Raw genomic sequence first — 144179 nt, forward strand, 5'->3', positions numbered from 1 at the left:
GTCCTGGGTATCAATTTCCAGTTCAGTATGGCTGGTAAAACAATCTTCAGCAGCACATGCCAGTGTTGATAAAACGTAATGGAGTCAACCCGTCTTGTGACCTACATTCATGTATTCTCATTGACAAGGCCAAAATTTAAAACAGAAGATACTGTTATTGAATGACTTGTACGAAAAGTCCAGTATTATTTATTGTACACACCAGGAAACCTAAAATTACGTGCTGCAGATTGTTCTTACCTCAATACAGTAGTGGTACACTGTCATTCTCAAAATATTTCCTGGACTTGACGAATGAAATTCTCTAGGTTGAACCATCATTTTTCTTCTTTTTTGTTGTTTATTTCTTTCTCCCTTTTTAAATGTGAATTCTCCGTTAGATGTGGCACATGCGACATAGAAAACCAAAGAGTGTTAGGTGATTGTAAGTCTTTTCGCGGTCTCGTCGTTTATAATCACTCTTTCTGTTAAGTAAGTTGTTAATATTGGTTGTAGTGAGTATAAAAGGCAAAAGACAGAAAGGGCTATTCTAATGATGAGATTAACGACGAAAATCTGCGATGCCTATGTTATAGACCTATCTTTAACACAATGATGCGTGACAATGGAAAGACGATTAATCAGTTTTGAGTGTAATAGTTTTGCAATAAAATGGCTCGTAAAGTGGCTTCAGACTTAGTTATCATGCAACTGAATGAAGATAGGTTCGTTTTTAAGAGTGTGACAATCTCAACTGACCCACTGCATCATCATATTAAGACGACCAACAACGAATATTTGCTGAAAAACATTAAAAATTATCAAATGAGGACAAGGAGTAAATTAAATAATGCAAATGAAATAAGTAAATATTCATATTAGTGTAATTCAGCTTATTTGGTTTAAAAGTGTAAGACACCAACTTCTGTTCCATCGTCTCACTAAGACGGCTATGATGGAAGAGAATGCTAAACAGTATTGACATTATCATTTGTCCTAAAAACAAATTCGAAGTGGAAAAAAGTCGTAGGACTTATCTCTGAGATTGGGAAGCTGTAATGTTGATAATAAAACGTGGGTTTACAAGACATGTGACCTTAACATATGACAGTTTAACGGAACTTTGATTTTCCCGCCATTTTAAGCTGTACAATTGCCCCAGAGGCAGTGACCTTGACACTTGTCACAACAGTGACCTTGAACTGTCGCTTTAAAGGTGAAAGGTCAAAAAACGCATAAATCAGTGAGTCACTACCCTTTTGCCCTATTACTCTCATTAACTGTAAATGTTTAATTTTTTCCCCTTTACGGATTAACTGAGCTGCTTGAATGCCCTAATACCCTTTTATTATTAATTAATCAGATGCTATTATTTACCTTCAATAACATTTAGTTGCAGCAAGTCTTATCCACAGATCAGATAGTAAGAACCATTTACACACAAAGCCTCTGAATTTTTTACTAGTCACAATAAGAATGACTGGTCTCTTAACCGCCAGCAAGTTCGTAAATGAATTGTATAAAGAGAGTTTCACGCCTCTCTTAACCTTCACACATGAAAATGTCTGTTATTACAGTCAGTGACACAGTTTTTCTGCCCTGCCGACTGGTTTCGTTCAGTTACAGAATATCATAGTGGCTGCAGACCAGCCACTTTCAGGTGCTGTGGACAATGTCGTTTTGTTGTCATGGTTACTAGGCTGTTCCGATAAAACACGAAATGCTCACTATTTTATGTTTTTGTTACTAGGACTGTGATCAATAATCTCCGACTCGCACAAATTACCTCACTTGTATTTTAATAATTTTGTAACACACCTCAGAGTGCGACATATTCATTTCTTAAGGCAGTACCTGTCGTGCATATGTACTAACCTCTGTAAACTATTCTTTCAAGTACTTTATCGTGGTATATGTCAAAAACATTGACAGAATGATGATGTTTATTAGTGACTCTAGCATTGTCTACGCAAATCTTCAAGTAATCGTGGACAAGCAGTAAGTATATGAAGTAGAAGAGCACTGGCGCGATAACTCCCGCTGTAGCTGTTGTATGCAGGTACAATCTATCCCCACCACACCACCTTCGAACAGCTTTTTGTTTGTTTTTTGTTTTCCTTTCCCCTCCCCCCTCCTGCCCCCCTTTCAGCCCGCCAGATACGGGTTACGACACGCAATCGTTGTCAGTTTCACGAGTTGATGGCAGTGAATGAATGCGCCGTTTTCTTTCAGCAAGCACACCCTTCAGCAAGGACACAGTACATTGCGGCCTGCTAGAGAGTCATCGCTGTAAACGGCACGATGTCTTTACGTTTCTGTGCTAATGGGGGAAGGTGGCAGGTAAGCAAAGCGACTGGTTTGAAATTTACGACAGTAAGCCGAAAAAATATTCGCGCTAATTCTGGACGATGTTTTATTTATGCATTTATTTTTACTGACAGGATTAGGGTTAGGAGGCACACTCTTGCAGCTTATGAGAGAGATTTCTCAAATTCCAATAACGTGATACCAGATTTAGATTCAAACAAATAGCTGCAGAGAGACTACAACTGACATAATCTAAATGTTTCATTGTTAAGGAAAGAAAATTATTACTATAATACGTTTCTGGGCAGTGGAGACAACTGTTAGATTAGGCTGAGAAATATTAACAGTTCTATAATAATAAACTATGAGTCATACAGCCAAGATTTTTAAAAGAATTTTACTAAATCATTTAGGTGAAAAGATAGAAAAGGAGCTGAATGAAGAACAGCATCGGTTTAGGAAAGGAAGAAGCACGATCGACCTGATATTTTCTATCCGTCAACTGACGGAAAAAAGTTGGGAGTATAACAAAAGAATGATATTGTTTTTCAGAGACATAGAAAAGGCATATGACTCAGTTAACAGGGAAAGACTCTGGGAAGAAATGAAGAAGATTGGTATAGAAGATGGATACATTAATGTAATAAAGACAATGTACAGAGGACACAATTGTAGAATTAGAACACCATTGGGGAACTCTGGATAGTCCGAAATAAGACAAGGACTTAAACCAGGAAGTATTCTATCTCCTGTACTTTTTAATGTTGTGATGGAGGGAATGAATAGGGCAGTTAAAGATATAGTAAAAGAAAAAGACAAAAAAGATGATTTTTGCAGATGATATGGTATTATGGAACGATAAAGAGGTAGATGCACAGTTACAACTTGATGTGTGGAAGGAAATAATGAAAAGGTATGGATTAAAAATAAATAAAGATAAGAGTGAAGTAATGGTATTTGAAAGAGACAAAAATGATCAACAGGAATATTACTCTGAACGGAGAACCACTCAAAGTGGTAGACAGTTTCACTTATTTAGGGAGTGAAATATCTAGTGACGGAAGAATAACCAACGAAATGAATAGGCGGTTACAGAAGGGAGGCAATTTCTACCAAACAATAAAACACTTGATTTGGAATAAGGAAGTTTCAGAAAAAGCAAAACTCCTTATGCATAAGAGTTATTACTTCCCTGCTGTCCCCTATGGAGGAGAAACATGGACAATGACAGAAATGGACTGGAGCAGACTGCAAGCAGGGGAAATGAAATTCCTCAGAGCAGTTAACGGAAAAACAAGAATGGACAGAGTAAGGAATGTAAATATTAGAAAGTACCTTAAACAAGAAAGTATGAGAGAAGAACTCGAAAAAAAAGAGACTAATATGGTACGGACATGTGTGGGCAGAGACTCCGCAAAATTATGGAAGAACTAAAGATGGATGGAAAAGACCTAGAGGGCTCCCAAGAACACGGTGGAAAACAGGAGTAAATATCTGTGGAAGGGAGAGGCGTGACCGGGCTGCAAGTGGAGGAAGAAAAGTGGTGGTAGGACCGAGCCAAATGGAGGGGACTCGTCAGCACCCAGACGCGGCAGTAGCTGGAGCGGGATCCGGATATAGATAGATAATTAATAATATGGAAGTAGCCGACACACCAATCTAGCGTCCCTCATGTGTTTCACGAACGGCCCCTAAAAGAAGTATTTGTTGTTCCTGCCTACATGACAGATCAAAAACATTCTTACTCCACAGAGACAGAACTAAAACTTATCTCTTCACAATTTTCACAGGTATTCCGTATAACTCCTATATTATAAGAGAACAATTTATTGGAGGGGTACCTCCCGGTCCGCAGCTCGTGGTCGCGTGGTAGCGTTCTCGCTTCCCGCGCCTGGGTTCGATTCCCGGCGAGGTCAGGGATTTCCTCTGCCTCGTGATGACTGGGTGTTGTGTGATGTCCTTAGGTTAGTTAGGTTTAAGTAGTTCTAAGTTCTAGGGGACTGATGACCATAGATGTTAAGTCCCATAGTGCTCAGAGCCATTTTTTTGGTATCTCCCGGGTATTCATGTCGGTTTTTGAAACTGAAGACTTTATTCCGATCAAGCAACACGTTAGTTGCTAAGTACATGCCAGCTGATCCCACCAAGATACTAATAATCGGGAGACGCACTCAGGTTTTTCATGTTTGTCACACAATGACCGCTCATCCAAGAGGGCAGATCTCTCGACGTAATAATTTCCATTATAATTTCCCAGTAATATGGAATGTGCTGTTCATTTTCTCGTTGGAGAAAAGGTAGGTGTTATTACTTATTTCATACGCAAAGGATTTAAATCTTCATTTAATTACAACATTATAAAAGTTTATCTTCCTGCCACAGTCTATTCAACTTTCCATCTGTTTTTGATCACCGTTGTTGCTTGAATCCAAAAAGCTCTGTGTTATTACTTATTTTATACGCAAAGGATTTAAATCTCCATTTAATTACAACATTAAAATATTCTATCTTCCTGACACAGTTTATTTAACTACCATTTTGTTTTTGATCACAGTTGTTGCCTGAGTGTGTTTGATAGAAATGGGATGGAAAATTAGTGTACACAACGAACATAGACAATCAGCCGAGGGTCACAAAAATTGCTGCTCATTTTCCAGAGGAAAATGTCTCATTAATGCAGCCGTATCACAGGAAACGAGTCAGTGACAGGAAGGGACGTAGGCAGTTTAATATGTGACCTTTCGCTTTCCCGGTACATCAGCTATTTTTTGTTAATCTCGGGTGAATACCCGGGTCCAGTCGTTTACGTAACCTACAGGTACCGCCTCAAGATAACGGCAAGATAAGCTGTCAAAATATCGTATTACGTTTACGACGGTACCTTCATGGGCAAACGAGAGCAATACAAAGATAGGTTCACGTTTAACGCCTCGTGCCGTAGTTACATCATTAATGACGGAGCACCTGCTTCTACGGGGCCTCAGAGAGAAACGAGCATTGAGTCGCCTGTTTTATGAGAACATCAATCTCTTTTCTAACGTTTGCATTTCTCCCCCTTGTTGAAATGTCTCTTATAAAGCTACATTACTGGCCATTAAAATTGCTACACCACGAAGATGACGTGCTACAGACGCGAAATTTAACCGACAGGAAGAACATGCTGTGATATGCAAATGATTAGCTTTTCAGAGCATTCACACAAGGCTGGCGCCGGTGGCGACATCTACAACGTGCTGGCATGAGGAAAGTTTCCAACCGATTTCTCATACACAAACAGCAGTTGACCGGCGTTGCCTGTTGAAACGTTGTTGTGATGCCTCGTGTAAGGAGGAGAAATGCGCACCATCACGTTTCCGACATTCTCCAGATCTCTCACCAATTGAAAAAGTCTAATCAATGGTGGCCGAGCAACTGGCTCGTCACAATACGCCAGTCACTACTCTTGATGAACTGTGGTATCGCGTTGGAGTTGCATGGGCAGCTGTACCTGTACACGCGATCCAAGCTTTGTTTGACTCGATGCCGAGGCGTATTAAGGCCGTTATTACGGCCAGAGGTGGTTGTTCTGGGTACTGATTTCTCGGGATGTATGCACCCAAATTATGTGAAAACGTAATCACATGTCAGTTCTAGTATAATATATTTGTCCAATGAATACCCGTTTATCATCTGCATTTCTTCTTGGTGTAGCAATTTTAATGGCCAGTAGTGTATTTCACAGGAAGTAAATTTCAATTATGGTCGTTAGGTTAATCCCTGTCAAAAACAATCATAAACAGAGAAACAAAACGTTAAAAATTCAACGACCTACTGACACGTTGTAATAACTTTAACATCCTTTATTGTTGGCGACACTGTTGATGTAATCCACTGGTCTTCAAACAATAGCTCGCGGGCCGCATGCGGCCCGAATCAAGTATATGTACTGCCCCTGGTTCTCAGCCGTGTTTTACCCATTGTGTGATTGTTACCCAGAATCTAGTATCTTTTTACAAAGATCTAAATAGCATACAAGTTGTCTTTTCCGAATTTTTGTACGACACAAGAGAACTCTTGACGTTACACGATTGCACTTACTGATAGGACCTGAGTTCTAACCGCCACCACGAAATCTCATTAACTTTACCGATATACCTAGCAAGAAGCGCACGAGGGAAACTCCAAGAGCATGTGAGCGTCGTTCGTGTCAGTCGCGCTTCGGTGCTCTTGATCGTTAGACGCGTTAAGTGTGTATGTAGTCGTTCGTGTTGTGATTACTTCTATCAGAATAAATAATGCCTGGTGTACCATCAGAAATACCCTGGTGTCCAAAATTTAAGCAAAAAACCTCTATTTTCCCGTCCTGTGTCTAATTCACGATATGATCATACTAACTGTCAACCACATGTCCGTACCATCGTGTTCAGCACGGAAGATGGCCTTCCGGTCAACGAACAACCATCCCAACGATGACGTCAGAGCGCCTTTGAAACGAGGTATTGTTTCTCGGATAGTCCCACATCCTCAACCGCTGTGTACACAGTCACCAACGGTACAGTATGCCACAGGGAGAGTGCCTACCAGATTCTCTGCTGTGGAGGGCCGTAGAAAGAAAGATGGCTTATCGTGAATCGTTCTGTTGTTTCTCAGTTGAGGCGACAGTTTATAGAGACCGAAACTGTGTCCCGAAGAGCAGCGCAGGGCCGACCATGTGTGACATCAGAAAGAGATGACCGTTATTTGGCTGTAACGGCACAATAGTACAGTCTTAGCACTGCACAGCAACTGGCTTGTGGGGTCGCAGCATGCACTGGACGTGTTGTATCAAAGCAAACGGTGTGCAGAAGGCTTCGGCAGAGTGGCCTTTATTGTCGGAGACGTGCTGTATTTCTACCTCTGACGCCTCCTCACTGAAGGGAACGTCTAGAGTGGAGTCATCAACATGCCACCTAATCGATCGAAAAGTGGGCTAATGTCGTTTTCACAAATGGGTTCCATCTGGAGAGTGATTCTCGATGGACTCGCATCTGGAGGGAATGCTGAACACGATTTCTAGACCCATGCATTGTGAAAACAGACCGATACTGAGGAGAATCCCTAATGCGTGGGCACATATTATGTTGACCACTCGAATCCCTCTTTATGAAATGGTACGGGTGAATTGGTGAAGTTTAACTGCTGTCAGGTATCGTGACGGGATCGTGGGACCTCATCTGCAGTTGTTGTGAGGTGCTGTGGGCCCAGACCTCGCATTAATGCACGATAATGCTCGACTCATAGACCACGGGCGGTTGATGTTTTCTTGGAAACGGAAGATACTGCACGCATGGCGTGACCTGCTCGTTCTCCCGACTTGAATCCCATAGAGCATGTTTGGGATGCACTAGGAACAAGGCGTGCATCATGTCAGCATCCAGCAACCGCTTTCCAAGACTGTGAGCAGCTCTGGACGAAGAATGGGCTTTATTGCCTCAACATGAGACTGATGACATCATTCACAGCATGCCACGTCGTTGTGACGCCTGTATTGCTACCAAAGGTGGTCACATCCCATGCTGAGCATATTGACGAGTTCTCAGAATGTGTGTGCAAATCCGTTACGTTGGAAGAAACGAAGAACATTTTTGTCTACTGTTATGCATGTTGCAGTTATTTAGATATTATTTACATCGTTTCTACTGAGACCGCCAGAAAAATGTATACCCTCTTTGTCAGGCCTTATCGAGATATCAATATTGTTCGAGTTGAGTAACGAGTGTTTTGTAGTATGGTCTTTGATTCAACAGATGTTAGTACTTTCACCTCAGTATTGAGAAAACAAGATGGCTGGAGCACGCTTAACATTCGAGCAACGAAAATGTTTTGTGAAGTGGTTTTCAAGTTTGATAATGCATCGAAGTGCAACGTCAGTGGAGGCGGGAGTTTGAAACAGAACCGCCAACCCGCCTAGCAAATAAACGCATCGTTGACAAGTTTGAATTGCATGGAACGATTTGTGATATTCACAAAGGAAGGACAAGAAGTCAGTGTACAGCTACAAGTCCTGCTTCGACGGCTCTTGTGTTGGAAACATTTTTTAATTCTCCACAGAAGTCTGCTACACAATGTGTACATGAAGTGGGGGTTAGCAGTACAAGTGTAGGAAGAATTCTGAAAGCTGCTAACTGGAAAGTTTACATTCCACGATTACTGCACGCGATTAATGATGGCGATACCGATCGCTGAATGCAATTTTGCGAATGGTATCAGCAAATGGGAACTGATGACTAACAGTTTGTGGCAAAGCTAGAATGGAGTGACAAGGCTCAATTTAAACTTAATGGAACCGTGAATCGTCATAACAGGGTGTGCTGGCACCGGGAAATCCGCATGTTTATGTGGATAAAGCGTTCAATCTACCAGCGGTTCATGTGTGGTGTGCACTGTCATCTACGGGCTTAGTAGGTTCCTTTATCTTTGATGCTACTGTCACTGGAAAAGTGTACCTCGAGATGTTACGCACATCAATTTTGCCAGGTATACGTGCGCTTTATAGAGCTGATGAAAAGATCTTCTACCAACAGGACGGGGCGCCACCACACTACCACCTAGCCGCTCGAACTTTCCCGGAAGACAGTTTTCCAGGGCATTGGATTGGACGAAGAGGCCTCATTGAGTTCTCTCCACGGTCGCCAGATCTAACACCTATGGACTTTTTCTTGTGGGGAACTGTGAAAGATAAAGTCTATCGACGTAAGCCACGCAAGCTGGAGGAACTTCGTCAGAATGTTACAGCGACATGTGCAGCGATCTCCACTGTTAACAATGACTGACGTAGTTGCGGCTACCGGTTATCGTTCTTTTATGTGTACAGCCACCAACGGTGAACATTTTGAACATTTAAAGCAAACATGTGCTTAACTGAAGGTTGTGCAACTTGTGTAATCAATTATTAAATGTAAAATAAACACATAAGTAATAGTTTTCGTTCCTTAAAGTGTATACACAATTTTCTGGCGGACTCTGTACTTGACTGTCAAATGTTTATACTCTTTTGTGGCAAAATAAAAGCAACCTTGCAAAATTTCAGTTTGTTCCTTTAATTTTGGACACCAGTGTAGTTATTAAGAGGAAAATAAATGAGGAGCATAGAAGTTTCCAAGAAAAATGGGAAGAACATAACCGAACACAAAGAAGAAACTGCTGTTTGTTTAGTAGGCTGAAGAACGATTGAATGTAAAGGTACATTTTATTTCGTCACTACTCCTAAGTCAGCATATTTCATTTACAGTAGCTATTACCTTAGATTTAAATGCAAGAAAAAAATTTATCATCTAAAATCAACAAAACGTTATGCCAGTAACGGTTAAGCAAAACGGTGATGTCACGAAAACATCAGACGACGTAAGTAACCTTCTTTCAGAAAAATATGAAATCTTTCACGAATGCTAATTAGTGAATCAAAGTGCGTTAATCGTTTTTCAAACTTTTTTCAACGTTTCTTAATCAGTAAGCCTAAACAAATATTGGCTGAAATAAATAATCTTACGCTTTTGGAATCCAATTGTCGCTGCCGCATAGAAGGCATTTCAAAATATATGTTTGACGAATTAATTAATAAAGTAAAACTATGTAAATATTTTAGTCTTGCATGTCATTTCACTACAGATACATCTTCGACGGCTCAATTTTCATTATTTATGCGTTACTGCAGGTATGATGTGGTAGTAGACGAAAACGCCTTGGCGTTATAATCACAAGAGGTCACACAAAAGTTTGTGATTTTTATGGATGCAACTGACAATTTTGTGGGAAAAAATGGCTTACCAAGGAACAATTTAACATGAGTGTATGCTAAAGCCTTTCAGTAGATGACGGGACAAACAATTGTTTGATAGCATTGATTAAGAGGGAATGGAAACTCAGATCGGTACTCAACATTCTATGTCGATAGAGTATGAACCAAAACTTTGATTTAGTGCGTACTATGTGCTGTCTCCAGCAGAACGAGCGTAAACGTTAATTAAAAGTAACACCAGAACTACGGAGCACAGGAACAGCATATCTGTCATTAATATGTATAACTTCGAGTGGGTGGAGCCCCTCCACGCCCACACCGCCATGATGGCCAACACTAAACGTCTACTACCATATCTGCAGAAGGGTTAGTTTTCAACTGGAATGAGGTCTCGCAGGATGTGAGTACTGCGATGTTTGCGTACGTCTGGGTAGAGTTAACCATTAATACGCGCTCATCTGTAGATTGGGTCGAAAGTTGAACGAAGGTTAGCGGTTTGAAGGGCAGAGGGAAAAAGTGCCAAGGCAAGAGTCAAGGGAAAAAAAACCTGCGATAGTTGGGTCGGGTTGTAAGAGCAGTACCGGTTTTCTTGCTACCTGCGACAGGTCATGCAAGGGTAGGTTTTGTTAGTAGTGGGTATCATGCAGGTCGATACCTTTAACGTTGTGCGGTGCTATTACTCAGCGGGTGCTGCTGGGTGTCAGTCTTGATTTCTCCGTCAGCGTCAGCATTTACCTGCAACAGTTAGGTTCATCGACGTTTTGTGTCCGATAGATCATACATCAGATTCACAGTGTAGGGTAATGTTGGCGATTATTTTGTGCCTCAGTGTGCGAGCTTGTCGGTTTCTCTGCTGTAGCCTGTTGGTCAGCTGGCATATCCAATCAACGTTGCTTTTTTACAGGGGTTGCCGGCATTTGTCGCTTGTGGGTGTATGTTAGCTTGCCATAGGTGCTTATGCCCTAGCTAGTAGTGTCTATGACCGCTTATGGTTCCACCTATGGTTGCGATCATAGTTTCCCAGAGTAAGGATGAAAGGACTTTAAGGGTGTCTCGATTCCTGTATAGTCGTGTGGCTTGTTTTTAGAATACTTTCTTGAGGGTTAAGGCGGTATTCATTGTGAAGATCCACGGTGCGTGTGTAGCGTGGAGCGTTGCTAATGATCCATAGCACATTGTTATGTTTTATCTGCAGGCGGCGCAGGCGTGTAGGAGCTGCGTATCCCCAGACGGGAGCTGCGCACGTCATCAGATGTCTAATCAGTGTCATGGACCTCGACACCCTCCTATTCAGTGTACTTTCCATATTGAGCATTGGGTAAAGTTGTTCAAGCCTCGCCTGCATTCTGTTGGCAACGTATTCGATGTGGTCCCCCCATGTAAGTTTTCCGGTCCAGCCAGACATCGAGACATCTGACTTTCTCTTGGAAACGTATTGGGCATATATGTAGTGTTACCTGTCTAGAGTGTCGATGTTTGCGCAGTAGTTTCGGTCTTCGTGTGAACAGAACTGCTTCGCACTTGTCGATGTTTACTTTAATACGCCATTGTTCCAACCAAAACTTAGCAGTTCTGAGTGCTGTCTGTATTCGTGAATTTATGTTTTACGATTTCCAATCTTGCGCAAAGGTGGATGTGTCATCCGCCTAGATGATTAACGTCGTATTTTGTATTGCTGGGAAGTCGTTAATGTACAGGTTGAACAAGGTGTGCCCTAGGATACTTCCTCCTGCCAGAGGGCAGGGGTGTGTGTGTTGTTCGTAGCGAAAGTTAGTTTAAGTTAGTTCAAGTAGTGTGTAAGTCTAGGGACCGATGACCTAACCAGTTTGGTCCCTTAGGAATTCACACACATTTGAACATTTTTTCTAGGATGCTTCCCTGGGGTAATCCAGCTTGGATACCGTGTTGTGTCAATTGTTCAATTGGAACAAAGTTGATACTGAGCCACTCTGGCGGCATGTAGACTTGGCAACAGCGCATGGCGTCATCAAAGATGGCGGCCAGGACGTAATTCAAGACGGCGGATTTAGGTGGGAAGTATGAATTATGGCGGGAGAAGGTCAATTGGGCTACATCCACTAACCCAGCCCCCTCCCCTCCCCCAGAAAAATGGCGGGATGTTCAAATTCCAACAGGATAATGAATCACACAACGGTTATCTCTACTAAGCTAAGAAAATCGTGGGAAGATAGGCCACTTGGTCTACTTCCACTAACCTGTGACCCGACTGCCACTTCCTCCTATGAACTGGCGCCAAGTTTGAATTTCGGCAGTAAACAAAAGTCACTTGAGGTTTCGCTACCAACCTAAGAAAATCGTGGGAAGATAGGTCACGTAGACTAACTTCAGTCACCTGACTGCCACCTCTTTTTAGGAACTGGCGCCAAGTTTTAATTTTGGCAGTAATGAAAGATCACTTGGAGTTTCGCTACCAACCTAAGAAAACTGCTGCATAGAAAGGACTCTTGCACTAACCTCAGTCACCCGACCGCCACCTCTTCCTATCGATTCGTGGGAAATGGAATCAGTCTTCATTGGGCTGCTGGAGAGAGGAATGAGTGTACTTTATTTATTTTGGAACAATTTATTTAGGGATGGAGAATATTTACCACAGTGATACAGAACACACACTCTGACATGCCACACAGCATACATACCTGGAAACTACTCCTAAATAACTCATCTATAATGTTCTACACACACACACACACACACACACACACACACACACACACACACCTGCTAATTGTAAACTGTCAAAATAACGCATTGCACAGCCTACAGACATGTAAACCACTCGTAAATAATGCAATACATTTACATTCAGAGACCCAAACAGCTCTTAAATTGTCGAAATAATAATCCATCTAAAACACTCTGCAAACATGCTTGCTAATCGTCAACTATCGAAATCATGCACCAGTCTTTATTTAAACAATTAGAGACAGCACCACCAGCCAGTGTGTTCGCCAGGAGGTCTGGACTCCCACTGACTTAGTACACACTACCACCAGCAGAGGGCACTGTCGTCCGTGACGTCATCTGATGATGCAACTATAGTTATTCAAGATCGTGACATACATTGTGTTCACCACAAGGCCTAGAACATATTCACACCACCAGAGAGCGCTACCATGGACTTGGAATGAATTTTCACGAATACCACGCCCACCTGGACTTGGAAGGAAATAGTTAATGTCTCCACCACGATCCTCAACCGACCGCCACGTCCCCTTACCAACCCATGTTGTCATACTAACGTACACTAATGTGTACTAAAGTGTATTAACGTGCACTAACGTGTACTAACGTTCACTAACATGAACTAAAGTGTACTAATGTGCACTAATGTGTACTAACGTGCACCAACATGCACCAACATGTACTAACATGTACTAGTGTGCATAGTGCATGACGTCATCCAAGATGGTGGGGGGAAATGGCGGGACAACGACTCTGCCTATGATGGACATAAGCTTTTATTTTGCAAGCAATGTCTCCACCACGAGATCTAGACTCCAACTGACCCAGTAGACGTTACTGCCACCAGAGGGCGCTGTCATCCCTCCTGTGACCTAATCCCAGATGGTGGTCTGGAGGGGGAAATGGCGCGAAAACGACTCAGCCTGCGCTGGGCTGCTGGGAAGAGTAAGGAAGGAGTGTATTCTATTTAGTTTCGAACATTTTATTTAGGGATGGAGTATATTTATCACACTGGTACAAAACACATGCTGGGGTCACGCCACACAACCCACAGACCTGTAAACTACTCCTATATAATGCTCTGTAGACACACATACAACTCCTAATTTTCCAAAATAATTTTAGTACAGGCCTGCAAACTGCTCCTAAATAATGCAGCACAGTGATGTGTAGACATGCTCAGTACTCGTAAACTGTCTAAATAGCACATGGCACAGCCTACAGGCCCACTCACAAAATAATGCACGCAAGCACCACCACCCCACACCCTGTCCACTGGACTGCAAAGTAATGCGGTTGTCAGCTGTCAAACCATACACAGATGACTACACGCATGAGGCGGGGACATCCCTTTCATACTTGATTTCTGATAAATTCCTGTCCAAATATGTGTTCACCTAGACATAGGTGCTGACGTGATCGGGCAGGAGCACAGCCACAAGCCGCCGCTGAGCGCAGGTGAAAGTTGCATCTATTGTCAGGTATACAGCCACTGTTATACTGACGTCACATAACACCAAGGCGCAGCTCCCATATGCGAGGCACCTCCGGACAGCACTTGTCTTTACCGTTGATGACAGTGTAGCTACAAACCTTCACAAACCCATTTAAGAATGTTCTCAATCTTATTCTCATGTCTACATCTACATCTACATTTATACTCCGCAGGCCACCCAACGGTGTGTGGCGGAGGGAACTTTACGTGCCACTGTCATTACCTTCCTTTCCTGTTCCAGTCGCGTATGGTTTACGGGAAGAACGACTGTCTGAAAGCCTCCGTGCGCGCTCTAATCTCTCTAGTTTTACATTCGTGATCTCCTCGGGAGGTATATGTAGGGGGAAGCAATATATTTGATACCTCATCCAGAAACGCACCCTCTCGAAACCTGGCGAGCAAGCTACACCGCGATGCACAGCGCCTCTCTTGCAGAGTCTGCCACTTGAGTTTATTAAACATCTCCGTAACGCTATCACGGTTACCAAATAACCCTGTGACGAAACGCGCCGCTCTTCTTTGGATCTTCTCTATCTCCTCCGTCAACCCGATCTGGTACGGATCCCACACTGATGAGCAATACTCAAGTATAGCTCGAACGAGTGTTTAGTAAGCCACCTCCTTTGTTGATGGATAGCCGGCCGGTGTGGCCGTGCGGTTCTAGGCGCTTCAGTTTGGAACCGTGTGACCGCTACGGTCGCAGGTTCGAATCCTGCCTCGAGCATGGATGTGTGTGATGTCCTTAGGTTAGTTAGGTTTAAGTAGTTCTAAGTTCTAGGGGACTGATGACCACAGATGTTAAGTCCCATAGTGCTCAGAGCCATTTGAACCATTTTTTTTGTTGATGGACTACATTTTCTAAGCACTCTCCCAATGAATCTCAACCTGGTACCCGCCTTACCAACAATTAATTTTATATGATCATTCCACATCAAATCGTTCCGCACGCATACTCCCAGATATTTTACAGAAGTAACTGCTACCAGTGTTTGTTCCGCTATCATATAATCATACAATAAAGGATCCTTCTTTCTATGTATTCGCAATACATTACATTTGTCTATGTTAAGGGACAGTTGCCACTCCCTGCACCAAGTGCCTATCTGCTGCAGATCTTCCTGCATTTCGCTACAATTTTCTAATGCTGCAACTTCTCTGTATACTACAGCATCATCCGCGAAAAGCCGCATGGAACTCCCGACACTATCTACTAGGTCATTTATATATATTGTGAAAAGCAATGGTCCCATAACACTCCCCTGTGGCACGCTAGAGGTTACCTTAACGTCTGTAGACGTCTCTCCACTGATAACAACATGCTGTGTTCTGTTTGCTAAAAACTCTTCAATCCAGCCATGCCATCTGTCTATATGCAAGTACTTCCTCAATTCACCTGTATTTTGTTGCACATTCAGTCAATTTATACCTATTTCCACCAAATAAATAAATATATTTACAAGAACTTAGTCGACCCCGCGGAAATTGTATAAGGTCCCAGAAATAGTTAACGTTCACTTTCTTGATGTCTCAGCTTGTATGCACGAAAATCCCTGCCCTAACAGAACCTGTTTACGAAAATGACGCAGAATAGCGTCGAATGCAGTCTTCCTCGCGGACCTAATGTGGTACCCACTCCATCATGTGCTACCCTTCCTGCTCTCAACATACGCAATTTTTCCCACCACTATGTAGAGGCTCCTATATCCCAGCACAAAGAATGTGAATGAATCGAGAATTATGATTGGCTCTTATCGAATTTATCCGCCAAATTAGTGTTGTCGTCAATATCGAAGCACCACCATCTTTTCTTTCTTCCTGCAGACTGGACTTTCAGCGGTAAAATTATTTTGCATAGATCGCTAAAGTGCGTTGAGAGTTAAACCCACAAAATTGTCTATAGATCATCAAATACACACACGACTCACAAGGATATGGGAAGCCAGGAACTTATTTACCAGTGTAACTAAATTAAATATAACGATTGCTGCTACTGTCTGACACCGATCCATGAACAGGTAATGTCTCCTCGTGATGGCTGTGATTCTGGAACGAATCTTAGAATCTATAGCGCCCATAATTTTCCAAGAAAAAAATCTCTCGTGGTTATCAATGTGCTGAATCTATACATGCCTCACGATAGGACACATAGTCATCCTCTCTAGTCATGCCACACCATAAACCACAGTAACTTTGCAATGCAATATATAGACATTTTACACAACATAAGCTACAATAACTTTACAATGCAATACATACACATTTTACACAAAGAGAGCAGTTATCTTTCATATCTGTATAGCACCCGAAAAAATTATGGTATACCTACACTCAAACCGGCTATATTTCACGATGCTGCTCAGTCCTAGGGAAGCACTGTCCACCCTTCCTTTCTTTCTACAGACGATACTTTCAGCGGCAATAAACTATTTTACATTGACCACCATACTGCAGCGACAACTAAACCTCGCGAAGTGTCGTACATATCGTCAAATACGGAAAGACTCTTGCTCTATTAGACTGCTCTCCCACTGATGACAGGACCTTGAATACAAGAACACAAGTATTTCCGGATCGTTTACCATAATATTATATCATTTTCGAGGCACTTCTCTATATCAAGCACACAGCAGTACCCTCCCGATCGCTCACGCAACATAATTCCGAAGATATAGACTGGAAATTATTTCTCTACAAACCTGAAACTTCAGCTAGGTGGAGCATGCTCTAGACCACTGACCAACTAGAAACAAACAGATGAGAAATAATATTTCCATCCGCAAATACTGATCTCGCTGATGTAACAGATACCAAATCATCCCTAATTTACAAGCCAGCTAAGGTGTTTCTCATGTCTAGAGAACAAAGTAAACGTCTCTTTCACCTGCTAGATGCACACCCTACAATCGATCTTCTCTCAACTAAATTAAGACGCGAAATGTGCAGAAGCAGTCAACCGAACAATTTACATGGGAGGGAATAACAGTACAATGCAAACGCATCTCCATATCCATTCTTAAATTTCCACTTGCTCACAAAAGCTATCCAACACATATTAATTATTAGTTCGCTATTCGGTCGTCTAGACTCTAGAGGATGGCAAAGTTAACTCAGATGCATTTCTACACTCCAACAGGCCTTTGCATTCGGATGGATGCTGCCATTAACGGGAAACGTGAATCATTCCCACCACAGGCCATCCATACACGGAATCGTTCTAGAAAACCCATCACATATATCTTTTATCATTATACTTACAATTAAGTGTTATGATCGCAGTCTCAATTGAAAGGCACCCAACAATGAGCGAAGTATCGGAAATACACCCTGCTGAAGGCTGTGTCTCTGGAAATGGAAATATATGTACCTTCCTTATGACTGGACATAGTCATCTCCTTTCCATAAACACATACTTTATAAGCCTAATTCTCAAATGCGAACATATTATGCGCTTACCACTACTACTAAGTATAATACTTCATCAATAACTGATTGCCTATGATACGAAATAATACTTACCGGAAATCAACAATGCAATTGCATGTCTCTTATGTTTTTCTTGCCAGTGCTACCACTGTGTCTCAGAAAGATAGATGTAATTGGGCAGACGTTAAAAAAAAATCAGATCCCAACAACTACTACATATTGCTGTCACAAGCGATCTTGGTTCTACAGTTGCACACAAGTATCCCTGTTAAAAGCTATACCCGCTTTACGAATCGAGGTACGACATTACCTCTGAATGAGGTGGTTTTTTTCCAGACAAATACCGTGACGGTGATCATAGGAATGTGTATTATCAGCCCATGATGCAACATCTTGATAAAATCACTGAACTTTGAAAGTGATTCAGCAAAGGAATGTGATATGTAAGCGCTATTTGCGACTCGCTCAAACCGCCCCCAGCTAGATAATTCTACAGTATTTGTAGCGCATTCTGTCTCGAGACCATATCAGAGGTTCCACGATATATCCACTGAGTTATAGGTGATGACTGATTGAGAAGGAACACAAACAGTAGTAGTAGAATATGATGTGCCGCTTGAGTTCGTAAGAAAATGTACACGAACTTCTCAGATCTCTAGTATTATGCTATCTGCTAGAAATGATGTCCATGATTTGGAATCGGGTCTTTCCATTCAACCACATACCTGCATTGGATCCTATTGACAATACCTTTAATGGTTACAACCACTACTCAATACATATTTCTGACACTTTCATATCTTGAAACGAATCACCTTTCCCAAACCTAGCTGCTACAGTAAAATTCCAACGTGGTCTTAGTCACTCCCTACGCATCTTGCAACTTCTCCCATTTCTAAAGCTTTCTGCATGTGATCGTTCCAATTTAAGCCGGAACTGAGCAGAAGTCGGAGAAAGACATATCCACCACCTTTTGCAACCCATGTACAAATAGAATGACCTGAGTTACTGCAACAGGACCGTGTTTTGACCATTCGGTGGAAATGCGCGCAATGAGGTAAATCTCCTAACTAGATAAAGATACTACAGCCTGAAGGAAAAAAAAAAAAAAAAAAAAGAATGGTTCAAATGGCTCTGAGCACTATGGGGCTTAACGTCTATGGTCATCAGTCCCCTAGAACTTAGAACTACTGAAACCTAACTAACCTAAGGACATCACACAACACACAGTCATCACGAGGCATCACGGGGAATCGAACCCGGGCGCGGGAAGCGAGAAAGCTACCGCACGACCACGAGCTGCGGACAGCCTGAAGCAGATCCATGTCCATTCAAATCAGTCAGCCCAACATGCTACCATCGTTATTCTCTACCCCTCAACAGAGAAAAATTACGAACTATAGAAGCTCAACTAACTTCATCCGATATAGAAGTCACCTAGGCATCGATGCTGGCGCGATGATGCAAAGCTGTGGTGGGGCTCCAGCTCGGAGAAAGAAATTTCACAAAGCTCCCCAGAATAGCGCAGTGTGCAGCCATGCAAGCATCCCCAACAGTATTCACAGTCCCTCACCGAATTTACACCTCAAACTGCTGCTGCTAGTGTGCTTCTAAACTGGCATTAAGAAGTTCTGATCCGCGGCCTTTCGCAGGAAACTAGACGTTGCACAGTGTAATTTATGTTCTAACGGCGGATAACATAATACGTAACACATCGGCTGATTTTAAATAAAACACATCTACAACATAAGGAAACCGGAAGAGTTTGCTCGCGTTGTGTAGAGTCCCCAAACTACAGTCCGAACATGATTCACGAGCTCTACATTTAGACTCGTTTCGCCGGCCATTGTGGCCGAGCTGTTATAGGCACTTCAGTCCGGAAATGCGCTGCTGCTACAGTCGCAGGTTCGAATCCTGCCTCGGCCATGGATGTGTGTGATGTCCTTAGGTTAGTTAGGTTTAAGTAGTTCTAAGTTCTAAGGTACTGATGACCTAAGAAGTTAAGTCCCATAGTGTTCAGAGCCGTTTGAACCATTTTTTGGAACAAGTATGCGGCAACAGGAGGAATCAGAGAAAACGTCGACACCGAAACGAGGGGAATCAGGGAGGCAGTCAATTTTTTCCGTCGAGGCAGCATTATACACGGTGATTCTGTCGGCGAATTAAGGGAGCTATAAAGTTTCATTTAGTTGTACATTTGTTCGCTTGAGGCGCTGTTGACTAGGCGTCAGCGTCAGTTGATGCTAAGATGGCGACCGCTCAACAGACAGCTTTTTGTGTTATTGAGTACGGCAGAAGTGAATCGACGACAGTTGTTCAGCGTGCATTTCGAACTAAGTATGGTGTTAAACCTCCTGATAGGTGGTGTATTAAACGTTGGTATAAACAGTTTACAGAGAATGGGTGTTTGCGCAAAGGGAAAAGTTCTGGACGGCCGAGAACGAGTGATGAAAATGTAGCACGCATCCAGCAAGCATTTGTTCGCAGCCCAGGAAAATCGACTCGCAGAGCTAGCAGAGAGCTGCAAATTCCACAATCAACTGTATGGAGAGTCCTACGAAAAAGGTTAGTTATGAAACCTGAACGTCAACTACCCGAGGCGATGGATCGGCCGCCAGGCAGCCCGTGACAGAGCACTTCATCACTGGCCTCCAAGAAGCCCTGATCTTACCCCCTGCGATTTTTTCTTATTGGGGTATGTTAAGGATATGGTGTTTCGGCCACCTCTCCCAGCCACCATTGATGATTTGAAACGAGAAATAACAGCAGCTATCCAAACTATTACGCCTGATATGCTACAAAGAATGTGGAACGAGTTGGAGTATCGGGTTGATATTGCTCGATTGTCTGGAGGGGGCCATATTGAACATCTCTGAACTTGTTTTTGAGTGAAAAAAAACCTTTTTAAATACTCTTTGTAATGCTGTATAACAGAAGGTTATATTATGTTTCTTTCATTAAATACACATTTTTAAAGTTGTGGTATTCTTTTTGAATCACCCTGTACTGTATGTCTATTGAGTTATCAGTGATACACGCGAGTTGACTACTATATTTGATGCTTTTCAGGAGTCGGGCAGAGAACCATTCACTTCTAAACTTACTTGCATCTGCGTTAAAGGATAACAGAGTGTTGACGGGGTGATCAATTGAGATAGAGCTGTAATGAGGTACGATTTAATGTTTGACTGATGCATTCTAGAGAAGGAGTAGTTGTTACAGGTCAATTTTTTCCAGTGTTTTGTCCGGATGCATCAGTCGCGTGTCATAACCTGCATTCTACTCATATGTAGCCACGTTTTCTGGATGTGGTTTAAAGCACTGTCGACTTGCAACCGTTAACAGTAAACCTGTCAGACATCAGAGGACTTCCACCTCATGTGTGATGAAACTTGACACATTCCTCTAAACGAACTTTGATTTATGCAATGTGCTCCATCCCCCCCTGTCGCATCTTGGTAGTAAAATCGAGACTACAGCGTCATAACTAAGTTAGCGATAGGAGCTTGTGAGGCGCTGCAGTCCCCGTGTACACATTTGCCCGACATATATGCTGTTTCAGAGTTAGTGACGGAATAACTTGTAATTTTCACGTGTCGGACGCTGGTGTTATGCGTTTATCTGTTTGCTTGTGGGATGTATCCCCTGCTACTAAAGGTCATTTTGTACAGGCCTGATGCAGGCATCGTATAATTTGTGAACGGTGATTGGATGTGAACAGTGGACACTATACATCTCCAGAAAGCTATCTTGTGCTCGTATCTGCCAAGAGCAAGTGTTTTACGGAAGTATTTTTTCGTTTTTACGAGCGGTCTTCTTCTGGTCGCTTGCAGATTAATTCCCTAATGGTGCTGCAGGGAGGGTAAGTCAATGGCTGTGTGAGAGGGTCTTCCACTCTCTAATTTTACCCTAAGACAGTGAAAACGCTCTATGACTGCCATACACAGAGAGATAGATCGTAAATTACTGGTATACTTTGATGATTTATGTGTTCGAGAATTAACACTGAATGGACATACTGCACAGTAATCTATTCATATTCGCAATGATACTCTCTAAGTGGGGAGAGGGTGGTTTAGCTATGATACTGAAACTGGAGAAACATGCTGCCACGTCACTGGCCGATGTTGAAGTTACTCTTAAATTGGTAAAAAATTGTTCTTGCTATCAGCTATGATGCTCATTATTAGAGTACATAGATGGTGCCGTTTCCATCCCATCCATGCACTGGCACGCTATTGGACACCACATAAAGATTGACTGACATCGCTTGTTTCAGTTGTAGAGAAAGTTTAACTATTTCCTTTCAAGTCCAGGTGGGCGTGGCATTCGCGAAAATTCATTACAAGTCCATGGTAGTGCTCTCTGGTGGTGTCAATATGTACTAGGCCTCGAGGTGAACACAATGTATGCCACCATCTTGAATAACTGTAGTCGCATCATCGGATGACGTCACGGACGACAGCGGCCTCTGGTGGTGGTAGTGTGTACTAAGTCAGTTGGAGTCCAGACCTCCTGGCAAACACACTGGATGGTGGTGCTGCCTCTAATTGTTTAAATAAAGACTGGTGCATGATTTCGATGGTTGACGATTAGCAAGCATGTTTTGCAGAGTGTTTTAGATGGATTATTATTTTGACAATTTAAGAGCTGTTTGGGTCTCTGGATGTAAATGTGTTACATTATTTACGAGTGGTTTGCATGTCTGTAGGCTGTGCAATGCGTTATTTTGACAGTTTACAATTAGCAGTTGTGTGTGCGTAGAACATTATAGATGAGTTATTTAGGAGTAGTTTCCAGGTATGTATGCTGTGTGGCATGTCAGAGTGTGTGTTCTGCATCACTGTGATAAATATTCTCCATCCCTAAATAAATGGTTCCAAAATAAATAAAGTACACTCATTCCTCTCTCCAGCAGCCCAATGAAGACTGATTCCATTTCCCTCGAATCGATAGGAAGAGGTGGCGGTCGGGTGACTGAGGTTAGTCCAAGAGTCCTTTCTATGCAGCAATTTTCTTAGGTTGGTAGCGAAACCTCAAGTGACCTTTTTTTACTGCCAAAATTCAAACTTGGCGCCAGTTCCTAGGAAGAGGTGGTGGTCAGGTGACTGAGGTTAGTCCACATGACCTATCTTCCCACGATTTTCTTAGGTTGGTAGCGAGACCCCAAGTGACTTTTGTTTACTGCCAAAATTCAAACTTGGCGCCAGTTCATAGGCGGAAGTGGCAGTCAGGTCACGGGTTAGTGGAAGTAGACCAAGTGGCCTATCTTCCCACGATTTTCTTAGCTTAGTAGAGATAACCGTGGTGTGATTCATTATGCTGTTGGAATTTGAACTTCCTGCCATTTTTCTGGGGGAGGGAAGGGGTTAGGTTAGTGGAGGTAACCCAAATGACCTTCTTCCTGCCAAACTCCGCCGTCTTGAATGACGTCATGGCCGTGATCTTGGATGACGTCATCACCGCCTAATGGATACATCTGGCAACAATGCAGAGTGGCTGAGGTTCCAATATTAAAGGAGGGCTGGGATTGGTCGACATGAAAACAAAGCGTTCTGTGCTGTTGTTCCACAATGCAATCCAAATGGAGAACAAGAACGGAAACAATGTCGCACCCTGCCCAATAAGGAACTACAGGCCACAGTCAGAGGAAGCGCCAGTAGACACTAGACACATCCCCTTCCAAGACGTGTCACATCAGGCAACTAACGCTCGACAACAACTAAGCACTCCCCACTATGACTAACCCACAATTAAGGACGGCGAAACACATCTATGGCGAACTAAGAGGGCAAACGAACAAAAGAAAAATTGAGACAAAATTTCCAGACCACAATTGGCCAGCAGAGTCGAAGAGCATCTCAGAAGGTTTGCTAGCACGTGGATGCAGGATATTTCCTGGTTTACACTATATAGTAAAAATTGTTTCAGCATTTAAAATGGTATGCTATTCTCACTATTTACATATTATGTATAAGCAAGGGAAAGCAAGAAACACGTTACATTAAACCATGTAACACTGTATTACATTTAGACAATCGAGTGAGAAACAACACACTGGGATGCAATGGACAGAGCAAGTATAGAATAAATTTGATAAAAGTGGGGAACGAGAGTAAAACAGGCAGAGCAGAGAGAGAGGGAAAGAGTAATGGTTAAATAGAGTGTTTAAATCACTAATTGATTTCAGTGCTGAGCACTAATTTATTTCACTGCTAAGCTTTAATGATAGTGCGATAATCACTGTTTAGCACACATATTATTTACACATGAGGGAAAAATACACAGACACCAAAATGATTACGATGGCACTGTAAGATAACTTTGCATGCGAGAACTTAAAAAAACCTCTTTTCACTGTCACTTAATTGCACTTGAAGACACATGTAGCAATTCTTGTTGCCTGTGGGGTGTGGAAGGGATGGGAGGGCGTTGGTGTCGACAACGAGAGCGTGGGGGCTGTGGGATTGGGGTGGCGGCGGCGGCCGGGGGGGGGGGGAGGGGGGGGGCTGGCAGACAGGCCATCCCTGAAGGCGCGATTTGGTTGTTGTTTTACCTTCTTGTCTTCTTCCCGCAAGTCCGTAAGGAATTGCACACTGTCGGATTGCTTTTTTCGCGTTTGCAGTCAAGGCTAGCATCCATATCGTGGCCGTGCTCTTCGGTCTGGGGAACGGTTTCGCATCAGGGACGGCGAGTGCCGTAATTTGTATGTTACGTGTATCGTTTGGGCTATCATTTGTTTTCATGTCGGCCACAGATTGCTGCTAGCCCTGCATAGGAGCCGGTGTTGTGCGGTATCCTTTCCGTTCCAGATTTCGCAGTTGGGCGATTCTTTCATATGGGTTAGGGCCTGCCTTTCATTATTTGGTACGGTGTTGTGCACGAACTTGTACCACATGGATCTGGCATGCTCTGGTATTGCCAGTTCTGGGATTTTTTTTCGACACTATTCGCCAATCGTGGTCTGGAAATTTTGTCACAATTTTTGTTTTGTTCATTTGTCGTGTTAGTGCGCCGTAGATGTGATTTGCCGTTCTTAATTGTGGATTAGTCACAGTGGGGAGAGCGTAGGTCTTGTCGAACGTCAGTTGCCTGTTCTTGTTCTCCATTTGGGTTGCTTTGTGGAACAACAGCGCCGTCGACAAATCTCAGCCAACACGTCGCCTATGACACTTCGAATATCTCCCGCATCCAAATCCGGTAAAAGATTCCCCTTGGATCGTTCGTGCAATTTCTGTTAGTGCGCAAAGTATCTGTGCCATATACCAGGCTTTCGACAGGATCTTAGTGTTGATGTGTTCGACTCTTTGTCCCAACAATAGGTTTTGGTTCGGATGGGTCCTGGCGAGCCCTCTTATTGTCTCTAGGGTTGTTCTTTAATGGATATTTTTCTATGGGGTCTGAACGCGCGATGACCTTACGCACTATCAACTCACACACTTGAGATCTGCAGAACTATCACTCACAGATACGACTTTGCTGTGCTGCGTAGTTCCGGTGTTAGTTTTAATTACCGTTAACACATGTTCTATTGGATGACAGCACATAGCACGGACTAAATCGGTGTTTTGGTTGGTACTCTATCTACATACGATGTTTGGTACCGATCTGAGTATCTCGGTATAAGCAATGTAAAAGTACAAGAACCGTTCGTCAATTTAAAATCTGAAATTTTTTAATTCTTACAACACAGCAGTAAAAATGGTGGGCACTTGCAGCTTTTTTCTTCAATACTACACAAAAATTCAACAAATGTAATTTGGAAATCCAGGGCCAAAATAAAATAAATGGGCACATGACTAATTAAAAGAGTAGCATATGAAGCCAAACAGCAATTGCACGTAAACGAACTTGAAGAAAAAGATTTCTCCAATTTTTCAACTGTTGTGTGCTCCAATCTGACCTAACTATCGCCGAAAGTATTTACCAAGGCATGACATTCTATGTGAAAGTACGCTTGGAAGAAATTAAAAAAAAGGGTATTTGTTTCATCCTCACAGAGAACACTTGGTATGTTGATGATGGTGATCTCAAATTATTCTACCAATTTTGGCTTCATAAAACTTATTTAATAAATGAGATAATCGAACTTCATCTCAACACACAGCTTAAAGCTCAATTTATAGGACATTGTGAAAAGCAGGAATAGATTGAATTTTGGAGATGAGTGCCTAGCAATAATAAAAATATACGAGACTCTACGCAGTTTATTTTAACACTATTTCCTTCAAGCTATCTTTCTGAAATTTCGTTTGTGAAAATGAACTACTTGAAAAATAAATATCGTAATTGGTTGTCCTGTCACTTAAAAGACGCACCGAGGATTGCATGCAGTCCAAACGACGCATACATGGTCGAAATAGCCGAAAAGTACAATATACGTCAAATAAATTAGTATTTATATTTTTGTACCTAAGTTCACTTTGGATTTAAAATCAATAAAAATCCACTTTTAAGAAATGCTGACTGTTTTTATTGCCTTTGGCTTGTGAAGAGTGCCGGAAACGAAGGGGCTTATAGGCTTTTTGTTATTTTGAAAGTTTGAGATTGGAGGTATTAGAATAAAGTTTTGATAATGTAACATAATTTTTTAACGAGACTACTAGCTGATCTTGCATAAACTAGTCTGAAATCAACGTCAGGACAAAATACACTGATCCCAGATTCGTTTTTGATGGTGACTCAAAATAATCAAATTACTGATGAGTCCCTTTTTTTCCTGCATCCTTCACGTGTGCCTGTCAAGGGACAAGAAAATTGTAAAATTGTGCGGTACAGGTGAACTCCATTTCTACAGGGATGTGGTAGACTGGACTCAGTTAGACAGTCGCACTGTACTTTTTCTTTTAGTTCGTTCACAATTGGTTAGCAGCACTTCATGTTATTTCATACATTCGCACTTAAGATGATAGTCATTCTGTGAGATTGCAATAATAATAATAATAATTTTATTGCTATGCAGCCATTACAGCAACAGAAAATGTTACACATATAATACAATTCAACTGATAGTTAAAAAAAACAGGTTTGTTGTTGTTGTTGTTGTTGTGGTCTTCAGTCCTGAGACTGGTTTGATGCAGCTCTCCATGCTACTCTATCCTGCGCAAGCTTCTTCATCTCCCAGTACCTACCGCAACCTACATCCTTCTGAATCTGCTTAGTGTATTGATCTCTTGGTCTCCCTCTACGATTTTTACCCTCCACACTGCCCTCCAATGCTAAATTTGTGATCCCTTGATGCCTCAAAACATGTCCTATCAACCGATCCCTTCTTCTAGTCAAGTTGTGCCACAAACTTCTCTTCTCCCCAATCCTATTCAATACCTCCTCATTAGTTACGTGATCTACCCACCTTATCTTCAGCATTCTTCTGTAGCACCACATTTCGAAAGCTTCTATTCTCTTCTTGTCCAAACTGGTTATCGCCCATGTTTCACTTCCATACATGGCTACACTCCATACAAATACTTTCAGAAACGACTTCCTGACACTTAAATCTATACTCGATGTTAACAAATTTCTCTTCTTCAGAAACGATTTCCTTGCCATTGCCAGTCTACATTTTATATCCTCTCTACTTCGACCATCATCAGTTATTTTACTCCCTAAATAGCAAAACTCCTTTACTACTTTAAGTGTCTCATTTCCTAATCTAATCCCCTCAGCATCACCCGATTTAATTTGACTACATTCCATTATCCTCGTTTTGCTTTTGTTGATGTTCATCTTATATCCTCCTTTCAAGACACTGTCCATTCCGTTCAACTGCTCTTCCAAGTCATTTGCTGTCTCTGACAGAATTACAATGTCATCGGCGAACCTCAAAGTTTTTATTTCTTCTCCATGAATTTTAATACCTACTCCGAATTTTTCTTTTGTTTCCTTTACTGCTTGCTCAATATACAGATTGAATAACATCGGGGAGAGGCTACAACCCTGTCTCACTCCTTTCCCAACCACTGCTTCCCTTTCATGGCCCTCGACTCTTATAACTGCCATCTGGTTTCTGTACAAATTGTTAATAGCCTTTCGCTCCTTGTATTTTACCCCTGCCACCTTCAGAATTTGAAAGAGAGTATTCCAGTTAACGTTGTCAAAAGCTTTCTCTAAGTCTACAAATGCTAGAAACGTAGGTTTGCCTTTTCTTAATCTTTCTTCTAAGATAAGTCGTAAGGTTAGTATTGCCTCACGTGTTCCAACATTTCTACGGAATCCAAACTGATCTTCCCCGAGGTCCGCTTCTACCAGTTTTTCCATTCGCCTGTAAAGAATTCGCGTTAGTATTTTGCAGCTGTGACTTATTAAACTGATAATTCGGTAATTTTCACATCTGTCAACACCTGCTTTCTTTGGGATTGGAATTATTATATTCTTCTTGAAGTCTGAGGGTATTTCGCCTGTCTCATACATCTTGCTCACCAGATGGTAGAGTTTTGTCAGGACTGGCTCTCCCAAGGCCATCAGTAGTTCTAATGGAATGTTGTCTACTCCCGGGGCCTTGTTTCGACTCAGGTCTTTCAGTGCTCTGTCAAACTCTTCACGCAGTATCTTATCTCCCATTTCATCTTCATCTACATCCTCTTCCATTTCCATAATATTGTCCTCGAGTACATCGCCCTTGTATAAACCCTCTATATACTCCTTCCACCTTTCTGCCTTTCCTTCTTTGCTTCGAACTGGGTTGCCATCTGAGCTCTTGATATTCATACAAGTGGTTCTCTTCTCTCCAAAGGTCTCTTTAATTTTCCTGTAGGCAGTATCTATCTTACCCCTAGTGAGACAAGCCTCTACATCCTTACATTTGTCCTCTAGCCATCCCTGCTTAGCCATTTTGCACTTCCTGTCGATCTCATTTTTGAGACGTTTGTATTCCTTTTTGCCTGCTTCATTTACTGCATTTTTATATTTTCTCCTCTCATCAATTAAATTCAATATTTCTTCTGTTACCCAAGGGTTTCTATTAGTGTCACATTATTACAAAATGGTTCAAATGGCTCTGAGCACTATGGGACTTAACATCTGAGGTCATCAGTCCTTTAGAACTTCGAACTACTTAAACCTAACTAACCTAAGGACATCACACACATCCACGCCCGAGGCAGGATTCGAACCTATGACCGTGGCGGTCGCGCGGTTCTAGATTGAAAGGCCTAGAACCACCCGGTCACTGCGGCCGGCACATTGTTACGCTGAAGCGCCAAAGAAATTTGTGTAGGAACGCGTCTTAAAATACAGAGATAGGTAAAGAGACAGGATACGACGCTGCGGTCGGCAACGCCACTATAAGACAACAAGTATCTGGCGCAGTTTTTAGATCGGTTGTTGCTGCTACAATGGCAGCTTGTCAAGTTTTAAGTGAGTTTGAACGTGATGTTATAGTCGGCGCACGAGCGGTGGGACACAGCATCTTCTAGGTAGCGATGAAGTGGGGATTGTCCCGTACGACCATTTCACGAGTGTAGCTTGAATATCAGGAATCCGGTAACACATCAGATCTCCGACATCGCTGAGGCAGGAAAAAGATCATTCAAGAAAAGGACCAACGACGACTGAAGAGACTCGTTCAACGTGACAGAAGTGCAACCCTGCCGCAAATTGCTTCAGATTTCAATGCTGGTCCAACAACAACTGTCAGCGTTCGAACCATTCAACGAAACGTCATCGATATGGTCTTTCGGAACCGAAGGCCAACTCGTGTATCCTTGATGACTGCACGACGCAAAGCTTTACGCCTCGCTTGGGCCCTTCAACACCGACATTGGACTGTTGATGACTGGAAATACGTTGCCTGGTTGGACGAGTCTCGTTTCAAATCGTATCAAGTGGATGGACGTGTACGGGTACGGAGACAACCTCATGAATCTAGGGACCCTGTATGCCATCAGGGGACTGTTTAAGCTGGTGGAACCTCTGTAATGGTGTGGGACGCATACTGTTGAAGTGATATGGGACCCCTGATACGTCTAGATACGACTCTGACAGGTGACACGTACGTAAGCGACCTATCTGATCACCTGCTTCCATTCATGTCCACTGTGCATTCCGACGGACTTGGGCAAACCCAGCAGAACAATGCGACACCCCACACATCCGGAATTGCTAGAGAGTGGCTCTAGGAACAGTCTTCTTGGTTTAAACACTTCCGCTGCCCACCAATCTTCCCAGACACGAACATTATTGAGCATATATAGAATGCCTTTCAACGTGGTTCAGAAGAGATCTCCATCCCCTCGTACTCTTACGGATTTATGGACAGTCCTGCAGGATTCATGGTGGCAGTTCCCTCCATCAGTAATTCAGACATTAGTCGAGTCAATGCCACGTTCTGTTGCGGCACTTCTGCGTGCTCGCGGGGCCCTACACGATATTAGCCAGGTGTACCAGTTTCTTTGGCTCTTCATTGTATATTACAGTTGAAATGTTCATTTATATCGCGGAATGTGTGAGTAACTACCCAGTCATACAATATTTGTTTGAATGCTTGTTCCGGTAATTCTTCTAAAGATTGTGGAATGTTATTAAATAATTTATGCCACATGAGTTCATAGCTATTCAGTGATTTGGACAGTCTGTGCTTTGGGTTATAAATGCAACTGTTGCCTTTTGTGTTATAACAATGTACATTTTCTCTACTTTTTTTCAGTAACTTCTTTTTTGCGTAAAATGAAACATAGTCTATGTGTAGTTTATTACAGTCATCATCTTTCATTCACAAAACAATAGTTTACGTTGCGATTTATAAGTGTTCCTCCATAAAATAATACCATATGTTACTATGCTGTGGAAGAAAAAAAAATAGGCTGTTCTAATATACGTTCAGTAACTTCTTTTTTGCGTAAAATGAAACATAGTCTGTGTGTAGTTTATTACAGTCATCATCTTTCATTTACAAAACAATAGTTTACGTTGCGATTTATAAGTGTTCCTCCATAAAATAATACCATATGTTACTATGCTGTGGAAGAAAGAAAAATAGGCTGTTCTAACATACGTTTTGACTACACAGTCTGTAAGTCACCTTAACACATAGATCACACTTGACAGCTTCCGACTAATATATTGCACATAATGTCCTCAAGATAATTTATCCTCTAAATATACCCCCAAAAGCTCAACATAACTTGGATCATCTGACGGAATCTTGCCTTTAGGATTGTTGTCATTCAGTAAGAAGCCATTTGCTTTAAACCAAATGGATGCTTGATACATTGTCTTTGCAACACAACATTTAAGGTTGCTGATATCATTACCACACTGAATTGCTGTCTTAAACAACTTGAATAAAATTTCATGAGTGTATATGACATTTTCTATGACTTGAAAAAACTCATGTAGTGGAAAGTCACAGTGTTTTTGACATAAATTTGTTTCAAAATTATACCCTTACTCATTCTTCTTTACTTTAAAGTAATATTAACATATTTATGTGTTGTGACTGACAGGAATGTTCATGTTAGTTGCAAACAGTAAATTAACTGTTTGTTGATGTTTTATCATCCTGACCGTTCTGTAGCTGCTGGTTACAAAGCCCCCCCCCCCCCCCCAAGCATATATCTGCCTTAGTTGATTAACACTTGCAACCCATAGTACAAAGACTTCCCTCCTACATCAAAGACACCAACCATATCCTAGATCATCTGAAATCCGCACCCATCCCACTCTCACCACACCCCTTGCTTGCCAAAATTGATGCCACCTCCCTCTATAACCAACATCCCCCACACTGTCTGCTGCTGAACGTTTTCTCAGTTAGTGCCCACCTGATTCAAAACCTATGACATCCTTCCTATGCATCTTACTCAGCTTCTTACTTACCAACTACAACTTCACCTTTGAGGGGCACACATACAAACAGATCAGGGTTATGGCCATGGGAACCAGGATGACTCTTTCCTATGCCAACCTTTTCGTGGGTCACTTCGAGGGGGCTTTCCTAGGATCCACAAGTCTTCACCCCTGGATTGGTTTAGATACATTGATGACATCTTTACCATATGGAATCATGGTGAAGCTGACCTGCTAAAATTCCTAGAATCTCTGAATACCTTCTTCCAATTAAACCTCACATGGTCCTATTCTGAGTTCCACGCTACTTTCCTTGATGTTGATCTCGCCCTCACTGAAGAAACCTACCAACCAACAAAAGCACTTACATTTTGACAGTTGCCATCCTTCCCATGTCAAACGTTCCCTCCCATACAGCCTTGGCATCAAAGGCAAATGTATTTGTTCGGATGCAGACTCTTTACAGCAATACACCACCATTCTTACCTCAGCCTTCACTGCATGTAATTATCCCATAGCCTAGTTAAAAAGCAGATTTCCCGAACCATCACATCCAATCCTGGTACTGCTGATCATTCCAAAAAACAACTTCGGAGCACACTATTGGTATTTCAGTATTATCATGTTCTGGAATGTGTTAATCAGCTACTCTGACAGGGGCATGACTTCCTAAAATTATGCCCTGAAATGAGATTCATTCTGTCTGAAATTTTCCCACCACACCCAGAAATATTCTTGTCAAACCCTATGCTCCTTCTGCACCTATCTCCCTACCCTATGGATCCTACCCCTGTGACCATCCCTGCTGCAAGACTTGCCCTAAGCACACTCCTACCACCACCTATAACAGTACTGTAACTCGCAAAACATACTATCAGAGGGAGAGCCACCTGTGAAACAACACATGTCATATACCAGCTGTTATCTAAAAACCTTTTTTTCCGTGTATATCAGCATTTCCCGAAATGTACCCATTTTCCTAGATCTCTCCAATCCTTTTCCTTCACCCCTCTTCCTTCCACTTCAACCCTTCTGCAAGAAGAAGGAGCCTCTGGTTCCGTAAGCTTGCCAATTACAACTGTCTTTTATGTGTGTGTTCTGCTGCCCTTGGTGAGTAGATTTACTATCTATTCAGTTAAATAAATTAATAAATGTTAATGTTTATTAACTGATTGGGAAGGGTTCAATTATTGTCTGTTCTCTTATACCACTGCTTCATAAACTCCAGATCGTTCTGATACTCTGGGTGCAATTTATGTTGGTGTTGCAATGCTTTCAGCTGACATCTCACATCCATTGTGTTGGCTAATTGTACAGATTCCCTCTTCCAGTCAATGAAATTCATCTAAGGAACAATTGTGCTCTTCAACAGTGCCTGACAACTATTACTAATGCTGTATGGTTCTCGAAAACAGTCAGTCTTACACCAGTTATTATTATATGCTAAATATTTGTACTCAGCATGTAGTATGTATTCTGTTCACAACATGTCACTTAGAATCATTGCCTGTATCTCCCACTATCAATCTCACATGCAAATATGCTGATTCCAAATCATGATTGATAGGTGTTCACATGTTATTTTAATCCAGAGTAGTAAACTTGGTCCCTATTTGTGATGTAGTCACTTTATGATTGTCAATGACTACTTGGTCCCAGCTTGTGGTGTATTTACTTGGTGATCAACAATGATTGCTTATTTGGTGTAGCACGCATGATCCTGTGTGATGTTCCTGTACAGAAGGATTGTGAATCAGCTCTTGTTTTCTCTTTTTCATATAACTACAGTCAGGACCACAAAATGAACTAGCTGAAATTATTGAATGAATTTCTCCCGTCAACACAATGCTGGCATGTCTGTTGTGTATACTACTTCATTACAATTCTCTGAATACACATTTTTCTCATGCCCAGTGTATGATTCTTACTGCATCTACAGCTAGGCGGTCCAAATAGTTCACTTTACTGCCATTATTTATGCCCCATACAAATGTACTATTTCCATGTCATATCCTTAGAGATGTTAATTTTTTATATTTTCTGATAGTGTGTAACAGCACAAAAATAAATGAACAAGTTCCATAGAAGTGAATGCAGTAATTAATACGGGGAATTTCTGTGGTTTCTGACAACAGTGCACTGTGCCTGGACATTTTGCTCCTATGCCACAAGACAACTCTTTCTTTGGCTGTATCTTTCCTATTATCAAAAGGGCAAGGGAGCTTCCCATCAAAAATTTGTTTTAGCTTAAGAGGTGTGTATAGATAGATGACAGATGTTAGTAAACAATAGTCCTGTTTCGGGTACAATATCAGAAGAAATTGTCAACGTTTTTCAAAGAGTTATTATTTGGTTCTCTGCAAAAGTATGACCCTTGTTTCTATAAAAGAAAAAAAACCACAGTATCATCAGTTCTATCAGACAAATAAATAACACCAGTGATGTATGAAGCACATGAACAGGAGTCAGTGAATAGGACAGACTATTCAAAATTTTTGAGTATACATTATTGTTTGGGTATACATTATTATTGGAGTTCTCAATCTGAAGACTGGTTTGACGCAGCGATCCGTGCTAGTCTTCCTTGTATAATCCTCTTCCCCTTTGCATAGCTGCTGCAACCTACATCCATTTGAATCTATTTACTGTACTAAAACTTGGTCTTCTTCTACAATATTTACCCCCATACATCCCTCCATTATTAAATCTATAATTCCTTGATGCCTTAGGGTGTGTCTTATCAACCAATCACTTCTTTTAGCCAGATAGCGCCATAAATTTCTTTTCTGGCCAGTTCAACTCAGTACCTCCTCATTAATTACCCAACCTACCCACATAATTTTTGCTGTTATTCTGTAGCCCCCCACTGCTAGTCAAAGGTTCTGTGTTGATGCTCTACATTGTCTTTACCTACCTGGAGATGTGCATTTTCAGTGTTCCAGAGATCAACTTTGTGTGGCACAGGATATCATCTGCAGGTTTTTGCCCCTTGACGAGAAGGTCCAGGTTGTGTCTGAGTTCCCACATCCCACTAAGTGCAAGGAACTGTGCATGTTTCTTGGAACTGTGAATTTTTCCAGGCACCACATAAAGGATGCCAGGAGTGTGCAAATAGTGCTCAAGGCTGCACTCTAGAGTGATCAAACAAAAGGCAACAGGTCCATTCCCTGGATGGCACAAATGTCTAAATTTTGAACTAACAAAGCATGACCTCTCACAAGCTGCCCCTCCTAGCATAACCTCATCTGACTACTCCATTCACAATTGTAATTGATGTCAGCCAGTCTGCCATAGGCACAGTCCAGCAGCAACACACTGAAGGGAGTTGCAGCCCCTGAAATCTCACAGAGCCACAGCAGTGTTAAGCCATGTATGATCACTAGTTCCTTACTGTGTATTTCAGAACCTTGAAGCTGGGGTGCCATTTCACGGTTTTTAATGACTACTGCCTCTTGACAAAAGGTTTCTGTTGCGAAGAGGGCATGCAGATATCGCACAGTTCACCACTGTTGTCCAGCATGTTGCTGGAATAGACAACATAATCATCAACTGCTGATTGTGTGCCTTTACTGCTCCACTCAACTATTTGGACCTCACCACTGCTGCCTCTATTGCCGATGCTGATCTCCTACAGCTGCAAAACGATGTAAATATTGGTCTCAGCTTGCAACTGTGTGTAATGCCAGGCACCCACAAAACCATGTAGTGCAATGTTCATGCCAGTACTGACCGGCCAGGCTCCCCCTTGGAACGTGTCCGTCCAAACCATCCCCCAGAGTTCCACAAGGCAGCTTTCAAGCACTTGCACAACCCTGGATCTATGAGTCTGCTGTGCTCCTGTGGGAGTATTTCATTTGGCCCAATATCCAGCATGATTGCACCAACTGGGCCCACACCTGCATCCCATGCCTGTGCTCTAAAGTAGGCAGGCACATGCATACCACTGCCCCCTCCCCCCACCCCCCAGTGGACCATCACTTCTGATATCATGAATATCGTAGTCTCCTGCCATCATCCAATAGCCACTGGTATCTCCTTACTATAATCGATAGGTTCACCCAGTGGTCTGAAACAGTACCTCTGCCCAACATAACTTGCTACCAACCTGCTGCTAATGGCATGGTGGAGCAATTATACAGATCTCTAAAAGCTGCTCTCACATGCCACTCTGCAACTTGGACTGCTGCACTGCCTCTAGTTCTCTTAAGTTTGTGGGTAGCCCACAAAGCAGATTTGGGAACATCTGCTGCCAAGCTTGTGTATGGACAGCCACTTGCCCTCCCAGGCAACCTCACTGAGCAACACACCCTGCCACCCGGGACAGGCATGTCACCCTTTGTGCAGCAGCTTCACAACTCAGTGGCGCACCTGCACCCAGCACCTCCCAGGCAACACGCTGAACACCAGTCCTTCATGCAGTGGGATCTCAGTATAGGTGCACAGGTGATGCTGTGGATGAGGCCTATCAGTTGTCGCTCTGCCCACAGTACTCAGAGGCCTGAATCTCATCCTCTCACATGGCACAAAGATGCTCTCCTTGCAGCTCCACAGCATTGTGACCAACGTCTCAATCACCTGAAGCTGGCATAAACACGCAACCTCTTGAGCCCATGTGTGCCGCTGGCCATTGTGATTTAGGTGGCATCAAGCAACTGTGATGATGCCTCACCCAACACTGCCAAGCTAAGTGGCAGCCCATGGGACTCCAGGAAGGAGGCTGCCTTGCTGTTTGCCTTGCTGACCAACTCGACAGTGCTGCCAATTACTCAGCCACCTTGTCCCCACTGCTGAACCTTCCCTCCCCAACTGTGGTACCTGAGTCGACATGCAAACACGCCACACCCCAGGCACTGATGGGCCATTCACTACCACTGCAGCACCAGCGCATGCCCTCCTAGTGGTGGGTGACCCGGCCTACCAGCATGGGGCACCCGCAGTGCATGCCCATGGCACCACTACAGTATGGTGTACAGTACACCACCCATGCAGGGCACACACAGTGCCATTCTCCATTTGCCACCTGGCAACATACCAGAACACTACTGCCACTATTGTCACCCGTGCCCCAACTGTGCACCATACTTCAATGTGGAAGTGGACCAAAGTGCAGTGCCACCCCTCACCCCCGCTGGTGATTTGGCCATGGGACAACGCAAAGCCAACCATATATGCTGTTAACATGCCTGCCACTGCAGCATATGCTGCCCTGCTGTCTCTACACTGCAGCCAGATATGGGGAACATGACACATAATCACTGCCTCCACCTTCACTACCACAGCTGATGCCCCCCTCACCAGCTCCACACTGCCATCTGGTGCAGGGGCTGCAACCACCACCACTGCCGTTGGCAGTGCACCCCTCCCTCCAAACTGTCTCCTTCTCACAGTGGGAAACTGTGTAGCAACATGTTACAATGCATGTGCGCTTGACATCTGCCTGCTTCAGCAGGCAACAACCGTGGATGATGTGGATCAGCTGTGTCCAAAGTGGACTGAAGTAGTGGAATCTCTGTACACCATGCAGTGCCCTGTGGCAGCCCTGTGGTTTTTCCAGAGAAAAGCATGCAATGGAAAGAGCTGACTGGCACTTCCTGCACCAATGGTGAATGATTGAAAACCTCACCTGAGTGAGATAGTGCTTCGTTGTGACTGTCTTTTGTGCTGTGTGGACTTGAAGACAGGACTTGCTGTGAGGTGCAGTGACAGTATTCTGGTCGTGTACTTTTGCAGAGAAGATGATGCTGGTGAGTCTGTATTGCAAGCTTTGGCCAGAAAATGATTGCGGACATATGCAAAACCTTGCTGAGTGCTGGTGGTAGAGTGTTAGAATTTTGCTCACACGGACCAATTTGAGATTGATGTTTTTCACTCTATCCCCAGCAGTTTCATGGTATTGGTAGGCTACTTCCCCATCATGAAATTCCCAGTAATGACTATATTATACTGATTAGTATACCACATGTCATCTGATTGCTGTATTCTACCACATGTGTGCCCACAAGTTTTCTTTTCTTGTATTTGCTAGGTATGGAATAGGTGTGTAAAATTTTTGACTTTTATAATTCACTGCTTACCACTCTCTGAAACCTACAGTTCTGTGAGGCTTCTTATTTAATTTAATCCTGTTCCAATAAAGGAACCAAAAAATCAAGATTAACTTCCATATCCTGTTCACCTTTTTCCCTGTTAATATTAATACCTGTACGTACTAGTGTACCACAGGGTTATGTATGCAAGGTCAGTGAAGAAAGAATTCCCTACACGTCTATTGTCTTCTTGTTTGAACTGTGTATTGTTCTTGTTTCACTTCCATACAAGGCTATTCTGCAGATAAATATATTCAGAAAATACAGGGTGTACATAAAGTCCAGGAACACTTTCAATTATTTATTGCACAAGAAGTAAACATTGTACAGATGTCATACATATTGCATTTTGAAGAGAAGCTCTGAAAGTTTTTTTTTAACGAACATTCAATATGCAAACCATGAGTGACCCAGCAGACGTCAATATGGTAATTGAATTAGTGCCATACCCATCCCAGCATGGCATTGTCGACTGTGGCAGTCACTTCCCATATTCTCTCCTGGAGCTCTGCTACATCACGTGGTAGAGGCGGTACATACACCAGATCTTTAATGTGTCCCCACAGAAAAAGTCACATGGTGTGAGATATGGTGATCGGGGAGGCCATTTCATGAAACAGCTGTCACTTTCTGTAGCACAGCTGATCCATTGCACCTAAGCTCGCCATGTTTGCGACTAGCGCTGACTATCGGCAGATTACCAAACTACACTGTGGTGGTATACATGAAGAAAACTTTCAGGGTTTATCTTCAAAATGACACGTGTATGATATCTGTACAATGTTTGGTTCTTGTGCAATAAATAATTGAAAGTGTTCCCAGAATCTAGGTACACCCTGTACTTCCTAAAATTTACATTTATATCTTTTTTTCGGAAATGCTTTTCTCGCTATTAACAGTGTACATCTTATATCCTCTCAAACTAAGCCTTTGTAAATTATATTGCTCTCCAAATAACAACAATCATCTTCTATTTTATGTTGAAAATTCTAAACTAATTATCTCAGCACTGTCTGATTGAATATGGCTGCATTCAATTACCTTTTTTATATTTGCCAATGTTCATTTTATAACCTACTTGCAAGACACTGTTCTTCCAGTCAGTTGATATTTCTATTCCAGTCTCACCCCCTTCTATCTTACTGCCTCCCTTTCATGCCCAACTGTCATGTAACTGCAGTCTGGTTGCCATACAAGTTGCTATAGCCTTTTACTCCATGCATTTTATCTTCTTGCCATCAAAATTTCCAACTGTGTATTATAGTTAACATTGTCCAAAGCTACACTATATCAAACAAAGCTATAAATGTAAGTCTGTCCTTTTGTAACCTATCTAGTAAGATAATTTGTAGGTTTGGCATTGCCTTTTGTGGTTCTACATTTTTCCAGAAACCACACCTGCCCTCTCTGGTGTTGACTTCCATCAGTTTTCCATCCTTCTGTAAAGAACGTGTATTGGCGTTTCACAACCAAGTTATATTAAACTGATGTTTTGGTAATATTCACATCAGTCAGTATCTGGCTGCTTTGGCACTGAAATTATTACATTTCATTTTTCACAGCAGGTGGAATAATTTTGAAACTGTCTGTTCTCCTAAGGATTCTGAGGGAATGTCATCTGTTGCAGAGACCTTGTTTTAACTTTGGTCTTTCTGTGCTGTGTCAGATTCTTCTCATGAGTATCTCAACCCCCACCTGTTCTTCCCCATTCCATAACATCGCCTTAGAGTTCATTTCATTTCAAAATCCCTTCTACATAATTCTTCTGCCTTTCAGCCTTACCTTCCTTGCTTTGTACTGGCTTGTCATGTGAGTTCTTAATATTCATGCAGGGGTGTATCTGTTCTCCAAAGGACTTGTGGAACTCCAGTGCATAGTGATAGGAAATGATAGACAACACAGTGGTACAGAATACACAATACACTTTATTTTATAGAAACATGATACATACAAGAATATATGACATAACACTCTCTGACCATCAACGCAAACATACCCACAGAGTGCTCACCGCTCGCCCCCCCCCCCCCGCCCCCCTTTTACTGCTAGTGCAGACCACAGTGTGGAAGATCATGACTGGTGTGTGTGGGTGAGGTACCTCTGGTACATGTGCATTGGGTGGGTCCATGAGCTTACTGTCCAGAGAGGGTAGGCATATAGTGAAGATGGTCAGGCAGCCATTAACAGTGAAATGCAAATGCAAAGTTGCAAGATTGACATTATCAGGTAAGGTGAGAACTTCCCAGAAATGGTGTACCAGGGACTCAGGTGAGATGGTGCAGTCATCATGGCCCCCTGTGACTACCAGCTCCTTGTCTGTAACCGTGAGACTGAGATGCACTGGTTGAGAGTTTACCAGCGTGGGCCACTTGGAAGTCTGTCCTGAGCAGCAGAAATGAAGTTGGACATCAGCTATAGGATGGAGCCAGATTGTCCAAGCAAGATGGTAGTCTGCATAGGCATGGCATGTTCAGTGAGCTGGGGAAGCTGAGATGCAGGGTGGCAGGCAGTGCTGCAAGCAGGTGCTAGCTCAGCCTGGCAGGTGGCAGTGTCAGATTGCAGCCGCAGACTGGAGCTGGACCGCCCGGGTGAGGCTGGTGCATTTACATGCATGGCGTGGTCAACGAGCTGTATAGGATCAGTTGCAGTGCGACAGGCACAAAATGGGTGCAGGCGCTGGTTGGGCATGGACAGCAGCATACTGTGCAGGCGATGGCACAGTGTGGGTGAGGCCATTCTGCATAGGCGCAGCATGGGGCAGGAAGCAGCATACTGTGCAGGCACATATGCAGCATGGCAGGGATTGTCTGACATGAGTGCAGGCTTGGGGGAGGTGAACAGCAGGACTATAAGTGCAGCGCCAATGACACAAGGTGCAAAGGAGCAGGCACAGAATAAGCAGCAAGTGATTTACTGACCTTGGTAAATGGTGAGATAGGGGTGGCTGCATCAAGTGATGTGAGGTGTCAAGTAACAGGTGCAGGTCCGTAAGTGTAGGTGATAGGTGTGGAATGGAGGTGCTCAAGGGGCAATCAAGCCTCTGCAATTTCTGCCTGCACTGTTTGGATGTGGCTGTGCAAGGACACATTGTACTGTCAGATGCAAATAAGTGTCTTTTGTGTGTCCTTATTCTGTTGACAGACGTGTAGTAAGTGGTCAGTGCAGTCCACACACTGTTTATGTACCACTGCATGGGCTTGTCCGAGGGTGAAGGATTGTTGGCATCATCGCATTGGGGCAGTGAGGTGGCCGAAGTGTGTGTACTGTCAGCAGTGTGATCAGGAGGCATGTAGAAGAGTTTGTTTGCATGCAGTAAGAGCATAAGGCAAAAGGCCCATAGGAAATCAGCACTCAGGACCATCTCTGTAACACTGGCAATGGTGAACGACCATGTGAAGTGTGTATCATAGCCAGGGTCTTGAGTATGTGTCTGGAATCCCTTAACAGCAACAGGAGAGCCATTAGCAGCTGTCAAGTGAATGTGCATGTCTGCAGACATAGGCAAGACAGGTGCGTGAGGGGCAAATATCTATTAGGTACATTATGTATGTAGATTGTGGACAGTTGGGAATGTAGGTCTGACAGGAAGCACGCAAGGGATAAGTCCCTGCAGTCGCACTATTCAACTGTGTCCTCAGTGGCTCAAATGGATAGAGTGTCTGCCATGTAAGCAGGAGATCCCGGGTTCGAGTCCCAATCGGGGCACACATTTTCAGCTGTCTCCATCGAGGTATATCAACAACACCTGTCAGCAGCTGAGGGCTTCAACTAATTATCATTTATTCTAGAGAAGCTGCACGGACATCAATGGTATCTGTTCTTTTCAGAATAGTTACTATCTTCATGTATATATAGTTAAAAGGCTACCCAGCCATTGACCTTCGTCTGTGCGAATGCTCACAGGTTGCCAAACTCTTACGGGATTCATCACCTTAGTGTGTGCGAGTAATGAGTGGATGGGCAAATATCTATTAGGCACATTATGTATGTAGATTGTGTGCAGCTGGGAATGTGGGTCTCACAGGAAGCGTGCAAGGGATATGTCCCTGCAGTTGCACTATTCGTCTGTGTCCTCAGTAGCTCAGATGGATAGAGTGTCTGCCATGTAAGCAGGAGATCCTGGGTCCGAGCCCCAGTCGGGGCACACATTTTCAGCTGTCCCCATCAAGGTACATCAACAACACCTGTCGGCAGCTGAGGGTTTTGACTAATTATCATATAATCATTTGTGATGTAAACCACTGCTTCTCAGTATATTTATTCCTTCATGAAATTTGTTGCAAGTAAGATATCTCTATTTCCAACAAATAGATCAATACATAGTCTAAAATGACTTACCTTGGTCCAAAAAGTGATCCAGTATTCAGGAACACATATTTTCAACAAATTGACAGCAACCATTAACAACTTGGCTTCGGATAAAGCATGGTTTAAACAGAGTTTGTAAGACTTTTTGATAGGCAACTCCTTCTACTCTATAGAAGAATATCTTAACAGGGACTGTTTGGCCAGATTCAGTAAAAATGTCTGTTACATTTCAGTTTTAGCAGCACTTAGTCACTACAGTTAAGATTATGTATTTTGTGCATGAAAAATTTGTTAAAAGTGCATAACAATGTTTCATTCTGACAGTTTATGAAACCTGTAAGTATTAGCAGTTCCATTTTACTGTAATGTATCCACTTATTTTGACAATCTTCTGACAAATGGTCAGGGTTGTAAGTATTGTATTCAGATATTTTAGGTTTTTTATGTTATAGTTTCTGACATGTTCCACACCCATGAGAATGATCTCATTTTTTGGGTCTGTGGAACAAAAGCTGAATCTAATCTAATCTAAACCAAACAAACTCCAAAACTTAGAGTAACACACAGTCCTACATCCATTGCTGCACTAACATTGCTTGCAAACTATTCAAAAACATATTAATCCCACATTAGTGTGCACAACTTACTCCAACATGCCCTGTGAAAACACAATCCATTTCAAACACTCCACCCCTTATGATCTCATACAACACAATGCAATTACATCATGAGTCAAAGGTTGAACTGGACCCTCTGGTCCACACACTTTAAATATTTAACAGTAGGCTTCTTTCCAAAGATTATCTCATAAGGTGTTTTCCTAAAGTTCTGTTTTTAAAGGTATGCAGCTGCACAAACTACTTCAAGCCAAAATCTCCTATCTATCCTTGCTTCAGATAACAGGCATCTTCAGATATGCATTAAGTGATCTGTTGCATCTTTCAGCTGTACCATTTAATTCATGTACACAGGGATGAGATGCATTTAAAATGATTCCTTTCTATCTTATAAACTGATAATCATCTGAATTTAAATATTCCTTCCCATTGTCACATTTCAATTTCTTAATAGTTCTACCAGTTAAATTTTCAATTTCATTAACAATCGTAAACTTGATTTTTAGATTTGACAGTGTAGACTCTAGCTTCTTTACTGCTTGGGTCCATTCACATTAATGTGACCGCGTCCTATGTTCAATACCAACATGCAATAGCCACTCACAGATGGCAGGTGGCAGTGCTAGCAATGGAGAATATATAAAGTGGGTCAGTGGGACATGGAAAACAGTGCAATCATAGTCATTATGTGGAAACAGAGTGATTTATCTGATGTCCAAAATGTCATGATCATTTTCTTTTGAGCCAAGGGTGGCAGCATTTGCAAAATGTGTAAGTCTGTAAACTTTTCATGTGCCGCTATGATTAAAGAATACTGTGTATAGCAAATTGGCACTATCCAAAACCAGTGAGGCAGCTGTGGTGCACCATGGGACATAGATGACAGGGCTGAATGATGGCTGTGGAGATGAGTATGAGCAAATAGACAAATAACTGTTAAGGAAACGACCACCCAGATTAACCCAGGGGCCACCTACATTGTCTTCTCAATGACTGTTCAGTGCACATTTCTGTGTATGGACCTCCACAGCAGGCACTTGGTTGATGCACCCAAGCTGAATGCTGTTCACTGGTGACAAAGGCTGGAACTCGTATGCCAGTACTGCAGTTGGATGTATGCTGAGTGGTGTTGAGTGACCTTCTCAAGTGACTCACATTTTGTGCACAAAATGTCTGAAAGCAAACACCCGGCAACAGTTGTCAGAAGGGCTCAGGCTGGAGGAGGCAGTGTTATGTCCCAGGGGATATTTTTTGGCATTCCCTGAGTGATCTCATCACAATGAATCAACAAAAGTACACATCTATCCTTGGGGACCATGTCCACCCCTACTTATGGCTTGTTTTTCTTGACATGTTGGCATCTACCAGCAGGACAGTGCAACATGTCACACAGCTTGCAGTGTACATGCATGTTTCAAAGAGCACCAGGATGTGGCTAGCATTCTACCCTGGCCACTAAACCGCCCTGGCCTAAACCCAATCAAGAATCTGTGGGACCACCTCAATCGGGCTGTTTACACCATGGCACTGGAGTCAGCATGGCTCCACATCCCTGTCGGTAACTTCCAGAACCTCATTGACTCTCTTCCTAGATGTCTCACACTGGTTGGTGCTCCAAGAGGTGTTTATTCAAGCTTTTGACAGGTGGTCACATACGTGGGTATTAGGGGAAACGAACTGGCAGATGTGGCTGCCAAAGACACATGTTCCCTCCCTCAAGTTTTTGAATGTGCCGTCCCTCTCCATGCTGTTACCTCCCTTTTGCGTTTTCGTGTTATGCATCAATGGGAAGAGGAGTGACTGACAGTCGGTGAAAATAAGCTGCATCTGGTCAAGGTCACCACGCGGCCATGGCGTACGTCCTACCAGTCATGCAGGCAGGATGAGGTTGTCCTCACTTGCCTCCGCATCGGGCACATTAACGCATGGTTTTTTACTCCGGCGGGAGGAGGATTTGCCCTCTATTTTGCAAGATGATGCAATGATTATAGTTAAGGTCTTACGGTTTTGTGTCCTGTCCAATTCGTTGCCTCGGATTTTAGGGAGAGGATTTTAATGTGCTGCTGGGTGACTGGCTCACCCAGGTTTTAGGTAAGAGGTCCGCCAGTCACAATTACCTACTTGTTTCACTTCGATTTCTGTTCTCTTTTCCTTGTGTTTCCTTTCCTTTTTTAGTGCGTTTCTTCTCTTCTCCTCTTGTTTTGCCTCTGTATGTGAGGATTTGGAACTGCATCAGGTCTGTGTCTTTTAGCCGTTCTCCTTGTTCGCTGTCCGTCTTCGTCGCTTCACCGCATGTGTTCCTGTTTCTATGCATTTGGGCGCTGATGACCACGCTGTTTAGTGCCCAAAAACCTCAAACCACACACACACACACACACACACACACACACACACACACTAGTATGACTGGACAATGTATAATCAGCAATAAAAATATTTCCTCACGCTAAATGTGAGTTGAGTGAGGCCCATTCAGATCATTTTGAATAATCTCTAAGGTTTCTTTTTCTAAGCTTCTATTGCTTTCAAAATGTAAATTGCACATTTTATTTTCAAACAAACTTTACACTTCATAAACTCTGATTTTAAATTTGTTGACAATCCATCTGGTAACTGATGTTTACATAATGTATCCAGATCGTTAAAATTTACATGTCCCAGAGTACAATGCCATTTCTCCTTTACTGATATACTATCCTTATTACTCATATTATTTACATTAATAACTTTCTTATAAATTGTACTTGTCATTTTGTACAGCCTATTTCCTTAGAAAGTGATCACAAGTAAGTTATTGTCTTTATCAAAAACTTTTGAGGAATTGTCTGCAGGCACAATTTTATTTATTTTTTTGTCACTTTAGTATTGGTAATCAAAATTCTACCCATGTCTTTATGTAAAATACATTTTTTTTATTTGAATTGGAATCATGTCATCATAAAGTGGAAAATAATTAATCATATTTCCAACTTTTGCAGCTTGTCAAACTTCACCATCCACAGTTTTTACATGCATTTGGTCTTGTAAATATATGCACTCAGAAAAATAACTATCATTATTGACAACATGATCTATACAACCACTGAGTAATAACCAGTTAATCTGTACATTGTTATCTGACTCAACATTATTACATGCTATCGTAGGTTGTACCTCCATTACAAAGCTGATCATGGCATATTAGTTCTGTTGATATCTTCTGCATCCTGGATGATGACCGCCTCTTCAATCTACTCACCTTTAACATGTGACCAGTTGTTACTGCTGCTATCCTGTCCATTTTGACTATGTTGTCAACTGTCATGACTGCCTCCTCGAGGATGTCCATGAATCTCTGCTTGTTCCTGACTGGTAACAGTCCTTCTGGAAATGTCCTTGTTTGTCAAATACATAATCCAAATGCTCCTGGTAGCTCATAGTGGTTTGGTTCACAGTGTAAAATGCATTTGATTATGCACCTTCACTTTCATCCTTGTTTTTTAAATCCATCATTTTATTTTACTTTTAATGTATTCAACTGCCTGAGATTTTTCTTTCAAAATTTCAATTAAGTCCTTGCTATAGTTCAAAGATTCCAGCAAGGATCTCAGTGTATAGTTTTCTATCACTTAAGTGCCTGCTAATTTAGTTTCTTCACTGAAACTTCCTGGCAGATTAAAACTGTATGCTGGACCGACACTCAAATTCAGGACCTTTGCCCTTTGTGGGCAAGTGTTCTGTCAAACCAGCCAGTCAAGCATGACTCACAAGGTATCTCCACAGCTTTACTTCCACGAGTTCCTCATCTCCTACCATCAAAATTCACGGAAGTTCTCAAGAGTTTGCAGGAGAAATTCTGTGAAATTTGGAAGGTAGGAGACAAGGTACTGGTAGAAGTCACTATAGTCTCTAAACTTCAGTTTATTCAACTTGTTTCTGCAAATAAATTGCAGTGCTGTCAGTTCCCTGGAGTATAATTCATCAAACTTTTTCATTATCTCAAAAGCAGTTTCCTTATCACTCACAAATTCTGGTTGCTTGTTTGAAATTGATGCATATATGTAGCTCAGTGCAGTTAAATTTCTTTTTCCCAAGTACCATATTGCTCAAACTCATATTTGCTCTTGAAGTGACTGTGGAGGATTTCTTTGTTTTCAGATACATTTCCATTCACTGCTTCCAGTTCCCAAAGTCTTCTCCAGAAAACACTGGTATCTCAATATCAACCATGTCCTATTCATTAAGCACTTTTTGAATAACAGTATTCTTTTTAGTTCATAATGGATCACTACTTTACCAAATAACAATCTTCCTTTTACTTAGCAGCTGTGAACTGCCTCCAAGTTAAGAATATTTATTAACAGAAAGCTTAAGACATTTTACCTCTCTGTTTACACATTGAGCACAATCACAGTACAGAACTGATTTACTACAATATGTATATATACACTCACTGTTGAGAGCCCTCTCAACACTATCAATACTATCACTGTAAATGTGCCACATTTCAAAAATTATATCAAGGTACTCAAAACAGTTTCTTCATGATTAACAAGGGCTAAGTCCTGTAGTGGTCCTGACAGCTTTCTTTTGCTATTTAAATACTGGTTGTAAGCCTGCATAATTACCCTGTAGTAATATTCCATAGTTCAAGTGGGAGTGGAAGTAAGTGAAATAAGCATATAGTAGGAGGTATTTACCAGCACAGCTGCTCAGCTTGTGGAGCAGGTAGATTCCATACGCTAGTATGCAATATAATCTTTTGTATGGTTATTTGTGCTGAGCTTTTGGTCCATTTAAAATGCTAATAGTTTTCGTTCAGTCCAAATGCTTCTAGTCATGACAGTGAACCAGTCATTGTCTACAGTTTCCTTGTCCTTTTTCTGTATTACGTTTTTCTGTAACAGGACTGAAGTACCTACCCAAGATACTTCCCACCCCTCCTGAAGTCGTGTTCCATTGACCACCCAACCTCCACATACCCTAGTCCATCCCTATTCCACTCCCAATCCCAACAGATTGCCACAAAGAGCATATCCCTGTGGAAGACCCAGGTGTAAAACCTGGCAAGTTTACCCATCCCACAATTCCTACTCCAGTCCTGTCACATGTTTATCCTATGCCATCAGGGGTCTGGCCGGCTGTGAAAGCAGCCATGTCATTTACCAGCTTTGCTGCAATCATTGCACAGCTTTTTATATTGGTGTGACTACTAACCAGCTGTCCTCCACGATGAGCGGCCACCACCAAACTGTGGCCAAGAGCAACATAGACCACTGCATGGCACAACACACAGCTGAACATAACACACTTGATTTCAATGGCTGCTTCACTACTCAAGCCATCTGTATCCTTTCCTCCACCACCAGTTTTTCTGAACTTTACAGATGGGAGTTATCTGTACAACACATTCTCCACTCCTGTAATTATCCCACCCTCAACCTACAGTAAGATACTGTCCACAGACTCTACACCCTACACCCAAAAGTTTCCACCCCCTCTGTCTTATCATCTCCTACCCATTCTCATCTCCCACCCTGTTTATTTGCAGCCCTCTGCCAATGCATTCATCTGTCTCTCCCCGCTCCTCTCTTTTCTTGCTCCTTTTTTCCCCACGTCCCTGCCCCTCAACCTCATGACGCTGTGCCTGTTGGCAGTGTACTCCCTGCACACTCCACCAGATGGTGCTTGTCTCTCTCCCCACCCATACACTACTCTTCCTTCCCCTTCCCTGCCACTTCCATATTGCTGCTTGCATCTCACGTGACAGTTGCATTCCGGCTTGAGATGTTGGAGTTGGCAGTCATGTGAGTGTGAGGTGTTCTTGCTTGTACATGTGAATGTATGTGTCTTTCTTTTATTGGTGAAGATTGTGGCCAATTGTGTCTGCCTGAAACTTGACATGTCTTTCTTACATTACATAGCAATTGGTCTTTTCCTATAGTGTTAAATGTTAGCCTTTGTCAGGCCTAGGCATCTGAAGATGACAGTGAACATGTGTGTGCAAGTTAGAGCTTGTCGTTTGTGTGTGTGTGTGTGTGTGTGTGTGTGTGTGTTTTCTACATCTGAAGAAGAACCCTGTCTGGTAACTTAGTTTACTTTTAAATGTACTATTAAGTGTTCCATCTGCCACTCAATCCCTCCTCTATGTGGTGAGTAGAAATCTATCCTGTTTCATGTTGCTATTAACCTTTGCTTTTGTATAAATAAAAGGCTTTTTTTCTGAAAAATCAACATACTACTGTTCATTTGACACCCCTCTTCATCTCCTTTAAGTCACCCTGTATTTCCACAATCCCATCGCAGTTTTTTATACCTATTGCTAAAATTTTAAGTGTTTATCAGCTCTTATACATCAGTCCTAAATATTACAGATGTTACACATGAAAAATACTTTGTGGCTCCCATTTCTTTAGCTGTCAACACTTTATGAGTGAGGAGAAACTTAACTTCTGAACTCACAGTGTAACTTATCATGAAGGTATGTGTCTTCTTTTCCAATCAATCTCAGAAAGTGGCAACAACAAAGTAAGTGATACCAATCCATTAACACTATCCAATGACTTTTATCATGGCAGTTAGATGCTAATAAAGTTGATGGCAAGTAACTACAGAATAGCAGCAAGTAAGGGGGCCTTTCCAATGTGAATGAACTATTACGAGCATAAGAAAAACAAAGAAAGTCATAAACATCTATTAATACATTTCCTAGTGCAGTAAATGCCAATCCAAAGGAAGTCTAATTGAAAAATGCAGTTGCTGCATTCAAGTAGTTGCAATGTAGGAATTTTTGCTTAAGAAGAATTCTTACTACAAGAATATGACATACAACATGGTTAAAATGAATTATTTTTGTGCGTGACACACAACTGATGTAAGAAGGCAACACTCAGTAAGACAAATATGCCTACTGAAAGTGAAAGAATTTGATCCATATTTGTTTTATAAAATGTGGAACGTTGTGTTTAACTGCAGACATATATCAACTTCTAATTGATTTCAAATTACCTCTTATGTTGATATTTTTTATCTGTCATTATTGTTGTTGCTGTTGTAAATAGTTATCCATCTTGTTGATGTTGGTGTTGGCTGCTATCTGTTGTGTACACCCAAAACGTCATCTTTTAGAAATGACAGCCATAAAACCTATGAATACAACGAGCTGGACATGATGCCTAATATTGAGTAGTTTAGAATAGGCAGATTTATTCACCATATTCAAACAAGTTAAGTAATAATACATCTCAATGAGATAGTAGAGCTATTCAGATTTATGATTAAATGAACTTATGACAACAGACAAATGTGAGTGCAACACCTACAAACAGCTTTTATTTTTTCATTTTTGCTACTCTGTTACAGAGCATCTGGCAGTGTATACTTCTGCTAGCTGGAGTCATCACACAGGGACAGGGAGCTAACATTCTGTCAGTGGTGACAGTTCCAAGTAGGAGTCACATGGTCTTTATATCACCATTGCTTCATGAACTAGCTCAAAGAGGGCATAATTTGACTGTGATTAGTCCATTCCCACAGTCTCCACCCGTGAAGAATGTAAGAGATATTAAATTAAACTACAGAATGGATAGCTTTTGTAAGTAAAGCAGTGTTGATATAAAAAATAAATTAAGTAGAATAATGCTCATATCTGATGTACAGCATTACCTATTAACTGCCTCATTTTATTATTTACAGATAAAGAGAGAAACTTGTCACTTTTTGAACTAGGTGAAACAAACCCACTTACTTTGGTTTTCTTAAGTGGCATACTTGTAACTGAAATGTGTAAGGCTGCTGTCAGTACACCAGAAGTACAAGAACTAATAACATCTAGTGACCAGAAGTTTGATCTCCTTATAGCTGGTGCTTACTCTGACTGTTTTCTTGGACTGGCACATAAGCATAATGCCAGTATTATATATCAAATTCCAAATACTCTCACGTTTATGTTGGGTGATCCAGTTGGCAACCCTGGTGCATATTCCTACATTCCTGACATATTGCTTAATATTCCTGTGAATATGAATTTTTTACAACGGATGTTAAACAGTGTGTGTGGACTCCTTGTTGAATTAGTGCGGTTCTTCAGTTATATTCCACGCCAACAAGAAATAATGATGACATATTCTAGAAATATTGACAATTTTCCATCTATTGATAAGTTGTGGAAAAGCACTTCACTGCTTCTCCTCAACAACCATGAAAGCATAGGCCTTCCCAGGCCTCTAACACCAAATACAATTCAGGTTGGAGGAATGCATATTAAACCTTCAAAAGATCTTCCAAAGGTGAGTATAAGATCAATATCCAGATAAACAGTCTTGCATATTGCATTTGATAGAATTAATTTTGCAATATTTGTATGTTAGGTGAAAATAAAAGTAGATATTTGGTAAACATATCATGCCAAAATCCAAAACATTATTTCATAGATTGTATGATATATTCACAGTTGTTGAAATTAGGAATAAATTTGATTCTGACTGCAGAAATGGTCTTCAGTTTCTTTTATTATGTCATGGGCAATTTCAGGGTTACAAATCCTTTCCAGAGATGTATCTGGAATATATACATCTAATCAATATGAGATATATATTTATTTTCCTCAGTAGCATCCTTGGAATTGCTATGTGTAAGACTGCTGTCAGTACATCAGAAGTACAAGAACTAATAACATCTAGTGACTGGAAGTTTGATCTCCTTATAGCTGACATTTACACTGATTGTTTTCTTGGACTGGCACATAAGCATAATGCCAGTGTTATATATCAGTTTCCAAATACTCTCACATTATAAAATGCCGTGTGGCTAGGGCCTCCCGTAGGGTAGGCCATTCGCCTGGTGCAAGTCCTTTGAGTTGACGCCACTTCGGCGACTTGCATGTCAAACTCACACATTTATATTGGGTGACCCAATTGGCAACCTAGGTGCTTATTCCTATGTTCCTGACATAATGCTCAATATTCCTGTGAATATGAATTTTGCTGTCATCACTATCCAACTGTAGTGTGCACTGTAAAACCTGTGTCAACAGCACCATTTGGGAAGTTACTCCTCACTGGTCAGCAAAGCTGTTTATGTCTATACATACCAGGTGGAGCTGAGGATGCGACTGGTAGCCCCAAATACAATCTTCACTACAAAAAGAAATTGAAAATCATGCTTGCAGTCAGAGAAAAATTTATCCCTAATCTCTAATTATTGTATGACTGTGTTCCGATACACCATCACAATGAAAAGCTTCAATATATCACAGTTGCATAATTTCAATTTAATCACCAATATTCCATTTTATTTCTTTTGTGATACTGCACACAGTAGAAGACACTGTACACGTTAAAGTAACTTTACTTTGCTAAATAGTGGAACATCAAAAAATTGACATATATTTACCAACAGTTACTCAGAACTGAACAGACAGATTCATTATAAAGCTGCATGACAAGTAGTAGTATATTGTAAACAGCCTTTGTTGATACAGCTGTAGGTAATTATTTTCTTTGAAAAATAGAAAAATATTCATATAAATGTAAACTCTGACTCATACTACATTCTTGAAAGTTCTTCTTCTTGAAAAATCTGCAGAACATGAAGAATTAATGGTTGTAAACTCAACAACACAAATAGTAAAAGTGGCTGAAATTTGAATTTCCCTCCATGTTACTCAGGAGCCAGTCACACCAACAGACTGTACAGTATTGCTCATAAAAGGAAAGGACACTTGTAGTTGTGAGTGTAACTGGGAGATTTATGCATTATTGACACTCAGTGCAAAGTGTGACCCTCTAGAAAAATGCAAGAAAATCTGTTCAGATAAGGAGCAAGCAAGCAAAGAGCACAGAGTGGTGCATGCAAATGAGAAAGCTAAACTGGTGAACTTTGGTGTGACAGTACAATGGCCATCTTTTAGGATGAACAAATGGGAATGACATGAGACCAGCTAGCCAGGCCATTCACTTTTAAACTGACACAATTTATTATTTATTTAGTTTTTATTCTGCCCACATCTCTTTAAGCAGCTATCTTTTTTATTTGGTGGTTTTATCATCTGTTCATTTTGTTGCCTTATTTTAATGTGTTGATTAATCCATTAGATTTGTTGTATTATGCTTCTCTGTTCACCTTTCATGTTCATAATACTTTCTCTCCATTTCCATATTTAAATATTGTCAGTTAAGTGCGAGTGTCTGGACTAGTTAGTCTCATGTCATTCAGTGCAGATCACTCCATGCACTACACTCGCTTGTGGTAGTTGCCTCCTCTGTACCCAGTAACGTGACATTCAGGGTTGCAGCACATGACTGACGTATATGTTCTGGCTCCTATCTTACACCAAGCCTCTTCATCTGGCTGTTTCTTTGTGTTATTATTAGCTGTCACCACAGTATTTTATTATTTCTTATTTCTTTATTCTTTATTTCTTATTTCTTTTAACGTTTCACCATATCTAGCCCAACAACTGCTAAGAACTGTGTATTGTATTGTATTAAATCAGGAATGTAGAAACGATGGATAGGCTTCATCCCACTGTAGCCCTCAGTGGTTCACAACCCCACGACAGGTCACAGCAGTCCACCCACACCACCACTGCCTCACAGCAAACCCAGGGTTATTGTGTGGTTTGGCCCCCAGTGGACCCCCCCCCCCCCCCCTCCCGGGAACATCTCATACCAGATGAGGGTAATCCCAGATGTTTGCATAGTAGAGTAAGTATGGTGTACACATACGTGGTAAGGGTGTTTGTGCAGCAATCGCTGACACAGTGTAACTGAGGCAGAATAAGAGGAACCAGCCCGCATTCGCCAAAGTAGATGGAAAACTGCATTAGAAACCATCCACAGGCTGGCCAGCACACCAGACCTTAACAGTAATCTGCTGGAAGGCTTCATGCCAGGGACCAGCATGCCTTCCCACTCAGGACGCAGTGCGTTAGACCACACAGCTAGCCGGGCGGCCTAAAAATTGTGTATATGATGTCTGCATTAGTTTTAATTATTTCATTCATGCAGGCATATAGAAAAATTATTTTTATCGCATTCCTCTCCTCTGTTTTCAGTGATTTGCACATGGTGATGGACATTGTTCACCCAAAACTGGTTGTCACATTAAAAATAAAAGCCTTACAACTGAAATGTTGATTTTCATGTCTATCACAATACTCAGTTGCAGATGCTCACCCAGAAAGATTGTTTCTTATTTCATTTTCTGCTAGGGCACTGTTCCAGAGCTTTTTGTGTGTATCTAGTGCTGGGTCAGGAAAGTTTTCTCATATGGTCCAATCCAAGAAAATTGGACAGCTATTGAACTAACTGCTGGCCATGGAATCTGTGTAGTTGCTGCTTGTGATGACATTGTGGCTGCTGGCTTATGGATAGAGATGGTAACTGCATGTGAGGTCAGCATGGACGTCTCTGGGTGTAATGAAGCTTGCAGTGTCTTCATGATGTCTTGTGGAAGTGAAGGCACTGGCTTGACTCACTCAATAGTGACCTTTGTGGTTTTACCAGTTTGCTTGATCTCCATGGTGTGGTCTCCTGGTCGCATAATTGGAAAGGGAGCAGTGTATCGTTGCTGGAATGGTGATTTGATGTGACCTGTGTGGAGACTGATACAAATACAGTCATCCAAAGCTTCATGGATGAAATCATGGTGTTCAATGTGGCACAAAGCTGGGCAGGTAGGTGTTGGATCTAGGCAGTGTGATCTTGGAGCTGTTGCGCCACCTGTGACATTTCTGCTGTTCATGGTAGTGGTACAGGTATGAGGTACTTTGCTGGAATGCATAATGTCTCATCATGGACCATTTCTGTTAATGATGCTCTGATGACCTGTTTGTACACTGCATGGAGGTCAAAGAGGACTGTGGGAAGAGCATCTGTCCCTTTCTCGTTGTGGCATATGAGAGATGTCTTCAGATCTGATGCCATCCTTCCACCAACCCACTACTGGTAAGATGATACTTTGTTATATGATGACACTGAATGCTGCAAAAGTTGGACAGTTCTTAGACCAAAATGGATTTGAATTGATGGCCCTCATCTGCAGTGATGTGGAGAGAGCAATCAAATCATGCTATCCAGGTGGTGACAAAGTAGAAATGTCCATGATAGGTGTTGCTTCGCTCATCAAGCACATCTGTCCATCACTCTGAAAATGCATCTCTAGCCACTCACAGGTGGAAGGGGGGCCTACAGTAGGGTGTCCATTTCATTTTCATTGAAAAAGGGAACATTTAAAATAAATTAGAGAAAAACCTGGGACAACGAAGAAAAAAAAACGGGACATAAATATTGTATAGACTAATTTAATACACATACAAGTTTACCTTTAAAACGTGCACTCAGATGACCCCAAATAACTTCTTACGATTATTCTGCCACATTATCACCATACTTTTCACTTTTATGTACTTTATCAAGAATTGCATATTCATTTGAAATTGTATCATAAAAGTCAGTACTCGATACACCATTAAAGTGTGTTTTGACAATGAGCAAGGCCCTCACTGTTTCAACTTTCATTCTGGTTTTTTCATCTGACCACAAAGAGTTCACTAATGAAAACACACGTTCCACAGGAGCATTTGACCCAGGAATTGCCAGACAAAACTCCACCAAATGAATCATGTTTTTCATGTTAATGTTTTTACTTTTGAAATTAGCACATATTATAGACCACATTGCACTAACACTTTCTTTGTCTCCTTCTTCACTTTTTATGAAGCTCTGTGCACATGAAAATTCATCAAACAGTTCATCTTCATCAACAGGAAAATTTGGTACAATACTTTTAACAAAAACACAACAGTCCTGAATATCCTTTACTGTAGCTGCTCCTTTTCAGTATTAACCCAGTCAAATGCTTTAAAAGGCATGAGAAATGGTAAACACCATTCTTTAATATACTCAATGCAAGAGTCATAGAAGGTGTCAGCATAAATATGAATTTCACCCTCTTCTTCCAGCTTTCTTAGAGTCTCATGTACAAAGGATGTAGGAAATCTTTAAGATTTTCTACATTGAAATTTGCTCAATTATTTGATTATTTCTTGATAAACTTCCATTATTGTGATTTCTTGTTTCTCAATACATTTAATTATTGTGGAGAAAGGTTTTAGCTGGCTAGCAAGAAAACGTAGAAGAACAATAGACACAAGGTTATCAAAGAATTGTTTAAGGATAACAGGACACTTATCAAGGAAAATGAAATATGATTTCAAAGCAGGAAATATCTCTACAATTCTTTCCGATGCTGGTAGCAGAGATAGCCACCTTGTCTTGCTGTGTCCAAGTACAGTTTTGTATACAGTTTCAGTAAACTTACAGAATTACTTCAGAGATTCAACCCTTACTGTATCTATGTGGAAATGCTGGTAGATTTTGTTTACAATTAATTGGCAGTCGATGGGTATGCAATTTGAGCCAGTTTGTAAGGAATTGTGCACCACATGTGCGGAACAGCCAACACCTACTGTATTATTCACTGTGTTCTGTTGCAGTTTATAGAACAAATTGTTTTTTTCCTTTCCTCTGCTTGCCACCAAAATTGGTGTTAGTGTTGTCTGCAGAAACTACAATCACCTTTCCCTCAAGATCATATTTCTTTAAAACCTCCAATTCTGAAGTAAATCTGAAGTTTCTCCAGCTAAATTAAGCAATTCGAGGACTTTCACTGTGATGCCATTTTCAGGGTGAAAATACCTGATAAGGATAGGGACAAACTTCAAATCCAGATGATTCAATGTATCAATCGTTACAGAAATGAATCGAGCACTTTTCAGTTCATTTAAAACCTGCGGAGCTGCATATGGTGCAATAACATTTGAAATGATTGCATTACATTTTTTGTGTCCACATGTGAATTTAGGATTGAAAAGTTTTTTAACAACTGCTGTAGTACAGTCCATTGACTTAAAGCTATGGTTGTGCATTGCACTGTGGTATGTAAAAGTAGCTTCTTGTGCTGCCAACTGCCTATCCATTTCTGCTACTGATTTTAAGTTTACATAGTAGTCACTCACGCATTTGTTTGCTCTTTTCGTTTGATCACTCATGCGATGTTTCTAAGTCTTAATGTGATTCACAATGTCAGACCTTACACTATGATCAATAGCAAATTTTGATCTGCACAACGTACATTCTACAGTTTCTCCACTACCAGTGATAAAAGGAAACTTGCTTTTTATATTGCTGTTAAAATTACACTTTCGTTTTGGCATAATGAAACAGTGATTGCACAGTGCAAAACATTAACAGTGAGATGATGAAAGCCACAGAGCAAGTGTTAGTGGTGTAGAGTATCTCTGAACCAAAAGGACGGATTCAGTGGATCGATTTAGAAGAGAAGAATCTTCGTTGTTATTGGTAACCTATAGTGCGTTTAAAATTACTTGCAATTGTTGACAGTTCAGTACATGTTTGGTGTATGCTGAAAGTCATCACACGCTTCCTAGCGTAAATAATTGAGCAGTTAATAGCAAGTTAAACAACCAGTAGTGTAAAATACTCTAGCCAAGTGGAATCATAAAAAAATGGGACATTTGAGCGTCCCCAAAAAAACTTTCGGGACAGCGGGACATTTTGGTAAAAAACCGGACTGTCCCGGGAAAAACGGGACGAATGGACACCCTAGCCTACAGGACTGATGTGGGCTTGGGCAAGTCTTATTGGAGAGCCTCGAAACTGCCTCATGTCAGTGTTTATGACTCATCCCGTTTTGCATAGCTAGCATTGAATACATGAATGTGACTATGTGAGGACATTTATTTTAAATCAATAACTTGAGTATCAATATAATAGAGGGAAACATTCCACGTGGGAAAAATTATATATAAAAACAAAGATGAGGTGACTTACCGAACGAAAGCGCTGGCAAGTCGATAGACACACAAACAAACACAAACATACACACAAAATTCTAGCTTTCGCAACCAACGGTTGCCTCATCAGGAAAGAGGGAAGGAGAGGGAAAGATGAAAGGATGTGGGTTTTAAGGGAGAGGGTAAGGAGTCATTCCAATCCCGGGAGCGGAAAGACTTACCTTAGGGGGAAAAAAGAACAGGTATACACTCGCACACACACACATATCCATCCACACATACAGACACAAGCAGACATATTTAAAGACCAAATATGTCTGCTTGTTGGAATTCCAGTGTGGAGAGTTTGAGGAATGAAGCAGGTTGCTAGCAAGTGAGGTTAATGTGAACTGTATTGTAGACAACAGAGAGTTCATGTGCACACAGTACAACTGTTCATAACAAACTTTGGCTGACTAGAGTCACAGACATGTCCCTCCCTGTTGGCTTGGATAATTAATATCACTGCCAAAGAGTTTTATTTGAGTGATATTTTGCATCAATGATGGTGAGGGCCCCACAGACACTCCCTCAACCCCGCTATGCAATGTGTAGCACTGATGGCAGGAGGCCACAAAGGTTTCAGCTTCTCACATGTTATTCATACTACTTCGAATGACCAGCAGTCCTGTGGCTGGCTCCAAGGCTGGCTCCAAGGCAGGACATGACTGGACCATTCCTTGACAAAGAAGCACAGTGATGGCATCCTCTCTTTAGTGCAAATGAACTGTGTAAGGTTGGGGGGAGGACATTGTATATGGCTGCAATGACACTGCTGGCCAGTATCAAAAATCTTGAATTTCATCAGTGGGAGTGTTGCTTGTGGCAGAGATGGATGAGGTGGTGCATTGCCATCTGTTTCTTTTTGCTTGTTGTCTTCTGCACAAGTGGTACTTGTGTCATCTATGGTGGGTTTATCTTCCAAAGTCTAGGTTTGAGGCAATGCACAGAGACAGTGGGCCTGGTGTGGTGTTAATTTTTTGCACTGTAACATGTATAATCGCTCACATCATGTGGATGACACAGGAGGCACAAATAATGGGTGCACGCATGCTGTTAGGAAAGTTCACCTTACTGAACTGCATTTTTGGTGAGCTGTGCAGTGCAGTATGCAGCAACTGTCTGTATGTGCAGGCCATCAACATAGTGGCAAGTGCTATTTTGTTTGCTCCAGGAATTTCCAGATTGTGATTCTGTATCCACTGTAACTGATTGAGATGAGATTTCATAACATCCAGTTCTCTCACTAAGGTATGTGCCTGAGCTTCCAATTCTAAATTCTCATTGTGTAACCTGAGCCTCTCCTTTTTTTCTTCTTCATAACTCTTTGTTATGCTTGTAGTTCAGACTCCAAATCATGACAGTCATTACATAGTTGTAGGCACGTGTTATATGTCAGGTTTGAAGGGGGTTGTAAAGGAATAATCCTGTCTGAAGTTGTATGTGAATGTGCTGGTGGACTGCCATTGTTACTGGGTACTGACTCTCCACTGCTGGAGTTTGCCTGAAGATGCTTAATGTTAGGTCAGGGGAGAGGTGAAATCAATGGATAAAATCTGCATCCAAGATTGGTTCACAAACATCTGTTACCATCAGCTGCAATGGGAAATTCTCTCTAAGGTGCACAGTGTGCCTGATGGTAACAACAAACCTGATGTGAGTGTTATTTGCAATGTGCATTTGGACGAGAGATGTCAACTCAAACAACCTGCCAACTGCAACGTAAACAACGATCAGAAGAACAGAGTCCACATAGGGAAAACGAGTTCAAAATCTAACCTGCACGTAAGTCTTGCACAAAACTATATTTCCCAAGCTAAGACCGCAAATATTATAACTAAAAAACGTTCGCTTTGTTCAAGCAGTAAAGAACAGTCAGTGTTGTGTAGTGAAAACTGTCCAGATCGCGATATGCCAGTAAATAGCATCACCCAAAAAGGCCCATGTGCTTCAAACAATAAAAAATATACAGAAACATGCATTTCGGGTACCGCTCTGATAAACAACGCAAAACAAAACAATATCGACCAGCTGAGACTGTGCAAAAAAGATCGACAGGTCCTTATACTCGCCGACAGTCACGGTCGTCAAATTGCAGAAAGAGTGTCTAGCCTTTTACCAAGCTACAATGTCATGGGTTTCGTGAAACCAGGAGCTTGTTTTTCGGAAGTAACAAAACCAATTGAAAACTCTTGTAAAAACTTTGGACCATCAGACTACGTGGTAATTTTTGGAGGAGCGAACGATGTTGCCAGGGATCAAGCCAACGAAATAAAAATAGCTCTTAAATGTGTACTGAAGCAGACAATCCACACGAATGTGTTAGTTATTAACCAACCACAGAGGCATGACCTACCTTCCTGGTCATGTGTGAATCAATTAGTGACTAAGATAAACTCTGACATAAAGGATGTTTGTGGAAAATTTGAGCATGCAAATGTAATAGATGTAAGCACTCTTGAAAAATCCATGCACACCAGACACGGACTTCATCTAAATTATGCTGGTAAACAATACCTAACAGAGAAAATATATAATTTTGTAAAGCATTACACTAGAAAACTTACCAGTACATTGTATAATTGGCTCATAACAGGCAATGAAAGCTCAAAAAACAAAGCAGAAAATGTTAAAGGAGTCCAAATTGATTCACAAGGAAGTGTGGAACCCAAGGAAAGAACAAATAGCACAAAAATGGGCCAAAACACACTAGATAAATGGTTGGGAAGAAACACACTCCAAGGGACAGGTAGAGGTTTTTTAGAGTAGCTGAGGGTGCCACAGGGGAATATGTTGCAGAACAAACTTATACATACACTCTAAAAGTCGTTCACCAAAATGTACAGTCTCTACCAAACAAACTTGATGAAATAAATGTACTTCTTAGGAATGAGTGGAAGGAGGTATCAGTTTTATGTTTTTGTGAGCACTGGCTAGAGAAGGACCATTTACAGTGTTCAAACATAACCGGTTTCACTCTGGCAAACTACTTTTGCAGATCAATATCAAAGCTTGGAGGAAGCTGCATTTATGTAAAAGAAAACATAGACTATAAGATAATAGACTGTGTACATCACTTAGGAAGCGAAAAACACTTTGAAGCCTCAGCTATTGAAATAACATCAGGAAAAACTTTAATAATGTGTGTTTACAGATCACCCAACAGCAATGTAAACATTTTCTTTAAAAAACTTGACCTTGCACTAGGGAAACTTAAAAATACTTGCAAAACTATAGTTCTGTGTGGCGATTTTAATATTGACCTCTTAACACACAGCCACCAAAGAGAAAAATTCCTTAATATTATTCAAGAATATAACCTGTGCACTAAAATAAACTCCCCTACACATGTAACAAAAACTAGTGCTACACTTATTGATCCAATCTTTGTAAACACTGACATGCACACCTCAGAAAACTTTAACACCGGCTACAGTGACCACAATGCACAGCTACTTGCCATATGCGGAAGTGTTGATTTGTCTAGGAATGGAAGTGTTATCTACAAGAGAAAATTCAGCATGCAAAATATTGAGCACTTCAAACATATGCTAAGTACCCACTCGTGGAATAAAATCTACAACAGTTACAGCACAGATGAAAAGCTGGATAATTTCATGGAAATTTACAGACATTGTTTCGAAATTGCATTTCCAAAAAAGAAAATAATTTGTAGAGGCCCCAGCAAACCCAAAACTTGGATTACATCAGGGATCAAAGTATCATGTAGAAGAAAAAGGGAACTTTTTGCACTATCAAAAACAGATAGCAGCCCTGAATTTGCTCACCACTTCAAAAAATACAAGTTAACTCTGAGTCGTGTAATAAGGGAAGCAAAATTAAGGGATAATGACAAACTTATTATGGAATCATCAAACAAAGCTAAGACAATGTGGAATACGGTACAGAGACTTACTGGTAAGGTGGAAACACACAAAAATATTGTATTGTCACAGGCGAGCAGCAAGATCACTGATCCAAAATTAATTGCTAACCACTTCAATTCTTACTACACCAATATTGCTCGTGAGTTAGTGAAGGAACAAATGGGAAAAACATCAAACAAAATATTACAGGAAATTTCTGGAAATAGTGTAACAAATACATCCATGTTCCTCCGTCCAATAAGTAGGGAAGAACTGTTAAACAGTATAAAGTCATTAAAAAATAAATATTCAGCCGGTGTCGACGATGTGCCAGACTATATTATAAAAGTATCAGCTGAACAGATACTCGCACCACTGCTAGATATATGCAATTCTTCACTATCAAGTGGTATTTTCCCACAACAGTTAAAAACTGCAAAAGTTGTACCCCTTTACAAAAAGGGCAATCGGCAGCAGATGGTCAACTATAGGCCCGTGTCACTCCTATCAGGTTTTTCAAAAATCATTGAAAAACTAGTTCTGCTACAACTAACTGATTTCTTTAACAAAAAAAATATGATTTCAGGATGTCAGCATGGCTTCAGGCCTCAGTGCAGTACTGAAACAGCCATTTTTAGCCTCATAAATCGTATTTTAAATTCAGTGGATAATCACAAAAATGTTTCGGGGATTTTCCTGGATTTAACAAAAGCATTTGATCTAATAGACCATGAAATTCTCCTAAGAAAGTTAGAGTGGTATGGTGTAAGAGGCCTGCCACACGAGTGGCTGAAATCCTACCTAGAAAATCGCTCTCAGGTAACAGAGGTAAAACACATGGGAAAAAACGAACTCCAAGCTTATCAATCGAAACCTTCCACATTAACCCACGGTGTACCACAAGGCTCAATTTTAGGTCCCTTTCTCTTCCTAATTTTCATAAACGACTTCCCCCTACACGTTCAACACTCCGAACCAGTGCTATTTGCAGATGACACAAGCATATTAATTGAAGGTGAAAACGAAATGGCTCTAAGTTTAAATGCTAAAGTCACAAGTGATAATGTCTCAGAGTGGTTTATGAGGAATAAATTACTGATAAACCCTCAAAAAACAGTCGTCTTACACTTCCATACACAACAAAATAAAAACCCTTTAAAACCAAACATGTCAATAGAAAACCAACGAATTAACAGTGTCACTGAAGCAAAATTTCTTGGCATCCACTTACAAGACAATCTTAAATGGAATTCCCACATCACTTCATTAAATTCTAAACTATCCAAAATGACTTATGCGATGAGGATTATATGGAACAACACAAGTCCTGAAACAGTTAGAGCAGTGTATTACGCTTGCATACACTCCCTATTAAGATATGGCATCATATTCTGGGGAAATTCTCCTCATTGCATAACCACATTCCGGAAACAAAAAAAGATTGTGAGGGTAATGAAAAATGCCAACAGCCGAAAATCATGCAAACCATTCTTTAAAGAACTGGGGATTCTACCCCTACCATGTATCTATATACTAGAAGTTGTAATGTTCCTAAAAAAGAGCATGCTAAAAAATGGAAATGTATTTATTCAAAATAAATCTGTACACGAACACCATACAAGGGCAAACAGTGACATACACAGACATCATTGTTATACCACACTGTGCAAGAAAGGTGTATATCACTCAGGTTCACATTTGTTTAATAAGCTGCCAAGTAATCTAAAGGCCATAAACAAAATCCATAGCTTTAAAAAATCTGTAACATCATATCTCTTGGAAAACTGTTTTTACTCAGTTACACAGTATCTTGAAAAATAAGTTGGTTGTCACAGTATAAAAATGTAATGTAACAACATAGCAATATAAAAATGTAACAATTTATAAATGTAATTTATACACCAATGTAACAGTATATTAATGTAATATTTTGTCCAACATCTAAGGTATGGTATATGTACCACAAAGATTCAGGACGTAAATAAATAAATAAATAAATAAATAAAAATAAAATAAATAAATATGTTCCATTTGTGGTTGGATATAGTGATCTGAATTGCCTGTGGCAGAACACATAGCATTTGGGTGTTTGCACATTGTGGATCAGTTGCATGCACAATCACCGAAACACGAGTAAAACCAACATAGCTGTGATTGCACCCTCTCGATGCTGTGAGGTATATTTTTGTCAACTGTGGGTATGGCAGTCACAGCCAGCTCGACGCCACCACTCTCTAGTAGTCACTTGTGATGTCACTCTCATGAGTGTACACAAATGGTGGGGTCTTAGCATCTCCTCATGATTGTAGCCAACATCATGCAGTAGGAATGTGCTTGAAATGTTTATTATTGTATGTATTATCCAACTATTGCCATTACTGTGAGGCTGCAAAAGCCTGTCCAGAAATAATTTGTTTTTTGTTGGATTATATTTGTGCAAAATTATTTGCATCTGAAGCTGAGGTGTTAATTTAATTAGCCAGAGCATACAGAGCATTCTGTCTTGCATGAAAGTCAGATTAACTGATTCACAGAGTTGTCTCATAAATTACTTGTCCTGGGTATTACTCTGGTGTCTCCATGAGTTGGAGCAGTGCTGCCTAAGCAGTGTCAGACTTGCCTTTGGCCAGGTGTGCTTCTATGACATCATTAGTAATGTGGGCGTGATCCCCTGTGTTGCTTAGTAGCGCCATAAATTTGGAGGTATCATTGATGGATTCTGTAACTGTACAGTGTGAATTTCATGGTCATGAACTATTTTGCCAGGTGTTCCATTTTAAAGGTTGGTAATTTACACTGGAAACTCAAATGTACACGTTCTCTGCAGAAGTCCTATTAGGGACATGCCAAAACATTTGTTCTGAGGTCTATGGTGAAAAAGATTCCATAGACCATGTATGTACAGTGCAGGTGCAAAATGAAGACTCTTCTTGCATTGGATTGTGAATGGATGCATCTGGTTCATTCCCATTGTAGATGGACAAGTGAAGCCACATAATGTGTTGTCATACTGAGTTGAATTAGTTGCCCAAATACTTTGTTGATGATGTGAGGCAACATTTGCCTCATCACCAAAGTCACTGAGGACATTGAAATGTGTTCCACATAGTGTACAGAGTCACCATTTTTGTATTGATGGTAAGACACAGTAGAACATTACTTTCAAGTTTCAAAACAACTGTAGGCTGATAATGGTGGAAGACAACATTATGTGAGTCATTTTTACAGTCACAATTCTCTTTGAATTGTTTGAAATGATGGCAATTGTGGAAGGTTCCTCTGTCAAAGCTAACACTACATCACAAGGTACACTTGTTGTGTCAAAATAGAAGTTGTTGTTCATAGTAGGGTCATCACTCAATTCATTATTTGTAGCAAATTCCGGTTAACTAGAGTCACAAAGATTTTATTCCCTGTGGGCAGAAGTGACTAATATCTCTGTCAAAGAGTTTTATTTGTGTGATATTTCACATCAGTGGTGGCAAGGTCACAACGGATTCATTAGTTAGAGAAAAGTGTAAAATGGTGTTTTTGAAAAATCCTGATCTTGACAGATTTCAAATATTCTACAAGGTGACAATTCAGTTGCAGTGGAAATGGACCCTACAATGGTTCAGTGTTTTAGATTTGTTCCAGTTACCTATATAGATGTTGAGGGCTCATTTTCACATATTAAAAATGTACTTTTTGACAGGAGACTCTGCAAGACTCCAGAAAATTAAAAAAGAATTTGATTGTCAAGTGCAACCAATAAGTTGGTAAAGCACTTTAGTGAATAGGCTTTCAAGAAACATATTCCTTTTTCCATCAAGTACAATTAGCATTTTGTTTACAATCTTTAAGTTGCTTTAAAAATATAATGCACACAATGTTAACATAAATATGCTGATTGCATGGCTGAGTAGTGCAATTTATTAAACAAATAGAAATAATGTGAGGTTTTTCAACATTGCCTCATATTGCCTATTTTAGCTATTTATAATGCATTTTTGCCTGTCTATTTCAATGATTTATAATGCCTACATATTTGGTCTCTATTGACAATCAACAGAAGCTTCCCTTTAAGCTGTTTCTACAATGTACCTATAGCTAATAGCAGTGTATTTTGTTTGGAGAAAACTTTATTTTATTTTATTGAAGTACAGGCACAATATATACAGGATGATATTGTGTAAGATTTCAAGTAATAATCTCTCTTCCTCTTGTTCTCAATGTAATCCAGAAAAATGGCATAGGACAATTCAGTCATGTCAATGCTGTGCTGGACTTTGACTCTGGCTGCAGTTTTCCACTGCCACTTTTTGTGCTGTCAAGTGTACATTTGAATGGATATGTGATTATCTTTGCTTATTGCACCATGTGTGTTTTCTTAACTTCATGAAGCATAGATTAGTTGTCATAACAGTAATTATGATACTTTAGTTGCCAGGACCATTAAGTGTTATATCAAAATAGACAATATTTAGAATTTGTCTGTCAGTAATAAAGTTTTTAGCAAGGTTCACTTTTTAATATTGCAGGAACTTAAAACAGTTATGGATAATTCCGAAGAAGGAGTTATATTCTTCAGTTTCGGGTCAAATGTTCAACCTTCTGAAATGCCAAATGACAAATTCAATGTTTTTATCAAAGTTTTCTCAAAACTGAAGCAAACAGTATTATGGAAATGGGATCAAGATGATATGATTGGGAAGCCAAGTAATGTACATCTTGGGAAATGGTTTCCCCAAAATGATATTTTGGGTAATATACTTCACTTAAAAATCACATATGTATAATAATTTTTATGTTAATTTAAGCATCACAAAGAGACATCAAAAAAAGTTTTTCATCACCTCAGTTCCAAGAGTTCTGGAACCTGTACAGAAAATTGGAATATATTTCAACATAAACATCATTTCCACGCTTTTTATTGCTCATGAAAATCACAAATTGCATGTTGTACCACCATACAGTGAGACCTTCAGAGGTGGTGGTCCAGATTGCTGTACACACCACTACTTCTAATACCCAGTAGCATGTCCTCTTGTACTGACGCATGCCTGCATTCCTTGTGGCATTTTATCCACAAGTTTATCAAGGCACTGTTGGTCCAGATTGTCCCACTCCTCAACGGCGATTCGGCATAGATCCCTTAGAGTGGTTGGTGGGTCACATTGTCCATAAACAGCCCTTTTCAATTTATCCCAGGCACGTTACTTCCAACTTGGCCTCACCATTCTTTCCCATGTTCCTTCCTCAGAGAACCAGGATTTCTGCATAAGGAAACAAATCCTGACCATATCATCTTACCTGCAGACAAAGGTTCCACCACTGTTGCTATGAATCACAGTGACAAACTGGCAGAAGGCCTCTGCGAATTATCCAAGTCCTCCACTTATGAACTCTGCCAGAGTGATCACATCCCAGAAGCCTAACATATCCTCTGCTTAAAGCTGAAGGCCCTTCCCACAACCTCACCCCTAAATTCATTTCCCTTCTTCACCCTATGAAACTCTGTACATCTACCTTCTACATATTCAACAAAATCCACAAACCAACAATCCTGAATGCTCCATTGTTGCTGGTTATTGTGACCCCACTGGAAGAATTTCAACCCTCACTGAACAACACCTCCAACAAATTGCTCATAATGTAGCCTCTCAGATCAGAGATACCAACCACTTGCTTTGCCAGCTCTCTACAATCCCCACTCATTTACGTCCTGGATCCCCACTTTTCACTGTTGACATGACTTCCCTATGCACCAACATCCCTTGTGCCTATGTTCTTACTGCTATTGAACACTACCTTTTCCAACATCCATCAGACTTGAAACCCACTACCTCACACCTCATACACCTAACTCACATCTACTGCTCCTCTGTGGGGAAGGTATACAAACAAATCTGTGGCACAGCCGTGGACACCTGCATGGCACCCTCATACGCCAACCTGTTTATGGGCCATCTAGAGGAGACTTCCCTAGCCTCACAAAATGACAAACCCCTTGTCTGGTTCAGGTTCATTGATGATATCATCACAATCAGGAGTCATGGCCAAGATACCCTATCCTCATTCCTCCACAATCTCAGCACCTTCACTTGGTCCTCCTTAACCCAGAATGTCACCTTCCTGGGCGACCATGTCTTCCTCTCTGATGGCTCCATCCACACCTCTGCCCATATTACACCCACCAACCATCCACCAACAGTACCTATATATCAATAGCTGTCATCCTTCACACACCAAAAGGTCCCTCCTATACAGCCTGGCCACCAGGGACAGAGTATCTGCAGTTTGTTGAGGGTCTCACCAAGGCCTTCACATACAGGCACTATCTCCCACTCTCAGTCTGCAAATAGATCTCCCATGCCATTTTGCCCCACACCCCCAAACGCCCCACCGCCCCCAAGAATCAGCTACAAAAGAGTGCCCCTTCGTCACTCAGTACCATCCTGGACTTATCAACTGAACCACATCTTTCTTCAGGGCTTTGGTTACCTACCTTCATGCCCTGAAATGAGGGATTTCCTACCCAAGATCCTTCCCATACCTCCTAAATTGGAAAACCCAGGTACAAGACCTGTCCATCCAATCACCCAGCACTTCCCATTCCATTCCTGTCACAGGCTTATCCTATCCAATCAGACGCCAGGCCACCTGTAAAGTGGCTATGTCATATGCTTGATTTCAATGGCTGCTTGACTACCTGAGCCATCTGGATCCTCTGCTCCGCCATCAGCGTGTCAGAACTGTGCAGATGTGAGTCATCCTTATAGTACATTCTCTACTCCCAGCATCATCTCAGCCTCAAACTACGGTAACTTACTGTCCTAACAACCTCAAACCAACAGCTTCCACCCATTCTGCCCTATCACCTCCCCCTATACTTGTCCCATTCCCCTCTTTGTGTGCCACATTCTGCCAATACATCCACTTGTCTTTCTCCTTTTTTGCTCCTCCTCTTTTTCTACCCTTTTACCCCCCCCCCCCCCCCCCACTCTCCTCATATCCGGGACCCATAGCCTCCCAATGCTGCACCTGTTGGTAGTCTAGTCCCTGCACGCTCCTCCTACCCATACCCTGCTACTCCTTCCCCTTCCATGCCCTCTCCAGATGGCTGCTTCCATTCTGTATGAAAATTACTTTCTGGTCCCAGCTGCAGAAGATGGCGGTCATGTGTATGTAAGGCGTGCCTTGTTGTGTGAGTGAATGGGTGTGTGTTTTCTTTTCTAATGAAGGTTTTGGCCGAAAGCTGATGTGTAAGTGTCTTTTCATTGTGCCTGTCTGCAACTCAATGTGACATCTTTATGGTGAGTAGCCATCTGTCTTTTGCTTATATTGTTGATATTGCAGCTGAGGTTTCCATTATTTGATTTAGCCAATAATGTTATTTTGTTTTTTACAGGACATAAGAAAGTTGTGTTGTTTATATCACATGGTGGTATACATAGCCTTCAAGAAGCTGTCTACCATGGAGTTCCAGTTTTAGGAATACCAATACTTGGAGATCAAAATGTGAATTTAATTCGAGCTGAGGCTAAAGGATATGCAGTTAAATTACTGTTCCACAACATTACAGAAGAGTCTTTACTATGGGCAATCAGCGAAGTCTTAACACAACAAAAGTAAGTTAGTTTATTCACTTTTATTAGCATGTTGACTATTGCTGCTCTATTCAGTGATAAAACACTGCAGTCATTAGGTTATTTCCAGAGGGAAATAAATATTCCTCTGGAGTGACAGAAAATTATTTAGTGCCTCAAAAAATTCTGACAACGTTTGTTCTCCTCGGTGCCTCCACGAATGGATACATCATAATGTTATGTGTAAATCCAGAACTCATCTGAAAAGACAATGCGGTGCCATTCCTATGTCCAGTGTTGTTTGGTGCACCACTATCAGCTTGCCCCTCTCTGCTGCAATGTCGAAGGAAACTGCACGAATGGTCACCATACTTATGGATCATGGTGCTTCTGAGATCAGTGCACTGTCCTTGCCTCAACCATGTCATTTTCTTAGGTGATGATATACGACATGTTTGTAAGATCCCGCATGGCAGAGTAAACAGTACGTATGTCTTTTAGGACACTACATGGTTGGGGCCATTGAAATCCTGCATGGCGTTGAATGTAGTTCTCATGAACTCACCTATTTGATATTCTCATGATAGTGTTGGATCCTGATCGATATGAGTAGCAACACAGCAGAATGATCAATAACTGTCTCGACAGACCATGATCGTTGCACTGTTGAATTCTAACGTGTGATGGTAGACAGTTCTCCTTCTTACATGAGGGATAATATAATATTCACTCAAACAACATTCAAATACAAGTTCTGAATGAGAGACCCGCTATGTGATCCCTTCATATAAAAGGCAATAACCCAACTTACTGACTTACTCACTGACTCATCATCGCCCAGCCCAAACCACTAAGGATAGAAGGCTGAACTTTGCAGAGGATGTTGATCTTATACTGTAGACCTCGTTTAAGAAGGTATTTTTCGATGTTTCGTCCTCAAGGTGGTGAAATAGGGGATGAAATTCTTTTTTTTAAATATACCTCTATTAAGGCAATCTTGAAGACAGAACTACGAAAATTAGTATTTGGTCTCTCCATCAGAAATTTAAAAAAAAAAGATATCAGTGTTTTTGGAAATTCAGTGACTAAGGGGGTAGAATATTGAGCGAAATGTTTTAAAAATAAATCACTATTAAAGAACTATTAAAGCATTTTTAAAGCTACATCTATCAAAATTGGTATTTCACTTTTAGATTAGAAATAAGAAATACCTCTTTCAGTGCTTTTGAAGATTTAAGCCTCTAAGGAAGTGAAATAGGATACGAAAAGTTTTATGTAATTATTTCATTATGAAAGCATTTTCAAAGCTAGATCTATGAAAATTAGTATTTGACTTCTCTGTAAGGAATGAAGAAATACGTGTTTCATTGTTTTTGGAAATTCAACCCCTATTGGGATGAAATAAGGGAAAGCTTTTATGGAAATATTTTATTTTGCTAGCATTTTTGAAGCTAAATCTATGAAAATTTGTATTTAGCGTTTGTGTCAAAAATAAAAGATATGTGTTTCACTGTTTTTGGAAATTCAACCCTAGTGGTTTAAAACTTTTATGAAAGTTTTTCATGGTAAAACCATTTTTAAAGTTAAAGTTTTGAAAATTGTTATGAATGAAAGTATTACATTGTAAAAGCGTTTTTAAAGCTAAAGTTTTGAATATTGGTTGGAGTGAAAAAATATGTCTTTCACTGTTTTGGGAAGTTCAATGAATAAGGAGTAGAAATAGGGCATGACTGATTCACTGAGTCGTCATCGCCTAGCCCAAACTGCTAAGATAGATACTTGGAATTTGGAGAGGGTGTGGACCTTGCACTTTTAGACATCGTTTAACAAGGAACTGTTCGAAATTCCCCTCCTAAAGGGGGAAGTAGAGGATGAAAAGCTTTTTGAAAATATGTCATTATTAAGGAAATTTTGAAAGTAGAAGTACGAAAATTGGTATCCGGTTTCTCAGTGAGAAATAGAAAAATATGTGTTTTAGCATTTTTGGAAATTCAATATTAAGGACGTAAAGCACTGGGTGAAAGTTTTCTAATAAATCATTATTAAAGAACTCCTAAAGCACTTCTAAAGCTACATCTATGAAACTCGTATTTATCTTCTCAGTTAGAAATTTAAAAAGAAAATTGTGTTTCACTGTTTTTGGAAATTAAGTCCCCTAACGAAGTAAAATAGGAGATGAAAAGTTGTTTGAAATTATTTCATTATTAAAGGATTTTCAAAGCTAAATCGAAAAAATTGTATTTCGCTTCTCGGTTAAGGCCAATTCACACTCTGTCACGTCTATTCATGTCACGTCCTGTCAAAACATTCCGAAATCCATTTCAAATGGCGGCATCTATGCTAGCCATCACATCACATCACGGCACCATCCAGGTTTCTATGGAAGAAAATTCTGATGGCTGACGTCATCCGTTCGTTGTTTATCACGTGACCCTGCAGCTCATTTCCACCCAATACACGGCCATGTGCACATCTCGATATCTCATTACGTCGTGGTTTTCATGGTTGATATCTGTTGTTTGTTGGTCAGTTTGTTATAAATTGTTTTTTTCGTTATTTATTTTGTTAAAAATTATAATTTTATAATAAATGACAAAAGATTAATGGAAGCAATGAGGCTGAATTGTTGTGCTGGCCTCACGAAAAGTGTTGAGAGAAAGATCAACAGCCTCCTGAAGGAAAGTGGTTTGTCGCAGGACACTATCAAAGGCCTTAACACCTATAGTGCTATTCTCCCTACGTTATATGGCCTTCTGAAGGTACACAAGGAAGGGGTTCCTTTCCATCTTACAGTGAGCAATATTGGCTCTCCAACATATCGTGTAGCCAAACATCTTGCTTCTCTGTTAAGTTCACAAGTTGGTCAGTGTGGACATCAATTAGGAACTCAGCTGATTTCTTACGTCGTTTGGAGGGAATGCGGTTGAATGACTGATATTTTAGTAAGTTTTGATGTGGTCTCTCTCTTCACTCGTGTTCCTCTGATACGTTGCGGTTAATTGAGGTTAGGTTTAGTGTTGAAGTAACTAATCTCTTTTGACATGTGTTGACATCCAGTTACTTTCTATTCAGTGACCGGTATTACGAACAAATAGATGGATTGCGATGGGTAGTCCGTTGTCACCTGTGTTGCAAATCTGTTTATGGAAGACTTTGAGGAACGTCCATTAGAGTCGGTGCCTTTGAAACTCGCCTGTTTCTTCAGATATTTTGATGATACTTTCGTTGTTGGGCTTCATGGTAGGGAGAATTTGAATGCCTGTTTAGAACATCTGAACTCGATCCACCAGAACATTCGTTTTACAATGGAGGTGGAAAAGGATGGTTGCTTTCTCTTTCTTGACGTTTTGGTTAGGAGGAAGGCTGATGGATCATTGGGACATGGAGTTTACCGGAAACGCACTCACACAGACTTTTACTAAGAGGCTGATAGTTGTCACCATCTGGCTCAGCGTGCAGGGGTACTTCGCACCTTGGTACACAGGGCTCATGTCATTTCCGACACTGGAACTTTGCCAGCTGAGTTGCCCCATCTTGAAGCTACGTTTCGTCAAAATGGGTATGGTGAAAGACAGATTGAAAATGTGTTGCGCTATCGACCACTGTACAAAAGGTGATTGATGATAATACTGAGTCGACACCTTAGTGTACTGCCTTTTTGCCCTACATACGAAGCACTTCCAACAAGATCGGTCGTATTTTACGGGAATACGATGCGAAATGTGTTTTCCGACCTCCATTTAAAATTAGAGTGCTTTTGGGTTCTGTTAAGGATGATCTTGGTTTGCGTGAGGCGGGTGTATATCGCATTCCTTGTAGCTGTGGCATGGCATATATTGGTCAGACTATCAGGACCGTGTAGTACCGATGGATTGAGCATAAACGGCATACACAATTACAGCAGCCAAGTAGATCTGCTATATGTGGACATTGTTTGGATACTGGTCACCCTATGTCATATAACAATACCGAGACACAGGCATGCACGTCCAGTTATTGGGGCAGTGTTATTAAGGAGGCTGTTGAGATTGAATTAGCGAGCAACCTTGTAAACAGGGATGGAGGTTTTTGCTTAAACTCTGCTTGGAATCCTGATCACTCCCTTGTCAAAAAACAGAGGGAAAGAGTCAATGTTATCTCACTAGCTAGTTCATAGTCTTTCACTATCGATACCTCTGACTCTGGTCATCTTTGGTGGCACTAGCGTTCAGTGTGTGTGTGTGTTATCTTTCCTGAATTACTACAAGAATCGAGGTTTTAAATTTGCCTGTACATCATTTGTCCGTTGCAGTTTGTGCATTGAAAATGGTGGGGTGTACTCCCGCCGAAATATCGGCGGTAGCCGTAAACATTACCTGGCTGAGTTCCCGGAAGATGTTTCCAAATTGTATACGCCAGGAGGAACTCAGGTCTCATGATTCTTATAGTTAATATCGTTGAATAATTATTTAGTAATGCACTATTAAACCATTAATTATGATCATAGGTGACGTTAGAAATTATGAGAATATTTCGGTATATGAGAAAGTATTAAATCATCTTTCAAAGTAATGTTAAATACAGTAAAATTTGCATTCTTATAACTGTTGGTATAGTCCTGCCCTGGGAGTGGATCAGGGTGACAGATAACATGCCCTGACTTGAGATAGCATTCTCTTTATTACAAGAATAATGTCAATACAAGAACACATTTGTGCAGGAGCCAGCCATAGAACCAACAAAGCACACTCACAGTTCCGAAGATTGCCTGCAAGAGACCACAGTCAATAGTCAGCGAGGTTAATACATCACGGCGTCCTGACAAAGAACCTCCCTCCACAATAGTGCAGAGCATTGGGTGGGCCAGGTGACCACCATGATATGACGATGGAGAAACCATACGAGACGTGATCAGCAGGAGAGGCATGGAGAGGTCCGAGTTCTTACAGATGTTGGTTCATATGGCTCTAAGCACTATGGGACTTAACAGCTGAGGTCATCAGTCCCCCTAGAACTTAGAACTACTTAAACCTAAGGACATCACACACATCCACGCCCGAGTCAGGGTTCGAACCTGCGACCGTAGCCGTCGCGCGGTTCCGGACTGAAGCGCCTAGAACCGCTCGGCCACCGCGGCCGGCACAGATGTTGGTCTAAGCGGTGTTTGTATACTGGCTGGAATGTCCATATGTGGGAGAAATTCCCATTTCATCACGCAGAGGCGAAAGTCCTGAAGATGTACTAGTGGTCGGTAAGTCTGCCCTTCGTAGGATTGGCCGGAAGTGTTGGCTGCCAGAACGGATCCCATGGGGTCAGCCGTGACGTGGTAGCGTGTGAGTCAAATCATTCAGCAGTTTTTAGGCATGTGTAAAGTGACACGCTAAGAAGTCAAAAAAATGGTTCAAATGGCTCTGAGCACTATGGGACTCAACTGCTGAGGTCATTAGTCCCCTAGAACTTAGAACTAGTTAAACCTAACTAACCTAAGGACATCACAAACATCCATGCCCGACGCAGGATTCGAACCTGCGACCGTAGCGGTCTTGCGGTTCCAGACTGCAGCGCCTTTAACCGCACGGCCACTTCGGCCGGCGCTAAGAAGTCATACTTGGTGTGGTGTTCTGGGTGTTGTCCCTCGATGATCACAAAATTGTAAACTAATTTGACACACAGGTCGTCAGGTAGGAAGTTTTGGATCTCGAGATGTACCTCGAAATCATTGGGGGCTTCAATGTGTGTTGTCAGACGTCCCAGCTGAGTGCCAAGGGACGGGGCTGGCTGGCATGAAAGAAGCGGTGCAGCGTCAGTGGACGAGTTGATGTGCAGGGTCCACATGGGCTTGAGACGGTTTATTGTTACTGTTGAAAGCGTGTCATTCAGTAATATTTCGAAAGGCTGTATCCTTCGTTTAAGCACTTTCTTTGTGTCCGTGTGCCACCCGAAGTGGCCGCGCAAGGTAGTTTAAGTTAGATTAAGTAGTGTGTAAGTCTAGGGACAGATGACCTCAGCAGTTTGGTCCCTTAGGAATTCACACACATTTGAACATTTTGTGTGTGTGTATGGCATTTGCAAAGCTGACTGGACCATGTCGCTGTGGAGCATAACGAAATCACAGTCATCAAGCGCCTTGTGAATGAAGATAGGAGTGACACAGAGGCATGCTATAAGGCATTTGGTGTGTGTGTGACGAGGATGGGTGGGTCTTGGCTGCAACTGGTGGTTGTTGAAGCACGAAATCAGCTGGTAAGGAGAGTGTTTCGCAATACAGAACCTCTGTTAGAGATTTGTCAGGTTTGTGTGCCAAGTACACTGATAATAGCATCCAAGGCAGGACTTCGGTTTATTGGCCTCCATGGAGCGAGTGCCACCATTCGACAAGACCATTGTTCTGTGGATGGTAGGCAGATGTCTGACATCGATGAGTAGCGCAAAAAGTTGCACAGTTCACTGAACAGGGCCGATTCGAATTGCCGACCTTGATCAGTGGTGATAGACGCCAGGCATCCAAACTGAGAAATCCACGTATCAGTGAGAGCTCTGGCTCATGAAACTGCTGTGATGTCTCTGATAGGTGCAGCCTCTACCCACGGCATTATGCAGTCGATGACTGAAAGAATACATCGATAGCATCTACCAGAGAGAGTTCCCGCCAGATCGAGATGTACATCTTGGTTACATCCCGTTGGGACCTCAAACCAGCCAGGAAGTGGTTGCACTTGATGCCCCACTGTGCTCTGTTGACATAGAATGCACATGTGTATTCACTCTTTGCAATCTTCCTTAACGTTCAGCCACATGAAGCGATCTGTAACAAGGTTTGAGGATTTGAAAGATCCACCATGGTTAATAGCCGTGTTAGAAAAGCACTACGTAAACAAAGAGCACTTCATCTCATATTGAAGAGAAATAAAAACCTATCTGAAAACAAAAGCTGAACGAAGCGAGAATGAGCGTAAGGAGAGCAATGAGAGAAGCATTCAACGATTTTGAAAGTAAGACGTTATCAACCGACCTGAGTAAAAACCCTAAGAGATTTTGGTCGTATGTAAAATCAGTAAGTGGGTCAAAATCATCTATTCATTCTGTCAGCAACCACATCGGCATCGAAACGGAAGGTAACAGAGAGAAGGCCGAAATACTGAATTCGGTCTTCCGAAGTTGTTTCACCGAGGAAGATCGTAACACTGTCCCTCATTTCAAACGTCATGCGAACGTCGAAATGGCAGATATTGAGATAACCGAGCGGAATTGAAAAGTAGCTACAATCGATTAGTAGTGGAAAGGCTTCAGGGCCAGATGAGATACCTATAAGATTCTATAAAGATTATGCGAAAGAACTTGCTCCCCTTCTGGCAGTAATTTATCGTAGATCGCTTGAGCAACGAAAGGTACCTAACGACTAGAAAAAAGCGCAGAGTAGAAATCGTCGGATGCTTTTTAAGGCTATTCACAGATGATGCAATTGTTTATACCAAAGTAGCAATGCCAAAAGTTAGTAATAATTTGTGAAACGTCCCCTTAGAAAAATTATACATGACTGTGCTTAAACTGACACACAATATTTTTAGCGCAACGCAATCTGACTTTCAATAATCCCTACAAGATAATGGCCCTGACTAAATTAACCTATACGTTTCGCAAATCACTTACCTCACAAAAATCTTCGTTACTCGAACTACTGCAATACAGCGAACGCCACTACTGCCAGCTAAATAAAAGATCCAAACTACGGAAGGCACTAACTACTGATAGGCATAGTTAGCAAATGAAAGATTTTAATAGAGAACAAACAATGTATTTACCTTAATAGTCATAATCTATATAGCAGTTCATGCCATCCAGTCTTACAAATTTCAAAACTCCGCCATTTCTCTCCCCACATCCACCACTGCTGGCGGCTCACCTCCAACTGCGCAACGCTACGCGCTGTTCACATCCAGCTGCCCAACACTACAATGGCAGACAACAATGCAAACTAGCCACAGACTGCACACATCAGAGCCAGTGTTTTTCATACAGAGCGCTACGTAACGTTGGCAATAAGAAAACATAAACAGCCTACTTACATTTGCAGAACGACCTGCAGAGAATTGATGAATGGTGCAGACTGTGGTAGTTGACCCTGAACATAAGTAAAGGTCACATATTGTGCATACATAGGAAAAGAAATCCACTACTGTACAGCTACACTATTGATGACAAACAGCTGGAGACAGCGTCTGCCGTAAAATATCTAGGCGTAACTATCCAGAGCGACCTTAAGTGGAATAAGCATATAAAGCAGATAGGGGAAAAGCAGACACCAGATTCAGATTCATCGGAAGAATCTTTAGGAAATGTAACTCATCCACGAAAGAAGTGGCTTATAATGCGGTTGTTCATGCGATTCCTGAGTATTGTTCAACTATCTTGGATCCCTATCAGATTTGACTGATAGAGGAGATAGAGAAGATTCAGCGAAGAGCGGCGCGTTTCGTCACGGGATCGTTCAACTGGCGAGAGAGCGTTACGGAGATGCTAAACAAACGTTACAAGAGACGTTACAAGAGAGGTGTTGTGCATCAGGAGAGATTTACTATTGAAACTTCGGGACAGCACTTTTCAGGAGGAGTTGGACAACATATGACATGGGGCAGGGGGAATGAAATAACAATGAACAAAAAATAATTTCCATATTAGTTCCCTCCTGAGTTGTGACATCCCCTGACCTGAAATACCTGCTCATTGAACAGGTGAATGTCAGATGACCTCAGATGACAGAATATCTCCATCTCCTCCAGGAAGTTCATGAATCTGCCCTTCTCAGCTTTATGCAATAACCTGGCACCAATCCTCTGTGAGGAGAGTGTGTGTCCATTCTCAGCCTGATCGGCAGCGAAGTTGGATCTCTCAGCTATACAAAGCTACATGCTCACCAAACCTCATCTCAAGTCCTTTACCAGTCTGTCCCACATAGCAGGCATCACAGTCTGAACATTCCATCCTGTACACCCGCAGACAACATATTACTTCTCCCCATATACATTTCACGTATTGACCACGAGGAGAAAATTCGAGAAATTAGAGCCAATACAGAGATTTACTGTCAATCATTCTTCGCAGTCACAGGAACAGTGTTGGAGGGATCAGATAGTGGTACCGGAAGTACCCCCCCGCCACACACCATTAGGTGGCTTGCGGAGCATGATGTAGATGTAGGTGAAAGTGTGTCATTGGGCTGATGCTGGAATGCGACAATTTGTGCAACTCGTCGAAATGATCTTCCAAAGCAGTGAGATATAAAGGGGCGAGTTCGGTTTTGTAACACATCATACCAAAATCTGTCTACCCACCCCCAGTATCAGGCAATGTGTAAGTCTGAGATAAGTAGTGGGATCGTGGCGAAGGTGTTGTAGTTGTTGGAATTCGTTGTAGTCGATTCGCGCAAGAGGGCGTTGATTTGTGAGGTTGTCCACCACAACATTGTCTGCGCTCTTCAGGTGGTGCACATCGATTGTAAACTGTGCAGTATAGTTCAGGTGGCTGAATCACTTGAGGCATATGCCTTTCGGATTGCGTCTGCGGTTGATGGCCCATGTAAATGACTAATGGCCTGCCTTCGATATCAACTTTGAACTGATGAACTGCCTCATACACGGTTAGAAGCTCACGGTCATAGGTAAACCACTTACGCTGTGAAGCTTTCAGTTTACATGAGGAAAACTGAAGTGATTGCTTAACCTGTCACTGCCTGTTGGAGAACCGCCTCAATAGAGGAATCATTTGCATCAGATGTAATAGTGATGTGAGCGTGAGGAAGTGGGTGTGCCAAAATCATGACATGTGCAAGGTGGTCTTTAAGCTGGTCAAAGGCGAGCTGCATGCAAGGGGGCCCAGCCAGCTTACATTTTACCAGTGCTAATCTTGTTCGCAAAAACTTCTATGAGTTGAGCCTAAATGGCGACTACCTGCAGAAGGTAATGGCGATAGAAATTAATCATCCCTAGGAATAGACATAATTTTTGGAGATACTGCAGCAGCGGTAGCTGAAAGACGAATTCCACTTGTTGTGGTGTAGGACAAATGCCGTCATCATTAATGATATACCTGAGAAAGATGACCTCAGTGCGTCGAGACTGCCATTTTTCTTCATTAATCACAAACCGATATCAGCAATCGTGTCGAAAACTCATTTAAGATGCAATTCACGCGTGCCCTTGTCTGAGGACGTTGTCTAGGTGGGCAAAGCAGGTTATGAGCTTGAACAAAATACCACCAATAAAAAGATGCCTGATTTAAATCGCGTTTATCGGGCCATGTAGCGTAAACGGGAACTCGAAGAAGCTGAATGGCATGATAACCGCTGTCTTGTGAATATCTTTTGCACTCATCACTATCTGCAGGAACGCTTGCTTGCAGTGATTGATCCTCAAAGCAGAAGTGCGTACAAGACAATAGGTGAAATCCTGAATGTTCAGTGTGGGTGAAGCCCATGAGCTGTTCAAAGGTCTCAGAACTCCGGCTTTTAGGAGTTCATCGATTGCAGCCTTAGTGACACAGAGCTTGTCTGGCGGTAACCTGTGTGGTCTGTGATGGGCTGGAGGGTGTGGCATGGTGGTAATCTCACGTACCACTCCATTCCTGATAGCGCACTGTATAAACGACTCTTGTGGAGAGATTGGGGGTATAGGCATGCATGGAGTTTCAGTGGGAAGCACACAAGTAAGAGGTGCATTACTGACCCCATTGGTGAGTGAAGGGTTGTGTTGGCAGAGGCACTTCCTCAGAGACTTCCATCGCCGTTTGAGGCCGGGTTGAGATGGTGTGAGGAAGTTGTCATTGGCGAATGTAGGTGACTGTTGTGTCCGAACTCGACTGCAGCGAGATGGTGGGCACGCTGAGGCTGTTGCTGCGATCTATGTGCAGTGGTATTATTGTCGGGCACAGTATATGATCGCGAACCTAACCGTTCGGATTATTGTGGCTCATTATGTCCCAGATTTTCATGGGAAGTGGGAGTGGCAACAAAGCCTCAAAGTAAATCGTTTGTAATACACCATTGTTACTGTCCACTGTTGGAGCACTGTATTTGATGAATGTTGCAGAAGAGTAGATTACAAAGCACCATACGCTCTAACATTGAAATCATTGTCTTGTCTTGTGGACTGCACCACGCAATGGTTGCACAATGGCGTATTGTCGACGTGTAGTATCTGAATCAGCATGAAAATAAATCAGTATTTAGTCGTTATGGGTCAGCAATGTAGAGTCCTGCGCCAGGATAGGACCAGGGTGACAGATAACACGTCCTGCTTTGAGATAGCACTCTTTTTTTTTACACGAATAACCGCAGTACAAGACCACATCCACACAAGAGACAGCCACAGAACCTACTAGAGCGCATTCACAGTTCGAAAGACTATAGTCAACAGTCTGCGAGGTTAAAGTGTTGTGTTGACAGAGATGCCATTGTTGTGTCAAGACCACGTTTGGATGGTGTCACAAAGTTCTTGGGAGAGTGTAGGTGATTGTTGTGTCTGTGCTTGGCAGCAGTGTGGTGGCAGGGACGCTGAAGCTGGTGTTGTGGTATTATTATCGATGGTACCCCGATGCATTGTGTTAGAGTATGACGAAGATCCTGTCTGCTAATCTGGGCCAGTTATCCAACGATTTATGTTCATGGGTGATTATGTTGTACACTTGCGATGGAAGTTTGAAGATCCATAAAGTCCATAACATATGGTATGGCACCAGTTGATAACTAGTCTGCATAATCTACGTCAGAGCTGTGACGGAGACCTGTTCATGTACATCTACATCATACTTCGCATGCCAGCTAACGGCACGTAACTGATCCCTCGTTCCCTGTTCCGCTCGTGAATGGTTTGTGGGAAGAATGATTGATGGTAGGCCTCTGTATTATCTTTAATTTCTCGAATTTGCTCGTCGAGATAATTTCGCGAAATGTATGTGGGAGGAAGTAATATGTTGTCCAACTCTTCCCGGAAAGTGCTCTCTCGAAATTTTGATAGTAAGCCTCTCTGTGATGCACAATGCCTCTCTTGTTATGTCTAGCACGGGAGTTCGTTGAGCATATGAAACGCATCGCTCTTCATTGGATCCCAGATTGATGGAATCAAGAATCGGAGAACAAGCTCCTTGTAAGCCACTTCATTCATGGTGCGTTTACGATTATAGAATGAAATTATCACTGTACAGCGGAGTGTGCGCTGATATGGAACTTCCTGGCAGATTAAAACTGTGTGCCAGACCGAGACTCGAACTCGGGACCTTTGCCTTTCGCGAGCAAGAGCTCTACCCACTGAGCTACCCAGGCACGATTCAGGCCCCGCCCCCACAGCTTTAATTCCGTCAGTACCTCGTCTCCTACCTTCCAAACTTCACAGAAGCTCTCCTGCGAACCTTGCAGAACTAGCACTCCTTGAAGGTTCGCAGGAGAGCTTCTGTGAAGTTTGGAAGGTAGGAGACGAGGTACTGGCGGAATTAAAGCTGTGGGGACGGGGCGTGAGTCGTGCTTGGGTAGCTCAGTTGGTAGAGCACTTGCCCGCGAAAGGCAAAGGTCCCGAGTTCGAGTCTCGGTCCGGCACACAGTTTTAACCTGCCAGAAGTTCCTTACGATTCTTCCTGTGAATCTCAGTCAGGCAACTGTTTTTCCTACCATTTGTTTTACGTGGACATTCCACTTAGGGTTGCTCTGGACAATTACTTTTATATATATATATATTTACGGTATATGCTGTTTCCAGCAATTTGCCATCAACAGTGTAATTGTGCAGTAATGGATTTCGTTTCCTATGCACGCGGAATATATTACATTTATTTACATTGCGGGTCAATTGCCAAAGCTTGCACCATTCATCAATCCTCCGCTGGTGATTCTGCAAATCTGTATCGTTGCATTCCTACTTTCTTATAGAGAGTCACATTATCTGCAAACATTCTTCAAGAACTGCTTATCCTTCCTACCAATCATTTATGTACATTGTAAACAGTAACAGTTTTTATCACACTCCTTGGGGTATTCCGGAAGTTACTTTTACATCTGTCGATTTCCTTTAAGAGGAACGTATTGAGTTCTGTCTGCAAGGGTGCCCGTTTCCCAGATGTTCGTTATAAATCACTAGCTATAGTTGTTCTACCGGCATCCGTGAGAGGGATTGCAGAAGAGACGATTTTGCTGTAGTGTACTTGTTATCTGCAAGAGGTGCAAGGATAATGTTACTTACCACAAAGCGTGCTCTCATGAGAGATTGAACAGCGCGTAACAGGTTTAGCATCGTCACTAGTGATGTCATATGTGGCGAGGATGCTTTTGACCATAGCGAACCAGACAATGGGTTGGTCCGGGCCAAAAAGTGGCTGTCTAGGATGTGTGCTAAAGCTTGTGCAGGCGACATCAATGGGTAGTCGTGCCAGCTACCAGCACGACATCCTTAGGGGTACGACAGACGAATATTCCATATCTGTTCGAAGCACAGTTGGGAGCCCGATACGACTTTCTGAAGACTGTTCATCCGGCCGCACTAGCACTGGATCGAACAATTTTGCACGCGGCACGGAAGAAACGTCAGTCTGAAAGAACAATTTCAAATCGGACCAGTCGGACAGTTGTGGCTCAGTATGTGCCAGATTTTCGTGCGAAGCGGAAGTGGCAAGGAAGTCACAAAATAAATCGTTTGTAGTACCGCATTGTTTGACAATATTGTCTGCTGTTGAAGCACTGCACTGAAAGTGTCACTTTGATGTTTGATGAATGTGGGTTGCTGAAGAGTCGATTGTATTGTCTTGGAAAGTGCAGTTCACAACAATTGCACAACGGCTAGATTGTCAATGTGTTGTATTCGAACCGGTAAGAATATACATCGCAGACAGAACAGGCGCCACACATATATGATTTATCTGTAAACTTGAATGCTATGATATCCTCAGTGCGGATACACAATGGGGTCGTAACGTAGTACAGGGATTCCTGCGAGCAAATGAGGTAAATGGACAAGGATGGTACTTTCAAATGTGTGATGAGTTGAGAATTTGGCTCACACGGAAAGAGTTTTCGGACTGCCAAAGCAGTTGAGACAACCTTTCGCGCAAAGAGGGAAATCTGGATTCGAGTCCCAGTCCGACAAAAATTTTCAACTTCCGCCATTGAAATATTTCGATGCCTATTTGCATCTGAAGTTGATACCTTCCTCAAGATAGTGATATTTACAGCTGCTGTATCAAAAAACAGTGGTGTCTGTTCTGTCAGACATGTTTGACGGAACGGATAAAGTATACAGAAAATGCTGCGAGACAATAGGTGTTCTCTAAGGTGAGAATTCGTGTCGGATGAAAAGCATGCTTGGGTAGCTGAAGCAGTTAAGGTGAGCATTCGCATAAAGTGGAAATCTGGGTTCGAATCTCGGCCTGGCACAATTTTTCAACTTTCGCTATTGAATTGTTTCAATGCCCAGTTGCGGACGTGTTCGACAGGACAGACATCAAACGTATGTAGTATGTGTTTAAACTTTTTGCATTATTCGTACACGAACCTCTTCCACCAGCTCAGTCGCAATTGATAACAAAATACTGACAGTCTGTCCCACACTAGCGTATCTTTACACAACTCACACACAATATGCCAAACATCACAGTTTTCACGAATTTTCAGTGTATTCCTTTGGAAGTTTGTCCACTTTTGACGACTCGGAAATCACTTCAACACCACCTGCCTCATGCAATATTTCCATTTCAGCACAATCACTGCATGAGATAATTACATTGCCACTAATAACGCCCGGTGTCTTAACATTTTCTGCATTTGTCACGGTACTTCGTTTGTATCGTTAGTAAATCTGCATTTACGTGTCTTGAATTTCAGTTTTGAGTCCATTACGCGTTTTGTTACCTTATCTTCGGAATTCATCTTTTTTTCTGACTAAGTGTATTAGTAAGCTCTACTCACACATTATCAGTTTCATCACACAATTGTCCCTCATCTCTTGAGTCATTTATTCGATTTATTTTTTAGTTTTTTCAGTTTCCCGATTAAGTTTTTCCATTTGATGGTCGAGTTTTTCACTCTTTTGCAATATCTGCAACAGTAATTGAAAACTAATTCTCATTTTGTAACTCTGCTGGTGCTGAACTATGCGTTTTTGTGTCTGAATCACAAATCTTCTCTTACACAGCTCGCGGAATGATCCGAGTTCATAACTCTTTTCTACATTAACTGAATCGTCTAATTGTCCTTCCTCATTAATAATGTCACCATCGTTTTGTTCTGTGTCAGCCATTGTAATAATGTTCACAATAATCACTGTTCATTATAATTGATGCCTATGCATAATTTAAATTCGTTAATAATGTTCACAGTTTCTTTCCTAATCAGTGCTAAACAATTTTGAATCCAGTTCGATACGAACTACTACTGTCGCAAATAACTGATGCACACACTATGTTGCTATGTTGTATTCTCCGATGTAGCCGAAGACAGTGATGAAATCGTGGTCCGACACATGAGTCGCCACACTATCTAATGCCCAACTGCATTGATAATTCTTCATGTACAATATGAACAGTGTTATATCTAGGATGATTTGATACTATTTCAGCCAACCGTAATGCTTAGCTTTGTTGAGCTATAATCTTAATTATGATGACTCAGGATCTCTGTCTGCCCAAATCAGTAACACCACAAAGACTAAACACGATTTATTTATACAAATTCACTTGAAATCGACTTAACATTACAATTTGTTTCGTAATACTAAGCGAGGACCGCCTTGCTACGTCACAACGATCTTACAACTGCTCTTACTCCCACCGCAGCCAGCTTACAACTCTTTGTTCACTGCGCATGTCGCTGTGCATTGTGGGCGTCAGCGGTATTCTGTACCAACATGCTACTGTTCCCATGGACAATGGATGACTGAAAACGAATGATTTGGAATGACGAATCACATTATACTTGTGGCAATGTCAGCATACATCTACGTCTTCATGGATACTCTGCAAATCACACTTAAATGCCTGGCAGAAGCTTCCTCGAAACAGTTTCAGAATAATTGTCGATTATTCTACTCACGAACAGTTCACGGGAAAAACGAAGACCTATATCTTTCCGTGCGAGCTCAGATTTCCTTTATTTTATTATGATGATCGTTTCTCTCTATGTAGGTCGGCAACAATAAAATATTTTCGGATTCATTTCCTGAAATTTCGCGAGAAGATCCCGCCGCAACGAGGAACGCCTTTATTTTCATTATGTCCACCACAAATCCTGTATCATGTCCAAGACAATCTCTCTCCATTTTCTTGGTATCCTTACAGCACAGCAGTACGTCGATGATATTCTACACTCCGTTTTGTTGGCCTTCATGGCAACCCTCCTCGGCTTACATTTCACCAAGACAACCCTTTCGGACCAGAAATACTAAATATTAGATTTTTTTAATTTTCTTTTTTAATTAGATTATTAGATGTACGTCGAGACAGAACAATGTGAAAAACACGTGTCACATACATTAACTGAACACATATGGGGAGGTTTCAAATGCAGCAGCTGTGTATGAAATACCGTAACTTTTTGGTGGTAAAATAAAATGCAGTTTCTTTCTGCGGGTAGGCATAGGGCTACTTGACAGAGAACACACATCCCTCTGATTCTGTGACGTTCTTTCTTTGTGCTTCAGGATACACAGTTCCTTGAGGTGCTATCTATTGGTAGATGCTTTGCTTCTGTTGTATATTTTTTATATGGTACACCAGTTTTACATTTTATTTATTTATTTATTTATTTGCTCATGATACGCTTTGACGTCCAGGAATTTCTGATAAGCTTGGAAAACTATTTGTTACTGCGTACTATCGCCAAATCGAGATCACTGTCTTTAGCTAACACGTCATCTCCAATTCTTCGTTTATGTGGCCATGTTGTCCGTAGTTGCTTTACAATTGTTGAGGGTATTTTCGTTCTGTCGTTGCAGCCACAAAGAAGTGCATGTTTTTTGTTTCCACGAGACGCGTCTCGCTTGCTTGAGGTAAAGCATCACCAGTGATCTGTAATTGAGTTATTTACATTTTGATTTGCCTTAAGATTGAAAAACAGTTATTTAGCAATATGTTGATTTTTACTTAAGGTGATTTCCGCTTGATTTCTCGCCGACATCGTGAAATGCCGTCTGCTAGCACATCATTGATGCTTTTCCTCTTTATACAGTGATAGTTGTAGTCTAATTTTTAGATGCTCTGTAGAATTAAGCATTTTTTATGTTTTACACAGCACACTTTTCCGCACAGGACTGTTTTCTGCTTGTTTTTTATTCTTCTAAGTATGTATTGTGGTTTGCGTTTTGTAGTGTTGCCAACATAACATTGCTATTAGTTTGTCTTTGACCTTTACTCATTTTTTTAGTTTATTGTATGAGTGTAATTCTGTTTAATTATGTTGCTGTGTATTTGTGTACTGTGTAAGAGTGGTGAAGTTTAATGGTGATTTCTTTTCGGTGGGTGAGAGAGAAGCCATGATGAGTGGACATAAGTGTTTAGTAGTGTGATGAAGTGTGAGTTGGAGGAGAAGGTGAGGAGCAAGAAGTGAAATGAAACTGGAAGGGAGGAGGATTGGGTGGGAGAGTGGGAGAGGGTGAAGGATGGAAAGGGCTCTTTTCTATTTCATGTAATTTCATAAATTATTTTATTAGAGTCTGGTTTCCAATATTTATTTGGTCACTGAGCAACTGTTCATTTTGTGTTAATTATCTCCACTTTCACTGCTGTTTTCAATGTCTGAGTCGGCATTAGAAGTAAACCCATTCAAAAGGCACGCCAGAATTTCGGCTTCATTTATTCTGCGAGAGTACAACGTGTGAAACTGGAAATACAACAACTTTTCTTTCCTTTATTGTCATTTTATACCTTATACAAGGTAGGCCGGCAGCGTCAAAACTACACCGCTCTTCGGCCACAGACATTACAAGTAGTACAGATGAAGAGATAGAAAGGCAAAAACAAATTGGTGGATAGCAAATAGTAGACACACAAAGTAAATCACATGGAGCCCTTCAAAGGCGTAGCGAAATAAAAAAACGTTCAGCACTGATACACAAACATAGATGACAGAAACAACACACGTGAACGAGGAGCACGGACGGTGAAACACTAAGGCACTAACACGAGGCACACAAAAAACCAATGGCAATGATCTCTGGCGCGTGAATGTTCACTGGTCATGTACGAGTCCAGGGACCTGCCCTGGTGGAAAAGGTGGGGGAGGAGGGAGAAGGGAGGGTGTAGATGCCAGTGGCAGACGAGAGGGGAGGGGGAGGAAGGAGGTCGGGGGGCGGGGGTAGGGGAAGCCTGGGGGAGAGGAGGGAGGGAGGTAGGGAGGAGCGAGAGAAGGGAGAGAGGGTGCCCTTGGAAAAAAACACAGGGGGTGGAAGGGGAGGATCAAAGTTGGTAGGAGGGGTAGATGGAGGGGATGCGGGCATCATCAGGGAGGCGGACTTGGCAGAAGGCACCTTATGCGAGGGTATGGAGAGTGGAGAGATGGAGAGCAGGTGGGATGTGGGAATACAGGTGCGGCAGCGGACGGGGGTGGGAGAGGATGGGAGAGATAAGCGGGTGAGGGGGATCAAGTTTGTGGGCGGTGTAGAGAATCTGTATCCGTTCGAGGAAAAGGAGGAGGTGCGGAAACGGAATGAGGTCATACAGGATCCGTGTGGGGGAGGGGAGTAAATACAACAACTGGCCACAGCTAGTCATGTTGCTCTTAGAGTCGCAGTGCTTTCAAAAGGAACCACTACTACAATCGTGAAAATAAGTACATAAATTTAATTTCTATCGCAATACGCAGAGTATAATTGAACATGCCTTATAGAGACAAATTCAGTCACAATTTGAAAACACAGACAGTCGTGGACCGCAGTCAAAAATAGCTCCTATGTTTGCTCGTCTAACTGCTAAGATTTGAAGCATATGAAGTAGTTCAAGCTGCAGCTTCTAGAGGGCAGCACCTACTGGTGGCGTGGAAGGTAGCTAGAGATGTAGTTAATGCGCATTTGCCACGAAGTAAGACAGTCGTAGATAGGTTCAAACGGAACCACATCATCTGAAAGGGATAATGCCAGCACGCACACAGCGACTTCCTGCTGCTTGTCTTCGTTCGTGTCAAACCCTACTCTGACCGGCAAGGTCATCGGATCTCTCCCCAAATGAGAACATTTGGAGTGTTATTGGTAGAGCTCCCTAATCAGCTCGAAAGTTTGAAGTGCCAGCGCCTCAGTTAGATAGAATTTGGCACGATATGCCTTGGAAGGACATCCAACAACTGAGTCAATCAATGACAAGCCGAATAACTGCTTGCATATTATCCAGAGGTGGACTAATGTGTTATCGGCGTGCTCAATTTGTGAAGCACTTTCCCAAGCACTTGCCCTGGAATAAATCATCCGATTTTTTCTGAAACTGTAATAACTTGTTTGTCTGTAGTTGTAAATGACACCTACCAATTCTGTCCCATTCTGATAATTCCTCCGTGGTGCGTCCTTTTTTTTTGTGTGTGTGTGTGTGTTTGTGTTACCGTTGTGGCGCCAAGTCAGTGTGTCTCTAGTGGTGCTGTGCGGCTGGCGTGACGTTGCAGGTACCGGCAGCGGGCAGCGGAACTGTCACGGCTGTTCCGCGACCAGCCACAGCCGCCACTGGAGCGCGCTGTCTACTGGACGGAGTACGTGCTGAGGCACGGCGGCGCACCGCACATGCGCAGCGCGGCGCTCGACCTCAGCTGGTGGCAGCTGCTGCTGCTCGACGTCGCGGCCTTCGTCGCCGTCTGCGCACTGGCGCCAGTCTTCCTCTGCCTCTTTGTGGTCCGCAGGTGTCGCCGCCCGCGCGCCACACGAGCAGCCTACGCTGAGTCGAAGAAAAAGCAGTGACGACACCGGCGCTTCGAGGCCCAAGATACCTTCTTGAGTTCAGTGGGGTCGATCACTCGCACGCCATATAATCTGACTTCTCCCCACTGCAGTTATGTCAGCACAATCAAAAGAAATTCTCTGCATTCATCAGAACAAAAAATTAGCAATTTGTGCAACACAGCAGTCTAAATAGTGGATGGATTGATATGCTGAGTATAAAACATAACAAATATTTTAATGAAGATTTTGGTGCATTACAATTCGCATACAAATTTTCTTTGCTTTAGATTAGATTAGATTTACTTTCATTCCAATTGATCCGTAGTGAGGAGGTCCTCTAGGATGTAGAACGTGTCAGAAAAGCAATAATACATGACAAATATTTACAACTAAAACAGATAAGCTAATGTACCTTCCACAGGTTCCAAGTGGAATAGTCCTCATTTTTTTAATGAACACTGTATGAAAGAATCATTTTGGAACACTCATTTACTAAGATCGCATTAATGCACTGCATTTAAAATTAAAAAAATGTTTTATTTATTTAATAAGGTAATAAACATATAATATAACTACTACAATATTTGCTGCAATTTTGTCATATGATGACATAGTTGGAGGCAATGGCTCTTATTTGAAGACAAATGTTGATGGTGTTATATTTTAGGACAATTAATCTGTAAAAAAACACACCACATGTTATAAGGAAAGCGTGTAAACCGTCTGAAGATGAATCGCAACGATTCGAAACCGGTAACGGTACCCTTTGAATAAAGGAACTGAAAGTAAATTTGTGGCTTATTGCTGTCCCAACACCATCAACATTTACTGCAATACTTATTTACAATGAACACATTACTGCACTGAAATGGCGCGGAAGTTAGATTGTACTTTTATATATACAAAAATAGCTTGATTCTACTGAGAAATTCGTCAGTGGAGTAGAAGGAGTTGGCCAACAATAAATCCTTTAGGCTTCTCTTAAACTGAATTTCATTGGGTGTTAAGCATTTTATGGCTGCTGGCAACTGATGCGTTTCACTTGACAGACACGGGACATCTTCAGAAATTTAGTGACCAGGAGTCACACATCACATATATCTGCATGTGTATAGGGCTATCGTCATATACGAGGGGCGTTTGAAAGGTCCGTTCAAAGTCCGAGAGATGGCACCACCGGCGCGTATCGAGGTCATGTTTAGATAGACGTTTGGAAAGAACGCACACCAAGTTTCAGCCATATTGGTCTATTTCTTTGTGTTTAGCATTCGTGTGAATCAAGGTAGTCAAAAACGGACGAAAAAGAATTTCGTGTGGTGATTAAACATTACTTTATGAAAGGCAAAACGCCTCAGGAGACTAGAGAGAAGCTTGATTAACATTACAGTGGCTCTGCACCTTCGATTAGAACAGTTTATAAGTGGTTTCAAAATTTTCGGAGTGCTTATATGGGCACAAGTGATGCTGAACGCTCTGGACGGCCTGTGGAGGTTACGACTCCAGAAATCATTGATAAAATCTATGATATGGTGATGTATGACAGAAGAGTTGAGGTGCTAGTGCTGTGAGCATCTCGAGTGCACGGGTAATAATCTTTTGCACAAACATTTGAACATGAGAAAGCTAACCGTAAGATGGGTTCCGCTTGACCAAAAACGGAATCATGTCAAGTGTTGCAAGGATGGTTAGTAGCTGTTCAGGAAGAATCCGCAGGACTTTAACCTTCGTTTCGTCACTGTGGATGAAACATGAATACATTACTGTACTCCTGAGACCAAACAACAATCTAAACAATGGGTTACCAAGGGAGATCTGCACCAAAAAAGGCGAAGACCATTCCTTCGGCCAGAAAGATTATGGCGACTGTCTTTTGGGATTCGCAAGCGATAATCCTCATCGACTATCTGGAAAAGGCTAAAACTATTACAGGTGTATATTATTCATCGTTATTGGACCGTTTGAAAACTGAGCTGCAAGAAAAACGCCGGCGATTGGACCGCAAAAAAGTCCTTTTCCATAACGACAATGCACCAGCACACACCTCAGCAGTTGTGGTCGCAAAACTAATGGAAGTAGGACTCCAACTCGTTTCACATCCCCCCTGTGCTCCAGACTTGGCTCCCTCGGACTACTATTTGTTCCCCAATTTGAAGAAATGGCTGGCGGGACAAAGATTTTATTCAACCTAGGAGATGATTGCAGCAACTAATAGTTGTTTTGCAGACTTGGACAATTCCTATTATTCAGAAGTGATCAGCAAATTAGAACAGCGTTGTACAAAGTGTATAAGTGTAAAAGGAGACTATGTCGAAAAATAAAAAAAGGTTTTCCCCAAACACGTAAGTAGTTTTTATTTTTGCACGGAGTTTTCAAACGCCCCTCGTTGAAGATACACTGATGGAAAAAAAATTATGACACCAAAGGATGTAAAGTATTGAAATTGCGGGAATACGTTTGTCTAGGTAGCATATGTAAGTGATTAACATTTCGAGATCACTGGTTAATGTAAGCGCTAGATAAGTCATTACGAGTGTGAAATGCTGGTACACTGATAATCGGATAAGCGCCAGAATGTTGAAAGCAAGCATGCAGACGTGCATGTGTTGTGTTGTACAGGTATCGGACGTCAATTTGTGGTATGAAGTTACATGCCAGTTGCCCTGGTCGTTCAATACAGAGACGGTTAGTGCTCTTTGTGGATGATGCTGGAGTTTTCGTCCGATGATGTCCCATCTGTGCCCATATGGTGATCGAGCAGGCCAAGGTAATATTTCGACACTTGGTGGAGCATGTTGGATTACAACAGTGATATGTAGGCGGGCGTTACGCTATTGGAAAACAGCCACTCGAATGCTGTTCATAATGGCAGCACAACAGGTCCCATCACCAAACTGTCGTACAAATTTGTAGTCAGCGTGTGTGGAATAACCACGAAAATGCTCCTGTTGTCATAAGAAATCACACTCCAGACCATAATTCCAGTTGTTGCTCCAGTGTGTCTAGCACGCAGACAGATTGGTTCATGCTCTCAACTGGCCACCTACTAACCAACACATCGCGATCGCTGGCAACGCGGCAGAACAACCTTTTATCAGACTCAACAGCCTGACTTCCAACGAGCTCTCGGTTGACACCACCGAAGTCACCAAAATCAGTGCTTTGGGGTCAGTGGAATGCACACCACAGAGTGTCTGGCTCGGAGCTGTCCTTGAAGTAACCGATTTGTGACAGTTCATTGTGTCACTATGGTGCCAATTGCTGCTGCAGATGCAGTACGATACGCCAGAGCCACACACCGAACACGATGGTCTCCCCTCTCGGTTGTGCAACGTGGCCTTCCGGAGCCCAATCCACTTGCGACCGTACATTCTCATGATCACCGCTGCCGGCAGTCAGGTACAGTGGCTAAATTCCTGCCAAGTCTTTCTGCAATATCGCAAAAGGAACATCTAGCTTCTCGTAGTCCTCACCAGTGAGGTGTTGATAAGGCATCTTCGTCGCCTTAAAGGCATTCTTGACTAACATCAACTCTCCACGTCCAGTCTCAAACGTAACTAACGCTAACGACCGTTGCAGCCTATATTTAAAGCAAACCGTATTTGCATCTTCATAGTGGCTCTTTCAGATGTAATAATAATACGCCTATCAACTTTCGTTTATATCCCACAACTTCTTGGCGTTGCAATTTTTTTCCGTCAGTGTATATCTGGCTGTGTATAGCCCCAGCTCCATACACAAAATATTTTATGAAAAGGTATCTCATTACATTATTTCCATTGGCATATACATTACAGGTCAGAAGACGTGTTTGATGAACAGTAATAAATCGTTCCTAGACGATTCGTAGTCACTAAACATCGAAAAAACTCACAGCATGTCGTTCAGAGCTTGTAAGAGGTTACCTACCAGTATATGTCTAAAATATACACGGTGTTATAAAAGTTATTCCAAATTTTGAGAGACGTAAGTATATACCAAAACAAAGAAAAATGTGCAGTAAACATGGGCCCTAAAATGTACACCGTAAGAATTATGAGGACTTGTTCATCTTCTTTGTCCGCAGCTCGTGGTCGTGCGGTAGCGTTCTCGCTTCCCGCGCCCGGGTTCGATTCCCGGCGGGGTCAGAGATTTTCTTTGCCTCGTGATGACTGGTTGTTGTGTGCTGTCCTTAGGTTAGTTAGGTTTAAGTAGTTCTAACAAGGGAAACTCCCCATCGCATCCCCCTCAGATTCAGTTATAAGTTGGCACAGTGCATAGGGCTTGAAAAACTGAACACAGATCAATCGAGAAAACAGGAAGAACTTGTGTGGAACCGTGAAAAAATTAGTAAAATATACAAACTGAGTAGTCCACGCGGAAGATAGGCAACATCAAGGAGAATATATGCGTAGGAGCGCTGTGGTCCCGTGGTTAGCGTGAGTAGCTGCGGAGCGAGAGGTCCTTGGTTCAAGTCTTCCCTTAACTGAAAATTTTACTTTCTTTATTTTCGCAAAGTTATGATCTGTCCGTTCGTTCATTGACGTCTCTGGTCTCTGTTCACTGCATTAAGTTTAGTGTCTGTGTTTTGCGACCGCACCGCAAAACCGTGCGATTAGTAGACGAAAGGACGTGCCTCTCCAATGGGAACCGAAAACATTTGATCGCAAGGTCATAGGTCAACAGATTCCTCCACGGGAAAACACGTATGATATATTCTATACGACACTGGTGACGGCATGTGCGTCACATGACAGGAATATGTTGTCGACCCATCTAACTTGTACACTTGGCGAATGGGTAAAAAGATTCTTCTACCTTGCCCGATTTAGGTTTTCTTGTGGATGTGATAATCACTTCCAAAAAAGTGATGAAAACATAAGAGTTTGCCACATAAACTGAAAATAATTAAACTTTTCACTCGAGGGAAGACTTGAACCTAGGAACTCTCATTCCGTAGCTGCTCTCGCTAACCACGCGACCACGGCGCTCCTTGACTGACAGTGGTCTTGATGTTGCTTATCTTGCGCATGGACTACTCAGTTTGTATATTTCACTAATTTTTTTCATAGTTCCACACAACTTCTTCCTGTTTTCTCGATTGATCTGTGTTCAGTTTTTCAAGGCCTATCCACTGTGCCAACTTATAACTAAATCTGAGGGGGGTGCGATGGGGAGGTTCCCTTGTAAGTTCTAGGGGACTGATGACCATAGATGTCAAGTAACATAGTGCTCAGAGCCATTTGAACCTTTTTTTCCATCTTCTTTACTGTGAAACACAGCTCTTGCACTGCATGCTTTTCGCTGTTATGAACGACCAACAGAATGCAGTAAGCAAATGAGCAAACTATTGAGAACATATTATTTTGTAATAAATCAGAATCTATGAAGCAATGGCGTGTAGACAATAACATTCCTGACTTGACCAGGGTACCGCCCTGAACCCGATGAAACCCCTATGGGATGAGTTAGAACATCCCTTTTGCTCCAGCAGAGCTTCTAATTTAAACTGTTTACTGCATACGACCTGCAAGGCTGTGCTTGTGCGTATCGATGAAAGAGGTGTTCAGTTTTGTTTTTTATTCGTTGTAAGGCATTCTTGTGTCGACGCGTTGCCGGTTTGTTCGCCAACAGAAAAATATTCCACTCACCTTTCGGTGGTCTTTCTCTGCTGTTAGAAAACGAATGATGTTCCTTGGCTAGAGAAATTATAGCATAAACTGGCTGCATTAATCATACCTAAAGGGTACATATAACGCTTTCCGAACTCCAGGTTTTTACTAGCTATTAAATGAGAGCAAGTTGCAGAATGAAAATTCGTTTATATTGTCACTTCTCGGATACAAATTAACTGACAAATCTGATCTAATTGAATGTTACACTTACAACATTCACACGTAATTACGGTCACTTTCAGTAGCCAGCTTGTAGTATGTGGCTTGACACCGGCTAATTAGCAAATGGGTTTCCTGTGAAACAGAATTCTCGCTTAGTATTCCAGAACTCGGTCATTTCGAACGTTCACATCTCGGTCACGTCTTGCGCAGTATGTCACCCGGATTTAAGTTGTACAAAAAGTCACAGTTCACACAAAAAATCCGAAATTTACACGTTCGTCTTTGTTGTACGTCCGTAAATACTTTACAACTTTCCACCGTCTTTTTAAGGTCATAATTTCGCAGAATTAAAACATATTTTCAGAGCTGCAAGTAAGCCTTTCCAGTCGTGATGATAGCTGAGCTCCAGATCCTTTCTAGACTCTACAGACACAATTTTCCACTACCGTATACTCAGTTAATAGACATGCCAATATTCTCATATTGCTTTTCATTTACACCTTCATTCACAGTAGTAATCAAACACCTCTAATCAGAAATAATTAACAGAATTCATAATATTCACAACAGACAAAATTAATGACTAAAAATGCATTATTTTGACTGCTCCATATTTAATTGCCTGTACGATATCAATATGGGAACACTGCTTGATTACCGGCCGGATTGGAGGTTTTCTCCGCACGTGGACTGAGCGTTGTGCTGTCCTCATCATTTCATCATCACCGACGCGCCAGTGTGCCGTCATCTGAAATAAGACGCACCCAGCGGCCGAACTTCCCCGGACATCAGTGCCACACTATCATTTAATTTCATTTTACTGTTTCCGTATGTTTGTTTGTGTATGCTCGTCCTATGAGTAAGTATTGTTCGTCGGAATATTGCGATCGCGTGGTTTTCCGTTGTAGTCATTTCCTATTCCCTGTGGATCTACAATGGTAACTCCCCGCATATAAATTGAACGTATCTGTCTATTCCTCAACGACAATGTTGTCGACGTGCCCACATTATGCTGTGCAGTTTTCACTGGTAGACAATAGACTTGGCCACTGTTTCTATGTTTCGATACAGTGTACCGATACGTGGAACTGTTTCAGTGTTTCGGAACGGCTGTGGTTCACTGTTGCGAAACAGTGGTGTTTCATTCCGCCCCTGTCTCGGGTAACCGGACCAGATTCGATCTCGAGCCAGACACAGAAACTGTATCGTTGTTTCAAAATAAGGCTGTTTCAGTCCACCTCTGCTTGGAACGGACTAATTGTATCGAAACAGTGATGTTTCATTCCGCGCTGTGTCGGACGAGATTCAGGCTCGGCATAGGTACTGAAACACAACATACCACTTCGTGAAACACTTTCAAGAGTGTCGAAATCTTTTTGACAAGCAATAGCATGAAACAATAAAACAACGCATACTATTCACATTCAAAATAATAAATATGTGAAAATCATTCAGTTAAATTACACTTTCTTTTTTACAACATACGTTTCTCTGGTCATTTACAGTAATCATATTAAGAAACGCAAGTAGGCCTACAACATTTTGAATAAAAAAGGCGTAAAGTGACAGTTATTAGACATATACATAAATTTGATGTAGGTATAATTGCAAGCAATCTGTTTGACGTATCACTCATAGTGTAATGGTGAACGGGAAGGGCTGGGAAGCATAGTGAATTTATAGTAACGGCTCGAAACACCTTAAAAGACAAAATTCTTTCTGTTATATTTTGTTATTTATTCGAATTATTTGGCATTATTTGTGAGTCTATAGTCACGGTGCCTATTATCCACAATGATTCCCTTTGTGTGCATGGAAATTAGCAAGATGGGTATATTATCCATACTAACGGAATGTGGGAATCCCAGTAGCATATCCGTTGTTTCTGCAGTTTGCTCCCACCTCCAGTTCCGTTCGTGGTGGTTCTTCTGTCATTGCTGTCCTCAGCCAATTGAGAAGTATGAAAGTCACACGACACGGAAACAGCGCATTTGCTTCAGGAAATACGAAACTGCCAAGACGCCTAAGTGATAGTTTCATACTTTCTGCGATGTGATTAGCGCTCTCGCACCTCATTTATGGTTATATGGACATACTTATACAGTAGCCATTCAAGATGATAAAATGTGTAGGTTTGTTAGATTACAAAACAAAAACTGTTTCACTGTTTCGAAACATCGTATCGAAACATTACATTGTACTGTTTCATTTGTTTCGAAACAGTTACGTGTTTCAGTTTGCCCATCTCTAGTAGACAACGTTTCTCGGACCACGACGCCAGCTGAGTGACAACGGACATTGCTATGTTGTGTACAACAATGCCAAACAATGGAAGGTGACAATGTACCTTTTGATTCCAATTGGAAGCCGTTTTTTCACAAACCAGGGTACACCCGAGCCACGGCAATTCAACCCGTTGAATACGTGTTTAATCACTTTCGACGAGACAAAGGCGCTGCGCGCAAATACGATAGCTTCGGAACTCATGCAGCTGGCTGCATCTCCTACCGTACCACGTCGCCTCCCAAGCATCATGTCATGCCAGCAATGGACAATGCTGGCGTGGCAGTTCTATCACTACGAACATCGGCCTGGGAGTCTTCCGGCCATTGGACGCACCTCACACTACCGCCTTTCTGGCCATACCAAGCGAATTTGTGATTTTCCATCTCAGACAGCATATTCACATCGCGTGAAATCATCCATTTTGTGCCTGATCGCACGTTATGAATCCTGAGGATTGTAAAACTACACCTGCAAGTGCAACTGACGATGGTCGTTCATGAAGACGATCCCTTGGACGCACGCCTGAAGCTCGCCGATCGGATATACTCGGTCATACTACAAGAGAAAGCAATAATAATGTTGACAAGAATCGCGATGGCCACGAGTCACAACTCCAACGGTAGTACAAGCGTTGGTCCACCAGCTACCAGTCGAGCCTCTGCCGACCCCAGTTGACTCTGGCGTCATTATACCTGGCCGGAGCGTTGACTTTCGCATAGCATCAACAAATCCCTACTTCCCTGCCATCCATGCCGCACCCGCACAGAATACCGCTAATTGCGTCATGCCTGCACTGCCTGCACACGACATCGCCATCTGCATCGTGCCTAGCCCTACGCAGCATGTCATAGAGCACACTGCACCTGTGCGGAACACTGTCAACTATGATGACACGTCCGCGCCTCCGCAACACGTCTCTGAGCAGAACTGCTTCCATTGGTATTACGCAACATATGTTGCTGCCGCACGTAACTTCAGCCCACTATACAATTTTCCAAACTAAACGCAGGATTCGCTGAGGTGCATCGGACCGGCTCGATGTTTAAGTCATTAGGACCTCTGCATGACGAATCAATTGCAAGACGTTCAACGACTTTCTTCTGTCATGCATAAAGTGAACTTTCATTTATGCCACCACAGGAACACCATCAGAGACAAGACTCAAGGTGTCGAATGCAAACTCCTCATGACACAGTAGTACATCGATAGATTACGCCAACAGCCTCCACTCGTTGCCTACTCCTCGCTGACACACTCACAACATGGCGACTTGGCACTTATTTCACCACCCATGGGGTTGGTAACAACCTCACTCCCATTGGTCACTTTAAAGGTGAGTACAGGACTACTCGTCTTCTCAGCCCCCACTGAGTTTTTGAGTGACCCCTCAAAGTATATTTCAGACAGTGCTCCGTTAAGAATGGAACAGTCCATAAAATCATCACTACATCCAGCCCACAGTGTGTCACAGACCATGTCGCTTACCACCTGACCTACCAAGGGTTGCTGAAGCGACAGTGGATGAATCCTTACAAAAAGGCATAGTCCACCCTCTTATACTTCCTGGAATCCACCCATAAAACTGGCCCACAAGAAAGACGGTCTTGCCAGACTGTCCAGCAGCTACAGAATCCTTAAGGCGCGCGCTACAGGCAAATACTTTGTTCCAAAGATGGAGGACTTCACCCACAATCCTTGATTGTAAAATGGCATATCCATGAAAACCTACGTGGCCAGATGAATTCCAAAAACAGCCGCAATCGTGGCACAATCATGGCAATGCTTTATCGACGGGTTACTCTTCAAGCTCCCATTTTCTTATGCCAAGTTTTCAATAACCTCTCTGACAACAGCATCATAACAAACCAAGAAAAATGTCAACTCCTTCTGAAAGAAGTCATCTTCTCAGACGCACTGTAAATGCATCAGGAATAAGGCCTATACCACAACATGTCGAGATCGTCTGACAACTGCCTCCATTACAAGACTACCAAGAATTATGCAGAACCCTAGACATGATAAATTTGTACAGAAAATATCTTCCACATGCAGCAGCTTTGCAAGTGCCTTAAAATAAACCCTTGCTTGCAAACATACCTTTGGCAAACGAAAATGTCTGTGGCTGGACCAGATGCAGGCAGTGTTTGAATGCATCAAAGATTGCTTCACCCACGCCATCACCCTGAAAACACCTTCTCCCTGATGCACAGCTCGTCGTAACAGCAGACAAAAGTGACACTCCTACTGAAGCGATAGGGAGTGTCCAGCAGCTGCTCTGGCTCTTCTCTCGAAAACTCAGTCCATCCCTAAGTAAATGGTCCACCAAATACGCGGATCTCATGGTACTCCATGAGATAGTAAGATATTTCAAGCAATATGTTGAAAAGAGTTCAAAATTACTTTAAAACATGTAGAGAAACACGTGTGTGACGTTCAACCACATGACTGCAAGTTTTAAAATATCCTCTAACGTATCCTAATAACTGCTCTGCCACTGCAACTGTATGATCAGCAAGAAGCAAAAATGCTTCAAAAAGCAGTACTGCGATCCATGAGAGTGCAATGCATGGACTAATCGCAACAATTACTGCCATACGTTTATACATAGAAATGTAATTATCAGGAAGGGTTTGGTCAACTAACCCTAAACAATGTAGAGAAAAATCAAAGAAACCAATAAAAACTTTTAATTTACTGTATTCAGAAAACTGATGTTTAAATTCTGACAAACTCTACACAGACTTTTAATTATTCCACAATGTCTGTACTCAATAAACATGTTTCTGACCACAAAAAAGATATGAATATTATTCTGAATGTATCCATACACTAATGTGACAAAATCCCTCCAGTGCACAAGCAACCAAAACTACGTGCAGCAAAAAAGGCAAATTACTAAAAAGTTCCTCAATTAATACCGAAGTCTCCTCCAGCGCTACTAGCATGATCATGGCAGGCTGCGACCTCTCATGTCGTGCGGCTTCTCTCCACCGCACCATGCAACCGATTACTTCACCATTTCCGACTCCTCTCGACAACTGCTCGCTCACTGCAACTTGCGTTAATAATATTTCAGGCTCAGAGCTTGTGAATGCACACAGCAGAATCATAGGTGTTCAACATTCATAACCTCCACCTTCACTTTTAAGATTCTTGCCTAACATGTTGGCAACGAGCAAATGCAAAATTCTTACGTACACCCGAAATTGAGAAGAATAGCATCAGATGTTTTACAAAAGTGGTAGAATACATGAACATAAGCATAAGATTACATACGTTATGTACATAACAGGTAATTGATAAGCTGTAACAATATAGTCAAGAAAAAAAATACAAGTATCATCTTGTGGATGTAAGCACTCATACCCATCTGACATTGATAGCACTTCCTTTGACAGGATAACAAAACTTTATTTATAGTTCTCCAAGAGCATAAAAAAGTCCAATTGAGAGGATATAAATATTACATAGAATTCAAAATAGCGCAAAGAGACAGAAAATAAATATACAATTATCATTGTGCTGGTGAGTATTCAAATCTACCTGACATTGGCGGTAGTTAATTTGACAAGATAAGAAAATGTTATATACAGTTCTTCAACAGAATAAAAATCATCTGGCAACAGAAAACCAGTTAAAGAAACACATATTTTGGGTGCAGCGTACTTAGGGTCAATGCACACGATGTTCACTGATAACAACACCAAAAATGTTAATATTTTCAGTTTGAGGTGTAAGTACACTCAGGGACTCATTACATACATTACATCCACTGGTAACCTTGGTGAGTACCAAAGAGTTCATGATGATCATACAAGCTTGACATCATATCCCTTTGAGAAAACAGGTTCTCATAATTGACATAGGAATGTTTTAGTGTGTCACTCCTTTTCATATTCAGATAAAGGTGCAGTACAGAATCAGTAGTAATAGTATGAGGCACAAGTATACCTTGTTGAGTACCAGAGAATTCATGATGATCATACAAGCATTGACATCATATCCCTTTGAGAAAACAGGTTATCGTAATTGACATTGGAGTTCAAAAGTCTCATATATGACACAGTAACAGAAACAAATCATAGTGAATAAATGAATAATAAAAGGTTATATGCACTTAAATATAAAAGTCAACATTATGTGAATAGGCACATATGCTCAGTGCTCAGTAAATGACTTAAAGTGCATGATCACAGATAATTACACAAGTGTGGCAATTTCCTTGAAGTACAATTGTAAACCTGAAGTTTAGCCCAGACACCTAGTGGCAAAGTAGCTCTATACAAATTCATTTTCTAATGGTTCAGTACACAGCATACCATAAAGTACATGTCTTGATCCAGAACATACAAAATATGTGACTCATAACATCACTGAATGACATACAGATGTGTTCAAAGGCATTAATGGTGACATATCTAAAAAAAAATGTTACAATTAATCTTAGATTCCACAGCTGATATATATACATAGTACTTACATGTCACTTAATTTGTCATACAAGAGAATATTTGCACCGCTGAAAGATACATTTGCATACAAATTAAAATTATGGATAAGCAATCAAAATATGAAGTTCATATAATCCAATTTCTGTGGGAGATATTCAAGAAAAAATATATGTGAGTATACATGCAATTCCTTCTTATACAGTATAAGTGACTTGAACTCCAGTCAACATAAGTTAGGAAAGAATGTCATTTCTTATGACTGCATATTCAGTTAAGTTCTCATAACTTATTACAATTCAGTCATTGATTAATGGGATTATGATTATCACAAGTACTACTTATTATTACAACACAATTATTTCATTTCTCAAACATCATACTAATGTTTACATGATGATCATCGAAGAGAAAACACCAGGTAGCAACACAAGGTCAATATCGTTAGATGTCAAATGTCAACCTGTCCGTGTGTGTAGTCAAAATTATACGGCCATATTTAGTTAGTCACAATAGCAAAATAAATAAGACATTCAAAAGATATATCTAAAAACCAGCTAATAATGACGTAACTTACTCTACTGTAAGGATCAACACAAAAAGATTTATCCTCGAACTGTTCAGTAGTAGTTGAAACAAATGTTTTATTAACCGAAAATGGAGAAAATAATTTCTATTGAACTTTAGTATTGCTTAATGACAAGAGAGAAAAAATCGCCATCTTACAATCATTAAGTTAAAGTGATAGAATAGGCACTGCATCACTGCTGTAGAAGAACCATAAGAGAAAGTCTGAAATAAAAGTGTTTAAACAGAAAGGCACCAATGTATTGAAGTAACTTATTTTACGCAATTATTTACAAGATGCATAAAAATGTGGCTGATCAACTTGCAACAATGGGTACAAATGCTACACGCTGAAAATCAAAAGGTCAAAAAGCGTAAAATATTTACATACACGTCAAGGGTCAATGTTTTTAGCCAACTAGATGGCCGCCGAGTGAGAGCAAAGGTATTTTCTTCGTCCGCTAAAATAACTTATTTAAGAGGAAATAGTGTCAAATTTAAATTTTCTTTGTTTCGTATACTTGCTACAGTGTCGGTTATTGTCACACAACTGAATATTAGCGTCCCAGAAGAGCTTTTTCTTGAAAAAAACTTCGTGTTATCTAAAGTCCTGATAATCGCGACATAATCCGAAATTTTGAGAGACATAAACACAAAATATTCTGTTCATTTTTTCTTGATAGTGCAAAATTCGTTAAAAAAGAATCTAATGGTTCATCAGTGTCTATTGTCGTGATAAACGTGTAATTAAACGTTTCTAAATCGTATTTAAGTAACACATTTCGTATTTTTTACTAGGTAGACAGACGCCATCTAGGCCTAAATTTTCCGACTTATAAACTTTTAAAAAACTGACCAAGCACGCTTGATAACGTATATTTTCTAAAAGCAAAGTAATTACGAACTCATTCTCCTGTCACTGTGTCTCTAAAGCAGTACAAAAACAACAGCAAGTGCACGTAAGACCTTTGTGTCGTTTTTTGTTTACATACGGCCAATCTCGCGTCCTTGACATATTTAAAACATTCTTTAAATTTAATTATTCTTTCGAAACTGATCATGAGTGAGAAATGTGGGAGCTGTTATAGGGTAGCGAGTAGAGGGATTTGTTGCCAATCTTGCAGGTAATATCTTCACTGGGAGGGATGCAGTGGAGAGAATGTTGGGAGAATAGAAGAGGCTTTCTTCTGGAACTACAGAGTATGCAGGCATATGACAGAGGTGGTGACCTGGACAAATAGCTACCCTGACTCATGGCACGAACGTGCGTTTTCTACATCTGCATCTACATGGATACTCTGCAAATCACATTTAAGTGCCTGACAGAGGATTCATCGAACCACCTTCGCAATTCTCCATTATTCCAATCTCGTATAGCGCGCGGAAAGAATGAACACCTATATCTTTCCGTACGAGCTCTGATTTCCCTTATTTTATCGTGGTGATCGTTTCTCCCTGTGTAGGTCGGTGTCAGAAAAATATTTTCGCATTCGGAGGAGAAAGTTGGTGTTTGGAATTTCGTGAGAAGTTTCCGCCGCAACGAAAAACGCCTTTCTTTTAATGATGTCCAGACCAAATCCTCTATCATTTCAGTGACACTCTCTCCCATATTTCACGGTAATACAAAACGTGCTGTCCTTCTTTGAACTTTTTCGATGTACTCCGGCAATCCTATCTGGTAAGGATCCCACACTGCGCAGCAGTATTCTAAAAGAGGAAGGACAAGGGTAGTGTAGGCAGACTCCTTAGTAGGTCTGTTACATTTTCTAAGTGTCCTGCCAATAAAACGCAGTCTTTCTATATGTTCCTTCCAATTGAAGTTCTTCGTAATTGTGATACCTAGGTATTTAGTTGAATTGACGGCTTTTAGATTAGACTGATTTATCGTGTAACCACAGTTTAACGAGTTCCTTTTAGCACTCATGTGGATGACCTCGCACTTTTCGTTATTTAGGGTCAACTGTCACTTTTCGCAACATTCAGATATCTTTTCTAAATCTTTTTTAGTTTGTTTTGCGCTTCTGATGACTTTATTAGTCGATAAACGACAGCGTCATCTGCAAACAACCGAAGACGGCTGCTGAGATTGTCTCCAAAACCGTTTATATAGATAAAGAACAGCAAAAGGCCTATAACACTACCTCGGGGAACGCCAGAAATCACTTCTGTTTTACTCGATGACTTTCCGTCAATTACTACGAACTGTGACATTTTTGACAGGAAATCGCAAATCCAGTCACATAATTGAGACGATATTCCATAAGCACGCAATTTCACTACGAGCCGCTTGTTTGGTACAGTGTCAAATGCCTTCTGGAAACCCTGAAATACGGAATCGATCTGGGCCTTGCCTTTATTAAGTGATTTAAGCTGCTCCGTTATACTGAGGATATCTTCTTCTATGTTTCTCATCTTGGCAGATTTTCTTGTTTGGAATTCTGGAATATTTCCTTCGTCTTCTTTGGTGAAGGAGTTTCGGAAAAATCGTGTTTAATAACTCTGCTCATCAGTGACTTCACAGTTGTTATCAAATGGTTCAAATGGCTCTGAGCACTATACGACTTAACTTCTGAGGTCATCAGTTGCCTAGAACTTAGAACTAATTAAACCTAACCAACCCAAGGACATCACACACATCCATGCCCGAGGCAGGATTCGAACCTGCGACCGTAGCGGTCGCTCGGTTCCAGACTGTAGCGCCTAGAACCGCACGGCTACTCCGGCCGGCCACAGTTGTTATTGCGCAGTGAAGGTATTGATTGGGTCTTGCCACTGGTGTGCTTTATGTATGACCAGAATCTCTTTGGGTTTTCTGCCAGATTTCGGGACCGAATTTCGTTGTGGAAATTATTAAAAGCATCTCGCATTGAAGTACGCGCCATATTTCGAACTTCTGTAAAACTTTGCCAATCTTGGGGATTTTGCGTTCTTTTAATTTTGGCATGCTTTTTTCGTTGCTTCTACAACAATTTGTGTAAGGCTACACAGACGTCGATTTCCATCTTTTAGACAAACTGAAAGAACAACTGGGAGGGAAGATATTTTCACACAGTGGTTCCCGATCGGCTCCGTGAACAAGGAGCGGATTCGTAGGGGATCTGAATGGCTGGTAGAAAGTTGCGACCGTTGTTTACACAGACTTGGTGACTATGTTGAAGAATAATGTCCTGTACCTATGTCACTTTGGAGTGCGGTGGAGCATTCACTGAAAGTTAATTGGCCTGCCACAGTAATATGTAATTGATTTTTTTGAAGACCTTGCATAACAGACTATGAAGATAATTAAACGCCCCAACTTCATGAGCAAAGAGGATGGCTGTAAGTTGCCGACATCCTGGCAGTTAGCGATCCGATCCAAACGGGACTCTTAAATTTGAACTGTCCCATGACGTACCAATACAATAAACAGAAGGAGCATCCCGAGAAACCAGCAGTTTAGTCGCCCTGAAGAGCACCGCTGCGAAGATGAACGAAACTTCGATCTTAATAGTCGATTTAGTTTAAAAATGAAGCGGCATGATACCCAAACCGATTTGATTCAAATTGTTGCGGACCCTTGAAGTTTACGCACTTACAGCTCGGCGAATTTCTCTGTAGTTAGTGTTGAAATCCCGGTGCAATGTACCACTAAAGTGTAGCCTCTTACCCCGTTAAAGTAAGTAGTGCAAATTCTGTTCTCTACGGCCAGTTTGACGAGAGTCCATCTAAGTCGACTGTAGGACAAACTTTTGTTTCTTCAAACACAATTTCATGATTATGCTTGAGGTTGTGTTCAGCAATTTTTGGGTTGCCTAAATTACGTTTTTTAAAGTACCGACACTGTTTTATATAACGTTCTTAAACAGGTGGAGTTATTATCCGACATAGCTGCTTCTGCACTGATACGCGATGCAATAAATTCAAGGGACCCTAGGGCCAAAGTTACTAGGTGTAGTATAGACCTCTAACTGGACGTGCGGCTAGAAAACGTGTCTTACGCCTTGTCTGTCCAGACCCCTAAATATTTTGTTGGATGTAACCCCACAAAAAGCAAGGAGCGCCTTCAGCGGATTGTCTTGGCTTTGTTGATATTTTCGCATTTCCATTTTTGAGAGAAAGTTAACTCTACCTCGAGTTCCATAGCCATTCTTTACCAACACATGCTTGAAGATGGTTCATCTTAGAATTCAAGTGGTACTTGTCAGAAGCAGTTGTAACTGTGTGTACCAATGAATTTAAAATGCTCCTCCTCTGGGCCGGCATCGTCTCCAACTCGTCAGTGAATAGATTTTAGGGTCTGTTCTTCTCATGTGACCGAGGACTACTGGAGAGATATGGCGCCTTACGACCGGGTCATAAATCAGTCATAGATCGCTAACGGCTCCTCATCGAAAGCCTGAGTTTTTAGTCTAATCTGATGTGACAAGAAGGCCAGTCTGTTGTGTATTGGTTTTCCCTATTCTTCATATTTAATTTTGACCGACAGCTTGTGAATCCCAGTCTAGCTTTGCTGCTAAGGAAGCAGCTTATGATTTTTTGGGTGCACCTCCCCTATTCTAACCTACTGTTTCCACTGCAGTTTTATCTTTTCGATATAACAATGTATCCACGTTACACATATAGTTATATAGTTATAAGTTCATTGCAGTATGCTACAGTTTTTCCTGAAGCGAATTTGAAGCCTCTTCCCTCTACAGCAGAGCTTTCCAAGGGTGTCGAGTAGTAGTGAGGCTCGTCAGTTCAGAATGTAAAGCGAATGAAAAAATTTTTTGATAAAATGTGTATTGAAACGTATTGTATCTGGGAAATGGTGTTTAGCGTATAATTATACTGTACTTGGAAATGAAGAACAAAAATCAATATTTCTTTAAAATGTCGTTTGTTACGGTATTATGTCTTAATGTTGTTGAAAGAGTGTCTCGTGAAACTGTATGTACACCTAACGACCAAAAGGAACCTTCTAATACTATCGAAGGCATGTGCAGAAAAATGTAAAACCTTACAGGTAAGTGTTGCCATCTGTTGCTGGTGCGGAAACTATCAAAATTGACATTGGTCTCACTTCCAGTGAAATTTGGGGGTGAGACCAATTTTGGTAGTTCCCGCACACAGCAATAGATGGCAACACATTTCTAAGATTTTACATTTGAGGGTTAACCCGTCTTTCCGCGCAAGTCTTCAATCTATTGAAAAAAACGGCCTAGCACGATGGAATTATCCAAATTGGGCAGAAATCGGTAGATGTGATGTACATGTACAGGCAAACAAATGGTTACAATTTCAGAAAAATTGAATGATTTGTCCAATAGAAAGAACTTAACAAATTGAGCAAGTAAATGACGGGCTGGTTCATCTCTGACCCTTATGCAAGCAGTTATTCGGCTTGGCATTGATTATAAAGTTGTGGGATCTCCCGACAGATGGCATGTTAAATTCTGTTCAATTGGTGCGTTAGATCATCAACATCCCGAGCTGGTTCGAAGGCCTTGTCCATAATTCTAGATAAGTTCTCAAACGGGGAGAGATCCAGCGACCTTGCTGGCCAAAGTAGGGTTCGGTAAGCTCGAAGACAAGCAGTATAAACTCTTGCCGTGTGTGGGCGGGCCTTATCTTGCTGAAACGTAAGTCCATGATTGCTTGCCATCAAGGTCAAAAAAGTGGCGTAGGACATTGTCGACGCACCGCTGTGCTGTAAAAGTGCCGCGAATGACAACTAAAGGGGTCCTGCTAGGAAAGGAAATGACATCCCATACCATCACTCCTCGTTGGCAGGCCTTATGTTTGGGAATCAACGTCTCAAGGGAAAGGGTGGTTTTATTGACCCTTTCTATGCCACCTCCTGTCAATTATGAGCGCTAATGTGTCTGTAATGTTTTCCTCGGCCACCCACAAGAATACCCCGTATATCAATACTGCGATCTCGGGTCTGACCTCCATCATAGAGGCGTTATAGGAAGGGGTGAAATGCGAGTAAGAGGGCGTGTGACGACTTTCTCATGGTGCGGCACGCTCGCGGTGGCACTAGGTAGAATTGTGATGACATTTGGTGCCAATGCGACACCATTAACCCACCTTACACACCACATGAACTACTGAGCGCTGACATTTTTATGCACGTGTCGACAGCTTGCTGTTTGAAGCGTTGTTGAATCCGAGGGTGAAGTCGCAGAGCACCACGCTTTTGCACTATTACAGAGGAAGGTTAGAGACGCCTTCGAGCGAAATTTCAAACTTCTGCGTTGCAATAGGAATAGGAGACAATGAACCTTTAATCGTGTTGCGCAGTATTAATGTTATCACGTAATTTTTACCGTATGACTGTGTCGTGATAGGTCTGGAGTGCGAATTATTATTTCAGTCTATGATTCACTCCAAAAATTTCAGGAAAAACTAAGATATGGAAGGAACAACAGATGAAACTAGACGGATGCGCCACAAGAATGTAACAAAACAAAATTCAAACGGTCAGATGCTTTACATGTGCAAACTGCTCTAGGCTCTATTTTGAAAAACAGAACATTTGACAATAGACACCAATAGCACATGTTAGCTCTGTAGATAGCAGTAGACCAAAAGGCAGCAGTTTTAAATCAGTCAATCAGCAACGTAAAAACCCTTCATAGGCTTCCACAAGCAAACCACAGCAATTAAACAACGTTATAGTGGGACGTGTAGACAACTGGTGCACACCACATTCATTTTCAATGATCGTTTGCCACACGAAATATGCAAACTTTTCTCAGTATTCGACGGTGAGATTTTCTTCGTGAGGCCGCGCTGTAGTGTCATTCAGATGTACCTCAACAGTCTACTGGCACGACAGGCTTTCTATAACATGATCATGAAAAACCTTGAAGTCAAATATTTTTTAACATTCTGTATTACATTTGTTAAGACCAGATAAATAATATTAAACAGGAGTTAAATTGATAAGTACCTTGACGACTGAGGTAAGTATGTGCAAGAATAATGGAATATATGAATTGGTTGTAAATCAACGTTTAAACGACTCTTCCTCATGTCGGTGGGACTTATTTCCGGACGAGTCTAGTATTTTGCAGTTAAGTGAAGGAGCACCTAGAAGAGGCGCCTGCATGTTATACGGCCAGCAACACATACTTGTTACCGTAGTAACCTGCAACAAGGCGGTACCACCTCCCGCAGCTTGTCCGTATTGGAACAATTCGGCAATAAAATATATACTTCAAGTTCACAATTTGACAACGTTTAACTGATCAAGTATAACGAAACTCACGCCCATATCAAATAAAGTCTTCTTGGTAGGTTTAACAGAGAATTACGTAAAGCAAAATGCTTCCCAAAAGCTGAAGACTTTTGTCATAAGGATATTATCACATCAACTAATTTCAAGAACGACACACCAGAAAGTTAGGTGACGTATGAGTGGAGAAAATTTCGGATGACACGTTTCCATTTAGGAAATTTGTTACCGCTAAGTGTATAACTATCAATGCAGATAAAAGCTCTCAAGTACTAAATAGATTTTCTGTTATCGGTTATTTTCAACTTCCTAGAGGATTCGATTTGGTGTCCTAATAGGTTTCTATGCTTATCATTGCAGACTCATTGAAGTCTGCATCCCTGGACATGAAGACTCTAAATGCCGTTGACGGCTATTCGAATAAACCTGCTAAAGCACAGGAGCTTGGCTGTGCAGGAGAAATTCAACATACAAGAAAATGGGTTTACTATAATAGCTGAGGTCCCGTATTATAAGTGTTCAGTGGATAAAAGGCTCCTGTTGGTGAACGGGGCATGAGAACATTATCAATAACATAGCGAGTAAATTTCAAAGTTTAAGTGAGAAAACAATTTACGGGAGAACAGGGAAATAGTGATGGCTTGTAATTCCTCTACGTAAACGATGAAGAAGAGGTAGAACGCATGTGTTTAGTATTGACAGAAAATCACCAACGGCAGACACTGAGGCTGTTGTGCGAACTTACGGAAAGATACTTCATTCACATGTTTAGCGGATAGAGCATACAGTCTCCTATCAAATGATGTGGACAGGCGAAACAAATATTAAGCACGAAGCCAACAAGAACAGTTATCAGAAGGGCATGACTGACAAAATGATCCGAAGGCGAAGGACGCAAAATGCGTAAGTCATGGAAATTTAGAGAAGATATAGACTCCATACAACGGCAGCATTTTGTCAATATTTTTAAACCATATTACGCTAAAGTAGCTTTTAAAACAGATAACACACTGGGGTACAGGTTACGCCACCAGTCTGGAAAGGGAGGTGAAGAAACGAGACAAATTACTTGCGTATGAAACCCAGTGGTTCGAATATGATGCTATAGTCCGATCCACGAACGATGGCGGTTCGCGCATGACGAGGCATGGTCTAGGATTGCATTGTTGACGAATCCAAGCGACAGTTGCGGTACGTGCATGCGCGTGCTATCCGCTCCAAGAAAGCGTGTATCCTGCAAATTATGTCTCTCGCTTGCTTATGCTGAATGTAGCACTTACCACCATCATCAGCAATGACAACTCGCAACAAATGGAATAAAAATTCACTGCAGAACTCGCTATGATCACGTTTAAAGCTCGCATTAGCCACGGCATTCAGAACAGAGCGCTCAGAACACTACTGAACGCTCATTGGAGGCTGGAGAATGCGTGACGTAGTTGCGCAGAACAAGCCTAAACTCGACCGCCGTCGTTCGTGACTCCTAGATAGATGGGCAGAAGTCTTCAAGTAAGATATAGTTAACTTAAAGACGTGTTCATATTGGGACAAATTTTCAGTCGCCACACACATTCATACAAAGGGTCGTCCAAGTATACCATCGACTGGACGCCTCAAAGCGCTGCGTACTCAGAGTAAAGGTAAGGATATTCATCTATAGGAAGAACTGCAAATTTCAGAGCATAGTACGATCCTTACTATGAGAGGATGGAGGAACTGATACAGGTTCAGGGCACTCTGCTATCTTTGGGGTGGGAAACTTTACATAAAAGACAGATGAATCAGCAATGAGCAAAGGTGTGAGGCTGCAGAAGGCAATGGAAACCACTGCATCAAAGACACACATTGTGGATCCAGAGGACATGTGACCAGTAACTGAAAAAGTGTCATGATGATCTCCCCATTGGCAAAAGATTCCGGATTAGTCCCCCATTCGGATATCCGGGAGGGGACTGCTAAAGAGAAGCTAGCCATGAGAAAAAGATGGAATAGCCAACGACAGGTTAACATTTTTATGTCGGAATGTCGGAGGTTTGACCTTAGTAGGAAAGCTAGCAGATCTCAATAGAGAAATGCAAACACTCTATCTACATATAGTGGAGGGTCAGTGAAGTGAAATGGAATGAAGGATTTCTGATCAGAGAATAAAGGATGGTTATCAACAGTAGCGGAAAACGGGATGTAGGGAGCGGAATTCATTATGAATGGGAAGGTAGAGCAGAGAGTGATTTACTCTGAACAGTTCAGTAAAATGTGAATGCCGTCTGGCTGGGGCGTCCCGTTGTGTACACCGTTCACCTAGTTCAAGCCTTTCGAGTTGACGCTACTTCGGAGACTTGCGTGTCGATGGGGATGAAATGATGATGATGAGGACAACACAACACCCAGCCCCTGAGCGGCGAAAATCTCCGACCCAGCCGGGAATCGAACCCGGGCCGTTAGGTATGACATTCCGTCGCGCTGACCACTCAGCTACCAGAGCGGACAACAATTTAGTGATAGGGTTATACTCATCAAATCGACAATAAACCAAAACTGGCAACGATAGTTCAGGTACGCCAACGTCGCAAGCACAAGATAAAGAGGTAAAGTATACCAGGATACTGAACGGGTAATACAGTATGTAAACGTAGATGAAAACCTAATAACTATTGGGAGAATGGAACGCAGTTGTAGCGAAAGGAATAAAGGAAAGGATTATGGGAGAATATGGGCTTTGTAGTATGAATGAGAGAGGAGAAAGCCTAACTGAGTTCTGCAATAAATTTCAGCTGGTAGCAGCGAATACTCTGTTCAGTAATCACAAGAGGAGCAGGTATACTGGGAAGACGCCAGGAAACACGAAGATTCCAGATGAATTACATTATGGTCGTATAGAGATTCCGAAATCAGGTACAGGGTTGTAAGGAGTACCCAGGATCGGATATAAATTCAGACCATAATTTCGTACTGACGAAGAGTAGTCTGAAGTTTAAAAGAATCGCCAGGAAAAAAATCAACGTGAATATAAGTTGGATACCAACGTTTTGAAGAATAACGATGGGCGTTGGAAGTTCTCCACATTTGTAGAAACTGCGGTAATGACTACCACCATAGGCAGTTCAGTTCAAGAGGAATCAGGGTGACCATATTTATTTTCTTCGGCCAAATGTGGGTCTTTCATATATTTTTTTGGCCAAAAAGTGGGATAATTTTTATTTCTCGTTAAATATCACTTTTAATGCTAACATTTCTTCTTCCTCTGCAAATATAGCCTTCACTGATATTTGTGTGTGTGTGTGTGTGTGTGTGTGTGTGTGTGTGTGTGTGTGTGTGTACAAAACGAAACAAAGGATGGAAAGACTGGAATGAAGTACATTTCAAGTTTTCAGAGGGGTGGGGGTGGGGGGGTGGGGGGTGGGGGGAGACTAAATGTGCAAATAGATACCTGAATGCAAAATGGCTGAATCTAGAAGAAGATGTATTGAAATGGATCCACAGACACCATCAAATTGGCATTGGAATTAACACAAAAATGTCAATTACACACTCGTAAGCTAGTGCTGCAGGTTTATGATATGTCATGGACTTGACATGCAAACCAAAACCAAATTATCTCAGAAAATGCCAAAAGACTATGAAGAGAAAATCCATTAATTTTTAGACAACATAGTTGTGTGGAGATAACAGCTTACTTATAATCAATTACTCAAAATGACAGTCACAATCGCATTCTTTATTTTGCCGCCAACTGGTTTCAACCCGCGATGGGGTCATCTTCAGGGCAATTTACACCATTTGGTCGCTCACTGGAGTCGTCACCCTGCCTGTGCACGGTTGGTAACTATGCCCTGAAGATGACCCCATCGCGGGTTGAAACCGGTTGGCGGCAAAATATATAACGCGATTGCGCCCGTCATTTTGAATAAATGATTATAAGAAAATCCATTGCTTTATTATTCAACAACAAAAGAAAACCAGTGTGGAACTAAGCCAAATAGTGAATATGGACAAAACTACTCCGACATTTGATGTGCCGAGTAACAGAACCGTTGGCACGAAAGGTGCTAAAATTTTAACTGTAAAAAGAAGTGGACACAAAGAAATGTACTACACTGTTGTCCTTTCAGGTTGTGCTGACAGTACTAAACTTAATCCAATGATCATTTTCAAGCACAAAACTAGGCCAAAATATTCTGAAACACTGTTAGGGGGTGGTATTCATGTACATGACAAGGGCTGGATAGACAAGACTGGTATGAAATTATGAATTAACAGAGTGTGAGAGAGAAAAAAAGGTGCTTTATTGAAGAAGAGCTCTGTTCTTGAGCCAGAACAGTTTAGTAGTCATTTGAAAAATTCTGTGAAAGAGAAACTGAGACAGGAAAATACAGTGTTTACTGTTATTCCAGGAAGACTTACTCCACAATTGCAACCTCTTGATGTCTCAATAAATAAACCACTGAAAGTGTATATGAGAGAGAAATGGAACAAGCAGACAATGGCTGAAACCCAAAATGAATTCATGCTAAAGGGAGCTTTACAATGACCTACAATCAAACAACTGTGTCAGAGGGAGAGAAGATGTTATTTTTAAATCTTTCAAGAAGTGCAGTATAAGTAACATTCTTGGTGGCAGTGAAGACCATCTTATATATGATCATGACGAAGAGGAGGAGGAGGAGGAGGAAGAGGAGGAGGAGGAGGAGGAGAAAGTTCAGATGATGATTTTCAGGGAATTTAAAGGTCACTTCCGTTTTATAAACTAATAATTTTTTTATCTAGTCTGGCTTTGCAATCCATTATAAAAGTGTTGTTTAAAAAAACAAAAATATGCTTAGTAATTAAGGCGCATCGTGTAGTCTGTAGCATCTTATAGTCCATAAAATACAGTATACTCCGACGATTAAGATCTCAAACAATGTAGAAAATTTTCTACATTGTTTCAATTTCACATATGTAAACTATCAAAATTTTATTGACCCATAAATTCCCTTTTGTATAAGTGATATGCCCTACTGTAGAGGGGAAAAGAAGGGAACCAGCAGAAAAATTCTCCTATTGGAGCACAAGAAAGGCGAATATGCTCCTGTTCACCTCTGAAAATTTTCCCAAAAATTATGGCATGTGAACATATTTGCACTTTTTTATTCTGAGAGAGAAGAGGACAGAAAACTAAAAAATACTGGCAGACGGTAGACAGTAATTGTGGTAATAGTGAAGGAGACAATAACAGTGGATGAGAGAGAGAGAGAGAGAGAGAGAGAGAGAGAGGGAGAGGGGGGGAGCAAATGGGGGGGGGGGGGGGGGACACAGCAGCAGTGGAACACAGAGCCAGAACAGTGACACGAAAAGATTGAAGGAGAGTTCCAGTGGCAGAGGAGTACAGAGAAAGTGGAAGCAATAATGAGAATCTTGTACAACAACAATGAGGAAGAGAGAGATAGGGACAGTGAGAAGAGACAGCAGCAGCGAGAAGGAAATGAATGAGATATTAGCAGCAAGAGGAAGACAGTGACAGTGAGAGCGGGAAGTAGCAGAAGCACACAATGAAGCAGATTGTGGCTGTGAGACAGGACACAGTGACAGTTAAAGAGGCACAAAGAGATAATGACAATTAATTGGGCTGAATGAGTGAGTAAATATGGGCAAGTGGGGTAATGGGTATGAGCGACCTACAGTGATGGACTAATGAGTGTGAGCAAGTTACAGTTAGGGGACCTTGTGAGAGTGAGAGATGATTTACATGTTAAAAAGAGCACTAATGTGTTCAGATGCCAGCCTTTATGGGAAAATTTTTAAAGGTGCTGAGGAAGATAGAATGAACATATTTATTATTGTTTCTGCAGTATCGATAGCTGCGATACTACGCCCACCACGAGACGAAACGCAGGTTGGCAGCAAAGTTGCTGCGGGCCGCCACGAGGGCGCCCTGCCACGAGGCAGCCAATAGAAGAAGAGCACCGAGTCTTCCTGCAGAGAAGACGACGAGCCATACAGCAGACGTACACCAGCTAGCCAGCAGAGAAGAACAAATTATCTATGAACATTGTATCCTGCACTTTCCTTCGCTCAACATAGCAGAAGTTATGTAATCTGTTTATTTCTCTTAATACAAGTTATTACTAATAGTTTGCTTGGTGTTGCATATACTCACATGTAAGGATGTAGAGGCTTATCTCACGAGGGGTAAGATAGATACTGCCTACTGGAAAATTAAAGAGACCTTTGGAGAAAAGAGAACCACTTGCATGAATATCAAGAGCTCGGATGGAAACCCAGCTCTAAGCAAAGAAGGGAAAGCAGAAAGGTGGAAGGAGTATATAGAGGGTCTATCCAGGGGCGATGTTCTTGAGGACAATATTACGGAAATGGAAGAAGATGTAGATGAAGATGAAATGGGAGATATGATACTGCGTGAAGAGTTTGACAGAGCACTGAAAGACCTAAGTCGAAACAAGGCCCCGGGAGTAGACAACATTCCATTGGAAATACTGACAGCCTTGGGAGAGCCAGTCCTGACAAAACTCTACCATCTGGTGAGCAAGGTGTATGAGACAGGCGAAATTCCCTCAGACTTCAAGAAGAACATAATAATTCCAATCCCAAAGAAAGCAGGTGTTGACAGATGTAAAAATTACTGAACTATCAATTTAATAAGTCGCAGCTGCAAAATACTAACGCGAATTCTTTAGAGACAATGGATAAACTGGTAGAAGCCGACCTTGGGGAAGATCAGTTTGGATTCCGTAGAAATATTGGAACACGTGAGGCAAAACTGACCCTACGACTTATCTTAGAAGAAAGCTTAAAGAAAAGCTAACCTACATTCCTAGCATTTGTAGACTTGGAGAAAGCTTTTGACAGTGTTGACTGGAATACTATCTTTCAAATTCTGAAGGTGGCAGGGGTAAAATACAGGGAGCGAAATGCTATTTACAATTTGTATAGAAACCAGATGGCAGTTATAAGAGTCGAGGGACATGAAAGGGAAGCAGTGGTTGGGAATGGAGTGAGACAGGGTTGTAGCCCCTACCCGATGTTATTGAATCTATATATTGAACAAGCAGTGAAGGAAACAAAAGAAAAATTCGGACGAGGTATTAAAATCCATGGAGAAGAAATAAAAACTTTGAGATTCGCCGATGACATTGTAATTCTGTCAGAGACAGCAAAGGACTTGGAAGAGCAGTTGAACGGAATGGACAGTGTCTTGAAAGGTGGATATAAGATGAACATCAACAAAAGCAAAACGAGGATAATGGAATGTACTCGAATTAAATCGGGTGATGCTCAGGGAATTAGTTTAGGAAATGAGACACTTAAAATAGTACAGGAGTTTTGCTATTTCGGGAGCAAAATAACTGATGATGGTCGAAGTAGAGAGGATATAAAATTTAGACTGGCAATGGCAAGGTAAGCGTTTTTGAAGAAGAGAAATTTGTTAACATCGTGTATAGATTTAAGTGTCAGGAAGTCATTTCTGAAAGTATTTGTATGGAGTGTAGCCATGTATGGAAGTGAAACATGGACGATAAATAGTTTGGCCAAGAAGAGAATAGAAGCTTTCGAAATGTGGTGGTACAGAAGAATGCTGAAGATTAGGTGGGTAGATAATATAACTAATGAGGAAGTATTGAATAGGATTGGGGAGAAGAGAAGTTTGTGGCACAACTTGACCAGAAGAAGGGATCGGTTGGTAGGATATGTTCTGAGGCATCAAGGGATCACCAATTTAGTATTGGAGGGCAGCATGGAGGGTAAAAATCGTAGAGGGAGACCAAGAGATGAATACACTAAGCAGATTCAGAAGGATGTAGGTTGCAGTAGGTACTGGGAGATGAAAAAGCTTGCACAGGATAGAGTAGCATGGAGAGCTGCATCAAACCAGTCTCAGAACTGAAGACCACAACAACAACAATGAAATATTGGGAACACATTTGTCTAGGTAACGTATTTACGTGATTAACATTACAAGATCATATTATAATATAAGTATGAGATAAACCATTGCGCATGTGAAATGCTGGTACATTAACAACAGTTGCAACCGCCAGAATCTTGAATTCAAGCGTGCAAAGTTTCATGCATTGCATTGTACAGGTGCCGGATGTCAGTTTGAGGGAGATGTCAGTTTAGGGATGGAGTTCCTTTCTGTTGCAATTGGTCGGCCAATACAGAGACGGTTAGTTTTGTTTGTGGATGACACTGGAGTGGTCGTCCGATGATGGAGACAGATCTGGTGATCGAGCAGGCCAAGACATCAAGTCGACACACTATAGAGCATGTTGGGTAATAGCAGTGGTATGTGGGCGAGCGTTACCTAAGGTGCTTTCGCCTGACACCTCTGAAAACACAAATGGCGGTGGTTTAGGGTCGATGGAACGCACACTACAGGGCGTACGGCTCCGGCTCCTCGAACTAACCATTTATAACAGTTCGTTGCGTCACTGTGGTTCCAATTGCTGCTCAAATTGCTGCTGCTGATGCAGTATGATGTGCCAGTGCCATACTCCGAACACGATGGTCTTTCCTCTTGTTAGTGCCACGTGGTCGTCCGGAGCTGATCTTCTTGTACAGTACATTCCCGCGACAACCGCTGCCAGCAGCCTTGTACAGAGGCTACATTCCTGTCAAGTCTTTCTGTAATACCGCAGAGGAGCATCCAGCTTCTCGTAGCACTATTACACGATCTCTCCCAAACTCAGTGAGGTATTGATAATGGCATCTTTCTCGACTTGAAGGCATTCTTGGCCATAACCACCTCACCACGCCCAACCTCAAAGGTAACTAATGCTCACGACCGTAGTCGTTACAGCCTGTATATAAAGCAAACCTGATTTGCAGCCTCATGGTGGAGTTACTAGCGCTACTCTTACACGACTGGCGCGAAATTTCAACAGGCATCATCTTCCAGATGTAGAAACACGCCTACCAACTTTAGTTTGTGTTTTGTTTGTGTCGCACAATTCCTCCTCGGTGTTGTGATTTCTTTTTCCATCAGTGTGTTTTAACATCAAATAAAAATTGTACCTCGAGTTATATTTCAGTCACATATCGCTTGAAAGTGTTTTGTTCCATGGAAATGTCTGTAGCTCATGTTGTTGCAATATTGCCAGTCCTTTCTTTCGCAGTGGCCGAGCATGGACGTCTTTTTAGCTATTTAGCAGCATGTTCAGGCAGTTCTTCTTTATGCTGAATTGAATAGTCTCACAGCAACAGCATTCTGGGCATGTTCTTCACGCGTCGAGCTGCATCAAGGAACACAGTTCTTCAGTTAATAAGAAAATTTAATGATGACAGTTTGCTGGAAGTGAAATGACCTCGGTTACCGATTGTAGCATCGCAGCGTTATGGGCCGCCATTTAAATCCAAAAAAGTCATCCTGGTGGGCTGTAGGGAAATTGGGATATCTCGTCGTGCTGTACAGACAATTTTACAGTGTGATCTCAAGCTCTTCCCTTACAAAAGGACTGTGTTACAGAAACTGACTAAGCAGAACAGAGAAGACTGGAGTCTTCATTATAAACCGAAGGAAAATATGAAATAATGTTCAATACCTAGTTCTCAGACCAAGTTTATTTGCACTTCAATGGGACAGTAAAGAAACAAAATGCTCGATTTTGGGTTAGAGTAGTTGTTGTGGTCTTCAGTCCAGAGACTATTTGATGCAGCTCTCCATGCTTCTCTATCATGTGCAAGCCTCTTCATCTCTGAATAACTACTGCAACCTACACACGTCTGAATCTGCTTACTGTATTCATCTCTTGGTCTCCCCTCTACGATTTTTGCCCTCTAGACGTCCTTCCAATACTAAATTGCTGATCCTATGATGCCTCAGAACATGTCCTCTTCTCCCCAATCCTATTCAGTACTTCATCATTAGTTATGTGATCTATCCATCTGATCTTCAGCATTCTTCTGTAGCACCACATTTCAAAAGCTTCTATTCTCTTCTTGTCTAAACTATTTATCGACCATGTTTCACTTCCATACATGGCTACATTCCATACAAATACTTTCTGAAAAGACTTTCTGACACTTAAATCTATTCTCGATGTTAACAAATTTCTCTTCTTCAGAAATGGTTCCCTTGCCATAGTCACTCTACACTTTGCCCTCTTTACTTTGACCATCTTCAGTTATTTTGCTATCCAAATAACAAAAGTCATCTACTACTTTACTTTATTTCTTCTCCATGGATTTTAATTCCTACTCCAAATTTTTCTTTTATTTCCTTTACTGCTTGCTCAATATACAGATTGAACAACATCGGTGATAGGCTACAACCCTGTCTCACGCCCTTCTCAACCACTGCTTTCCTTTCGTGCCCCTTGGCTCTTGTAATTGCCATCTGATTTCTGTACAAATTACAAATAGCCTTTCGCTCCCTATATTTTACTCCTGTCACCTTCAAAATTTGAAAGAGAGTATTCCAGTCAACATTGTCAAAAGAATTCTCCGACTCTACAAATTCTAGTCGTAGGGTCAGTATTGCCTCGCGTGTTCCAACTTTTCTACGGAATCCAAACTGATCTTTCCCGAGGTCAGCTTATACGAGTTTTTCCATTCATCTGTAAAGAATTTGTGTTAGTATTTTGCAGCTGTGACTTATTAAACTGATAGTTTGGTAATTTTCGCACCTGTCAACACCGGCTGTCTTTGGAATTGGAATTATTATATTCTTCTTGAAGTCTGAATGTTTTTCGCCTGTCGCATATATCTTGCTCACCAGATGGCAGAGCTTTGTCATGGCTGGCTCTCCCAAGGCTATCGATAGTTCTAACGGAGTGTTGTCCTTGTTTCCACTTAGGTGTTTCAGTGCTCTGTCAAATTCTTCACACAGTATCATATTTCCCATTTGATCTTTGTCTGCGTCCTCTTCCATTTCCATAATAGGTAGAAAATAACCACAAAATGAAAAAATGACACTCTATCCAGTCATGGCCTTGTCAGACCAGTGTGTTTAAACGAAACTGTCAGTGCTGACTGATACAAGACAATCTTGGAAAATGACTTCGTGCCACACCTTCTTGCCACCAGTTTTCCAATGAACGTATGGTGGTTTACAAAAGATTGCGCAACACCTTATATGGCTTAATGCTGTACTGAATTGTCTACAGCAAATATTCAGCAATCTTGTGATGTCCCATGGGGTATTTCTTTGGCATCCTTCAATTCCATATTTAAAGCCATGTGATTTTTTAAAATGGGGATGTTTGAAAGAGAAGCTATTCCCATTGAGACCACAGAATATTATGGAAATGCATGTCCGGCATAGCTGGCCACTTGACCGTTAATCGCTAAATATGAAGTTAACTTTTCGAGTAATGGATTAACATCTGAATGTTAACATTCCTTTTAAGAGGACTGGTCCATAGAGTAAGATTTGTAAGCCCATATAATGCTTACCATCTTTCAAGACATCTTTTGGGAACATATTTATGTATGAATCACAGCTTTAGGTCTCACTTTTTTAATTGTATTTTGTTATAAGTAAAATAAACCATGCTAATTATTTATATACATGATAGGTACACATTACTCAAAATACAAACAAGGCAGTAGGTTTATTTATTTTCTGTAAATTCTTTACACTATTATGTTTTAAGTCGACTATTGAAAAGATAGTGCTGTCATAAACTGTGGTACAAAAACTTTTAAGTAGATTCTTAAAAAAAATTGGAAATGAATTCAGGGTTTTTCTTCAGAAAAGTTATGTCACAAATGTAGTCTAGTTTTTAATTAAGCATGTTTTAAGACAATATACAAAATCTCAGCTTTCTATTTTTAATAGTTTCATCCAAAGTGTACCAGAACATGAAATAATTTGACTTTAGGGAAATACAAGTAAAAGCTAAACTTGGTTTTCTGTTAAACTTGCATGGAACTAATGCATCTCAGACCCATATTCATCTTGTTTCCTGTTTTATTCTTCCTCCCTTCCCTTTTTCACACTACTTCTTCTTATTCTTGCTTCATCGGTGGCTTTCAACATTGATTTTTCTGCTTCGAAGAGTCTCCTTTGGTCTGTGGCTATTAGAGCTCTATGCGTATTTAGTCTACCAGGGACTCCCATCAGCTCCATAACATTAAGCCTTGATACTGCACCATCATTGAAACATAGAACAGCATCTAACACATCTATTTTCAAAGTATTTAGTCCTATGAGAACAGTTTTTTGTATCCGTTCCCATATAAAATTGTTGAAACTTTCAATTGGGTTTTGAGTCCTACCCTGTAAACATTTCTCCAATAGTCTGGTGTCACTAAGATCGCTATATATGGGTTTTATAACTTCCAATATAGTAAATGGCAAAGAATGTTTATGGTTGTACATCTCTCCTTGAGCAACAGCAATATGTAGCCACACCATGAATCACTGCCAGGTGGGCAAAGTGCATGACATGGGTTTTCATCTGTGGGGAATTTACGAAAGAAGGTAGCCCATACTGTCTTTTTCATTCCATCCATGTCATTTGTGTTTTGTCTTATGGCTTGTCCATAACAACACTGCAACCTGTCTATTTCTTCGTCTGTAAGCCCACCACATCCACTAATGCACTTACCATCAGCTAATTTCCTTCCCTTCAAATTCCTCTCCAAGTTCCTCAATCTTTCTGGACATGTCCAACACGTTCCATTTTTTCAATTTTTGTGTCAGCATAAGATTTGGATTCGCTAACTTTCTGATACCCTTTTGAGTGTCCATCTCCTAGGTAAGATGTATACATCACACCATATTTCTGCACTGACGTGTGAAATATCATCGCAATACCTTCAGATTCTGTGCTTCCACTATAACCACTAAAATTAATCAAACATTTATGATTTTCTGTTCCACTAGTACAGCCATGACAGTACTTGGTAATACATTCCACATCAGTGACTTTACCATTGTCCAAGGAGGTAACCGTCATTACACAATTTAGGGAACTATGGCCTCCCGCCAGGATGCCTCCAGGGATGCAGACATACATGTATTTCTGTCTTCATGTCTACTTTCCTGAAGAGCATTTTTCATACTACCATCTGCTACTTCTTCTAAAGTCTGCAGAATAATTTTATTGTACCTGTCAACAGGGGCAATTTGGAAATCGGTTAAGGGGGCGGGGAGGGCTAATTGGGGGGGGGGGGGGGGGGGCGTCGGGGGGAATGGAATATCGCGTAACAAAAGGAGAGTTGGGGTCCTCCACTGGCAAGTTGGTAAAATTTAGTGTTGCTTAAAGTAGTTTTTGGTAGCTGTTTTGGAGTTCAGGGTAAAAAATGTGTATTAATAAATAATAAGATACCCATTTTAAATTAAATAATATTTATTGGTTTAGATAGTAAGCCATTTGCCACTCTTATTCTTTTGTTAAAATGTGTTTGAAATACATTGCAACCTATATTGCTACATAATTATAAAAAAGATTGATTTCTGAAGTCATTTTATCCAGTGTAATATGATACTCCATCTGGGGGGGATATAACCCCCATAGCCTTCCCCCCTTGCCACTGCCCCTGCCTGTCAAACCTTGGAGGGGGGGGGGGGGGGTTAAGTTCATACATAAGAGTACAGAAAATTTTGCACTTCTGTACACTTTGCCTGTAACCTCAAGGCATAAACAAGTTTAATATTTGTGTTAAACACACTCTGTGTAGTTATATCACAAGTATAATCACATTCGTTAAAATCACAAAAATTACAAACAATTGTTAATTATGATGCACAGTCTCCTCTAGCATGCATCTCCTAAACTCCCTACACACCACTATTGCCACATTGCTTATACTGCAAAGGTTTATTTATTAGTTCAGATAAAACAGAGAGCTCAACAATAACACAACCTGAATCAATAGAAGGCGTCTCTATATTATCAGCATTAATACTGTCAAGCCCATCATCCAAATATTTCAGTTGTTGCTTCGAAGCACCAGAGTTAGTCCACTTGGCGAACTGCATTCCATAAAATTTACGTTTTTTAACACCGAACTTCTTAATTCTTCCCCCTGCTTTCAAGTGGAATAAGAAACTCATGCACACAGTTTTATTTCGCTCTAAAAATATATTCATGCCAAAACAAGAGAAAACAATAACTAGACTCTTCATATAAATAAAAGATAAGCAGCTGTGAAGCTTTCACAGGTTAGCCAACTTAAGGGACTAAAAAGTCTCAGATGAAAACTTATTGATGTACATAAAAGGAAATATGCACCTTATGTCAGATGCAGTCAAATTCTTCTGTATATCATTTTCCCGTGATTTAACTTTGATAACCAAATAATTATTAAACTAAGTGATTAAATGATTAAACTATTTTTTTTGTATCTTCGCTATCCTACCCAAACTTTCGCAACAAAAACATTTTTGTTTACGCATTGGTAGCACGTTTTATTCACTTGCTCATTTAACTGTACCCACGACGTAAAAGCTCATTATTCTGACTTAACTATTAACTTTAATTTCCAATAAATCTCCTGTAAAGTAACGCTTTAACGTTTAACTCTTTTAGTAACGGTTTAACGATTAGCTAAGTTAACTTTTTGATTAAGGTTGGCCAGCTATAGAGTCCGGATAGTGCAACGAGATAAATGAAGACATTTGCCGCAAAGCTGCAAAGAATATGTGTACCGTACTCGCCTTGTCCGCTGCAGTTGAGCGGATATTGAATATGTGATGATATAAAATACATTTTCTGGGGCTATACTACCTATGTGCAAAACTTGAAAATTCTAATGTTAGAAATAAGTGTTGTGGCAATAATAAATATGTCAACTATTCGTGTGCCACCCTGCAACGTTGTGCACACAAACAACATACACTACACCCAAGACAATTTGACAGCTAACTTTTGCAGCGCTCTCCAAATAGAAAGGGTCGAGGAGAATTTGAGAACAGTAAGTCACAGTTGGTGTGCTTTTTGAGAAGTTTGTTAGCACACGATTCTAATTGTTGCAAAGAATGTTGTATAACTAAAAACATTTCTTTCAGTTATATGACTGTCTCACGTGTGTAAAATCCGCAGAGTATCACACTTAGAAATGCTGAGTGTTAACTGGCGAGTAAAAATCTTTGAAAGATTGTTTCACAATGTTGTCATGTTTAGTGGAATTGGAGAAGGCAGAGACGAGGCGAAACCAGGGAGGAGGGTGGGAGGAGGGTATTATTAGGCTGCAGCATCCCCCCCACCTCCCCCATCGACCCCAGAACTACACCAGTTTCCTCTTAATGAAAAAAAGAGAGACAGATTCTTAGCAACATAGCTTTCATACTTACGCCTCAACAATTTTCACGCTGTTGTAATTGATATTATAATAATTTAAGCAAATACCTTTGTTTACTCTAGAGAATTTCTATGAGCTCAGCACTCCCAGACCAAAATCTTGGGTTCGACTAAAGGGAAGGGCTGTATAAAAACGAATTTGAAGGCTATATTATTGAAAGGGAAAAGGATTTAGATGAAGATGAGAGGGAACATCTGATAGAGTGAGAGTAGTAGGATAATGCAGATTATACGCCAGTTTTGATGTCAAATTGATGTTAAATTGACTAATTAATAACCCCTCCTTACCCACTCCCCCTCTGGGAAATTCCCAGCCCATAGGGGAGTCCCTCTACCCTCCCCCTCTGGGAAAACGCCAGCCCTCCCTCCTAAGAAATCAAACGTGCGCTGCATCAGGACTCAAACCTAGTACTTCTGGCCTTGATGTTTGGAAGGTAAAAGAAGAGGTTCTGCCTCAATTCTGATATGATATTAATTCACTGATTAATTAAACTGATCAATCAGTTACCTCTATTCCCTCTTCCCCATCTGGAAAAATGGCGGGAAATTCAAAATCGGCGGGAAATTATTCAAATTTTCGTGGTAAACTCTAATACTAATTACATTGTATTGTAGAGGACAAAATAATAACAACTATATTAATAATAATAATAATAATAATAATAACAATGAATCCCGTGGAGGCTCGGGAAAAGAATAGGTCTCCGGTATGTTCTGCCAGTCGTAAAAGGCGACGAAAAGAACAAACCACTAATAGGGCTAACCCCTCTTTTAGTGTGATTAGTTGGTTCAGGACAGAACTAAAGAAGCCTCGGACAAGCGCCGTCATGGTCGGGGACGACGCTTGAACTCTATGCCCGCCCACAATGGTAACGACACTGCTAGCCAACTGGAAAATGATTTAAATCCAAATAGAGGTGTTTTGCAGGATATGCTTCCTGCAACCACCCTAGAAGGAAAACAAAGACAGAGGATGAGATGGTCAGATGAAGTTAATCGACACCTCATGTTCTGTTATTACCAAGCAACAAACCTAGGAACCAACACAACTGGATACAGATCACAAGTATACACAACATTTATTACCAGATACCCAGAATTAAAATTTTTAACAGAACAATGACTAGCTGATCAGATCCATGTAATAATCAAAAATAACAGGATACCCCAGTCAGAATTTGAAAACATCAAACAACAAGTACAACAAATACTGGAACAAAATAATGTGCAATCAGAAGAAGAAGAAAATACAGTAATGGACTCAAACATCCCAGAGCAAACAAACAAAGAACAACACGCATCAATTAAACAATCAGAGGAAAACGAAATCTTAAGACAGCCACCAGAACAAGCACAAATAGAACACGAAGTGACACACATGTTAGATATAGAAGAAAAATTTCAGCTGACATATGTAGAATACAAAGACACAAATACAGACATTAGACCATTCTTGCATAGACTGCCAAATAACCCACAAGTCGAAACAACAATAAAAACTATCAACACAATCATACACAACAAAATAAATGAAAACACAACTATGGAAGAGTTACAACTACTGGTTTATATAGGAGCACTCACTACACTAAATATACACACTAGGCAGAGATCAGAACCAACCAACACACAGAAGAAACCCACAAAACCAGCATGGCAACACAGGCTACAGAAAAACTGAGAAAAACTGAGAAAAGACATCAGACAGCTAACACAATTTATAAGAAATGAAATGTCAGAAAAAAAACGAAAAAGGTTAGGTAAAATCTCACAACAAGAAGCGATAGAGCAATTAGATGAAAAGAAGCATAAATTACAAGCGTTGGCCAAACGACTTAGAAGATACAAAAAAAGTGAAAATAGAAGGAAACAAAACCAAACATTCAACACAAACCAAAAGAAATTTTACCAGACAATAGATAACACACACATTAAAATAGACAATCCACCAAACATAACAGACATGGAACACTTCTGGAGCAACATGTGGTCAAACCCGGTACAACATAACAGGCATGCACGGTGGATACAAGCAGAAACAGACACATACAAGATGATACCACAAATTCCTGAAGTGATAATTTTGCAACATGAAGTCACCCAAGCAATTAATTCTACTCACAATTGGAAAGCCCCTGCAAAAGATAAAATAGCAAATTTCTGGCTAAAGAAGTTCAGCTCAACACATTCACATCTAACCAAATTATTTAACAGTTACATTGCAGACCCATACACATTCCCTGATACACTTACACATGGAATTACTTATCTGAAACCTAAAGATCAAGCAGACACAGCAAACCCAGCTAAATATCGCCCCATAACATGCCTACCAACAATATACAAAATATTAACTTCAGTCATTACACAGAAATTAATGACACATACAATACAGAACAAAATTATAAATGAAGAACAAAAAGGCTATTGCAAAGGAGCACGAGGACATAAAGAGCAACTGATAATAGATGCAGAGGTGACATATCAAGCTAAAACTAAACAAAGGTCGCTGCACTACGCATACATTGATTACAAAAAAGATTTTCATAGTGTACCCCACTCATGGTTACTACAAATATTGGAAATATACAAAGTAGATCCTAAATTGATACAGTTCCTAAACATAGTAATGAAACATTGGAAAACCACACTTAATATCCAAACAAATTCAAATAATATCACATCACAGCCAATACAGATTAAGCTTGGAATATACCAAGGAGACTCATTAAGGCCTTTCTGGTTCTGCCTTGCTCTGAACCCACTATCCAACATGCTAAATAATACAAATTATGGATACAATATTACTGGAACATACCCACACAAAATCACACATTTGCTATACATGGATGATCTAAAACTATTGGCAGCAACAAATCAACAACTCAACCAATTACTAAAGATAACAGAAATATTCAGCAATGATATAAATATGGCTTTTGGAACAGACAAATGTAAGAAAAATAGCATAGTCAAGGGAAAACACACTAAACAAGAAGATTACATATTGGATAACCACAGCAACTGCATAGGAGCGATGGAAAAAACAGATGCCTATAAATATCTAGGATACAGACAAAAAATAGGAATAGATGATAAAAAAATATTAAAGAAGAACTAAAAGAAAAATATAGACAAAGACTAACAAAAATACTGAAAACAGAATTGACAGCAAGAAACAAGACAAAAGCTATAAATACTTACGCTATTCTAATATTGACCTACTCATTTGGAGTAGTGAAATGGAGTAACACAGACCTAGAAGCACTCAATACACTTACATGATCACAATGCCACAAATATAGAATACATCACATACATTCAGCAACAGAAAGATTCACATTAAGCAGAAAGGAAGGAGGAAGGGGATTTATCGATATAAAAAACCTACATTATGGACAGGTAGACAATTTAAGAAAATTCTTTCTAGAACGAGCAGAAACTAGCAAATACACAAAGCAATCACTCATATTAATACATCGGCTACACCACTGCAATTTCATAACCAGTTCTACAACCCTTTAGATCACATAACATCAACAGATACGAAGAAAGGAAATTGGAAAAGAAAACATTACATGGCAAGCACCCGTATCATCTAACACAGCCACACATCGATCAAGACGCATCCAACACATGGCTAAGAAAAGGCAATATATACAGTGAGACGGAAGGATTCATGATTGCAATACAGGATCAAACAATAAACACCAGATATTACAGCAAGCATATTATTAAAGATCCCAATACCACAACAGATAAATGCAAACTTTGCAAACAACAAATAGAACCAGTAGATCACATCACAAGCGGATGTACAATACTAGCAAATACAGAATACCCCAGAAGACATGACAATGTAGCAAAAATAATACATCAACAGCTTGCCTTACAACATAAACTTATAAAACAACACGTTCCCACATACAAGTATGCACCACAAAATGTACTGGAGAATGATGAATATAAATTATACTGGAACAGAACCATTATAACAGATAAAACAACATCACATAACAAACCTGACATCATACTCACCAATAAAAAGAAGAAATTAACACAACTAATCGAAATATCCATACCCAATACAACAAATATACAAAAGAAAACAGGAGAAAAAATTGAAAAATACATCCAACTGGCTGAGGAAGTCAAGGACATGTGGCATCAGGATAAAGTTGACATTATACCAATTATACTATCAACTACAGGAGTCATACCACACAATATCCACCAGTACATGAATGCAATACAGCTACATCAAAACTTATACATACAACTACAGAAATCCGTAATTATTGATACATGTTCAATTACCCGAGAGTTCCTAAATGCAATATAACATATACCGCACAGTTAAAAGGAAGTCACGCTTGATCAAGGTCCGCGTCACTTTCCATTTTTGACCAGACATAACGTCTGAGAAAAGAAAGAAATAACAATAATAATAATGTATTCATCTCTACATATAAAAGGCAGTGTCTTGTCTGATGAGTCATCATCGTCTATCCCAAACTCACAAGTATAGAAACTTGAAATTTAGAGAAGGTGTGGATCATACTGCAGGTGTCGTTTAAGGAGGGAGTTTTTGAATTTTTTTGAAAAATGTCGTTAAGGCAATTTTGAAGCTAGATGTACGAAAATTGGTGTTTGGTTTCTGGATCAGAAATAGAGAAATATTTTTGGAAATTTAATCCTATGGGGGTGACATAGTGAATGAAAGGTTTTTTTATAAATACATAATTATTAAAGAGCTATTAAAGTATTTTTAAAGCTACATCAATGAAAATTGAAATTTGGCTTTTCAGTTAGAAAAAAAATGTGTTTCATTCTTTTGGAAACTCAGCCCATAAGGGGGTGAAACGTTTTATGAAAATATTTCATTGCAAAAGCATTTTTGAAGCTAGTTGGTGTTTGGCTTCTCAGTTAGAGATGAAAAAATATGTGTTGAACAGTGTATTTTGGAAATTCAGTCCCTAAGGGGGCAAACTGGGTCAGACTGATTCACCGACTCATCATTGCCTGGCCCAAACTGCTAAGTATATAACTTGAAGATTGGAGAGGGTGTGGATCTTATGCTGCAGGCATCGCTTAAGAAGGGATTGACTGAAATTCCATTCCTAATGGGTGAAATAGGGGATAAAAGGCTTTTTGAAAGTATATTGCTGTTAAGGGAATTTTGAAGCTAGAAGTACGAAAATGGTATTTGGTGTTTCAGCATTTTTGGAAATTTGACTGTGGTTGAAAGTCTTTTGAAAATAAATAATTATTAAATAACTACTAAAGGATTTTTAAGGCTACATCTGTGACAATTGGTGTTTGACTTCTTGGTTAGAGATAAAGCAATATTTGCTAGGGGATTAAAGTTGCTACCGAAATATGTCCACAAGAACACAATAGTCATGATTAACAAAAGCTTTGGACTCCAGCTACCAGAATCACTTTTTGGCCAGAAGTACATTCGCAAAATACCATGCTTATATGGTCTTAAATAGCGTGAAAAGCTTTAAGTTGTTGCAATTTCTGAACAACATAAAAATCTCTGCCATACAGTCTATGTGAGTGAAACAGAGGCTCAAAGCCAGTTATTTATAAAAATTCAATTTGCGTATCACTGGTGTGGAAGGATGTAGGGCACTCTATTTAATCATCATTGGCACAGTCTAATTATGACGTCACAACTCAAGATAGCCAACTCAGAATACTGGTGGGAAATTAAAAAAAATCATTGGGAAAATTCATTGTTTTCCTCTGGCTGTGAAGCATGGGAGTTGGGGAGGGGTAGTTGCTGTTAATCGAGCAATAGAGAGTAGTTGTAGCCAGTCTCATCAGTACCTGCTGGATGCAGAGAGGATATTTTCGCTACTAGTCTAGCAGTAGACAGTTGTTCCAGCCAGTCTAGCCAATAGCACTTTGTGAAAATGATGGGATATAATAACAGAACAGCAAAGTATCACTGAAGTGCAAGGGAGTAGCATCCTGCCTATCTACAAAGCGAGTAACTGCTGGGAGGGACATAAGGAAGGGTAATGACATTAGGACAGTGGCCCACTGTCCTAGTGCAGCTATAAATTTTTTTCTTCTTCTTTATTGTGATTTCATGCCCCTGCCCCATATAGGGCAGTGGAGGGCTGGCAGTGGCACAGTCCATCACTCTTCAGCCAAGGGACATTACAGACACAAAAGAGGATGAAACTATATACATATATAAAAGGCGATAAGAGGGGAATACACGCAAAAAGATGGGAGACAATGTGGTTTAAAATATACGCTTACACAGAGACTTTCATGAGGAGACACAGTTTAAAAAGGCCACATAAGAACATAGTTTGCAATGTGCCTAGCATGTAAAATACACCAAAGCCTCAAGCACAAGATAAAAGTTGGTTACAGTATTAAAAATCCACACCACAACAATGGCACTATTAAAGCTCAGTGCTGCTACACTGAAGCTCCAAAGAAAACTGGTATAGGCATGCATATTCAAATACAGAGGTATGTAAAAAGGCAGAATATGGCACTGCAGTCGGCAACCCCTATATCAGACAACAAGTGTCTGGTACAGTTGTTAAATCGGCATGTTTTCAAGGTTTAAGTGAGTCTGAACTTGGTGTAAATCAAACAATGGAAAATCCAGGCTGGAATGTAACAATACCAGAGAAGGAAAGTTGCTACTCACCACATAGCGGAGATGCTGAGTCGCGATAGGCACAATAAAAAGATTCACACAATTAAAGCTTTCGGCGGGTTATAGTCGGTGCACGAACAGTGACAGAAGTGCAACCCTTCCACAAATTGCTGCAGATGTCGAAGCTGGGCTATCAGCAGGTGTCAGCGTGTGAACCATTCAATGAAACATCATCAATCTACATCTACATCTACATGATTACTCTGGAATTCACATTTAAGTGCTTGGCAGAGGGTGCATTGAACCACAATCATACTATCTCTCTACCATTCCGCTCCCGAACAGCGTGCGTGAAAAACGAACACCTAAACCTTTCTGTTCGAGCTCTGATTTCTCTTATTTTATTTTGATGATCATTCCTACCTATGTAGGTTGGGCTCAACAAAATATTTTCGCATTCGGAAGAGGAAGTTGGTGACTGAAATTTCGTAAATAGATCTCGCTGCAGCGAAAAACGTCTTTGCTTTAATGACTTCCATCCCAACTCGCGTATCATATCTGCCACACTCTCTCCCTATTTCTTGATAATACAAAACGAGCTGCCCTTTTTTGCACCCTTTCAATGTCCTCCGTCAATCCCACCTGGTAAGGATCCCACACCGCGCAGCAATATTCTAACAGAGGACGAACTAGTGTAGTGTAAGCTGTCTCTTTAGTGGACTTGTTGCATCTTCTAAGTGTCCTGCCAATGAAACGCAACCTTTGGCTTGCCTTCCCCACAATATTATCTATGTGGTCTTTCCAACTGAAGTTGTTCGTAGTTTTAACACCCAGGTACTTAGTTGAATTGACAGCCTTGAGAATTGTACTATTTATCGAGTAATCGAATTCTGACGGATTTCTTTTGGAACTCATGTGGATCACTTCACACTTTTCGTTATTTAGTGTCAACTGCCACCTGCCACACCATACAGCAATCTTTTCTAAATTGCTTTGCAACTGATACTGGTCTTCGGATGACCTTACTAGACGGTAAATTACAGCATCATCTGCGAACAATCTAAGAGAACTGCTCAGATTGTCACCTAGGTCATTTATATAGATCAGGAACAGTAGAGGTCCCAGGACGCTTTCCTGGGGAACACCTGATATCACTTCAATTTTACTCGATGATTTGCCGTCTATTACTACAAACTGCGACCTTCCTGACAGGAAATCACGAATCCAGTTGCACAACTGAGACGATACCCCATAGGCCCGCAGCTTGATTAGAAGTCGCTTGTGAGGAACGGTGGCAAAAGTTTTGCGGAAATCTAGAAATACGGAATCAGCTTGAGATCCCCTGTCAATAGCAGCCATTACTTCGTGAGAATAAAGAGCTAGCTGCGTTGCACGAGAACGATGTTTTCTGAAACCATGCTGATTACGTATCAATAGATCGTTCCCTTCGAGGTGATTCGTAATGTTTGAATACAATATATGCTCCAAAATGTACTGCAAACCGACATCAATGATATAGGTCTGTAGTTCGATGGATTACTCCTACAACCCTTCTTAAACACTGGTGTGACCTGCGCAATTTTCCAATCTGTAGGTACAGATCTATCGGCGAGCGAGTGGTTGTATATGATTGCTAAGTAGGGAGCTATTGTATCAGCGTAATCTGAAAGGAACCTAATCGGTATACAATCTGGACCTGAAGACTTGCCCGTATCAAGAGATTTGAGTTGCTTCGCAACCCCTAAGGTATCTACTTCTAAGAAACTCATGCCAGCAGCTGTTCGTGTTTCAAAGTCTGGAATATTCCATTCGTCTTCCCTGGTGAAGGAATTTCGGAAAACTGCGTTCAATAACTCCGCTTTAGCGGCACAGTCGTCGGTAACAGGCGTCACCATCGTCGATAACAGTACCATCGCCACTGCGCAGCAAAGGTATTGACTGCGTCTTGCCGCTTGTGGACTTTACATATGAACAGAATTTCTTCGGATTTTCTACCAAATTTCGAGACAATGTTTCGTTGTGCAACCTATTAAAGGCATCTCGCATTGAAGTCCGTGCCAAATTTTGCGCGTCTGTAAATTTTAGCCAATCTTCGGGATTTCGCGTTCTTCTGAACTTCGCATGCTTTTTCCGTTTGTGCAACAGTGTTCGGACCCGTTTTGTGTACCATGGGGGATCAGTTCCATCTCTTACCAATTTATGAGGTACGAATCTCAATTGCTGTTGCTACTACATCTTTGAATTTGAGCCACATCTCGTCCACATTTGCATAGTCAGTTCGGAAGGAATGGAGATTGTCTCTTAGGAAGGCTTCTAGTGACACTTTATCCGCTTTTTTAAATAAAATTATTTTTTGTTTGTTTCTGATGGATTTGGAAGAAACGGTATTGAGCCTACCTACAACGACCTTGTGATCACTAATCCCTGTATCAGTCATGATGCTCTCTATTAGCTCTAGATTGTTTGTGGCTAAGAGGTCAAGTGTGTTTTCGCAACCATTTACAATTCGCGTGGGTTCGTGGACTAATTGCTCGAAATAATTTTTGGAGAAAGCATTTAGGACAATCTTGGAAGATGTTTTCTGCCTACCAACGGTTTCGAACAAGTATTTTTGCCAACATATCGAGGGAAGGTTGAAGTCCCCACCAACTATAACCGTATGAGTGGGGTATTTATTTGTTACGAGACTCAAATTTTCTCTGAACTGTTCAGCAACTATATCATCGATATGGACTTTCAGAGTCGAAGGTCCACTCGTGTACTGTTGATGACTGCACGACACAAAGCATTAGGTCTTGCCTGGGTCCATCAACACCAATATTGGACTGTTGATGACTGGAAACATGTTGCCAGTCCAATGAGTCTCGTTTCAAATTGTATTGAGTGGATGGATGTGTATGGGAATGGAGACAGCCTCATGAATCCAAGGACCCAGCATGTCAGTAGGGGACTGTTCACGTTGGTGGACGCTCTGTAATGGTGTGGGGCATGTGCAGCTGGAGTGGTATGGGACTCCCAATACATCTAGATAAGACTCTGACAGATGACATGTACGTAAACATCCTGTTTGATCACCTGCATCCATTCATGTCCATTGTGCATTCTGACAGACTTGGGCAATGCAGCAGGATGGTGTGACATCCCACACATCCAGAATTGCTACAGAGTGTCTCCAGGAACACTCTTGTGAGTTTAAACACTTCCACTGGCCACCAAACTCCCCAGACATGAACATTATTGATCGTATCTGGAATTGATTGCGACATGCTGTTCAGAAGAGATCTCCACCCTCTCGTACTCTTACGGTTTTATGGACAGCCCTGCAGGATTCATGGTGTCAGTTTCCTGCAGAACTACTTCAGACATTAGTCGAGACCACACCACATCATGAAGCGGCAGTTCTGTGTGCTCGCGGGGACCCTATACGATATTAGGGAGTTGTACCACTTTCTTTCAGTGTATAAATCCATGCTTCCTATATACACGAGTCACATAGCAACAGAATTGGGGAAAGAAACAGATTGGTATCTATTTACGAGTTGTAAGTCGCACCCTAGCCAACAGAAATGTAGGAAATACATCGTACAATATTTTTTATGAGTATAGTGCTCATTATCTTACTCGAACATCATATCTCAAGAGGAATGCTGGCCAGTCACTTCCAGGCTATTCCAGTGCCATACACCATGTACCTGAACATCAACCAACAAGGACCATTCTTTGTACCTATCCAGTTATAACAGGCGCTAAGCCACAGCTTCCAGTCAACTGAGTCTTCATGAACACACCTGCTGCTGACCGTGGAGCAGCATTGCTGTCTCCTAGCACACTGTGAGACAAGCTAGTGCCACTGGATAGAGTTCTAACTCTAATTCCCCATCCAATGTTGACTCTCCAGTTTAAAAAAATTCACTTTACGCATTGCAAGACGTGGGTGTTGTCCATAGTCCTCACACTTCTCTCGTGAAATGTAGATTCCTCCCTTTTACATGCATTATTTTCAAAGACAGAACAAATCGGAGCATACATGCATTTTCACATCACTAAAGTATCGTTGGTTGTTGTTTCTGAGTGTGAAAATCCTGCACAACAGTATGGCATAGGCTCTATTTCATGTAACTATTCTCTCATCCGGTAAAAGAATCTGTTCCTATCAGCTTCATATCTTTTATGTCCTGCATCACAGGACTAGAAATTTAAACTTATCTTTGGCTCATGACAGGATGCTAAGAGTATACTCTACCTATGACCGAATGCTAAGTGTATACTCTACCAGTCACAGGATGCCTCCTCACCTTTGAACCCTCTTAAGGTAGTCGAATAATTCAAGATAGCCAGGAAGCAACACAAAGTTGTAAATATCAGGTTAATACTACACATCACTTTATAAATTTGGTAACGTAGGTGATTTTATATGATGGCCGTCTCTCCCTGTGTAGGTGGGAGATTGAAGTTTCATTTAAACATTCACCACAATGAAAAAAACCCTGATTACTGCTCCAACTCATGAATCGTATATGAGTAATTAAATTGATCATGAGAGTCCCTTTGCATGGTGAATTTTTTTTTTCTTGCAGTCAGAATACACCTACCAAGCAAGTGACTGTTGGACACAACAGCCAGCCTAGCTGCTCAAGATAGTTTTCAGAAAACATGTTCAAAAGTATTTTGCATGACTGTCTGTCTGTACCTCCCCTCCAATGGGAATCATTAGACATCCCAGTCTGTACTTGGTAGGTTAGAGTCACCTCCAACATGATCTGGGTATTTCCACACTACTGACTGCAGACTTTCTTTTAATGACTCTAGAACTGTCACAGTAAAGTCGGGTAGCCGGTAAAAACATCCAACAATTAACTTGGTGTCACCTACACCTGTTATACACGATTATGTAACTTCTCTGTTACACTCAACTTCGACCTCAATAGAGACAATAATTTTGTCAACTGCAAAGAACACTTCCCCTCCTATGGCCACTAATCTGTCTTTCCGATATTTGTTCCACCACTTGCTAAATATCTCAGAGCTTTCCACTTTGAGTTTCAGATAACTCTTGGCCCAAAGAATAATTTGAGTGCAAGAACTTTCCTGCAGGGCAGTAAATTTGGGAGCTTCATTATGAATAAGATACTTCGACTGTCAGAATTTTATCAGTAAACTGTCGAAGTATTCATAATAAAGTTCTCATGCTCAGATTATTCTTGGGACCGAGTGTTGGCTGGAACCTGAACTGGAAAGCTGAGATATTTAGCAAGTCATGGAATGTAATTGGATATATCTTGTTGATTCTTAGTGTGAAAAACCTGTACAACGGTGTGGCATAGTCTGTGTTTCTTGTAAGTGTTCTCTCATCCGGTAAAAAAAAAAATAAAAAAAAAACTGTTCTTTTCAGCTTAATATCTTTCAAATCCTGCATCACAGGGCTAGAATTTTAGACTTATTTTTGGCTCATGTCATGGTGCTAAAAGCATACTCTACCTCTGTCACAGGATGCCTCCTCACTTTCAAACTCTCTTAATGTAGTCAAATGCCTCATCACCTATGAAGTCTCTTGACCCTTTCAGATCTGAAATATTTCTGGAGGAAGGACAATTTTTCTTTATGTGGTAATGTTCCTAAGTGACTCTTTTTATTTTAGATGTAAGATTTATTCAGAAGTATGTATGCATTAGCAAAACTTACTTTGTACACTTAGCTTTATTTCACAGACTAAAATAACTAATTATGGAATATTCTTTGTTGTGAAAAATAGTAAAATAATAATTCAATAATTACCATGCAAAATAACAATAACAATACTCAATTAAACAGTGTAATTTAGTGAACCAAACACAACCATGTATTCTGGTGGTATCGACTGCTGTGTACTGCTACATTGAATGGCCAATATTTTCATAGTGATGCCCAACAGCTGGAAGCACTTGCTCATGATGAAAAAATTGAACGTTCACAAATGTGTATCTCAGGTTACTATTGGGAAAACATAATTCTGTAAACTGCAAAATGGTAGGAATTTAAAGAGATGGGACCTGGATAAACTGAAAGAACCAGAGGTTAAAGAGAGTTTCAGAGAGAGCATTAGGGAACGATTGACAAATAAAGGGGAAAGAAATACAGTAGGAGAAGAATGGGTAGTTTTGAGACATCAAATAGTGAAGGTTGCAGAGGATAAAGTAGGTTAAAAGATGAGGGATAATAGAAATCCTTGGGTAAGAGAAGAGATATTGAATTTAATAGATGAATGGAGAAAATATGAAAATGCAGCAAATGAAGCAGACGAAAAGGAATACAAATGTCTCAAAAATGAGATCGACAGGAAGTGCAAAATGGCTAAGCAGGGATGGCTAGAGGACAAATGTAAGGAGATAGAGGCATATATCACTAGGAGTAAGGTAGATAATGCCTATAGGAAAATTAAAGAGACCTTTGGAGAAAAGAGAACCACCTTTATGAATATCAAGAGCTCAATTGGAAAACCAGTCCTAAGCAAAGACGGGAAAGCAGAAAGATGGAAGGGGTGTATAGGGGGTCTATACAAGGGTGATGTACTTGAGGACAATATTATGGAAATGGAAGAGGATGCAGATGAAAATGAAATGGGAGATACGATACTGCGTGAAGAATTTGACCGAGCAATGAAAGACCCAAGTCATAAAAAGGCACCGGGAATAGACAACATTCCATTAGAGCTACAGATAGCTTTGGAAGAACCAGGCATGACAGAACTCTACCATCTGGCGAGCAAGATGTATGAGACAGGCGAAATACCCTCAGACTTCAAGAAGAATATAATAATACCAATCCCAAAGAAAACAGGCGTCAGCAGTTGTGAAAATTACCAAACTATCAGTTAAATAAGTCATGGCTGCAAAATACTAACTTGAATTCCTTACAGACAAATGGAAAAGCTGGTAGAAGCCGAACTAGAGGAAGGTCAGTTTGGATTCCGTAGAAATGTTGGAACACATGGGGCAATACTGACCCTATGACATAACTTAGAAGATAGATTAAGAAAGGCAAATCTACGTTGCTAGCATTTGTAGACTTGGAGAAAGCTTTTGACATTGTTGACTGGAATACTACCTTTAAAATTCTGGAGGTGGCAGGGGTAAAATACAGGGAACGAAAGGCTATTTACAATTTATACAGAAACCAGATGGCAGTTATGAGTCGAAGGGCATGAAAGGGAAGCAGTGGTTGAGAAGGGAGTGCAACAGGGTTGTAGCCTATCCCCGATGTTATTCAATCTGTATATTGAGCAAGTAATAAAGGAAACAAAAGAAAAATTTGGAGCAGGAATTAAAATCCATGGAGAAGAAATAAAAACTTTGAGGTTTGACAATGACATTGTAATTCTGTCAGAGACAGCAAAGGGCCTGGAAGAGCAGTTGAATGGAATGGACAGTGTCTTGAAAGGAGGATATAAGATGAACATCAACAAAAGGAGAATGAGGATAATGGAATGTAGTCAAATGAATTCAGGTGATGCTGAGGGGTTTAGTTTAGGAAATGAGACACTTTAAATAGTAGATGAGTTTTGCTATTTGGGGAGCAAAATAACTGATGATGGTCGAAGTAGAGAGGATATAAAATGTCGGCTGGCTATGGCAAGGAAAGTGTTTCTGAAGAAGAGAAATTTGTTAATGTCAAGTATAGATTTAAGTGTCAGGAAGTCTTTTCTGAAAGTATTTGTATAGAGGGTAGCCTTGTTTGGAAGTGAAACATGGATGATAAATTGTTTGGACAAGAAGAGAATAGAAGCTTTCAAAATGTGGTGCTACAGAAGAATGCTGAAGATTAGATGGGTAGATCACGTAAGTAATGAGGAAGTACTGAATGGAATTGGGAAGAAGGGGAAATTGTGGTGCAACCTGACTAAAAGAAGGGACCAGTTGGTAGGAAATGTTCTGAGCCATCAATGGATCACCAATTTAGTATTGGAAGGTATCGTGGAGGGTAAGAATAGTAGAGGTAGACCAATAGATGAATACACTAATCAGCTTTAGAAGGATGTAGGTTGCATTAGTTACTCAGAGATGAAGACGCTTGCACAGGGTACAGTAGCAGGGAGAGCTGCATCAAACCAGTCTCTGGACTGAACACAACAACAACAACAACAACAACAACTTCTGTTGCTGCTAAGACACAGTAAAAGTTAAGGTACACAGTTTTATACATTAACCAGTGGGTCTGAAATGGTTAAGGTATCCAAATAACAGCACAGAGAAGTTGTAAATATCAATTTTGTACTACATATCACTTCATAAATACGATAATATTTTATTACTGTGGCCACCTCTCCTTGTGTAGGTGGGAGATTGCAGTTTTGTTAAAAAATCTTGTCTCAACGAGAAATTGCCTGATTTCTGCTCCAGTTACCAAATTGTTTCTGTGTCACTCTTGCCCTTGCTTCCACCTGTACTGCAGAATGTCATTGATATCAGACTGATTGACTATTTAATGAATTGATCATTGGAGTCCCTTTCAATGGCTGGTAATTTTTTTACTGCAGTCAGATTATACTCACCAGGTAACTGTTACAGACATTTCTAGGGTATCTCTGGGGGCTTCCCACAGGGTAGGTAGTCACTTCCTCTGACCCCAAAATTGGTGGTAACCAGTTATCAGATAGCTGAGGTTACCCGATGCTAATTATGTTTTGTCTGTCAGTTGCCTTGCCATTGTGGTGGAAGTAAGTCACTTAGAATTCTGGTATACTGCTCCTGAACTTAACCTGCTGAGACCACTCAACCTATGAGTGCAGTAGGATGTTTCATTCTCTTCTCCAGCCACGCGATGCCTGCACCCTCATCCCACCACCACCACTTGGTCGCATATGGACAGTTGTCACCATCACCAATAGGTCACGAACATCCACCCACAGATCAGGGCTGTCCTGCTCCCAACCAACAGCCACCACTCACTGGGCCAGACAGCTGTTAATGATTCTAGAGTAATGAAAGCTGTCCCATCCTTCTCTGGAAGACTGGGCACTTTAAACGTCACTGGTGTAAAATCCAGGATGTTCAACAGTATGCTTCCCCCATCCTACCTGCAAACTGAAATGTTTGGAGATGTTTTTTCGAGGTATGCTGGAAAGGCTCACCCAGTGAAAAATAGAAAAATACCTGTGAGCTGAGCACCCAATCCCAACTGTGTGAGAGCCAGCAGACCTGATTTTCCCTCAGAATAGAGTTCTGTAGAAGCATTCCTATTGGCTCCCACCAAATAAGTGGCCGAATGCTTCAAGAAATCAAATGGGAATCCCTGGAGGAAAGGTGATGTTATTTTCGAGGAACACTGTTGAGAAAATTTAGGGATTTAAAGGTGACTGCAGGAGGATTCTATTGTCATCAACATGAATTTCACATATGAATATGAGAAATTAGTGCTGGTGTGTAGAGTATCTTTTTTCCCCTTGCAACTATTTGCAAGCAGAATAGGAAAAGAAGAGACTAGCAGTTGTACATGGTACCCTCCCCCACACACCGTGTAATGCTTGCTAAGTATGCATATAGATGTAGATGTAAATTTAGTCTACTTCTTTAGACGTCAGTCACCCATTTATAGACACTCAAAACTCAGGGAAGAACATTGTCTCTTATTTAGTGAGAAAACAAAAAACAGAGCTTCTGCTGGTGACTGTCTCTCAGTAAAAACCTTCATATTAGTCTCGACTTTTCTGATTGCAATGACTTCGCGAGACCTATTTAAGATGTTGTAATGTGTTTTCCCATAACACTTAGAAGAACTGGTAGAAGAGCTCACCTCTCCTCTTCCCCTTTGTTAGAGTATCGCTCACCCACACTGTTCTCATTAATCTTCCAGGCTTTGCTATGCGACATTTGAATCCACCTGATCTTGATGTGTACAAGATGTTCCTGCCAAGTCACATCCAATTAACGAGCAGTACAAGCAAGACTAAATCAGTGTCTATGTTTCCTCCAGCAACAGCAGTCATCTCAGCACCTCTTTATGCCTTGCTCTAAATTGTAGTGTCAGTGTCTCTAGGTGACATACCGAAGGGATTTGTAGTCACTCGCCTCCTTAGTGAGCGGATTATGCCCCTTGATGGCACAGTGCATTAAACAGATAGTAGGGTACAGTGCTGTAACCAAAAATGTCTTTTGATGGAGAGGCACAGCGCAATAGCTGGCAGGTCGACTATAGCACTGTACCAGACTCCGTTTCAGGCAGTGGGTGGTACAGCATATTCGGTATGTACATTGAATGGGAGTCTATAAATAACCCCCTGTATGTGTTCCGATCTCCTTTATTGTATTCATGTGATTATTACGCTAGAAATATGACAATGTAATGGGGTCAGAGTCTTCGCTGACAGGTAGCATTTCTCGAGATATGAGAAATTCATCACCCTTTTTTCAAATAGATCACACCTTCATAATACAAATCTAGCAGTATCACACAGCTCTCAATACACTATCCATTGAATTATTTACTGGGTCAACAGCCTCACACCTCCATGCATAATTCAGAGTGACTGCAAAACTAGGGGAAGATTTGAAACCTTTCCAGAAGGCTTTAGACACCGTTCCTCACAAGTGTCTTACAACCAAACTGCGTGCCTATAGAATATCGCCTCAGTTGTGTGACTGGATTCATGATTTCCTGTCAGAAAGGTCACAGTTCATAGTAGGAGATGGAGAGTCATCGAGCAAAACAGAAGTAATATCCGGCATTCCCCAAGGAAATGTTATAGGCCCTCTATTGTTCCTGATCTATATGAACAACATAGGAGACAATCTGATTAGCCCTCTTGGATTTTTTGCAGATGGCGCAGTCATTTACCATCTTCTAAAGTCATCAGATGATCTAAACGACTTGCAAAATGATTTAAATAAGATATCTGTATGTTTTGAAAAGTGGCAATTGACCCTGATTAAAGAAAAGTACTGAATGAAATCTGCTAAATTTCGAATACACAATAAGTCACACAAATCTGAAGGCTGTATATTCAACTAAATACTTAGGGATTACAATTACAAATAACCTAAATTGGAACAATCACATAGATAAAGTTGTGGGTAGAGCAAACCAAAGACTTCAATTCATTGGCAGAATACTTAAGAAGGTGCAACAGGTCTACTAAAGAGACTGCTTACACCACACTTGTCCACCCTATTTTGGAGTATTGCTGTGCAGTGTGGGATCTGCATCAGGTGGGACTGATGGATGACATCAGGAAAGTTCAAAGAAGGGCAGCTCATTTTGTATTATTGTGAAAGAGGGGAGATAGTGCCACAGACATGATCTGTGAATTGGAGTGGCAATCATTAAACCTAAGTCATTTTTTGTTGTGATTGGATCTTCTCATGAAATTTCAATCGCCAGTTTTCTTCTCAAAATTGTGAAAACATTCTGTTGGCACCCACCCACATAGGGAGAAATGATCAAGATGATAAAATAAGAGAAATCAGGGCTCGCACAGACAAAATTAAGTTCTCGTTTTTTCTTGTGCACTGTTAGAGATTGGAACAGTAAAGAGACAGTTTGGATGTTGTTCATTGAACTGTCTGCCAGGCACTTTGTTGTGAATGGCAGAGTAATCATGTAGATGTAGATGCAGGAACTTAGTCACAGCATTGCTCATTTTTACCACCATGTGCTGTTCGATAATGGACTGAACATGATACTGTTATCTGTCTAGAGGAGGTATATCCACATGGGTAGTATGCATATGTCTAGTGCTAGTTATTTATTTAGAAGCAAACCCAGTACTTCCTCTTACCCAACTATCATGCATCGAATCGAGAGCCAATTAACCAGCAAGTACAAGCCAGACCAAATCAGTGTCAATCTTTCCTCCAGCAACAGCAATCATATTAATATCTCTTACACCTCGATCTGAATTGTAGTGCCACAGTCTGTAGGTAACATACCAACGAGATTTTTGGTCACTCACCTCCTACACTGTCACTCCTTAGGGCAGATTACGCCACCCTTAAAAATTCATGTAAATGAATTTAAGCGTCATCCTTACATACAGACGGTACAGTGCATTAAACAGACGGTAGAGTATAGTGCTGTACCCAAACATGTTTTTCAATGGAGTGGTACAAAGCACTAGCTGGCTGGTAGACTATAGCATTGTACCTGAAGTCTGTTTCAGGCGAGGGTGGTACATCGTATTAGACTGATGGTATAGTGTAGAGCTATACTCCAAAGCAGTGTGTGATTATGCGGTAGAAGGCAGGGTGATGCTCATGAGGGGCAGCCCTCTCTCCCTGCCACTGACACTGTGTGTGTGTGGTTCAGTTGTTCGATACATGTGCATGTCTGTGATTCATCATGTATGCTTGTTCTGCTCTAAGGTATGTAGCAGCCTTCAGTTTCTTTGTAGCAGGAGGAGTCCAACTGATGAACACTTTCAAATGTGTGTGGTGCCTTTAACTGCTATCTACATGTCTCCTACATGAGGATGACAATGTGAAGGCAGTAGGAATGTTAGGTAAAAACAGCAAGAAAGCATCTAAAGACCAGCAATCAAACAGTATAAGTTGAAAATGGCCGGCATTAAACACTGTTGTTCTGATGGAGTAGCTGTCTGGAATATTCAGTAGCTGCCAGTTCTTACAATTCTTTGTCCTATAGCTTATGCTTATTTTCTTAGAAATTCAAACATCTATTCACCACCTCATCGGAAATGTACCTTCCTTTAATGTCCTGTATTTCCAGTTTCCTTTTTCATGCACTTAATACATTAATTGTATTTAGCGGAGTGAGTTCCTTAATAGGGAATGGTTTTAGTCTGTTTGACACATTCGTTCTTTCCCTTAACACTTGTGGAATTACACTGTTTGTGGGAACCAGACCAAATTTGGCAGTATCTGAGTTGATGGTATTTTGCAGAACAATGTCCTAGATTGTGAAAAATATGGTTCACCTGCTTTAATACAACACTTCTTTATAGGACTTTTATCATCTTTGTTGAAGTCAGTGTTAAGATTCTCCACATAGTTTAAGGTAGAGCATAGTGTAAATACTGTTTTAGAGTCTAATATGTTTAAACAGTCTTGCATAGGATCGAACACACAATCCATTCTGTAGTTCTATATTGTAGCCACCAGCCTGGTAATGCCATAATCCCCTAGTGAAGGAAAACATAAAAGTTTCTCCTAGTCACATGTCTAAACAGTGTTGAACATATGATCCTTTCTGTAGTTGTACGTAGTAGTCACCAACCTGGTAATGCCATGCTCCTTAGCCAAGGAAGATGTAAAAGTTTCTCATAGTCTCACGTCTGACCTGTAAGGTGGCTATCAACAACTTTGTTTACTCCTGGACTTGTGATGTAATGTACAAATTTATTGTATATATTTACTCTACAATCAGAAGTCATCCACGTTCAGCAATTTATTCCAACTGTGTCTTAT

The 144179-nt window shown here is 41.1% G+C and overlaps 1 protein-coding gene across 1 annotated transcript; it reads left to right on the forward strand.

Moving 5' to 3' along the window:
• Positions 1 to 2180: 2180 nt before the first annotated feature.
• Positions 2181 to 88709, forward strand: LOC124550109 (UDP-glucosyltransferase 2-like). Its single transcript, XM_047125287.1, has 6 exons — positions 2181 to 2319; positions 49801 to 50032; positions 50134 to 50726; positions 65682 to 65904; positions 68552 to 68771; positions 88327 to 88709. Exons 1-6 carry the CDS (start codon positions 2281 to 2283, stop codon positions 88613 to 88615), a joined length of 1596 nt encoding a protein of 531 aa, XP_046981243.1. The 5' UTR covers positions 2181 to 2280; the 3' UTR covers positions 88616 to 88709.
• Positions 88710 to 144179: the final 55470 nt, after the last annotated feature.

Source organism: Schistocerca americana, chromosome 1 (assembly GCF_021461395.2).
Source record: "Schistocerca americana isolate TAMUIC-IGC-003095 chromosome 1, iqSchAmer2.1, whole genome shotgun sequence".
NCBI classification, from domain to species: Eukaryota; Metazoa; Arthropoda; class Insecta; order Orthoptera; family Acrididae; genus Schistocerca; species Schistocerca americana.

Coding starts and splice junctions, on each gene's coding strand:
- LOC124550109 (XM_047125287.1), top strand. CDS start 2,281: ATGTCTTTACGTTTCTGTGCTAATGGGGGAAGGTGGCAG. Junction 65,905..68,551: donor TCCCCAAAATGATATTTTGG/GTAATATACTTC, acceptor TGTTTTTTACAG/GACATAAGAAAGTTGTGTTG. Junction 68,772..88,326: donor GAAGTCTTAACACAACAAAA/GTAAGTTAGTTT, acceptor GTGACGTTGCAG/GTACCGGCAGCGGGCAGCGG.